General features: G+C 42.4%; 1 protein-coding gene across 1 annotated transcript; it reads right to left on the bottom strand.

Annotated features, from left to right (window-relative positions):
- Positions 1-44,403: 44,403 nt before the first annotated feature.
- Positions 44,404-118,000, bottom strand: LOC115628194 (mucin-5AC-like). Its single transcript, XM_030524187.1, has 5 exons — positions 117,982-118,000; positions 117,597-117,922; positions 104,592-104,860; positions 103,119-103,642; positions 44,404-44,669 (listed from the first exon to the last, which is right to left on the bottom strand). Exons 1-5 carry the CDS (start codon positions 117,998-118,000, stop codon positions 44,404-44,406), a joined length of 1,404 nt encoding a protein of 467 aa, XP_030380047.1.
- Between the last annotated feature and the right edge of the window lie 26,179 nt (positions 118,001-144,179).

Raw genomic sequence — 144,179 nt, forward strand, 5'->3', positions numbered from 1 at the left:
TGAAAGTGGACAGAGCGGTCGTGAGTTTAACATGGCAGAGATTTCGTAAACAAGAGTTCGAAGTTCATGAAACGTTAGAACACCTTTTCCAACGACGCGATAAAAATGATATTTCGCAGCCTTTACGGCGGCCTCCCACAAGCCACCAAAGTGCGGAGAACGTGGTGGGATGAAGTGCCAATTAATTCCAAGTGATGGGGAAGCGTTATTTAATTCGTTATTTTGGGGATCGCTAAAGAATAGCGCCCGCCACTCGTTCAGTTCATGTTTTGCCCCATCGAAATTGGTAGTGTTGTCCGACCAGATGGCATTCAGTTTGCCTCTGATGCTTATGAAACGCTTAAGAGCCGCAATAAACGATGGAGTCGAAAGGTCTTCGACCAGTTCCAAGTGAGCTGCTTTTGTGGCGAAGCAGATGAAAACCGAAATGTAGTATGTTCTAGGCGGCTTATTTCTGGCTTCCGCTTTATAGAAGAATGGTCCACAGAAGTCGATCCCCGTCACGTAGAAAGGGCGAGTAAGCTGCACACGGTCTGCTGCCAATGGAGCCATAATGTGTTCGATCAATTTGGGCTTAAGCCGAAAACATCGGACGCACTTATGTAGAATGGCAGCGACAGTTTTGCTTCCTCCAATTGGCCAAAATCTTTGTCGTAAGATCGCGAGCAGGCTTTGTGGGCCAGCATGTAGAAACCTGTGGTGGAAGAACATGACGATTGCATCAGTGACTGGGTGGTGCTTTGGAAGTAAGACGGGATGCTTCGCATCATAATCCAAATCAGCGCTGTGAAGGCGGCCGCCAACACGCATGAGTCCAGTGTGATCAATAATCGGATGGAGCGACAGGAATCTGCTTTTTGATGTAAGTTGCTTCTGAGGGAGCAATAGATTGCGCTCATCAGCAAAGTGTACGAGCTGTATAGCTTTGATGAGCAGATACGTGCCTCCCTTTATGTCCTCCAATGTCAACGATCCACTATTGCGAGGGCACTCCTTGTTTTTGAGTGATATAAAGCGATGTACATAGCCAAATACGCGCTGCAGCTTCCCAAACGAATTTTGGTATTTGCAGCTAAAAGAAATATCCAGTTGTTTGGATGCGATTAAGGCGACGGCGTTCCAGTAAATCCAATATAGGTGGTGCGGATGCTGGCCAGTCAGAAGTATCAGAGCGCAGAAAAGCTGGGCGCATGCTCCATAGACTTGATTCTGCTAGCTGAAGAGGTGTACATCCACGAGATAGGATATCAGCTGGGCACATGATGCCAAATCATTTATTTTGTAAGCTCCTGGATTTGCGCCACTCTGTTGGAGACAAAAACATTAAATGTTGAATGTGTTTCTCGTATCCAGGACAGTGCAATAGTTGAGTCAGACCAACAGTGCACTTTGTGTTCAAATGCAATGGACTGAGTAATGCTAGCGAGCAACGCAGCCAATAAGTGCGCTGCTGCCAACAACAGAGTAAGTGCGATGCGAATTTTCTGTTCTGTTCTAATCGGGCGTAAATGCAGGCTTCGAATGCGGATATGCTGACGTCACAAAATCCATGTATTTCCCACGTAGCTTTGGGCAACAATACAAAGCGAGGAAATTTGATTGACGTCACGAATGAGATCTGCGCTGTAAGCTCCAACCATATAGAGTGCAGGGTTTGCGGCAAACTCTCGTCCCAGGCGAGCTTTTCCTTCCACAAGACTTGAAGGAATATCTTCGTAGATTCTGGCTACAACAGACAGAATTGTGCGTTTTGTGGTTGGCTCGTCAGCCAAGATTTGTGAAAAGTTGAACAGTAAATTGTTGGAGCTGGGATCCTATGCTAATCCAAGCGCTTTGGCCACATTAGTCCCATCATGAAATTTTAGCATGCTTTCCCGATCTGAGGCTGCCTCACCATTCAGTGCAGCCGGTTCATTGGAGCACCATTTTCGAATTGGAAAATTACGCCGCTGAGCTGCTTCACCTGTGAGCGAATTTGGGATACCTCCTCTATGGTATCGCCTCCAGAGATCAAGTCATCGACGTAGAAATCTCTGCGAACAATTTTGGCTGCCATTGGAAATGCAGCCTCCTCGTCATAGGACAATTGGTGCATGGCTCTGATAGCTAAAAATGCTGCCACATATGTCGCCGCATAATGCAACCTTGAAGAATCTAAAACGAAGAAGTGTGATCAGAATTTTTGGGTGTATTGAAGGGCCCGCTAATAACAAATCGTTCATTGAAGCGCCTGATGTTGTTTTAGAAGATCCATCAAAAACAACGCGTAGTTTTGTTGTTGTGCTATCCAATTTTTGGACACAGTGATGTGGTAGAAAATATTGAGGAATATTTGATTGCTTTGAAGCCAACGACATATGGCTCAAGTCAATGTATTCCTGTATAAATGCCGGATATTGCGATTTAAGCGATGGGTTTTTATTAAGTTTTGCTTCGAGTGTCTTAAATCGGCAGAGGTTGCCGAGAGTATCGAAGTTTGCTTTGGCCGGAAGTTTAACCGAATATTGTCAAGATCCAAGTCTTGCACTTCCTTTCTGAAATAGCTGCTCACAAAACGCGTCGTCGCAAGTGATTGAAGAAAGACCGCAGCAGCTATCTATTTCCCAGAATCGTTTAACAATGTCGGACAGCGAGTCAGCGCCTGACTGCAAACTGGACTCTTTGCTAAGTGTGGCAAATGCAGCATGCCTTTCTTTGTTGCCAGCCTAGTCTGGTCTTCTGTAGTAGCGGCAGGTGATCTGCTATTCTAATTTTCCCAATGCAAAGAAGATCGAAAAACAGACCTGCGCCTATGAGTAGGTCTATACGTTGCGATTTGAAGAAAAGCAGAGTGTACGAGTGGTTTCAACGTTTTCAAAATGGTCGTGAGGACATAAATGACGATCAACATGTGGGCCAATCAAAATTCGTGATCACCCAAAATTCCATCGAAACTGTGCGTGAATTCATCAAAATTCAACCGAAATCATCATTAAAATTGATGGAAATGGAATTGAACATATCCAAAACATCGATTTATCGCATTTTGACCGAACATTTGGGCTTACGAAAGGTGTGTGCACGGTTTGTTCCGCACAAATTGACTGACGACCAAAAATTGCTCAGACGATCGACGCTTATGACCGATTATTTGACCAAAAATCACATTTTAACCATTAACCACTCGCCGTATTCACCTGATATGGCACCATGCGACTTCTACCTTTTCAGAAAAATGCATTTGAAAGGAAAGCGTTATGCAGACGTAAAGGCCATTCAAAAGGCTTGCACCGGCATACTGGCAGCCATACCGGCCAACGAGCTAAAATGCTATTTTGACTATTTTGAGTAAAATAAATTGATTTTGCCGAAACCATTTGTTCTGTTTTTTTTTTTTTAAGTCCTGTTCACTTTGGAACACACCTTGTACAATGCCCTGACCTACACTGCTGCAAGGAATGGCCCTTGCGAAGACAGTTGAGGCACAGATGCAGTCGTTTTGCCTCCTTGTATCGCAAGTTGGCGTTTAAGTTTAAAAACCTTGAACATTTGGACAAATAATGGTCCTTAGAGTCAAAAATATGGAAAGTGCTTGTGTGCGGTTAGTTGATACAATAAGTGTGCTACGGCTCGATCTACTTGAGCTCTTGCCCACCTGTTGGCCAGGTGTCTTGTGTACCATAGAGCTTTCCAATTTTCCATCATCCGGCACCTCTTCTTCAGAAATTGCCACGTGTTGCCCATTTTGGAAGTTTACCGGTGGGCAAGGCCTCCTCTCACTTATGCGTGTGCTGGTCCAATTTGCCAGATATTAGATGAATAATCTTAGTGCTCGCTTTGCTGTCCAAGCGCTACCCGCAGCTGTGTCTGTGTAAGCATGTTTTCATTCAACGAAAGCATCAGCATCAACAACAGCTGCGGGCAGCGCTTGGGCAGCAAATATATTTTTAGCTATAACTTCCCGATAAATCGGTCTATCATGATGAATATTGGCATACGGACACATAATCGCTAAGTGGGGGTATTTGCAAAATTTGAGTTCGAAATTCCAAGAATTACGAGAGTTACGATTTGTGGTGTAGAAGGGGGATGGAGGAAAATTCCAAAATACACATTTTCTGCGTATTCACAAAAGGCATCTTGGTCTAAAATTTGATGTTCCTAGGTCTTATAGTCTCCGAGATATAGGCGATTATACGAATGGAAAGTCGGGAAAACCCCCATAGAAATAAAAAAAAATAGAACAAACTTGAACAGCATACACACATAAGGCATCTTTGTGCAAAATGTTGTGTCTCTATCTCTTATAGTCTCTGAGATCCAGGTGTTCATACGGACAGACGGAAAAACAGACAGACAGACAAACAGACATAAATCGACTCGTCTTGTCATGCTGATCAAGAATATATATACTTTGTGGGGTCTGCCACGCCTACATCTGCCTGTTACATTTTTCAGCTCGCGCAAACATAATATACTCCTGTACATTTCATGTACAGAGTATAAAAAAAAACCGAGCATGCAGTTTTATTTGTATTCTTTTATTGATTTTAGAAACCAAGTTTTAAGTCGATCGTTGGAGCCTGTTTTCCTCCTTTTAAGCTCGAATTTTCCAAGGCCCTTTTGAGTGGGTACCTACACTATGATAGGATACGTGAGTGCAAATTTCAGCTTCCTAGCTTTTACCGATTGGGTTGTGCGTTAATCACCAGTCAGTCAGGACAAACTGTTTTATATATATTGACATATGAGTCCTTAAAATTTGACAACCATATGCATATTCTGTTAATGATTCAATTTAAAAATAATTATTTGTGTATTCATTCGTTCGTGATTCAAATTTCAAATTACATCTGAATCGGTCATTTCTAAAAAAAATAGCGAAACAATTTCACTCCAGTACTACGCCCATAAACTGCAGTATCAAGTTTGTTATTCTTCTTTCTTTTTTCTTCTGCTATACGCGCATATAACGCAGTGCCGGAAGGTTGTCTGGGTGCAGGGTATTTCCAACCTCTCTCTTGTTTTTACTTAACACATGCCAATACACCGTTCAGGTATAAAAACAATGCATAAGTACTCATTTGCAAAACGATTTGAATTAAATTTCCAATTCACATTATTCAACAACAACCAGAAAAGCTAGAAAGGGTTTCCAACCCGCACATTCATTCGTGGGGAGGGGCATGGAAGACAATGTCTTTCATGTTACCGCTAGTTCCCTTTTGTAACTCGTTCTAGTGCTTTCGGGGTATGCTCTGTAAACAACAAATAAATTAATAACGAAGTAGCGTATTTGGAATTATTTTGAAGTGGCGTACTTTATCTTCACTAATCAAAATATCATCATCACATAAATTAATGATGTAAACAATGGCCCAAACGGTAAGAGCTAGAAAGGTGAAATTTTGACTCCAGTTGTTTTCTATGGTGTAGGTCAGAGCCCTTTTTGGAAAACTTGGACTGCAAAGAGGGGAAACAGGCTTCAAACATCGTTTGAAAATTCGGCATTTTTTATTTTATTCACTTAAGTCTTGATTTATCAACACGCGAAAAGACTACAAAACAAGTGGAAAAGCTAAAGTTGGTTGTCCCGACATGGACAGAGATTACAACTTCCTGTTCAATTGAATTAAGAAGATCAAACTTGCCACACGGGCACATAATCACTAAGGAGGTATTTGCCAAATTTGAATGAACAATTATAAGAATTACAGGACTTATAGAAAATTACGAATAGTGAAGGAGCGAAAGAGATATTCAGAAATACACATTTTCTGCGTATTTTGCGTATTTTGGAATATCAACTCTTAAAGTTACAGGAATTATAGGTGGTTAGACAGACAGACAGGGCTAGATCGACTCGTTTTGTCGTGCTGATCACGAATATATATACTTTGTGAAGTCGGCCACTCCTACTTCTGCCTATTACATTTTTCACCTTCCGCAAACTTAATATACTCTTGTACTTCATGCACAGAGTATAATAATTTTGGTATTGCAGACAACTGTGCAATTTTTATAAAAAGGAAAAATTACAGTTTCTCTGCCATTAGTTTGAAAGGTAGAAGAAAAAAAATTATGAGGGTAGGGAAGTAGTTTAGGGTCCTTAGAAAATTGTATCTTGAATTGGGCAGGGTAATTCTTGTGGAAGACAAAATAATGTAACGCAAAATAAAAACATTGGTATTATAATGCCTTATGATGTACTTAAATTTATATTTTTATCCAACGCCTAATATTTTGAGCTCCCCATACCCCTTGGTATGGGGTACCAACATCTTCTAATAAATACCTGTCGTTCTTCAATATTTTCGCTATTTTGTAGGGCCCTTTGTTTTTAGGTATTAATTTTCTCGCAACTCCTGTTGAGCTGTCGAAATTCTTAACCATGACGTAATCTTCTAGCTGATATTTTATCGCCTGCCTTTTGCTTTTATTGTAAAATTTTTCACTATTAGCTTGTGCTACTCTTTGGTATTTCTCTGCACATTTTCTTACTTCCTCTATACTATCAGGTCTCCCCGAATCTGAACCTGCGGCGAACCCGTCACTATCTTGATATGCTTAACATTACTCTTGCTTGTAAACTCATTGAACTCTGCCGATGTGAAACAACTACCCCTATCTGAAATGATGCATCTAGGCCTACTATATGATCTGAAATAATCTCTAAGCGCGTTTATTACTTCTCTTGTGCCCGTGGTTTTAGTTGTGTACAACCTAACGAGCTTCGTAAATCCATCAATCACCGCGAAAATGTGTTTTCTAGTCCTGCCAGCATTTATTGGCCTAAAATGGTCTATGTGTATTATGTCGAACGGTCTATCGCCTTTCGGTATGCTATGCAACAATCCAAACTCTTTTCCTGATTTCGGCGAAAATGTTATGCACTTCAAACAGTTCTCTATGTGTGCCATCACCTTTTCTTTCATTAGCGGAAACCAATACGTCTTGGTGATCGCGTCGTTCATCTTATCTCTTCCTATATGCCCTAACTCATTATGGTATTTATATAATACCTGATCTATCATACTATCTGGTACATAAAACATAATCAGGTTGTCATTCGATTTTCTAAAAATGACTCCATTTCTCATTTTCTAACAATTTCCTGATATCCCTAAGTTTCTCATCTCTATTCTGGCAAATGAATAAATTATCCTCAAAACTACTCGCTTCCGTCACCATTACGTTCGTACACCTGCTCAACGCACCTACATGTTGCATTTACTTCCCTGCTTTATGCACTAGCTCATAATCATAATTCTGGAGCTCTAACGCTCATCTGGCAATTCTTGGGTTTAGCTCTATCTTGTTTAACGTTAATGTCAAAGAGTTACACTCTGTCAATATCTTAAATTTCCGCCCATGTAAATATATCCTGAACCCACGAAGCGCATAAATGATAGCCAGTGTCTCCAACTCAAAGCTGTGGTATTTCGCCTCCGTGTCTGATGCTCGTTTGGAGAAATAGAAGATTGGATGCAACTTCTTGTCTTCTTTCCTTTGCACCAGCACCGCCCCAAACCCTAAAGCACTGGCATCACAATGCAACTCCGTTTCGTCCCTATAATTATATAACGCTAGCACTGATGCTTGGGATAATTTTTCTTTGAGTGTGTCAACACACTTTAGCTCATCTTCTCCAAAACAAAATGGTCTGTCCTTCCTTAATAAATCATATAACAGTTTGGCAATTGTAGAAAAATCCTAAACCTACGAAAGTATGAGCACATGCCCAAAAAGCTCTGTACTGCGTGCGTATTACCTGGTACTGGAAAATTAGCTATCTTTTCTACCCCCTTTTCATCCGCTCTGATTCCCTCACTTGTAATTCGATATCCTAAATATTTTATTTCCGAAAGCATAAATTCACATTTTTCCATTCTGAGCTCTAACTTGTTCTCAACTAACCTCCTAAACACTTCCTTTAAAATTTCCAAGTGCTCCTCTACCGTCTCACTCGCTATCATAATATCATCCATGTATACCGCCACCGTATGATTCTTTATCATATCAGCAAAGACATTATTCACGAATCTCTGAAACACATTGGACGCATTCTTTAATCCCATGGGCATTCTTAAAAATTCATATTGACCTAATGGGGTTACAAATGATGTATACTTTATTGCCTCATCGCTAACGAACACGTGAAAATATCCATTCTTTAAATCAAGCTTTGTGAACAACTTCTTACCTGACAGGCTATCAAGCAAATCATCTATTAGCGGCAAAGGATAATTATCCTTGATCAATATCTTATTCAGCCTTCTAAAGTCTATGCATAATCTCATATCGCCTGACTTTTTCTTGACCAGCACTATTGGCACTATTGCATATTGCGAACTGCTCGGACGAATGATGTTATCACCTAAGTATTCATCTAACAGCCTCTGCAGTTGCTCTTTTTCTGCATAAGACAGTCGCCTAAAGGAAAAACTAAAAGGCTTTGCGTTCTCTAATGATATGCTCATCTCGCATCTTATTTTCGGTACACTTGGTCTTGCTGCAATAAGATAATTATTTTCTAAAAGCTGCGTGAACTTGCATCTGGTTTCGTACCCGACATTCTCTCCAATATTGTACAGCTTTTCGTTCTCCTCTAACAAGGGTATATTTTCATCATGTCTGACTCGAAACAATCTTTTTCTAACCTAACATCTGTATGCTCTCCTAACCTAACTATTTCCGAACAATTTTCCACCGTATCCACCTGGACTTCGAGCTTAAAAGTTTTCTCTCCTAATTTGCTGCTAACAATTTCTGCTTCCGCTGCTCCTTTACTTTCACCCATTGCGACACATCCGGTTCCCAAGCATCTCGCAGCACACGCACTCTGCCTAAGCTCATTCTTTTCATCTACTCTTATCAGCTTCAATTCATTTGAGTCAAAATTCAAGTTACATGCATTAATAAAATCTCTACCAAGCACTGCTTCACGCACTCCCTGGCCCATTGACCCTTGGAGTTGCAGTTAAAGCAACGGGTGTCTTCCTTCGTAGTGCCCACCGGACGGCCTGGTTCCCCTCTCGGCTTGGGTAAGTTCACCTCTGCAAACGCCCGCAGCAACTGCCATGGCTCACTGAAGTATTGTATTCGAGCCTGTGTACGCAAACTCTCCGCTGGTATGCCCTCTATGATACCGTCTAGAATCTCCTCTGGCTCAATGCTAAACTCCCGAGCCAGCATTGCTTTCTCTTCAAAATATGCTATAAAGTTTTCGTCTGTCTGCCACGTGCGCTTCTCAAACTTGCGCCGGAGCTCAGCTTTCGACATCTTTCCTCCAAAATGTAGCTGAAGCTGCTCCAACAGTTCAGTTGTGTCATCCAACCTGTAAATGCGCGCCACATTATTCAACTGGGTGATCCAATTGCGTACATTGGACCCTCCGTGGAATTCCAAAAGTATTTCTTTCGCGAGCTTAAACGCTGCAAAAGGTTATTCACCATCTCTGCCAATCACTTGCTGACTGACAGCTGATATAGTGTCAGTTGCTGCATCTGGCATATCTCTACCGTTCGTGTCACGGCCATCATTCATAGCTGTGACAACAGCTGCCTGCTGCTGCACGACAGCAACGTTCGCCTTTGATTTGAAAATGCTGCCGCCGCCAGCATCCTCGCCGCTAACAGCGCAGTCGCGCCCAGCGCCGCCTTCATTAGAGTTGTTTTCGACACCACCGCCGCTGCTTACGCCGTCGATCACGCTGGCGCCAGCGTCGCCGCCACTTTTGCCGCTATTGGTGTCGATACTTGTGTCGCCGCCGCTCTTGCCGTCATTGATGCAGATGTTGATCTCGTTAGGAATTTCGCTTTGCCCTTGAACTCGCATAGTTTCTAGCAACTTCTGGGAAGTTGATATTTCATCATGCAGCTGTCTCAGCAGCGCTGCGCCTTCCAACAGTTGTTGCTGTAGCCTGGCGTCCAGTTGAATAATATCGCCCTGCAGAGCCTGTGCACCCTGCATGTCTTGTTCTTGGACAGGGCCCCCGCTATTGCTGACACTTTCCGGAACCGGAGGGCAGCCTCGCAGCTCCCTTAGCACTTCGTTAAAACGGGCCACTAGCTCAGCCTTGGAGCCCTTTGTCGGCAACTCCAACGCCGCTAGCCACTTTTTGAGTGTAGTTACGGACAAACTGGTACCCGCAATATCGTCTTCCATAACTGCTGTTTTCAGAATATGTATATGCACGATTGGAAGCGTGTAATTCGAACCACTTCTGCTATTGTGAAAGGCAAAAGAATGTAACACAAAATAAAACACTGACGGTGTGGCAGAATCGTAACAAATGTCTTATTCACTCGATCGTCGACTTAAGACTAAATTTATCGCTGCTCGCAGGCAGCTCTCTTGCAAGCTCGCATATCGAGTTTGTTTATTTTTTCTGATACACCCCCCCACTCCCCCGCAATTCGTGTTTTTGTTATAACTTCCGTAATTCTCGGAATTTTGAAATTTTGGTAGGTACATCCAGTTAGTACTAATGTGTCCGTGTGCCAAATTTCATCATGATAGGTCAATTCTGAAGAAAGTTATAGCCATAAGTAAAATCGCTGCTCATGCGCTGCCTGCAGCTCTGTCGGCAGCGCTGCCCGCAGCTGTTGTTGTTGTTGCTGCTTTGGTTCAACTTTGTGCTGCATACATACACGCATATAAACACGCATAGGTACGTGATGTAAATGTATGCTGTTAAAACTGAACATAAACATGTATTCTAATTTAATTTAATTAATTAATTCATTCTTTTTTTTTAATAATTTAATTAAAAAAAATTTTTTTTTTTTTTAATTTTTCCTTTTTGTGGAGAGTACAGGCTATTTTACTGTCGGGCTTTCTCGACTGTAGCATTATATCTTGTTTAAGTTTTAAAGTGTTGGTAAAAACCAAGGAGGTTTAGATGACGCAGACGATATGACACTATTTGGGATACAGACATCCAAAAGAGAATTAATACTTGACGGCTATGTTGATATCAACCGCACTATATGAGAAGGACCAATTAGTTGCTGCAATAAGTTCGATTAGTAGTAGGGTGGTAAGAATCTTCTGGCAATGTCAGGGGAGACAACTTAGAAATAACTGCACTAGCAGGGTCAGTGACAAAGTCTAGATCAAGCATTCTGCTTAAGTGATTAGGTATACAATTAATTTAGAACAAGGAAAGGTCTAACTATAATCTATATATATAAAACAGTCCTTACCGACTGATTGACTGACTCATTGGTGATCAACGCACAGCCCAAACGGTAAAAGCTAGGAAGCTGAAATTTTGACTCAAGTATCCTTTCATAGCGTAGGCTGGCGATAAAAAAATTTGGAAAATTCGAGCCCCAAAGGAGGGAAAACAGGCTCCAACATTTGTATAAAAAATCGACATCTGATCAACTTCAAACTTAGTTTGTATACTTAGAAAAAGTCCAAGAAAAACTGCATACTTGGTTTTTGAGATTTTTCTTTTTTCCTGTAAACAAAATGTTGGGACAACAAAGGAAACCGCATCAACAGCCCACAGCCCAAACGGAAGCTGAAATTTGGGCTCAAGTATCCTATTATAGTGCACTAAGAAGGGATTTTTAAAAATTCGAGCTCCAAAGAGGGGAAAACAAGCTCCATAATTTAATTGAAAAATCCACATTTTTTAATTGATCGACCTAAAACGAGGTTTCTAAAATCAATAAAAGCATAGAAATAAAACTGCATACTGGGTTTTTAAAAATTGATCTTGGAGCTTGAATTATTATATTTCTTCCCTTTTTATAGCCTGTACCCAAAGGCTATATTAGTTTTGTGCGAATGTATGTAACACACAGAAGGAGGCGTGGCAGACCCCACAAAGTACATATATTCTTGATCAGGGGGACAAGCCGAGTCGATATAGCCATGTCCGTCCGTCCGTCCGTCTGTATGAGCGCAAGGATCTCAGAAGGTACACGAGCTAGAATAACCAAACTCGGTATCCAGATTCCCATAAGCCCTAGGCAGGTGAAGTTTATTTTTTTATTCTGATACGCCCCCCCCCCCCCCCACTCCCGCAATTCGTGTGGCTAGATCCCGTTAGTGATTATGTGTCTGTATACCAAGTTTCATCATGATAGGTCAATTCTGAAGAAAGTTATAGCCATACATAAAATCGGTGCCCATGCTCTGCTTGTACCGCTGCCGGCAGCGCTTGTTGTTGTTGCTGCGTGCGTTCAACTTTGTGGTGTATACATGCACACATATAAACACGCAGAGACACGATTCTGATGTAAATGTATGCTGTTGAAACTGTAGATTTAATATACTTTTTTTTAATTATTTAAAAAAATTTTTTAATTTTTTCTTTTTGGTGGGAGGTACAGGGTATTTAAGAGTTGAGCTTGCTCGACTTTAGCATTCTTTTCTTGTTTCACATGAAAAGTTTGTGTTATTCATATTCCAATTTCGTGCGTGTTCGTGTTGACTCAATAAAGCACGAAAAGACACAAATGTGAAAATGCGATGGAAACAAAAACAACACAACCAAAATATAATTTAATGTTAAATACTCTAATACTCTAATTCACCATGCATATGGATTCGCGTATTTTTACAGCCAATTAGGTGATCTTACTGTGACGGGCGGAAAAAAGCTAGCATCTCATATCTGCAAGCAATGTACTGTTTGTGTTAAACGGTTGCATCAGCTAACAACGCTACAAATGTATTCTGAAGAATAATGGGAGACATTAAGCGTTATGTACATACAATTACATATATGTACATATATGATGCGCCTGCATCAAAAAATAAAATGTACATATGTATGTACATATCAGAGGTGTCAGATATCCCGATTTTGGCAGGACATGCCGGTTTTTTAATCAAAATTAAATATCTCGCGCTGGACAGGCTCAGTCCCACTTTTCGGGAATAACTCGACCACGCGAGCAGCGTGCTGAGGAATATCGGACGAGTTGCACTTATATAAGGAGCATTCCAAAGTAAACAGGACTTTTTGAATATAGCGCCCCCTGGTGCCGCTATCTATATGTGGTGCGTTAGAATCTGCTATCTTTATCGATTGTCCAGTGAGAATTTCATGACATTTCATCCATTGGAAGTGAAGTTATTGCGTTTTAAGTGTCAGTATGTTTGTGTTATCGGTGCGAAAATGAGCTTCGAACAAAGAGCCAACATTAAATTTTGTTTTAAAATTGGTAAAACTTTTACCGAAACGTTTCAATTGATGGAACAAGTTTATGGCGATGATTGCCTATCCCATAGAAGAGAGCACGAGTGGTTTCAACGTTTGCAAAGTGGTCGTGAGGACATAAATGACGATCAACAAGTGGGCCAATCAAAATTCGTGATCACCGAAAATTCCCCCGAAACTGTGCGTGAATTCATCAAAAATCAGCCGAAATCATCATTAAAATTGATGGAAATGGAATTGAACATCTCCAAAACATCGATTTATCGCATTTCGACCGAACATTTGGGCTTACGAAAGGTGTGCACGGTTTGTTCCGCACAAATTGACTGACGAAAATTGATCAGAATCCAACCGATTGTGACCGATTATTTGACCAAAAACCACACTTTAACCATTAACCACTCGCAGTATTCACTTGATATGGCACCGTGCGACTTCTACCTTTTCGGAAAAATGCATTTGCTCATGAAAGGAAAGCGTTATGCAGACGTAGAGGCCATTCAAAAGACTTGCACCGGCATACTGGTGGCCATACCGGCCAACGAGCTAAAACACTCGTTCGACATGCTTTTGGATCCTGCAAAAAGCTGTATTGAAGCAGAAGTGAGCTGCACACATTGGCTTCTAAATCTTTGGCCAACGATTTTTATGTGAATGATCAGCTATCTAGTGCAGAAACTGTGGAGGAGTTGAAGTTGCTATATGTCGAACTCAACTCAGTTTTAAAGCCATTTGGATTTATACTCACCAAATGGTCGTCAAATTACGAACAGTTTCAAGTTCAGCCTTCTGACGACCTTATAGGCCATCAGGAGGATATGAAAATCAAAATCAAAAAAATAAAACGAACTTGCACAGCGTGCACATATAACGCATCTTTGTGCAAAGTTTGGTATCTCTACCTCTTATAGTCTCTAAGATCCAGGTGTTCATACGGACAGACGGACAGACAGACGGACAGACAGACAGAGCTAGATCGACTCGTCTCGTCATGCTGATCAAGAATATTATTTGTGAGGTCTGCCACGCCTCCTTCTGCCTGTTACATTTTCAGCTCTCGCAAACCTAATATACTGTTGTACATTTTATGTACAGAGTATAAAAAGAGCAGTCAACGCTCGCCGGCCAGAGTTCATGCTGTAAATAAATATTAGGCACCCCAAATTGCCATGGTGTCCGCCAATAAAAGGAGGGCGGTATGCCAAGAGAATATGTTTCCACGTGTTTTATTCACTTAATTCAGGAGGGTGCGCTTCAGTGCGCGTTCGACTACCTCTAAAACAGAACTGCCCAAAAACTACTTACATTTCATAAGCTTAAACTACTTGAATTTCATGGGCTTACAACTACTTAAACTACTCATTACTACTTATTACTACTCATTGTGGCGACGCGTTGCGCAGCAGGCAGCCGCGCGTCGTTATATGCTATATATTCCGGTTCATCAACGGAAAAGCAGATACAAACTCGTCATTTGTGCCAACAGCAGCTGAATTAAAGTTTGCGTTTTTGGCAGTTGTCCACATAGTACAACATACAGCTTTTGCAGACGAGATCTCAAAGCTAAATAAGTGATCGATCCTGCAGCCTTCGTACCAAAAACTAAATCCATTTATTTTTGTCCATTTCGAACGGGAAATCGTCAATTAAATTTGGTGCGAGTTGGCGGTCGCTTGCTTATGGCACCATGGCTTATGGCCTCATAAATGCCCTAAAATTTCCATTGCTAATGCAAAGGGATGCCGATTCGTGATGTTATACTTGCAGTATTTACATCGCACTAAGCCTTCTTCGCAAACAAGTTTGGCTTGTCAATGCGCTACAAGCTTGTAGCACAGTGGTGCGACAGTGTGTGCATCGCTTTGGGTATAATCCAATCCTAGTATGTCAGCCGATTACATGGCTGTAGGCCATTTGATGTGAGCGGAGTGGACTTTTGTGGTCCAATAAATGTCTCGATGGAAATTCGTGGCAGAGCCCCGGTCAAGATGCATTTTGCGGCTTATGCTAGGGGCCTGGTTGCTGTTGCTGCTTTCGTGTCTGATTTGCGGCTGCTGCGAAGCTGGCTGCTGCTGTTGTGCTCGTTGATGTGGCCGATGTGGTGGCCCGGACTGACGTTGCGGCTGCGGAGATTGGTGCTGCGGCTGCTGTTGTGGTCGCTGAGCAATGGACTGCTGTGGCTGCTGTGAAGCTGTCGGTGGCGTGGCCCTGGTGACCAAACTAACGCTGCCTCTGTCGTCGCTGCCTTCACGGCTTCGCTGTCTTTTGCGTTCACCGAAGCGAGGCGCCAGCTTGGCTGCAAACTGCTCGGCTGCGTTGGACAGGTGATGTTGTCGTACGAGCACTTCGTCGCCCAGTTTGGGTCGCCACTCGCGTCTCCGCAGGTTGTACTGGCGTGCCTGATCCTCGCTGGCCACCGCTTGGTTTCTTTTTGCTACTCGGACAACGAACTGTAGCAGCGTCGCGTGTGTTTCTGGGCTACCTGGTGTTGCCTCTGGGGCGTCCGGGTCTTCACCGTACAGTGTGCGCGGCCGCCTTGGTTCTCTCCCAAATAGGATGAAAGCAGGTGAGTAGCCTGTTGCGTCTGAAAGTGCTGTATTGTTGTTCGTCCCACGTGTTGTGTTGCCCGTCTGCCAGCTGAGCGATCAGTGTTTTGACGGTTCTATTGGTCTGCTCCGTGGGATTCTCCTGCGGTGTGTATGGTGCCGTCAGCTGTTGTTGTATGCCTGCCTCGGCGAAGAACTGCTTCAGCGCGCGACTCGTAAACAGGGCTCCGTTGTCTGTAATGAGCTTTCTTGGTGTGCCAAACCGCGCCAGAATCCGCTCTATAAAGGCCAGCTTCACTGCCGCTGCCGTCGCCTTGCGGATGGGGACCAATTCTGCCCATTTGCTGAACTTATCCACCAGGACCAGTAGATACACGTTGCCTCGTTTGGACCGCGGCAGCGGCCCCACAAAATCGGCGCATACGACGTCCCACGCCGCCTCCGCTGGTTTGAAGTGCATCTTGCCGGCTGTCAGTTGTTGCTACACTCTGTAACGTTGGCACAGCAAGCATTGGCGCACACGGGCCGATGACGCTGTCCAACGCCCTCTGGGATGTCGCGGAAGCCGAGTGAAGGCCAAACGGCATCACTCGCCAATGGAACAGTCCGCGTCCTGGCTTTCGCGCTCCATTGGAATCTGCCAGTATCCATTCCGCAAATCGATGCTGCTTATGTATTTGGCCTGGCGCAGCTGCTCCAAAATGTGCTGGATCCGCGGAATTGGGTACGCATCTTGTTCTGAGCGTTCGTTCAGCTGTCGGTAGTCGATGCACATCCTCCAGGCGCATGTCTTCTTGCGCACCAACACAATGGGTGCGCTGTAGGCGCTGTCGGAGCGCTCGATGCAGCCCTTTGCCAGCAATTCGTCAAATTCTTGGTTGATCGCTGCTTGCATGACCGGATTCCAGGGGTAATACCGCTGCTTGATGGGACGCTCGTCTTTCATCCGGATTGTGTGCACCGCCGCCGACGACACTCCTGTGACGCTCTCGAAGCTTGCCAATTCCCCCTCGAGGAACCTGGTTGCCGTCTGGGCCTGCTCCTCCGTTAGGTGGGCGGCTATAGTGGGCCCCGCCTGCACGTTTGTCACCAAAGCTACATGCCGGGCCCTGCGGTTCTGCCTCCGCCGCCTGCGTGGCCGTTGATCGTCCGCTCGCAGATCTACAGTTTGGCCGCCCACAGTCACCGCCCCGTTGGCCATATGGACGTAATCTAATCCCAGTGTGAGCTTGTCTACGCATCCGGGGAGTGTGAGCAGCGGCAGTACTGCGCGACTGTCACCCACCGTGATCGTTGCCTTCGTTTCTTCACGCACCGTCTTCTGTGTCCCGTCAGCCATGGACACAGTCACGCTCACGTGTCGCTCCGGTGTCCACGAACGCCTCTACTAGTAAACCGTCACAGTCTACTGGTAGCGCGGCCGCTAACTTGCGTGTTGTTGTTAGTTGGAATTTGCCTGCGTGGGCTCGCCGGCTGTTGGTATGGGGCGAGCCCCCCTGGCGTTTCCCGGAGTGTGCCGGCAGCATTCGCTCGCGCGCACGCCCAACTTTCCACAGTCCCAGCAATAAAGCCGCTGAGTATTAGGGCAAGTATCCACGTTATCCCCTGCCATTCCGCAGCGCTTGCACACCACCACTTCTCGTCTCTGCGCGTCCGCGGGGGCTGCTGCCACCGACTGTGGGGTCGACGCAGTGTGTGTGGTGTTCGTCTCATCCTTGCCGGCCGCCTGAGCCCGTGCCAGCGCTCTTTTATATGGGGGCCTGCTGGAAACTCTTTTAGTAAATTGCACCTTGACCCCTCCAACTCCTTTGCCTCGCCGACCAGAACTTTCGGTAATACTGTCACCAAATCGTCTAGTCGCACGTTGCTCATATCTGCCTTATCTTCCAGGTTCCGAAGGAACGTTCTTGGGTCCCCGCTGCCGTCGAATCGGACGCCCCACTGCGCTAATTCTTTCTGCAACGCGGCTCGTCTGTCTCGTTCGGCTGGTGTTGGCGCATGCTGCTCTGCCACCGCCAGCGCATTCGTGAGTGGCGGCGCTGGAGCCGGTACTGTTGGGTTGTCATCGTCAGGTGCACCACCAGTAGGAGCAGCAGGTGTGGTGGGAGCGTGGGTCTGGCTCGACAGTTTCTGGAAACCATCCGCCATGGTCTGGGCCAATCGGTGGGTGTACTGCGCCAGCGCTGCCAAGGAATCGGCAATGGTCCGGGTCAGGTGTGCCGTGGAGGGCCCTGGAGTCACTGCGGGTGAGGCCGCGACCGCTACCGATATGGTCGGCACTGGCGCTGGAGTTGGTGAAGTAGCCCGCCCTGGAGCCGGCGGCGCGGCTCGCACCGGGGCCACGGTTGGGGTCGTATTTGCCTCTATCGCGACGAGTAGACCTTCCCGTACGTCATCTTGTCTCAGGACTTCCAGCTGTCCGCCAGGCACCGGGCTCAACTGGCCTGTTGCTGCGATACGCGATGACATGTTTTCATGATACGCCGCCAGCTCTTCCAGGCGGGGTCGGTACTCTTCCTTGGCCGACTTCACAAACGTGGATAGCCGCGACCGCAACGCCTCCCCGTTGCCGGTCTCTTCAATTTCGAACTCACGCAACACCGCGCTGAGCTCTTCCTTCCGCAGCTCACGTATCCAGCTCGTTCGTAGCATCGTAAATCCACGCACTTCTCTCTATACTTAGTCGGATATAACCTCAATCTTCTTTGGGGTCCCTGCTCGGGCGCCACTTGTAAGGTTATTACTCTGCCGCGGGTATGCTCGCCGGCCAGAGTTTATGCTGTAAATAAATATTAGGCACCCCAAATTGCCATGGTGTCCGCCAATAAAAGGAGGGCGGTATGCCAAGAGAATATGTTTCCACGTGTTTTATTCACTTAATTCAGGAGGGTGCGCTTCAGTGCGCGTTCGACTACCTCTAAAACAGAACTGCCCAAAAACTACTTACATTTCATAAGCTTAAACTACTTGAATTTCATGGGCTTACAACTACTTAAACTACTCATTACTACTTATTACTACTCATTGTGGCGACGCGTTGCGCAGCAGGCAGCCGCGCGTCGTTATATGCTATATATTCCGGTTCATCAACGGAAAAGCAGATACAAACTCGTCATTTGTGCCAACAGCAGCTGAATTAAAGTTTGCGTTTTTGGCAGTTGTCCACATAGTACAACATACAGCTTTTGCAGACGAGATCTCAAAGCTAAATAAGTGATCGATCCTGCAGCCTTCGTACCAAAAACTAAATCCATTTATTTTTGTCCATTTCGAACGGGAAATCGTCAATTAAATTTGGTGCGAGTTGGCGGTCGCTTGCTTATGGCACCATGGCTTATGGCCTCATAAATGCCCTAAAATTTCCATTGCTAATGCAAAGGGATGCCGATTCGTGATGTTATACTTGCAGTATTTACATCGCACTAAGCCTTCTTCGCAAACAAGTTTGGCTTGTCAATGCGCTACAAGCTTGTAGCACAGTGGTGCGACAGTGTGTGCATCGCTTTGGGTATAATCCAATCCTAGTATGTCAGCCGATTACATGGCTGTAGGCCATTTGATGTGAGCGGAGTGGACTTTTGTGGTCCAATAAATGTCTCGATGGAAATTCGTGGCAGAGCCCCGGTCAAGATGCATTTTGCGGCTTATGCTAGGGGCCTGGTTGCTGTTGCTGCTTTCGTGTCTGATTTGCGGCTGCTGCGAAGCTGGCTGCTGCTGTTGTGCTCGTTGATGTGGCCGATGTGGTGGCCCGGACTGACGTTGCGGCTGCGGAGATTGGTGCTGCGGCTGCTGTTGTGGTCGCTGAGCAATGGACTGCTGTGGCTGCTGTGAAGCTGTCGGTGGCGTGGCCCTGGTGACCAAACTAACGCTGCCTCTGTCGTCGCTGCCTTCACGGCTTCGCTGTCTTTTGCGTTCACCGAAGCGAGGCGCCAGCTTGGCTGCAAACTGCTCGGCTGCGTTGGACAGGTGATGTTGTCGTACGAGCACTTCGTCGCCCAGTTTGGGTCGCCACTCGCGTCTCCGCAGGTTGTACTGGCGTGCCTGATCCTCGCTGGCCACCGCTTGGTTTCTTTTTGCTACTCGGACAACGAACTGTAGCAGCGTCGCGTGTGTTTCTGGGCTACCTGGTGTTGCCTCTGGGGCGTCCGGGTCTTCACCGTACAGTGTGCGCGGCCGCCTTGGTTCTCTCCCAAATAGGATGAAAGCAGGTGAGTAGCCTGTTGCGTCTGAAAGTGCTGTATTGTTGTTCGTCCCACGTGTTGTGTTGCCCGTCTGCCAGCTGAGCGATCAGTGTTTTGACGGTTCTATTGGTCTGCTCCGTGGGATTCTCCTGCGGTGTGTATGGTGCCGTCAGCTGTTGTTGTATGCCTGCCTCGGCGAAGAACTGCTTCAGCGCGCGACTCGTAAACAGGGCTCCGTTGTCTGTAATGAGCTTTCTTGGTGTGCCAAACCGCGCCAGAATCCGCTCTATAAAGGCCAGCTTCACTGCCGCTGCCGTCGCCTTGCGGATGGGGACCAATTCTGCCCATTTGCTGAACTTATCCACCAGGACCAGTAGATACACGTTGCCTCGTTTGGACCGCGGCAGCGGCCCCACAAAATCGGCGCATACGACGTCCCACGCCGCCTCCGCTGGTTTGAAGTGCATCTTGCCGGCTGTCAGTTGTTGCTACACTCTGTAACGTTGGCACAGCAAGCATTGGCGCACACGGGCCGATGACGCTGTCCAACGCCCTCTGGGATGTCGCGGAAGCCGAGTGAAGGCCAAACGGCATCACTCGCCAATGGAACAGTCCGCGTCCTGGCTTTCGCGCTCCATTGGAATCTGCCAGTATCCATTCCGCAAATCGATGCTGCTTATGTATTTGGCCTGGCGCAGCTGCTCCAAAATGTGCTGGATCCGCGGAATTGGGTACGCATCTTGTTCTGAGCGTTCGTTCAGCTGTCGGTAGTCGATGCACATCCTCCAGGCGCATGTCTTCTTGCGCACCAACACAATGGGTGCGCTGTAGGCGCTGTCGGAGCGCTCGATGCAGCCCTTTGCCAGCAATTCGTCAAATTCTTGGTTGATCACTGCTTGCATGACCGGATTCCAGGGGTAATACCGCTGCTTGATGGGACGCTCGTCTTTCATCCGGATTGTGTGCACCGCCGCCGACGACACTCCTGTGACGCTCTCGAAGCTTGCCAATTCCCCCTCGAGGAACCTGGTTGCCGTCTGGGCCTGCTCCTCCGTTAGGTGGGCGGCTATAGTGGGCCCCGCCTGCACGTTTGTCACCAAAGCTACATGCCGGGCCCTGCGGTTCTGCCTCCGCCGCCTGCGTGGCCGTTGATCGTCCGCTCGCAGATCTACAGTTTGGCCGCCCACAGTCACCGCCCCGTTGGCCATATGGACGTAATCTAATCCCAGTGTGAGCTTGTCTACGCATCCGGGGAGTGTGAGCAGCGGCAGTACTGCGCGACTGTCACCCACCGTGATCGTTGCCTTCGTCTCTTCACGCACCGTCTTCTGTGTCCCGTCAGCCATGGACACAGTCACGCTCACGTGTCGCTCCGGTGTCCACGAACGCCTCTACTAGTAAACCGTCACAGTCTACTGGTAGCGCGGCCGCTAACTTGCGTGTTGTTGTTAGTTGGAATTTGCCTGCGTGGGCTCGCCGGCTGTTGGTATGGGGCGAGCCCCCCTGGCGTTTCCCGGAGTGTGCCGGCAGCATTCGCTCGCGCGCACGCCCAACTTTCCACAGTCCCAGCAATAAAGCCGCTGAGTATTAGGGCAAGTATCCACGTTATCCCCTGCCATTCCGCAGCGCTTGCACACCACCACTTCTCGTCTCTGCGCGTCCGCGGGGGCTGCTGCCACCGACTGTGGGGTCGACGCAGTGTGTGTGGCGTTCGTCTCATCCTTGCCGGCCGCCTGAGCCCGTGCCAGCGCTCTTTTATATGGGGGCCTGCTGGAAACTCTTTTAGTAGATCTTGGCGGAACTCGACCCACCGTTGTGCCAAATTGCACCTTGACCCCTCCAACTCCTTTGCCTCGCCGACCAGAACTTTCGGTAATACTGTCACCAAATCGTCTAGTCGCACGTTGCTCATATCTGCCTTATCTTCCAGGTTCCGAAGGAACGTTCTTGGGTCCCCGCTGCCGTCGAATCGGACGCCCCACTGCGCTAATTCTTTCTGCAACGCGGCTCGTCTGTCTCGTTCGGCTGGTGTTGGCGCATGCTGCTCTGCCACCGCCAGCGCATTCGTGAGTGGCGGCGCTGGAGCCGGTACTGTTGGGTTGTCATCGTCAGGTGCACCACCAGTAGGAGCAGCAGGTGTGGTGGGAGCGTGGGTCTGGCTCGACAGTTTCTGGAAACCATCCGCCATGGTCTGGGCCAATCGGTGGGTGTACTGCGCCAGCGCTGCCAAGGAATCGGCAATGGTCCGGGTCAGGTGTGCCGTGGAGGGCCCTGGAGTCACTGCGGGTGAGGCCGCGACCGCTACCGATATGGTCGGCACTGGCGCTGGAGTTGGTGAAGTAGCCCGCCCTGGAGCCGGCGGCGCGGCTCGCACCGGGGCCACGGTTGGGGTCGTATTTGCCTCTATCGCGACGAGTAGACCTTCCCGTACGTCATCTTGTCTCAGGACTTCCAGCTGTCCGCCAGGCACCGGGCTCAACTGGCCTGTTGCTGCGATACGCGATGACATGTTTTCATGATACGCCGCCAGCTCTTCCAGGCGGGGTCGGTACTCTTCCTTGGCCGACTTCACAAACGTGGATAGCCGCGACCGCAACGCCTCCCCGTTGCCGGTCTCTTCAATTTCAAACTCACGCAACACCGCGCTGAGCTCTTCCTTCCGCAGCTCACGTATCCAGCTCGTTCGTAGCATCGTAAATCCACGCACTTCTCTCTATACTTAGTCGGATATAACCTCAATCTTCTTTGGGGTCCCTGCTCGGGCGCCACTTGTAAGGTTATTACTCTGCCGCGGGTATGCTCGCCGGCCAGAGTTTATGCTGTAAATAAATATTAGGCACCCCAAATTGCCATGGTGTCCGCCAATAAAAGGAGGGCGGTATGCCAAGAGAATATGTTTCCACGTGTTTTATTCACTTAATTCAGGAGGGTGCGCTTCAGTGCGCGTTCGACTACCTCTAAAACAGAACTGCCCAAAAACTACTTACATTTCATAAGCTTAAACTACTTGAATTTCATGGGCTTACAACTACTTAAACTACTCATTACTACTTATTACTACTCATTGTGGCGACGCGTTGCGCAGCAGGCAGCCGCGCGTCGTTATATGCTATATATTCCGGTTCATCAACGGAAAAGCAGATACAAACTCGTCATTTGTGCCAACAGCAGCTGAATTAAAGTTTGCGTTTTTGGCAGTTGTCCACATAGTACAACATACAGCTTTTGCAGACGAGATCTCAAAGCTAAATAAGTGATCGATCCTGCAGCCTTCGTACCAAAAACTAAATCCATTTATTTTTGTCCATTTCGAACGGGAAATCGTCAATTAAATTTGGTGCGAGTTGGCGGTCGCTTGCTTATGGCACCATGGCTTATGGCCTCATAAATGCCCTAAAATTTCCATTGCTAATGCAAAGGGATGCCGATTCGTGATGTTATACTTGCAGTATTTACATCGCACTAAGCCTTCTTCGCAAACAAGTTTGGCTTGTCAATGCGCTACAAGCTTGTAGCACAGTGGTGCGACAGTGTGTGCATCGCTTTGGGTATAATCCAATCCTAGTATGTCAGCCGATTACATGGCTGTAGGCCATTTGATGTGAGCGGAGTGGACTTTTGTGGTCCAATAAATGTCTCGATGGAAATTCGTGGCAGAGCCCCGGTCAAGATGCATTTTGCGGCTTATGCTAGGGGCCTGGTTGCTGTTGCTGCTTTCGTGTCTGATTTGCGGCTGCTGCGAAGCTGGCTGCTGCTGTTGTGCTCGTTGATGTGGCCGATGTGGTGGCCCGGACTGACGTTGCGGCTGCGGAGATTGGTGCTGCGGCTGCTGTTGTGGTCGCTGAGCAATGGACTGCTGTGGCTGCTGTGAAGCTGTCGGTGGCGTGGCCCTGGTGACCAAACTAACGCTGCCTCTGTCGTCGCTGCCTTCACGGCTTCGCTGTCTTTTGCGTTCACCGAAGCGAGGCGCCAGCTTGGCTGCAAACTGCTCGGCTGCGTTGGACAGGTGATGTTGTCGTACGAGCACTTCGTCGCCCAGTTTGGGTCGCCACTCGCGTCTCCGCAGGTTGTACTGGCGTGCCTGATCCTCGCTGGCCACCGCTTGGTTTCTTTTTGCTACTCGGACAACGAACTGTAGCAGCGTCGCGTGTGTTTCTGGGCTACCTGGTGTTGCCTCTGGGGCGTCCGGGTCTTCACCGTACAGTGTGCGCGGCCGCCTTGGTTCTCTCCCAAATAGGATGAAAGCAGGTGAGTAGCCTGTTGCGTCTGAAAGTGCTGTATTGTTGTTCGTCCCACGTGTTGTGTTGCCCGTCTGCCAGCTGAGCGATCAGTGTTTTGACGGTTCTATTGGTCTGCTCCGTGGGATTCTCCTGCGGTGTGTATGGTGCCGTCAGCTGTTGTTGTATGCCTGCCTCGGCGAAGAACTGCTTCAGCGCGCGACTCGTAAACAGGGCTCCGTTGTCTGTAATGAGCTTTCTTGGTGTGCCAAACCGCGCCAGAATCCGCTCTATAAAGGCCAGCTTCACTGCCGCTGCCGTCGCCTTGCGGATGGGGACCAATTCTGCCCATTTGCTGAACTTATCCACCAGGACCAGTAGATACACGTTGCCTCGTTTGGACCGCGGCAGCGGCCCCACAAAATCGGCGCATACGACGTCCCACGCCGCCTCCGCTGGTTTGAAGTGCATCTTGCCGGCTGTCAGTTGTTGCTACACTCTGTAACGTTGGCACAGCAAGCATTGGCGCACACGGGCCGATGACGCTGTCCAACGCCCTCTGGGATGTCGCGGAAGCCGAGTGAAGGCCAAACGGCATCACTCGCCAATGGAACAGTCCGCGTCCTGGCTTTCGCGCTCCATTGGAATCTGCCAGTATCCATTCCGCAAATCGATGCTGCTTATGTATTTGGCCTGGCGCAGCTGCTCCAAAATGTGCTGGATCCGCGGAATTGGGTACGCATCTTGTTCTGAGCGTTCGTTCAGCTGTCGGTAGTCGATGCACATCCTCCAGGCGCATGTCTTCTTGCGCACCAACACAATGGGTGCGCTGTAGGCGCTGTCGGAGCGCTCGATGCAGCCCTTTGCCAGCAATTCGTCAAATTCTTGGTTGATCGCTGCTTGCATGACCGGATTCCAGGGGTAATACCGCTGCTTGATGGGACGCTCGTCTTTCATCCGGATTGTGTGCACCGCCGCCGACGACACTCCTGTGACGCTCTCGAAGCTTGCCAATTCCCCCTCGAGGAACCTGGTTGCCGTCTGGGCCTGCTCCTCCGTTAGGTGGGCGGCTATAGTGGGCCCCGCCTGCACGTTTGTCACCAAAGCTACATGCCGGGCCCTGCGGTTCTGCCTCCGCCGCCTGCGTGGCCGTTGATCGTCCGCTCGCAGATCTACAGTTTGGCCGCCCACAGTCACCGCCCCGTTGGCCATATGGACGTAATCTAATCCCAGTGTGAGCTTGTCTACGCATCCGGGGAGTGTGAGCAGCGGCAGTACTGCGCGACTGTCACCCACCGTGATCGTTGCCTTCGTCTCTTCACGCACCGTCTTCTGTGTCCCGTCAGCCATGGACACAGTCACGCTCACGTGTCGCTCCGGTGTCCACGAACGCCTCTACTAGTAAACCGTCACAGTCTACTGGTAGCGCGGCCGCTAACTTGCGTGTTGTTGTTAGTTGGAATTTGCCTGCGTGGGCTCGCCGGCTGTTGGTATGGGGCGAGCCCCCCTGGCGTTTCCCGGAGTGTGCCGGCAGCATTCGCTCGCGCGCACGCCCAACTTTCCACAGTCCCAGCAATAAAGCCGCTGAGTATTAGGGCAAGTATCCACGTTATCCCCTGCCATTCCGCAGCGCTTGCACACCACCACTTCTCGTCTCTGCGCGTCCGCGGGGGCTGCTGCCACCGACTGTGGGGTCGACGCAGTGAGTGTGGCGTTCGTCTCATCCTTGCCGGCCGCCTGAGCCCGTGCCAGCGCTCTTTTATATGGGGGCCTGCTGGAAACTCTTTTAGTAGATCTTGGCGGAACTCGACCCACCGTTGTGCCAAATTGCACCTTGACCCCTCCAACTCCTTTGCCTCGCCGACCAGAACTTTCGGTAATACTGTCACCAAATCGTCTAGTCGCACGTTGCTCATATCTGCCTTATCTTCCAGGTTCCGAAGGAACGTTCTTGGGTCCCCGCTGCCGTCGAATCGGACGCCCCACTGCGCTAATTCTTTCTGCAACGCGGCTCGTCTGTCTCGTTCGGCTGGTGTTGGCGCATGCTGCTCTGCCACCGCCAGCGCATTCGTGAGTGGCGGCGCTGGAGCCGGTACTGTTGGGTTGTCATCGTCAGGTGCACCACCAGTAGGAGCAGCAGGTGTGGTGGGAGCGTGGGTCTGGCTCGACAGTTTCTGGAAACCATCCGCCATGGTCTGGGCCAATCGGTGGGTGTACTGCGCCAGCGCTGCCAAGGAATCAGCAATGGTCCGGGTCAGGTGTGCCGTGGAGGGCCCTGGAGTCACTGCGGGTGAGGCCGCGACCGCTACCGATATGGTCGGCACTGGCGCTGGAGTTGGTGAAGTAGCCCGCCCTGGAGCCGGCGGCGCGGCTCGCACCGGGGCCACGGTTGGGGTCGTATTTGCCTCTATCGCGACGAGTAGACCTTCCCGTACGTCATCTTGTCTCAGGACTTCCAGCTGTCCGCCAGGCACCGGGCTCAACTGGCCTGTTGCTGCGATACGCGATGACATGTTTTCATGATACGCCGCCAGCTCTTCCAGGCGGGGTCGGTACTCTTCCTTGGCCGACTTCACAAACGTGGATAGCCGCGACCGCAACGCCTCCCCGTTGCCGGTCTCTTCAATTTCGAACTCACGCAACACCGCGCTGAGCTCTTCCTTCCGCAGCTCACGTATCCAGCTCGTTCGTAGCATCGTAAATCCACGCACTTCTCTCTATACTTAGTCGGATATAACCTCAATCTTCTTTGGGGTCCCTGCTCGGGCGCCACTTGTAAGGTTATTACTCTGCCGCGGGTATGCTCGCCGGCCAGAGTTTATGCTGTAAATAAATATTAGGCACCCCAAATTGCCATGGTGTCCGCCAATAAAAGGAGGGCGGTATGCCAAGAGAATATGTTTCCACGTGTTTTATTCACTTAATTCAGGAGGGTGCGCTTCAGTGCGCGTTCGACTACCTCTAAAACAGAACTGCCCAAAAACTACTTACATTTCATAAGCTTAAACTACTTGAATTTCATGGGCTTACAACTACTTAAACTACTCATTACTACTTATTACTACTCATTGTGGCGACGCGTTGCGCAGCAGGCAGCCGCGCGTCGTTATATGCTATGTATTCCTGTTCATCAACGGAAAAGCAGATACAAACTCGTCATTTGTGCCAACAGCAGCTGAATTAAAGTTTGCGTTTTTGGCAGTTGTCCACATAGTACAACATACAGCTTTTGCAGACGAGATCTCAAAGCTAAATAAGTAATCGATCCTGCAGCCTTCGTACCAAAAACTAAATCCATTTATTTTTGTCCATTTCGAACGGGAAATCGTCAATTAAATTTGGTGCGAGTTGGCGGTCGCTTGCTTATGGCACCATTGCCTCATAAATGCCCTAAAATTTCCATTGCTAATGTAAAGGGATGCCGATTCGTGATGTTATACTTGCAGTATTTACATCGCACAGTGGTGCGACAGTGTGTGCATCGCTTTGGGTATAATCCAATCCTAGTATGTCAGCCGATTACATGGCTGTAGGCCATTTGATGTGAGCGGAGTGGACTTTTGTGGTCCAATAAATGTCTCGATGGAAATTCGTGGCAGAGCCCCGGTCAAGATGCATGTTGCGGCTTATGTATGTTTTGCCTCCAAAGCTGTGCACATTGATGTTGTGACAGACCTGTCAACTAACTCGTTTAAAATGTGTCTGTCCGCAACAGCTTCAGCATCAACAAAGATTCTATTGCCACATTTGCTGCTACAAAGGGAATAACCTTCAAGTTCATCTCACCCCGCGCGCTGCATTTCGGCGACCTATTACCTGTTGAGCCTGCAGCAGTGCCAGAAGTGGTCAGTGGAGCGTCCCAATTTGGAGAAAGGAGCCGTCGTAGTCGTCCACGAGGACAACGCTCCTCCTCAGCAGTGGATGCTGAGAGTCGTCGAGGAGACGACAAAAGGCGCAGATGGCAAGACGGGGCTGCTTAATCGGGCAATCTCCCAGCAGTCACAAAAGTGGCCACGGCTACAGTCGCTACAGCAGACCACAAGCGGCAGTGGTCACGAGTGCCAAAGGGTGGTGCCAGCAACAACGCAAGCAGTTCCAGCAGGCCACCGACAATGGCAGTGGCAAGAATAACCGCGGCGACGGCGACAACCACAACAACAATACAGCAGAGCCAGCGCCAACAGCGGAGGCAACACTACACCGCAGCAGCCACGAAACGACGCCGTTACCAATAGAGCGGGCGATCTAGTCGAAGATAGTGTCAACGTAAGCCTACAGATATAATTAAAAATTTGTTACGTTTTAGGCCTGTAATCTCAACACCGTCGAGATGCGCATCGGGTGCCAAAAGGCCAAAGCGATTGGAGATTGGCACGAGATTGACACGATGTTTAACAATTGCCAAAAATGACGAGTTACCAGAGCGGATAACGAGTGACGGAGTGTTATCGATAAAGTACGATGGAGGTAGCAGCGTTGCTGAACATCTGGCACTCTAGTATGACATTTGGCGGGAAACGTTCAGAACGAAGAAAAAATGCGGAGCGGTACCGGGCGCAAATCGCGTACGATTGCAACCCCCAGAACTGCCGTATCTGGGCAGCAGCCCAAACAGAGCCATCAACAATAGCACCGACAGCGGCCTTACCAACGGCAGCACGAAATACAACAGCGTGAGCAGCGGCACCGGGAGCAGCAGCAGGCAAGAACAAGGGAGAGGCAGCACGTGGAGGCGCGTCTGCAATTCGTCCGGTGCCTACAGGAGATGCGTGCCCGAACTAACGGCCGACCGCTGCAATAAACGCCGCAGAGGCTCTCCTGGCCGGCGTGAGTGGCGCGGGACAAGGGGGCGGGTGGCATGGTCATCGAGCGGCCGATGGTGGTCCTGGAAAGGATCTGCAAGACAACGGACCCCATCTGTTGGGCCATGCTCTCCGCGATAGAGGCGAACGGCTTGCGACGAATGGCACGAGAATGGAGGCTCCCGATGGTGGCGCTGGCGGCACTCCCCGCCGACCGGGTCCGGCTCCGTTAAGGATGGGGGACGTGTAACGACGCATCATGTAGCGCCCATCGTCTCAAATAGTAGTAATTAAGAATAGATGTAAATTGTCAAAAATACTAGAGTTTAAGGAAAACCCTGAAGTAAGGCCATCGCTATTTTTGTAAGTAAGCAGCGTGGCCGAGGGTTTTAGTTTTTAGGTGAGTCAGTCTATCTGTGGAGTCAGGAGAATTCGCACTGGAGCAATATAATAGTTGAATTATAAATAAAACACGTGTTATTTGCTTAACCATATATTCTCGGATATATTTGCGTCTACTTATTTCGGGATACTTTGGGGCCCATAAAACAAATTTGAGCACTCTGGCCGGCGAGAACACCCGCGGCAGAGCAACGTTACAAAGTCGAGTGATATAATTGAGGCATGGTTTTTATACTCTGTACATGAAATGTACAAGAATATATATTAGGTTTGCGGGAGCTGAAAGTGTAACAGGCAGAAGGAGGCGTGGCAGACCCCACAAAGTATATATTCTTGATCAGCATGACAAGACGAGTCGATCTACAAGGTGCGTTCCAAAGTAAACAGGACTTTTTGAATCTAGAGCCCCCTGCTGGCACTATCTATATGTCGACTGGTGCGTTAGAATCTGCTATCTTTATCGATTGTCCAGTGAGAATTTCATGACGTTTTAAGTGTCAGTATGTTTGTGTTCTCTGTGCGAAAATGAGCTTCGAACAAAGAGCCAACATTAAATTTTGTTTTAAAATTGGTAAAACTTTTACCGAAACGCTTCAATTGATGGAACAAGTTTATGCCGATTATTGCCTATCCCGTAGCAGAGTGCACGAGTGGTTTTCACGTTTTCAAAGTGGTCGTGGGGACATAAATGACGATCAACATGTGGGCCAATCAAAATTCGTGATCACCCAAAATTCCATCGAAACTGTGCGTGAATTCATAAAAAATCAGCCGAAATCATCATTAAAATTGATGGAAATGGAATTGAACATCTCCAAAACTTCGATTTATCGCATTTTGACCGAACATTTGGGCTTACGAAAGGTGTGTGCACGGTTTGTTCCGCACAAATTAACTGACGACCAAAAATTGCTCAGAATCGATCGACGCTTATGACCGATTATTTGACCAAAAATCACATTTTAACCATTAACCACTCGCCGTATTCACCTGATATGGCACCATGCATTTGCCCATGAAAGGAAAGCGTTATGCAGGCGTAGAGGCCATTCAAAAGGCTTGCACCGGCATACTGGCGGCCATACCGGCCAACGAGCTAAAACACTCGTTCGACATGCTTTTGGATCCTGCAAAAAGCTGTATTGAAGCAGAAGTGAGCTGCACACATTGGCTTCTAAATCTTTGGCCAACGATTTTTATGTGGATGATCAGCTATCTAGTGCAGAAACTGTGGAGGAGTTGAAGTTGCTATGTGTCGAACTCAACTCAGTTTTAAAGCCATTTGGATTTATGCTCACCAAATGGTCGTCAAATTACGAACAGTTACAAGTTCAGCCTTCTGACGACCTTTTTATAGGCCATCAGGAGGATACGAAAACGCTAGGACTAGTTTGCAGTCCTCGTAATGATGCATTCAGGTACTGTATCGATAACCTTTCTGTTCAGATATCGCCTACTAAACGTGCGATACAGTCATTAAATAAAAAACAAGTAAAAAAGCTAAAGTCGGGTGTCCCGACTTTGAAATACTCTGTACATATGCTAACAATAATTATAGAAAATAAAAAAAATTAAGAAAAAAAAAAAATTTGATCGATTTTACCTCTCTCGGTATTCGAACTCACGTAAAGGGTGTATAATTGCACATTTACATAGCAATTGCGTCTGTGTGAGTGTATGTATGCCTATTCGCATCTATTCGTGTCTGTGTAAACATGTGTGCAGTCAACCAAAGCACCAGCATCAACAGCCGCGGGCAGCGCTGCAGCAGCAAATATATTTATGGCTATAACTTCTTGTTAAATTGGTCTATCATAATGAAACTTGGCATACGGACACATAATAACTAACTGGGGGCATTTGCAAAGTTTTAGTTCGAAATTCCAAGAATTACGGGAGTTAGAGAAAATCGCATTTGCGCGGGAGAGGAGGGAGGGAGGGAAATTCCAAAATATAAATTTTCTGCGTATTCACATAAGGCATCTGGGACTAATTTGGTGTTCCTAGGTCTTATAGTCTCCGAGATATTGGCGATTATACGAATGGAAAATCGGGAAAACCCCCATAGGGGGGAAGTGGGGGGGGAAAATCAAAAAAATAAAACAAACTCGTATAGAATACACACATAAGGCATCTTTGTGGAAAATTTGGTGTCTCTATCTCTTATAGTCTCTGAGATCCAGGTGTTCATACGGACGGACAGACAGACAGACAGGGCTAGATCGACTCGTCTCGTCATGCTGATCAAGAATATATATACTTTGTGGGGTCTGCCACGCCTCCCGCTCCCGCAAACCTAATATACTTCTGTACATTTCATGTACAGAGTATAAAAATTAAAAAAAAAAATTGGATCGATTTTACCTCTCTCGGTATTTGAACTCACGTAAAGGGTGATAATTGCACATTTACATAGCAATTGCGTCTGTGTGAGTGTATGTATGTTTATGCGCGTCTATTTGTGTCTGTGTAAGCATTTTCGCAGTCAACCAAACAGCAACATCAACAACAGGCGCGGGCAGTGCTTGGGCAGCGCTTGAGCAGCGCCGCAACAGCAAATATATTTATGGATATAACTTCTTGGTAAATCGGTCTATCATAGTGGAGCTTGGCATACGGACACATAATAACTAACTGGGGGTATTTGCAAAATTTTAGTTCGAAATTCCAAGTATTACGGGAGTTAGAGAAAATCGCAATTGCTGGGGAGTGGGGGAGGGAGGGAAATTCCAAAATATACATTTTCTGTTCACAAAAGGCATCTTTGTCTAAAATTTTGTGCCCCTTAGTCTTATAATCTCCGAGATATAGGTGATTGTACGAATGGCGTTTCCAAAAATCCCCAATAGGTGGGGTATGGTGGTAGAGGGGAAATCAAAAAAAAATAAAACAAACTCGTATAGCGTACACACATAAGGCATAAGGCACATAAGGCATCTTTGTGCAAAATTTGGTGTCTCTAGCTCTTATAGTCTCTGAGATCTAGGTGATCATACGGACGGACAGACGGACAGACAGGGCTAAATTGACTCGTCTTGTCATGCTGATCAAGAATATATATACTTTGTGGGGTCTGCCACGCCTCCTTCTGCCTGTTACATTTTTCAGCTCGCGCAAACCTAATATACTCTTGTACAGAGTATAAAAAGACTAAAGCGTGTTTAAATCCTACGCTCAACCATGGCCCCTGGGCCACCCAATCTTTGGGATAATCGCTTTGCTAGTCTTTGCGCTAGACCCAAAACCAAAAAAAAGAGACAGTACAGCAAACTTCCCAAGCAGTTTCCAGATCTACCCACGCCTACACAGCAAAATCCTAAGTTCCTGAAAATCTCTTCAAAAAACACCGAAAAACTCATTACTGACTTTTCAAAGGGACCATATACGCTCCAAATCTTATCAACATTCCCGAAACCGAAACCGAAATAGTCGCCGAATCAAAACGACAAAGCGTGCACTCCGTTTTTAAATTCTCCAAGCTAACTGACGGCATTCCGAAGCACACCGGCGTGGTTTTAATTACCTTTGACCTATATACCCTCCCCACGAAATTGGACGTAGCCTGGCACACCGTTAAAGTCCGAGAATACTTCCCGAACCCTATGAGGGCAACAATTGCCACATAGGCCGGGAGCTGTCTATTTGGCAGCACAAGACTTACTAAACAAACCAAAAGTAACAAAAATAACAAACCCAACACTCGATACTGACTCAAACGATTTTAATCTCTCTAACTCTTCTTTTACTTTGGGAGATTTTAACTCATGGAGCCACTTATGGGGTTCTCCTCAGATTAACTGCCGTGGCATGAATGTCGAAAGGGCTATCTCTGACAAAAACCTGATCGTTTTAAACGCTGGTTCTCCCACCCACCTTTCTACATACAACACTTTTACCCATGTTGACATCTCCCTCATATCCCCTTTAATCGCCCACAGATGCGAGTGGTCAGTATCCGAAAACTTACACGGAAGTGATCACTTCCCAATCTTTATTAAACTATTCTGCCAATTTTCCCGGGACCTCACTACACCACTACCAAAGTATAAGACTGACCTTGCTAACTGGGAGCTCATTGAGCAAAAATGCTGTAATAATTCGTAGATCTGGGCTTCTGGCTGCCTCAACCACCTAGTAGCCCAACTTACCAAATGCTTTAGACCTACAGCCAACTGAAGCATCCCACAAACTAAGCACATACCTCATAAAGCCAAGGTTCCCTGGTGGAACAACAGTCTCCAGTAGCTCAGGGACAAGAAGCAAGCTTCTTTCCATTTATACAAAATTCATATGTCTTTCACCAACCTGATCAAATACAAAAAAACAAATGCTATGTTTAAAAAAGCGGTTCTTTCAGCTAAACGTACCTGCCTTGAAAACTTCACATCTAGAATCTCCTCACTTTCCCCCCACATAAATTCTGGAATGACGTTAAGCGCCTATCCGGCGTCCCTCCGACCTCTATTAAATTACTAAAATCCTCTTCTGGCCTTATTTCCTGCCCCCTCCAGATGACTGAAGACTTTGGCCAAACATGGTCAAAATACTCAGCAGATGTTAACTTTCCAGACAACAAAAACACCTATATAGCTCAATTTCATACCACCCTAATTCTTTGTCTGCTTCTGCCAAGCACCTAGACTCTAAATTCACACTCAGTGAAATTAATGCAGCGCTAAAAGATGCCAAAGGCAAAGGCCCAGGCGCAGATAGGATATCGTATCCAATCGTCAAACACATCCCGCCCAACCTTAAAGACAGGCTTCTAGTAATATAGCTCAGCAATCGTTGTCCCAATAGCTAAGCCAAACAAACCAAGACACGAGATTACCAGTTACCTTCCTATTTCCTTACTCTCATGCATCGGTAAAACGATCGAAAAAATAATTGCACACAGGCTTATGTGGTACATTTCCCGATACAATTTAATCTCACACAACCAAGTAGCATTTAAACGGAAACACAGCACCATGGACGCTTTACTGGGATCGACCAAAAACCATGTCTCCATTTTGGTGACTGATTTCGAGAAGGTATTCGATCGCGTGGGGCTACACGCAGTCCTCAATCGGCTTGAGCTCTGGGGTATTGGTCCTAAGCTTTATAATCTTATAAAGGCCTTTATGACCAATCGCACCTCTAGAGTCTATTCAGGTGCAACACTAGCGATAGAAAAATGCCAGCTACTCCATATCTGCCGCAAACACAAATGTAATTTTCCCGACATAAGCTACAAAAACAAATGCATTAAAAATTCTAGCCAGTTAAAAATTTTGGGTATAATATTCGACTCGAAGTTTCTCTTTAAGGAGCATTGCCTTTATCTAAGAAAACAACTTGAAATACGTTTAAATATTATTAAATTTTTAAGTTCAAGACACACCAATGTACACATAAACACACTTATTAACATCACTAGGACCCTAATGCTCTCCAAAATTGATTACGGTCTACCGATCTTCGGATGGTGCTCAAAGTCCCACATCAGGCAAATACAGGCCCCATACCACGCTGCAGTACGCCGCTCCATCAACGCATTTCCTACGTCACCTATCCTCTGCATACTGGCTGAATCTGGATTGCCCACAATTTCAGACAGGGTATTAAAAACAACAATGGAACTCATCCCGAGGCTATTCACAACAACAAATCGCCTATTGGCAAAAGACTTTTTGGCTATTTTCAAACAAAAAAGAACGTTCAAGGTCCTCTCCACCCTCCGCCACTGTTCTGGTTATTGTACACAATTAGGCTTACCTCTGCCCAATTACAAATTTATTAATCTGGCTCCTTTCTGGACGAGCTCGCAGTCCAACATCAACACCAAACTCAGCACTGCAGCCAAAAGCACTACCTCCAGCTCCGAATACCTCGCCCGCTTTCTAGCTGAAAAACATTACCTCGGTGCCAAACGCTGAATATACACAGATGGTTCGAAAACGGCTGCTTTTACAACTTTCGCTGTCGTCGATGATGAAAATCAACTTATAGCAGGAGGACTACTCCCCTCGTACTGCTCCATTTTTACCGCCGAGGCGCCTGCCAGTTCGCTGCCAGTAATACAGGAGCTTTTGTCATCTGTTCTGACAGCCTATCAGTATTATCAGTTTTACGGAACCACGAATACTATGACTCCATAATCCGCGAAATCCGAAAGATTGCCTCCCAACACAAAAATAAAATTACACTCTTCTGGGCTCCAAGTCACCAAGGGATTCCTGGCAATGAGAACGCTGACAAAGCCGCTAACCAAATAAGCACTACTCCTACATTCCTGTTTCTCCCAATCAATTCCAAAGACCTTAAAAACTTAATCACTCATCATCTAAAAGGAAAACTCCATGAAAATGGGCTTTGTTTTCATACAGATATTCCACAATAAGCCTCACATGTACTAAAATACTACTACCTGAACACCTCACAAAACGCTCCGGCAGTGTGTTCATTCGTCTTCGGATTGGACATACACAACAAACGCACGAACACATACTCACTAGAATCAGCCGCCCCCCTGTCCCTCCTGCGGGGAAGAATTGAGTGCTCAGCACCTACTAGACACATGCCATCAATTGGAGAGCATAAGGGTCCGCCTTTTTGGCCCCCAGCTCCCGTCTTCCCTCTTAGAATCCCCTCACTTATCAACATAATAAAAATAAACAACTTTTTAAAAGAGGCAAAAATTAGAATATAACCCTGTAAATAAAAAATAAATAAATTAAATAATAATAATAATTAACATCGAGTCGGAGGCCCGAGTAGCTAGCACTCGTTAATCTAATATTAAGTTTAGTATTAGATACTAGATTTAATTTGTTAAAATAAAAAATAAATAAAAAAATATCGGAAAAAGTAAAATCCTTCGCCAATTATATTAAAAAGCACATGGAAAGTTGTCATCGAACTATAGAGCGATTAAAAAAAAACACTCTAATTGTTTTGATTGTTAACATGATTGTTGAAGTTGATGGCCATTTTGAGCCTTGATAGAAAACGCTACATTCGAGCAATCCCAACAGTGAAATACCCTGTACAGAGACAAATGTGTTCAGAAAATTACGTTTGCAAAGTTTTGCTTATGTAGCTTTTGAAAAGAGGACAGTATTTACGAAATTATGTAGCGTGGGAGAGAGGGGAGGGGGGAAATCAAAAAAATAAAATAAACTCATATTCAATTATTTATATCTAATGAACTAAAATATATTGCGTGGAAGAAAAATATAGGCCAGGTTTGATACAGTTAAAAATACTGAAAGTCGGTCATATCGGTTATATGGCAGCTATATGAAATAATGACCCAAACTTAACCAAACTTGGTATGTCGTCATGAGGTACCAAAATATGCGTACAAACTAATTTTGGGGTAAAGTCATAATATTTCGAAAAAAAAACGGGCAAAAAAAACCATAGTGCAATGTGGAAATGTGAACCCAACTTATTTCTAAACCAAAGTGGAACACAATGCTCACTAGAAGACACGGCAAATAGAGCTACATGGATTCCGTTAAGCGCTCCAAATGCCTGGATCTTCGCCACGAAAGAGCCGGCCAGCCTAACGGCAGTTTCCGAAACCCACAAACAAAAGCATGGGAAAGCGAAAGTTTGGTGCCCAAACTTTAAAAAAAAAACAAGTAAAAAAGCTAAAGTCGGGTGTCCCGACTTTGAAATACTCTGTACATATGTTTACAATAATTATAGAAAATAAAAAAAATTAAGAAAATAAAAAAAAAATTTGATCGATTTTACCTCTCTTGGTATTCGAACTCACGTAAAGGGTTTATAATTGCACATTTACATAGCAATTGCGTCTGTGTGAGTGTATGTATGCCTATGCGCATCTATTCGTGTCTGTGTAAGCATTTTCGCAGTCAACCAAACAGCAACATCAACAACAGCCGCGGGCAGCGCTTGAGCAGCGCTTGAGCAGCGCTTGAGCAGCGCTGCAGCAGCAAATTTATTTACGGCTATAACTTCTTGTTAAATCAGTCTATCATAGTGAAACTTGGCATACGGACACATAATCACTAACAGGGGGTATTTGCCAAATTAGTTCGAAATTCCAAGAATTACGGGAGTTAGAGAAAATTGCGATTTGCGGGGTAGAGGGGGAGGGAGGGAAATTCCAAAATATACATTTTCTGCGTATTTACATAAGGCATCTGGGACTAAAATTTGGTGTTCCTAGGTCTTATAGTCTCCGAGATATAGGCGATTATACGAATGGAAAATCGGGAAAACCCCCATAGGGGGGAAGTGGGGGGGGGGGGGAAATCAAAAAAATAAAACAAACTCGTATAGAATACACACATAACGCATCTTCGTGCAAAATTTGGTGTCTCTATCTCTTATAGTCTCTGAGATCCAGGTGTTCATACGGACGGTCAGACGGACAGACAGGGCTAGATCGACTCGTCTGGTCATGCTGATCAAGAATATATATACTTTGTGGGGTCTGCCACGCCTGCTTCTGCCTGCTACATTTTTCAGCTCCCGCAAACCTAATATACTTCTGTTCATTTCATGTACAGAGTATAATAAAACAAACTCGTACAGCGTACACACATAAGGCATCTTTGTACAAAATTTGGTGTCTCAAGCTCTTATAGTCTCTGAGATCCAGGTGTACATACAGACGTTTGGCAGCGTTTGCAAATACGCCCAGTTAGTGATTATGTGTCTGTACGCCAAGTATCATTATGATAGACCGATTTAACAGGATGTTATAGCCATAAATTTGCAGCCAAACGCTGCCCGCAGCTGTTGTTGATGCTGGTGCTTTGGTTGATTGCAAACATGTTCACACAGACACGAATAGACTCGCATAGACATACATACACTCATATAGACGCAATTTCTTTGTATATGTGCAATTATATACCCTTTACGTGAGTTCGAATACCGAGAGAGGTAAAATCAATCAAATGTTTATTTTTAATTCTCTTAATATTTTTAACTTCTATAATTATTCTAAGCAAATGTACAGAGTATTTTGAGGTCGGACACTCGACTTTAGCTTTTTTACTTGTTTTATACTCTGTACATGAACTGTAGAAGAGTATATTAGGTTTGCGGGAGCTCAAAAATGTAACAGGCAGAAGGAGGCGTTTTTATGTAAGTAAAAACGTAAGTTCGAATACCGAGAGAGGTAAAATCTATCAAATTTTTTTGTTTAATTCTCTTAATTTTTTTAATATCTGTAATTATTCTAAACATATGTACAGAGTATTTCAAAGTTGGACACCCGACATGAGCTTTTTTACTTGTTTTCGTTTGTAGTTGCACAAATTTGTCGTAGAGATAGCTTATGTTAAGTTCGATTTGTTGAAGTTGGGAGTCAACCGAGGTTAACCGGTAGATAACGTCCCAATCAAGTAAATAAAAATCGTCATTAAGCTGTGCAATGCCAATATTCTTAAAATCTCTATATTCTATTTAATGGTCAGTTTTATCAATAAAGGTTGGTCAAAGTAGCATGTTCTTTAAATTGTCAATAAAAACAAGTAGAAAAGCTAATTTCGGGTTCCCAGACTTTGAAATACTTTGTACATATGAGTAAAAGAATTATAAAAAATTTAAAAAATTAAGAAAATTTAAAAAAAAATGTATTTCTCTTGGTATTCGAACTCACGTAAAGGGTGAATAATTAGACATTTACATAGGAATTATATCTATGTGTCTGTGTGAACCTGCATGCAGCATAATGTTGAACCAAAGCAATAGCAACAACAACAGCTGCGGGCAGCGTTTGCACAAATACTATATATGTAAAGTTATGTTAAGTACAACATATTTTAAAAATGATACAAATTATAACAATAGTTCAATTAATTCAGTTCAATTCAATTCAATATGATTAATATGTTCACGACGGTTGGCGTTGACAACTTCTTCGACTGACGACCATTCACGACGACTCTCTGCAACGACTGTTCTCTCTCGACTGCTTCTAACGACTTGCTCTTCTCTTGTGTCTGTTGTCCCTCCGCTTTGTAGCTTTGTCGCTTTTGGTGTGTCGCCTGATCGTCTGTAACTTGCCTGCTTACATTCGGCCCTCCTGATTCTCGTCATCTGTCCCAGGTGACAACAGATCCTCGTTTTCAGCCACATACCTCCATAACTTCATATTTTCATCGCTTGTAGCCGTAACATTTGCACCTTCGACGTTTGCTGCTTTCTTGACTTCATAACGGCCGTTTCTCTTAGCCTTCGTTACCTCGTACGGACCCAGGAACTCTGTGGCAGAGTTGCGACCGGCAACAAACTGCGTTCTTTTTACTGCAACAAGATCGCCGACGCTATAGCCATGCTCTCGTTTACGCTTTTTGTCGAAATTGCGCTTATAGGTTCGTTGTGCATCTTTAATGTTATTTTTAACCAGCTGACGCAATTTTAGGCGCTCATCATCGAACTGCTTGATGTTGTATTCATTTAGTATCTCCAAAACGCGATCCTGGACTTTGTTGTTCATCTTTGTACCAAACATGACTTCAAACGGAGGAGCCTTGGTGCTTGCATTCACGTTTGAATTAATAGCTTTCTGTACTTGCGCCACATGTTTGAACCACTTCGACGTTTCATCAATCGACAATTTTGTGATGACTGACAAAATAGAACGATTAACGCGCTCTATCTGCCCGTTCCCTCTGGCTACTCCTGTAGTACAACGCACGTGGTCAATCTGGTATTGGTTCAGAAACTCGCTGAATGCAACTGATGTAAATGCCGATCCTCTGTCGCTTACAATGCGCCTTGGAAACCCAAAAACATCAGACCAACTTTTTAGCTTACGTACGACTTCTTCTTGTCCAGTAGATTTTGTGGGAAACAGCCATACAAATTTTGAAAAAGCATCCACCATTGCGAAGATATATTTGTACTGTTTAGACGTCGCATCCAATGGCCCCAAGTGGTCAACGTGCAGCGTATGGAGGGGCGTATCTCCTTTGTCTATACAGTACAACAAGCCTTCCTGCTTTCCCAACTTTCTGTTACTTATTATGCACTTTATGCAATTGGCGACGAACTTTGCAACTTTATGCTCTAAATGTGGGATCCAATACTGCTGTTGAATATAGTGCATGGTTTTTTGCGCTGCGAAATGACCAACTTCGTGAGCTTCTTGTATTACTTCGCGCTCCATCCCTTTTGGAACCACGAACAGTTCATTTCCGCTGACGCACTTGTAGAGAATGCCACCTTTCAGCTTGTAGTCTTGGTAGGGGCGTTCTTTAAGGACTTCTGCGACTGCCTTAATGTGCTCATCATTCTGCTGCGCTTTCTTTAACTGAGGTAGGATCTCTGCACTGGCGACACAGCATGATTGTGGGTTGCGGCTGAGGTAATCAACATGTTTCATTCTATCAGCTGAGCGGTGTTCAACATCAAACGTAAAGTATTGCCTGCTTAAAGGCAATACAGTCTGTTACCAACTTAAACTGTATTCCTAAAATGTAGTGTCGAAATTTCTTCAGGGCGAGGTAAGCTGCTTTCACTTCTAGGATGTAACTGTGCCTCTTGCAGTCTGCATTAGACGTCTTCTTGCTCCAGAAATTATAAACTCAGTATCCTTCTTTAGAAGATTCGTTAGCGGGCGAGCCATGTGAGCGTACTTAGGAATGAATCGCCTGAAAAATCCGGTAAGCCCAAGGAACCCCTGTACGGCTTTAATGTTATGCGGCTCAGCAAAACGAATAACGGCTGTAGTTTTCTCTCTTCCAGGCCATATTTTCCCATCTGCGACAAAATGTCCAAGAAAACTTATACGCGACTGAAGAAAGCTGCATTTTTTCCATTTTATTTTCAGCTTATACTGGAATGCTGTCTCTATGACCATCTTAGTTTTCTGCATACATTCGTCTGGTGTTTTAGGGTAGACAATAATGTCATCCATATACAACTGCATTATGTCTTCGTTGATCAGCTCTTGGAATATGTAGTTCACAAAGCGAATGAAAGCGGCTGGTGAGTTCTTAAACCCAAATGGCGCTTTGTTGAACTCGAAAAGGCCCTCTCTGGTTACAAACGCCTTGAAAGCTCTGCTTTCTTCATCCACTGGTACGTGAAAGATCCCATTCTCGAGGCCCATGATGGTGAAGTATCTGGCAGCTTGAAGCTTCTCTAAGACCTCCTCCATTAGTGGCACAGGGAAACAATCGTCGAGTACCATCTTGTTCAGCTTTCTGTAGTCGACGCATTCTCGTAGTGTGCCATCTTTCTTCTTCACAACGACTACTCTGCTTGCCACGTTCGAAGTTGACTTGCGCACTACACCTTGCTCAAGCCACTCGTCCACTTGCTTTTTCACTGCATCTGATTCATCAGCCGATAGACGACTTGGCGAATGACGGAACGACTGGACAACTGTGTCCGGGACAATTTTCATAGTGATCGGACACTGCTTTGGTTCATCTGGTGGCATCTGGGTGCTGCTTTCTATTAACTGCTCTACACTCTTCAAGAACTGAGGCGGAGCTGTAATAGATGGGACTTCAATAACATTGTAAATGTTTAGGTCATACTTATCGTCAGAGATCTGCTGCGCTTCAAGGGCCTCAAACGCATAGCCCTTCGAATCGACAGTCAAGCGGAATTTTTCGATAAAAATCATGCCCCAACAGTACATCGTAGTCGACTTTGCAGCTTGGGACCACCATAAACTTCTGATTTGTGTGCAGACCATCTACTGTTATTTCGGCTATGAAGAACCCAACAGGTTTCGTTGCTATGTTGCCCAAGCCTCGCAACGTGGATGAACTCTTTAGAATGTCAACGGCAGAGCCGGTATCCACAAGGCACTCTACTTTTGTACTATTTATCCAGGCCAACTTCACACGGCGGCGATCAACAACAACACGCACTTTATTTTCGTTCTTAGGGCAACTACTAGATATGTGACCGCTTTGATTACACTTCATTTTACAGCAGCTGTGCAATCCTTACGTTTATGCTCAGATGAGCCACAATTAAAGCAATGGTCCTTCTTTGCGCTTTGATCTACCACGTTTTTTATATTTGAATTCTGCTTCGGTTTGTTTTGCTTTTGCTCACTTGAGTTCAGCCGGTCAAAAATGTCATATTCCTCTTTTAATGCTTTAAATGTTTTACAACGATACATCGCGCACCTATATATTCAGCTTTTATAAACAAACCATCAACAATATAGCGAATAACTGCCGCATCTTCCACATTACCGACTGACGCTAATTTTTTCATCTGTAGCATGTATTCGTGAAAGGTTTCGTCTTTTTTCTTTTTCCGCTCTTGCAACCGCTGATGTATATCTGCACTATTTAGGCTACATTCAAACTCTTCTACTAATGCTCTTTTCAATTCATAGTAGTCACCGACTGTTTCAGACTCTAAAAATAGCTTGGCGGCACCACACATTTTATTTCTAGCTTGTACATATTTCTGCATATCGGACAAATCATAGGCATTTGTATTCTTTTCAAACATTTCAAACCATTTATCTATCGGAACTGTATACCCATCACATTCACACACAACTTTGTCAAAACTGTCTATAAGGATTTTCACTCTTTCATTTTCTCTCTTTTCATCGATTTCCACTTTCAGTGTTAGCAACTGCAACATTTGCTGAATTTTGCACTCTATACCTTCTTGCTGCTTCTCCATCTTCTTTTCACACAACTGCTGCTCTATCTTCTTTTCACACAACTGGTCACCCTGATCTTGTTCAACAATAACAACTTCTTGCGGTACTAAGCCAACAGCTTCCTGCATTTCATCACTTTGTTCTTTTACTTTTGCGTCCTTCTTTGCCGGCGTCCGTTTGACCTTGGTCATAGTTTCGCTTTAATTGTTTTTTATTTCACAACTGCGGGTATATAACTGTAACTTTTCGCTCGATCGTATGATGCTGGCGCCATGCTGACAATACGACGTAGAAAGACCTTGAATGTTCGACTGCCGAATTTCACAACTTTTGCAAATTTAACGACTTTTCTGCTTTCTGTTTCTGCATCGACCGATCAATTTAAACAAATTTAGCAACTTTACAACATTTAAACTTTTAGCTTCTGCATTGACCGATCAATTTAAACAACTTTAGCAACTTTCATATTTTTTTTGTCAATCGGCCAAACTTCTGCTTTTGCAACTTTTGTCAATGTCCACTTTTACAAACTGATCAATCGTTTTTTACACGCACTAAAGGAAATATTAACCGAGAATTGACCGAGACGAGCCCCCATATGTAAAGTTATGTTAAGTACAATATATTTTAAAAATGGTACAAATTATAACAATAGTTCAATTAATTCAGTTCAATTCAATTCAATATGATTAATATGTTCACGACGGTTGGCGTTGACAACTTCTTCGACTGACGACCATTCACGACGACTCTCTGCAACGACTGTTCTCTCTCGACTGCTTCTAACGACTTGCTCTTCTCTTGTGTCTGTTGTCCCTCCGCTTTGTAGCTTTGTCGCTTTTGGTGTGTCGCCTGATCGCCTGTAACTTGCCTGCTTACATATATATGGCTATAACTTCCTGATAAATCGGCCTATTATAATGAAACGTAGTACACACATAATCACTTACTGGAGGTATTTGCCAAATCTAAGTAAAAAATGCCAAGGATTACGGGAGTTATGGAAAATCTTGAATTGCGGGGGTGAGTGGAGGTGGAGAGAAATTCCAAAAACCATATTTTCTGCGTATTCACAAAAGGCATCTTGGACTTCAAATTTGATGTCCTTAGGTCTTATAGTCTCCGAGATATTGGCGATTATACGAACGGCGTTTCGGAAAAACCCCATTATCGGGGAAGTGGGGGAAAAATCAAAAAAATAAAACAATATAAAACAATTTTGTGTCTCTAGCTCTTATAGTCTCTGAGATCCAGATGTTCATACGGACGGACGTACGAAGAGACGGACAGACAGACAGGGCTAGATCGACCTGTATTGTCATGCTGATCAAGAATATACATACTTTGTGGGGTCTGCCACGCCTCCTTCTGCCTGTTACATTTTCAGCTCCCGCAAACCTAATATAATTGAAACGAAATCGCCCCACTGAGAGTTGCGCAGACGAATTTGAGATTTAATTCGCGTCTGCAGACGTTAGTTCTAGTTAACAAAAGTCCTCTCGCAACTGACTGTCAATTTCCTCGAAACATAATTCCTCGAGTTCTTCATGCACTGAATTAAATGATGACCACAATTTATCGAGAATATTGTCATAAGTGGTCAACTCGTCGTAGTTCAAAATGGTAATCTTATCACCATCCATGGCACTATGCTTCTTTTTCACGGATTGATAAAGCGACTCTACCTTGCGCTTGTAGAATTGCACTTTAATAGCATCAGCCAGAGGCGTGGTAACAGATTCTCCGTTTGCTATAATGCACAACACAAACAAGTAAAAAAGCTAAAGTCGGGTGTCCCGACTTTGAAATACTCTGTACATATGTTTACAATAATTATAGAAAATAAAAAAAAAAATAAATAAAAAAAAAATTTTATCGATTTTACCTCTCTCGGTATTCAAACTCACGTAAAGGGTGTATAATTGCACATTTACATAGCAATTGCGTCTGTGTGAGTGTATGTAGCCTATGCGCATCAATTCGTGTCTGTGTAAGCATTTTCGCAGTCAACCAAACAGCAACATCAACAACAGCCGCGGGCAGCGCTTGAGCAGCGCTGCAGCAGCAAATATATTTATGGCTATAACTTCTTGGTAAATCGGTCTATCATAGTGAAACTTGGCATACGGACACATAATTACTAACTGGGGGTATTTGCAAAATTTTAGTTCGAAATTCCAAGAATTACGGGAGTTAGAGAAAATCGCATTTGCGGGGGAGAGGGGGGAGGGAGGGAAATTCCAAAATACACATTTTCTGCGTGTTCACAAAAGGCATCTTTGTCTAAAATTTGGTGCCCCTTAGTCTTATAATCTCCGAGATATAGGTGATTGTACGAATGGCGTTTCCGAAAATCCCCAATAGGTGGGGTATGGTGGTGGAGGGGAAATCAAAAAAAATAAAACAAACTCGTATAGCGTACACACATAAGGCTTCATTGTGCAAAATTTTGTGTCTCTAGCTCTTATAGTCTATGAGATCCAGGTGTTCATATGGACGAACGGTCAGACAGACAGACGGACAGACAGACACATAGGTCTGGATCGACTCGTCTTGCCATGTTGATCAAGACGCCTCCTTCTGCCTGTTACATTTTTCAGCTCCCGCAAAGTTACACAAACAGACTTTACAACACCAATACGTAAACACTCACACTCAGCTAAAGTCACACAAAGCATAATTGCATTATCGCTCAACCATTCACTCAAGAAAACACATCATAAAAACCAACTCAAATTACACTTAACAATATGGCACCGCAACCAAACAAACGCGCGCGTGAAAACACCACCACTGACCTCAAAGAGCAATTTCAGCAAAGATACTGGCCATGATCAATCTTCGTTTTGAGGAGCAGGCCAGCCTAATCACCACTAAGATGGGAGATGCTGAGCAGCGCATCCTCAACGCGCTGCTGGACCGATGTGACCATTTGGCCGGTGAAGTGAAGCAACTTCATGACAGGGTGGACAGTCTAAATGAGCGGATGAACATTATGGAGCGCGAGGTCGGAGATCTGCCTACGTTAAGGCAGCGGGTTAGGGTGTTGGAGGCGAAGCTCGCTGCGCAGCTTAACGGCAATGCCGCCTGTGATATACGTGTGCATGGAGTTCCACACGTGGAGGGTGAAAATATGCGTACATTATACAATACCCTTTGCTTTGCTATCCACATCACACCACCGCCGAGAAAACGTGAAATCTTTCGTGCTCGGAAAACAGGTATCTGAAATCGATCCCGACATTATTATTAAATTTGAAAATTCGAGAGAAAAATCCACGTTGCTGAAGGCAGCCGCAGCATACCGTCGCGAACATAAAAAGCCACTGAACTTGCAAATGTTAGGCTTCGACTCTCCGGCCCCCATATACATTAATGACCAGCTAACAAGGGACAACTACAATATCTTAAAAGAAGCGATAAAGCTTAAGAAGCAGAAGCATGTAGTTGCTGTTTTCTCACGAAGAGGAACTGTACACGTGAAGCGCAGGGAGAATGAGAGTGCGAAGCCCATACTAAGCAGAGACGAGCTTTTAAAGTTCGCTCACTGTAATGAGCGTGAGTTTCGCACTCCCTCTGACTCTAATTCTGCTCTGGAAACCAATACTAGCTTTTACTAATAATATAAGTTTTAAGTTTCATTTTAAATTGCTAAATTGCTCTTTCTATATACCCTTAATTGTAAATGTAGTTGTAAAATGCGTGGGCGTCTGATTGCTTTTCTGAATCCATGCCAGATGACCTAAGTCATATGTCCACAGCGAACAGTCGAACTATTATTCGAGTTCTATGCAAGCAAAAGAAGGCTCTACATATGTGCCACCTCAACGCACAAAGTCTTGTTAAAAAAATGTATGAGTTTAGATATTTATTTGTCAATTCCAACGTCGATGTAGTTTGTGTGTCTGAAACGTGATTTGTTTCTAGTCTTAATGATCAATCTATATGTTGTGATGGGTATAATGTTTATCGTTCTGATCGTGAGGGGCATGCGGGGGTGTGGCCATATTTGTAAAAAACAGTCTGAAATGTCAGATGATTAGCAAACAGCCGTTGGGAAGCAATATTGAATATCTGTTCTTGAAAATACCAACTCACAGCAATACTGAAAGCATCCTTGTCGGATGTGCTTATAGACCAAACAAGTTAACGGACTATAGCGATTTCATGAACACATTTCACTCGGTTTCTCTAAAACACAACAATATTGTCCTAGCTGGAGATTTTAACAGCAATATGTTAACTGAACATCACCTGAGGGAAGATATGATCTCTCTTGGCATGGGACTAGTAAACACTACTTTACCGACGCACTTCTCCAACACTTGTGATACCCTCCTTGACGTATTTTTTGTTAATGGCACCAAAAAAGCTATCCTATTTGACCAGCTTTCAGCACCAGCCTTCTCTAAACACGACATGATTTTCTTGACGTATGACATCTACAAAGATCAAAGTAACCACGCAATCTCTTTTAGGGACTTTAGGAATATCGACCATAGGCTATTGTATGAATACTGTGATAACTTAAACCTTGACGAAATATTTACTAAGCCCACTGTTGACGAGCAGCTTGAACTATTCAATACACACATCCAGCATATTTTTAATACCTTTGTGCCACTGCGATACAAAGTAATCAAGCCAGTCGAAAACGAATGGTTCAGTAGAGATATCGGTTGTGCAATAAAAAGCCGAGATCATGCATACAAAAAGTGGAAACGCTATAGGACTGCGGTCTACCTATTCCATTATAAACAAGTAAAAAGTCGGGTGTCCCGACTTTGAAATACTCTGTACATATGTTTACAATAATTATAGAAAATAAAAAAATTAAGAAAATAAAAAAAAAATTTGATCGATTTTACCTCTCTCGGTATTCGAACTCACGTAAAGGATTTATAATTGCACATTTACATAGCAATTGCGTCTGTGTGAGTGTATGTATGCCTATGCGCATCTATTCGTGTCTGTGTAAGCATTTTCGCAGTCAACCAAACAGCAACATCAACAACAGCCGCGGGCAGCGCTGCAGCAGCAAATATATTTATGGCTATAACTTCTCGTTAAATCGGTCTATCATAGTGAAATTTGGCATACGGACACATAATAACCAACTGGGGGTTTTCGAAATTCCAAGAATTACGGGAGTTACGATTTGTTGGGTAGAGGGGGGAGGGAGGGGTATTCCAAAATATACATTTTCTGCGTATTCACACAAGGCATCTGGGACTAATTTGGTGTTCCTAGGTCTTATAGTCTCCGAGATATAGGCGATTATACGAATGGAAAATCGGGAAAACCCCCATAGGGGGGAAGTGGGGGGGAAAATCAAAAAAATAAAACAAACTCGTATAGAATACACACATAACGCATCTTTGTGCAAAATTTGGTGTCTCTACATCTTATAGTCTCTGAGATCCAGGTGTTCATACGGACGGACAGACGGACAGTCGGACAGACGGACAGACAGACAGGGCTAGATCGACTCGTCTCGTCATGCTGATCAAGAATATATATACTTTGTGGGGTCTGCCACGCCTCCTTCTGCCTGTTACATTTTTCAGCTCCCGCAAACCTAATATACTTCTGTACATTTCACGTACAGAGTATAAAAACTTAGACGAATAGTAGGGCTGAAGATTACAAATGCCAAACGTGCCCTTTACTCTGCCAAATTCAAATCAGCCCTATCATCAAATCAGGTTTGGACTGAGCTAAAAAAGTTAGGGATTGGGAAATGTAAACCTTCTTTAACATCTGACGTAAACGTAGATGCGCTTAATAGCAAATTTGTACATTTAGATGTACCTGAAGTCCACGAAAACGCGTACCTGAACCATACTTCGCCGATAAATTGTGATATTAGTTTTAGTTTTATGTGTGTACGTCAATGTGATGTTTTAGATTCCATCGTCAAAGTGAAGACAAACGCCACTGGTCTTGATGAAATTCACCCAAAATGTTTCAAATTTTTACTCCCTAAAATCTTAAAGCATATTACATATATTTTTAGCTCCATTCTTACAACCTCATGTTTTACGTACAAATGGAAATTCGGAAAAATAATCCCTATACCTAAGGGAGACAATGAATTTCGGCCAATTTCCATTCTTCCATTTCTCTCAAAAGCATTTGAACAGCTAATGGCTACCCAAATTACTAACTTCTTGATAGGAAACTCATTATTAACTGACAAACAATCGGGCTTTAGACAGAATAGAAGCTGCATAACATCACTGTTAAAAATTACAGAGGACATTCGCAAGCAAGTCGACAACAGTAATGTAACTTTTCTTACACTTCTTGACTATTCTAAAGCTTTTGACACGGTAAGCCATACCATACTTAGCACAAAACTAAAAAGACTCTTCAACTTCTCTGACTCGGCAATAAGTCTAGTGCAATCGTACCTATCCGGTCGCCATCAAGCAGTTGTCACCTCGTGTAGTTTTTCGTCTTTTATGTCAATAAATCGTGTCCCACAGGGATCGGTGTTAGGGCCTCTGTTATTTTCTATTTATGTTAACGACCTTCCATGTTTCGTGTCAAATTGCGAGATTCACATGTACGCAGATGAAGTCCAGTTATATGTAAGTCGTCCTTTAAAAAGAATAAAAGAATGTGTTAGTGTCTGTAATGACGATCTGTTCAAAATCAGTGAATGGGCGGGAATTAATGGTCTTCAGTTAAATCCGAAAAAATCTAAATGCCTGATATTATATAAAAAGAAAAATAACTCACTCAATCTAGAGAAATTGGAACACAGCAATGAGCATTTTGATTACGTAAAGAAGGCAAATAATTTACGGATAACCATCAATGAGACTCTATCCTGGCACAATCACGTTAATAATGCAGTAGGTAGAACTTATAGTGCACTAAGGCATCTCTCTTTGACGCAGAATTTCCTCCCAGACAAACTCAAGCTTCTTATTGCAAAGTCATACCTGATACCCTCATTATTTTATGGGGTTGAGTTATTTGGAAACTGCGATGCCGCAAGCCAGAATAAATTAAAAGTCGCCTTCAACAGCATTGCGCGATATGTCTATAACATTAAACGAAGATAATCTTTAACGACATACGCTAACAAAATTTTAAACCTGACTCTTCACTCGTGGATAAAACTTAGGACTCTAATTTTCTTGCATAGAACCATTAATCGTAAAGAACTGAACTATCTGTATAACAAAATCTCATTTAATTCATCAAGAAGAACCAATAATATAGTTTGCGAAAGATATAGATTATCCAGTTCAAAAAAGCACTTTTTTATCTGTGGAACGAGCTACCACATAACTTAAAATAATCAGCAATGAAACGCATTTTAGAACCAGAATTGAAGCACACTTCCAAGAGTATAACTAATTGAAAAAAAAGCGCTAAACCTATACTATACATTTACATTCATTAGGCAACTCTTTTGTACTAATTTAATGATAACGGTAAGAGCAAAAGAAAAATCACCTTAAATATATGTATTAATAATAATGAAAAAACAGGAAAAAACAGAAAGAAAACAAGCCTTTAATTTATGTATTAATAATATTAATCTTATAAAATAGGATTAAGTAGGTTATAAACATCACAATTCATTTTATCTAAGAAAATTGCATACTTTGTGACTAGTACATTCATTTATAAGAAATCTTCTTGTCGTACTAGGAATTAATAAACAAACAAATACAAATACAAACCTAATATACTCTAATATACTCTTGAACCAAAACAGCAACAACAACTACAGCTGCGGGCAGAGCCAGAGAGCGCATGGGCAGCGATTTCATTTATGGCTCTAACTTTCTTCAGAATTGACCTATCATGATGAAACTTAGACACACACGGACACATAAGCACTAACTGGAGTAACTACCAACATTGATTTTAAAAATTCCAAGAATTACGGAAGGTATATAAAAAACACGAATTGCGGGGGAGTGGGGGGTGTACCAGAATAAAAAAAAAACAAGTAAAAAAGCTAAAGTGGGGTGTCCCGACTTTGAAATACTCTGTACATATGTTTACAATAATTATAGAAAATAAAAGAAATTAAGCAAATAAAAAAAAATTTGATCGATTTTACCTCTCTCGGTATTCGAACTCACGTAAAGGGTTTATAATTGCACATTTACATAGCAATTGCGTCTATGTCAGTGTATGTATGCCTATGCGCATCTATTCGTGTCTGTGTAAACATGTGTGCAGTCAACCAAAGCACCAGCATCAAAAACAGCCGCGGGCAGCGATTGAGCAGCGCTGGAGCAGCAAATATATTTATGGCTATAACTTCCCGTTAAATCGGTCTATCATAGTGAAACTTGGCATACGGACACATAATAACCAACTGGGGGTATTTCCAAAATTTTAGTTCGAAATTCCAAGAATTACGGGAGTTACGATTTGTGGGGTAGAGCGGGGAGGGAGGGGTATTCCAAAATATACATTTTCTGCGTATTCACACAAGGCATCTGGGACTAATTTGGTGTTCCTAGGTCTTATAGTCTCCGAGATATAGGCGATTATACGAATGGAAAATCGGGAAAACCCCCATAGGGGGGAAGTGGGGGGGAAAATCAAAAAAATAAAACAAACTCGTATAGAATACACACATAAGGCATCTTTGTGTCTCTATCTCTTATAGTCTCTGAGATCCAGGTATTCATACGGACGGACAGACGCACATTAATGCCTCACATTTTGCTTTGGCTATTTCAATCGCTTGCACTCAACTACACGAAAACTCCCTTCTTAGTGCTCACCTACACTATAATGGGATACTTAAGCTCACATTTCAGCTTCCTAGCTCTTACTGTTTGGGCTGTGGGGTGTTGATTGTGTTTCAATTTTTCCACTAGAAAAACCCCATTTTTCTTGCCCCAGGAAAAATTGTGAAAAATCAAGTATGCAGAGTTTTTTTTTAAAATTCTTTTATAGATTACACAATACAAGTTTGAAGGCAATTAAACGAAAATTGAAGATTTTTCATACAATCTTTGGAGCCCGCTTTCCCCCCTTTGGCATTCGAATTTTCCTTAGTGGTACACCATACACCATAAAAGACAACTTTTGTCTAAATTTCAGCTTCCTAGCTCTTATCGTTTGGGCTGTGCGTTGATTGCACATAGCTTTTCGTATCCTGATGTTTCCACCGGAAAATCCCTCTAATTCTGGCCACAGGAAAAATAGAACGAAACCAAGTATACAGTTTTTCTTGTATTTTATGAGAGTATATAAACTAAGTTTAAAGTTGATCAGATGAAAATTGTAGATTTTTCATACAAACGAATTTTTCAAAATTTCTCCTTAGTGCTCATTTTCACTATGAGAGGGATCTTGTGTCCACATTTCAGCTTCCTAGCTCTTACCGTTTTGGCTGTGCGTTGATTGCCAATCAGTCAGTCAGTCAGGACAAACTGTTTGACATATATGTATAGAGATAACGCAACGTTTTAAGATAGACTATGTGCGGGAAAGGGAAATAATTATAAGAGTATATCCTAATTTTTAATTCAAATTTGTGTCTTTTCGTGTCTTATTGAGTCACGAACTCGGAATATGAAACACGACACTCGTGTCAATGCCGTGCAGCGATGAGCCACGACATACAACATATATGTTGTATGGTTAGTGGCCACGATCAAAAAGCACTTTATCAGTTCATTTCAATTTGCTAGAGTAAAACTTTCGATAGCTGAATCAACCGATACTATCGATACATCGAAGTTTGAATTCAATAAACAGAATATCTAAATAACAACATTTTATAACTTATATATGAAACACGGCACTCGTGTCAATGCCGTGCAGCGATGAACCACGACCAAAAAGCACTTTATCAGTTCATCTCAATTTGCTAGAGTAAAACTTTCGATAGCTGAATCCACCGATACTATAGTTATAAACAGAATATTTAAATAATAACATTTTATAATTTATTGAGATCAATTAGAACAAATCAATACATACATACATCTGCCCGCAATGCGAAGCAGAATATGAGTAGCTCCGTTATTCGGCTTCTGCTTTACTATCGCTTACTCAGTCTTTGCCTAGCGACGGTAACTGTACATTTTTGGCATTTTGCCTTTGCAATAAAAAGGCGTAGATGATCAAAAAATGTGAACGAAAGAATAAGAGCGTGCCAATGTACATACATGTATGTACATACATGCTGCTTCGGCAGCGGGCTTAGTTTGCGAACGGCTCGTCGAATGATTCCAGTGGCAGTCTTCAATTCTGCAACTCTCAGAACGCCAAATGTGCCCTTGATGAGTCTGACCACCCTTGCTTATGGCCATTTGAGGGGCGGTAAATTCTCGTCCTTGACCAGAACGACATCGTCATTGGAAAGTCCAGGCTGTGACATTCGACATTTCGAGCGCTGTTGAAGAAGCGTCAAATATTCTTCACGCCAGCGAGCCCAGAATATCTGCTGGTAATACGTCACACGTTGCCACCGATCCAGCCGATTAAAGTTGATCTTCCTCAGATCTGGCTCAAAGTACGTTGAGAGTGGCGCAGCACCAAGAAAATGAGCCGGAGTCAAGATCTGCTGGATGCTCTGAAAGGAATAACAATGGGCGAGAATTAATGATTGCCCCGATATGGCATATGAGCGTGCGCAGCTCATCGAATTCGAGCAGCGATGGTCCAACGGATCTGTAAAAGTGATGTTTTGCAATCTTTACAGCCGGCTCCCATAGACCACCAAAGTGAGGTGAGCGTGGCGGAATGAAACATCAATTAAGTCAGCAAGACAAAAATCTTGCACAGCACGCAGGTGCTCGCTGGATTCAAAAAGACGCTTCAGATCAGCCATCTCGTGCCGTGCGCCAACGAAATTTGTAGCGTTGCAGACCAGATCCTCGTAGGTCGACAGCGTGTCAAAATAAATCGTTTTAATGCATTTGGGAAAGCTCCGGTTGTTAAATCTTTCACCAACTCCAAATGTACAGCTCTAGTGGCGAAGCATATGAAAATGCAAATATAGCATGGTATTGGTGCCTTATTCCGGACCTCGCCTTTATAGTAAAACGGCCCACAAAAATCCACACCAGTGACCATGAAAGTATGTGAAGGATCAACTCGATCCTTTGGCAGATCAGCCATACCATGCTCCACAAGACGAGCCTTGGCTCGGAAACAAATAGTGCATTTGCTGACTACGCCGCACAACCAAATTGAAGCTAGCAATGCACGAGGTCCAGAATGCAAGTTACGGACATGGTAGAGCATAATAACCGAATGCGTGACTGAATGCCGTCTTGGAAGTATAATTGGATGCAGGGAATCGAAGTTGAGCGCAGAGTTACTTAGACGGCCACCAACGCGCATCAATCAGAGCTGTCAAGAAACGGTGATAGGGAAAGACAGGAGCTTGACGATTTTAAAGCGTGCCGGGCCTTCAAGGCCTTGTATTAGTCCCAAAGAGAGGACATTTGAATTGAGCGCATTAACAGCAGTGTTCCATGACCGATGCAGTCCACCGATGGTGCTGGAATTCGAACACGATGAAGGAACTTCTATATATATATCAAACAAGTAAAAAAGCTAAAGTCGGGTGTCCCGACTTTGAAATACTCTGTACATATGTATGTTTACAATAACTATAGAAGAAACAAGTAAAAAAGCTAAAGTCGGGTGTCCCGACTTTGAAATACTCTGTACATATGTTTACAATAATTATAGAAAATAAAAAAATTAAGAAAATAAAAAAAAAAATTTGATCGATTTTACCTCTCTTGGTATTCGAACTCACGTAAAGGGTGTATAATTGCACATTTACATAGCAATTGCGTCTGTGTGAGTGTATGTATGCCTATGCGCATCTATTCGTGTCTGTGTAAGCATTTTCGCAGTCAACCAAACAGCAACATCAACAACAGCCGCGGGCAGCGCTGCAGCAGCGCTGCATCAGCAAATATATTTATGGCTATAACTTCTTGTTAAATCGGTCTATCAGGTCTATCTAAATTTGGCATACGGACACATAATAACCAACTGGGGGTATTTCCAAAATTTTAGTTCGAAATTCCAAGAATTACGGGAGTTACGATTTGTTGGGTAGAGGGGGGAGGGAGGGAAATTTCAAAATATACATTTTCTGCGTATTCACATAAGGCATCTGGGACTAAAATTTGGTGTTCCTAGGTCTTATAGTCTCCGAGATATAGGCGATTATACGAATGGAAAATCGGGAAAACCCCCATAGGGGGGAAGTGGGGGGAAAATCAAAAAAATAAAACAAACTCGTATAGAATACACACATAACGCATCTTCGTGCAAAATTTGGTGTCTCTATCTCTTATAGTCTCTGAGATCCAGGTGTTCATACGGACGGACAGACGGACAGACAGACAGACAGGGCTAGATCGACTCGTCTCGTCATGCTGATCAAGAATATATATACTTTGTGGGGTCTGCCACGCCTCCTTCTGCCTGGTACATTTTTCAGCTCCCGCAAACCTAATATACTCTTGTACATTTCATGTACAGAGTACAAAAATAAGTACATTTAAAAAAATTTGATCGATTTTACCTTTCTCGGTATTCGAACTCACGTAAAGGGTATATAATTGCACATATACAAAGCAATTGCGTCTATGTGAGTGTATGTATGTTTATGCGCGTCTATTTGAGTCTGTGTAAGCATTTTCGCAGTCAACTAAACAGCAACATCAACAACAGCCGTGGGCAGCGCTGCAGCAGCGCTGCAGCAGCAAATATATTTATGGCTATAACTTCTTGTTAAATCGGTCTTTCATAGTGAAACTTGACACACGGACACATAATAACTGGTGGTATTTCCAAAATTTTAGTTCGAAATTCCAAGAATTACGGGAGTTAGAGAAAATCGCATTTGCGGGGGAGAGGGGGGAGGGAGGGAAATTCCAAAATAAAAATTTTCTGCGTATTCACACAAGGCATCTGGGACTAAAATTTGGTGTTCCTAGGTCTTATAGTCTCCGAGATATAGGCGATTATACGAATGGAAACTCGGGAAAACCCCCATAGGGGGGAAGTGGGGGGAAAATCAAAAAAATAAAACAAACTCGTATAGCGTACACACATAAGGCATCTTTGGTGTCTCTATCTCTTATAGTCTCTGAGATCCAGGTATTCATACGGACGGACAGACGCACATTAATGCCTCACATTAAATTATTTAGAGCTAGGGTGCGGTCCATTATGCTTTATGCAGCACAAAACTGCAGCGTTTCTTTATACAGAAAATATTTAGGTTACCGAAGTACACCCCAAATTATGCAATCCACATTAAAACAGGACTATCGATATTATACTCTGAAGCACTGTATGCACACTTCTCATACATACAAAAAACCATGCTTATGCCAGATACAAGGCTGCCGAACATAATAACAAAGTTCCTGCAGAGAGACTCAAGTCAGTTTTTTCAATCCTGGCTGAGCCTGGACAGGGAATATGGCGTTGCTTTGAATATTTTCGACACTAGCACCTGGGCCCCAGCACAATGCGAAATTTTAAAGAGTATCAATATCGCTACTAGGAATAAGTTTGTTGTCCAAGCGTGCCAAAGTGACACCCGTTCAATTTACAGAGAATTAAATAAAAATCTCGGGGAGACAAACTATTTCAACGATAAATACAGTATCGCGGAAATATCCCTAATTTTTAAAGCTCGCACCGAAACGTTGCCATTAAACTATTCGCCTCACATTTCAAACGGGATATGTGCAATCTCTACGCCACATAAAATATCATACACTTCATCGGCACCTGTCGGTACTACTACCACTACTACTACTACTACTGTTCTTTTTGTGAAGCCGATCACCATATTTCTAAATGTCGAGGTTTCAGTGCGACTCCTGTTTTAGAGAGGTTTGCCTTTGTAAAAAGTAACCAATTATGCATTAACTGCTTGATGCCAGGGCATAGAGTGTCTGCCTGTACATCGTCAAAGTGTAGGGTTTGCTCTCGTCTGCATAACACTTTACTTCATAGGTATTCAGACTCTGCTCAAATGCATAATGCTGCTTCTAATCGAGAGCAGCAGTCGGAGGCTCTCAATAACTTGTCCGTTGTTGAAGCTTTTTCGCATTCTGCACATGTTAATCACGCTTCATCGGAAATCGAACACGTCATTCTTGCAACAGCACTAGTGCATATCCGTGACTGCTTTGGTCAAATTCACGTCGCAAGAGCTTTATTAGACTCAGGCTCACAGGTGAATTTCATGACAGAAGACTTTGCCCAATCTCTGCGTATTTCCAGACAAAAGAAGTGTCTTACTGTCACATCAGTTGGTAAATCCAGTCTGGTGGCGAAAAGCGAAGTCACCGCAACAGTTTTTTCAAGAGTCAACTCTTACCAGTTCAATGCAGATTTTTGGGTGCTTAGTTCAATTTCTAAAAAGCAGCCCGATTGCGATTTGTCAAGCAATAAGTGGAAAATCCCAGCCAATCTCGAACTAGCCGACCCCGAGTTTTACAAGCCCCAAAGAGTTGACTTGTTGCTTGGCGCTGACTCATTCTTTGACCTGTTATGTACTGGTCAAATGAAACTTGCAGACGGTGCGCCATTATTGCAGAAAACCCTGTTCAGATGGGTAGTATCTGGGCGATGCAAGAACTTCAATACGCGAAGTCCGTCTTGTTGTGCAGTCTCATATTCTGTTGAAGACACTAAGCTTGAGGCTCTAGTGGAGCGTTTCTGGGAATTAGAAGAAATTCACAACGTTCGAAAATCCACAAAATTCTCTTCTGAGCAAATTGCATGTGAAGAAGATTTCGTCAAGCGTGTACACACGTTGCCATCAGGTCGTTTGGAAGTCAGTTTGCCATTTAAGACCGATCCTCAGGTCTTAGGCTCATCATTTGACATTGCCAAACGACGATTTCTATCGCTAGAACGTAGAGTTCTAAAATCCCCCTCGCTCCAAAGGATGTATGTCGATTTTATGAACGAATACATCGAGCTTGGCCATATGACTGCCATAGGAACAAAAATTCCACCGGGACGACACTATTTCATACCGCATCAGTGTGTCCTGAGGCCTGATAGTAGTTCCACCAAACTGAGAGTTGTTTTTGACGCTTCGTGCAAAACAACTTCTGGCAGTTCATTAAATGATATTCTTATGGTGGGACCGACTATACAGAGGGAATTATTTTTGTCGCTCATTCGATTTCGTTTAAATCGCTTTGCCATTACGGCAGATATAACCAAAATGTATAGGCAAGTGAGCATATCCGAAAAAGACCGCTGGTTCCAACTTATTGTTTGGCGTGAAAGCCCATCTGATGAGCTTCAAGTTTTTCGGTTGAACACGGTCACCTACGGCACAGCTTCTGCACCATTTCTTGCAATTCGGTGCTTGCAGGAGCTAGGAGTTCGTCATAAAGACGCTCTCCCAATAGGTGCCGAAGTTGTTTGCAACGACTTCTATGTCGACGATATGCTCTCTGGAGCCGACGATTCAGACACGGTAAAGACGATTGGCACTCAGGTGTCTCAAATTTTAGAATCAGGGGGTTTTCAGTTAGCAAAATGGTATACAAACCATCCAAACATTACAGATGCTAACGAATCTGAAAAGTCGTTGAACTTCAATGATACCGATTCAACTAAGACCTTGGGTATGAGGTGGACGCCAAATACAGATCAGTTTCGATATCATTTGGATGACAGTTTCGCTGATCTAAGTCCTACCAAACGCAACATTTTGTCAGTGACAGCACGTATGTTTGATCCCCTTGGCCTTTTATGCCCAATAAGCATAAAGGCGAAAATTATTTTGCAAGAGCTTTGGCGCAATAAGCTTGATTGGGATGAGGCAGTCCCAATGGAATTGGCTACCAAATGGGAAGCGTTTCAGCAAAATCTTTTGCTACTGCATGAGGTCTCTATCCCTCGATATTATTTTGCCTGTGGCAGCTCAAACATACAAGTGCATGGGTTCGCTGATGCGTCTAGTCACACATATGGATGTTGCCTCTATATTCGTTTTGCACCGTTAAAAACAAAATCCATACCCAGGCTCGAATTGTGCGCAGCATACTTACTGACCCAATGCTTGCCAAATGCAGAATCGAGAGTGTGTATTTTTGGACCGACTCTGAAATCACACTACATTGGATAAATTCGTCTCCTTCCATGCTTACAACGTTTGTGGCAAATCGAGTAGCTGGAATTCAAGAAATGTCTGAAAATTTTCGATGGCGTCATGTTCCTTCTCTTTCGAATTCCGCAGACATTGCGTCGCCTGGCTCTGATATAAGAGAGCTGGTTAATTCAATTTGGCTTGAAGGTGAGTCAGTTTGGCCTCAAAATGTTAATTTTTCATTATCTCAGAAAATTAAAAATAGCGAGACGAAAAAATCTGCTCAAGTCTACTTAGCTTCCAACCAGGATGACTTTTCGCATGTACTTAATCGTTTTTCCTCGCATCGCAAATTTGTCAGAGTGTTCGCTTATGTATATAGATTCATATTTCGATCAGCTGAGAAACGCAGTACTTTGGAACTAAGCGTTAAGGAGTTAAGCTTCGCAACGCTTAAATTATTAGAGCTGGTGCAGCGCTCTGAATTTTCAGAAGTGTTTGCAAAATTAAAAAAGGGTCATCTTCTTCAACCAGGCTTTCAAGCGCTGACTCCATTTATCCAGCAGTATTCAGACTCTGGTAGACATTTTTCGCTTATTCGGGTCGGAGGTAGACTGCTAAACGCCCCTCTTGACTATGAAACAAAGCACCCCATATTGATGCCAAAGTCCTCAGCGTTTGTCGCAATGTACTTGCGAGAGCTACATATAAAAAACTGCACCCTGGCGTTAAAGCTATGATAGTTCTGTTGCGACAACAGATCTGGCTTATTAATGCCCGAAAAGAATGCACGCAAATTGTTCGAAAGTGCATTCACTGCTATCGTTATAAGCCTAAGCTTCTGAGCCAGATTATGGGAAACCTTCCAGCTGACCGCCTTTTGGCTATGCGACCATTCTTTGTTTGCGGCGTTGACTTGTGCGGTCCCATTAATGTATCCCTCCGTATAAGAGGACGACCTCCAGTTAAAATGTATATAGCAGTGTTTATGTGCTTTGCTTCAAAAGTCGTTCATATCGAACTCGTAGCTGACCTATCAACTTCGTTTATTTTAACCCTATAAGGCTTCATCGCGAGACGTGGCGTTCCTCAACGCCTATACTCGGACAACGCGACCAACTTCGCGGGAACCAACAACCTGCTGAAGGAGCTGCAGGCGGAGTTCAGCAAGCACCAATCCAGTCTGCAGTTGTTTGCAGCCGAGCAAGGAATGGAGTGGTGCTTCATTCCACCTCGAGCGCATCACTTCCGAGGCCTTTGGGAAGCGTCAGTCAAGTCGGCAAAGTCGGCACCTCCTCATACGCCAAATGCGTCGTTGGTGGAGAGCGAGGTCAGAGGCCACTTGGCGGACGTAGAGGCAATCTTGAACTCGCGACCGTTGACTCCGTTAAGCGCAGATCCCAACGACGGCGACGCCCTTACGCCGGGTCATCTGCTAATCGGTCAGCCGCTTCGTTCGCTGGACAAGCCAGACAGACCGCTAACGTATACGAGCAGGTGGCAGCTGCTATCCATGCTCAGACAGCGGTTCTGGCAAGCGTGGTCCAAGGACTACGTACACAGCCTTAAGCTTCGCACCAAGTGGCAGAGTCCGCAACCCAACGTAGGCGTCGGCGCCCTGGTAATCGTCCACGAGGACAACACACCACCGCAGCGTTATATCGTAGGACGGATAACCAGCGCTACAACAGGAGCAGACGGCCAAGTGCGGGTAGCAACCGTAAAAACGGCCATGGGCGAACTTAAACGGCCCATCCACAAGTTAGCCATGCTTCCTATATTTTGAAGGTCCAATGCATGGCCCTTCAACGTGGCCGGCATGTTGGTTTATATTATTATATTTTGTATTTTTTATATTTAAGTTGTCATATATGAATTGTTGAAATTGAATTGTTAGTTATTTAAGTTAATAGATGTAAAATTAAATTGTTAATTTAAGCTTAAGTAATTGAAGTCAATGTTGTCGTAGCTTGCGCCACTGTAAAAATGAGTGGTTTAATGTAAAACGGTATTAATCTAGCTGTTAACCTAAGCAATCGCGCTTTTATGTTGCCGAAAATAAACATGAGCCTCTTCTCTTGTGACCACCGAACACAGCGGACGTTTTTATTTTGTTAACCAAGCGCAACAGCCAACTACTTTTGTCTACTTTTCCGCAGTTCCATTTGTATGCAAGTTATTTAACGTAAATTGATAGCTGCATTTATTTTGTTTGTTTATAAAATTTACATACTGCATTTTGAGAAGTGGATTGCGTTCTAACATTCGCTCTAAGTTTATGAATCGTCGATAGGCTTGCGTATATGAATCGCCAAGCAGATCTGTGCTGAGCTTTACAGGGAGTCGGACGGAATACTCGCCAGTAGGCAGGCGCCTGTAATTAGCTTTAAAATGCTCCTCGCAGTCGAACTCTCCCTTTGTAAATTTTACAGCCTGATTGACACCACTTTCGAGTTCCCAAAAAGAACGAATTATCTGTTCAATTCGTGTATTGCAATCCTGTATAGACGGAGATTTGTATGCAACCAAAGCAGATTTCGGACGCTGTGAGCCACCTCCAGTAACTATCCAGCCGAAACGAGCCTTTTGCAAAAGTGGCAGGCCATCAGCCAATTTAATCTGGCCCACACACAACAACTCGTAGAATAAGTTGGCACCGATGAGCATATCAATTTGCTGTGGCTTGAAGAACGCCGGATTCCAATGAGATATGACAATCGTGTAATTTGGTTGGTTATCAGTAATGGAAGGAGCGACCAAAGTAGTGATATTTGCGGAATAGTCAGTGACCAATGATTGCAAGCATAAGCGAACAGTGCAACCATCAGATTTGAAACTGACGTCACCAAGACCAGACACGTAGGCCGACGACTTGGTCTTTCGAATTTGGAGCTGGTGAGCGATTCGCGAGCAGTGCACGGCAGGGTACCCAAGTCCCAGCGCGATTTTGATTGCTAATGACAGCGGTGGCCAGGAGCACAACATCTGAGCTGAGATTTTGGGCGGGCAATGAACACGGCGGCGCGCTACTTTGCATCCGTTAGATTGAACTAGGCAGGCGGCCCTCCAAGCAGACCACCAGTTCAGCGAAGTTGAACCGCAAACTGCTGTCAATCTCGTCATAGTCCAGCTCCTCCAACTTGTCATACACCGAATTAAAGGAGGCCTGAATACCTTGCATCATTTCCACACATTTTCGAAGCTCACATTCTGAAATATTATCAATTTCACAATCATTTATTTTCTTTTGAATTGAAAGTGCCCACGCATATAATGATTGCGCATTGCGCTTATAAAAATCAACATTATTATTTGCAGCCTGCACTGCATTGTCCACAGCTGTTGACGTTGAAGCTGTTGGCGCAGGCGTCGCTGAATCAGCAACGTCAGCAGAAGCTGATGCGACAGCTTGGTTGGCGCGCATTTGACGGTCGCTCTCAGACATTATTCAAGGCGAGAGAAAACGAAAACTCTCTCATAAAGAGAGAGTTGTTGTCAGTGAAAGACGTGTTTTTCTTGAGCTCTGTGTTTTTTATTATTTTTGCCTTTTAAAGCAGCTTTTAATTTGTAATTATTGTTTTACATTGTAAAGTTAATATCTATTTGACCCGTATTGTTTAGTGGTTGTGCATTTAACAGGTATTTATTTTAGAATTTTATAGTGTCGGCGTCAGTGCAATGCATTTTGTTTTTGCAATTATTTTGCATTTTGCTTTTAAGCAGCTCCCTTTGCGTGCAAAAAGTTTGTGTGAGTGTTCACGGTAGCCCTCCCATTGTGCAATTTGCTCTCACTCAGCATTCTGTTGTTGTTTGTGTTTGCTGTTTGTCGCAGTACCTAAAAGCTCAAAGAGACAAAGAGTACTCACCTAAAAAAGGCTGTGGTGGTTTGAGGTGGTCATGCCCTGCATGTCATGTCTGCATTGACATCCAATTTAATTTCTCACGTATGTATAATAACGTGCGAAATAAATTTTTAAAATTGCAAAAGTTAACTAAGCAACTTTTAACTGAGTTCGACTCTGGAGAACAGTTGCTTAGTCAATATAAGTTTGTGTCTCCGCCCAAACGTAGGTTAGAGTCTCAATTTCTAGAGGTACCGCCTTGCTCGGCGCCGTCAACCTCATTACGCCCAAGTTCTCCAGTAGATCGTGATCTATCGCCAGCAATCTCGTTGTCTGCTTCCCCTGGAAATTTGTTTGAAATTTCCCCTGTGCCTTCTCCTGCTCAGGTCACCTTAGCCCCGTTGATAGAACCTCCTCCAGTAAGAAAGACAGTAGTGGCCTCGAAAGCTTCTAAGAAAGCTTCCTCTGTAAAATTTTCTGCAATTTCCCTCGCAGTCTCATCACGAGCTGCAGAAAGTGCGTCGCTCTGCCGCAGAGTTCGTCAGGGCGTCCTTTCTCCGCTCGAAAGCCGACGGCAGGTCCCTCAGCAAGCCGCTTGTTCCCGCGAAGTTCGTCACGTTGTCGCTAAAGACCATTTACGGCAGGCCGCGCTTCCCGATGAACCTTGTAAAGACGTTAAGGACAGTATCAGTGGATAAATTACCTACCAGTTTGAGGTGAACGGCCTTCGAGGCAAAACAAACGAATACCGCTACGTAATTTGTAACGGGCGGTCTTCCGCGTATGCGATAGCTACCATGGAATGGGCCGCAAAGTTGAAGTCCACAAACCCTGAAAGGTCGACCTTCTCGAAGGCGATCACCTGGCAAATTTCTTATTATTTGCTCAACTAACTTGGGCTTGCATCGAAGGCAGTTATGTATAACTGCTGAGCAAGACCTATGAGTATTTATCACCCAAATCTGTTGCTTTAGCAGCCCAACTAACATCTTAAATCGCCACAGATCTTGCCACAGAGCCAAGAGCTTTCAGGCTTCAGGACACACTGATGAGGAATATAGTAGTGCTGTCCTGGAGGAGGAGATTCAAGAGTCATTGTACATGTCATGGAGAGTTTTGTCTCTTGCGAGTTTGCGATCAAGTTGCAGAAATCGTCTTTCAGCAGTTTGAAAGGAAAGCCCTAGTACAGTGGGATCGGATTTGAACGGAAGTTCGACTTGAAAACGTCCTGTAGACAGGTGCTGTACTGATTTGGTGAAGTGAGCTTCTCAGGCCTTTTGTTCAGCTTTCTGGCGCACAGCCTTCGACTCATTTGGGCTCCGATCGAGTTCCCAAAAGCGTTGAACTAATGTGTCGAGAGAACAATCACTAACTTGACCGACAACGTTAACGCTGAATTGTTGAGGAGGTATTTGCCCTGTATATCTACCAGCAACAACCCATCCCAGCAATGTCTTCTGCAACAATGGAAGACAAGAATTGAGCTCGATTTGCCCAACGCATAATAACATGTAAAAAAGTTCAGCGCCTAGGAGAATATCAACCTTGGCTGGCTTATAGAATTCTGGGTCAGCCAACTCAAGGGTTACGGGTATTTTCCAATTCGATGTGGGCACAAAGTTACCAGGCTGACAAGTAGATATGGATTTAAGAACCCAAAAATCAGTGCCAAAGCTGTGAGATATCAAACGAGATTGAATATCAGCGCACCCCTTGTGCCTACTACCAGTAGTGGTTCCACCTGCCATTACAATACGCACAGCTGTGTCTTTACGCTTTAATCGAAGGCGCTGCGCAAGGTTCTCAGTCATGAGGTTCAACTGTGAGCCGCCATCAAGTAACACACGAGCAGGATGGTAATGGCCGAATCTATCTTTAATTTTTACCACTGCTGTGGCAAGAATTACTTGATCGGCACTTAAAACGTGACCTAAGTACGCTTCTGGAGGTGCGACTGCGTGTGGAGCGGGTGAATTTGGCACAGCTGCAGAGTATCTGTGCAACAACGAATGGTGTGGTTTTAAACACACCCGACACTTGGAAGCTACGCAGCTGGAAACTATATGACCCACATTTAAACAATTGAGGCACATTTTTTGAGTCTTAGAAAACTCAAATCGCTGCATAACATATATAGAACCGAAGGAAGGGCAAGAATAAATATCGTGATCCGCAGAACTACAATATGTGCACTTCGAAATCGGTTTTGAAGGCTTTGAAGGACCCTTTGTGCAAGAAAACGAAGCTTTACTATTTCTTGCAGGTTCTACTCGCGGTTTATTTTAACTGCTGTTTAACGCCTATTTAACTGCTTAGCGCAGTCATCCCAAGAAGGCAACTTGTCATAATCGAGCTGTTCCTCGAAACGAAATTTGGTTACATGATCAACTTTGGCCATAACCATATGTATGATCATTGCATTCGAAATGTCCTTTTCACTTCCCAACGAAGTTAAAGACGCATAAATGGCAGAAACAGTGTCAATGATGGACCCCAAACTAGACGCATTAGGTTTGGTCATACTTGGGATGTCAAACAATTGCGAGATAGTGTCGAAAAATATCAAACATTTGTTGTCGTACACAGACTTGAGGCTAGCAATGGCTTTCGAGTAATTGCATTCCGTTAACTGAAACGGTTTCACAACTCCTAGAGCCTCACCTGACAAGCACGACACCAAATGGTTAAACTTCTCGACGTTGGTCAACGAAGGATCGTCATGAACTAGGCTTTCAAATAAGCACATAAAATTCTTAAATTCGGCATGCTTTCCACTGAATGTAGGCAGCCGCATTTTGGGTAACTGTGGCCGTTGACTGGCCATCATAGAACAGTCATGAGAAGTCTGACTTTCAACTTTTTGTTTCGTTGCCTTCACATACAACGCCTTAGTTGAAATGCACAAATCCTCAAGTGGCCCTCTACTATCGTTACTTGGATTGAGACTATCCAAATCTGCCTGAAGCGCCATAGCTTTCTTTATGTAATCTTCTAACAGCTCGAGACGACACTCGAGTTCTGTTTGTTCAAACGAAATTGTCTTTAACTGAAATGCTGTTCTCATACGAGCAATATCAGTGCTAACCTTATCAAATTTCTGCAAGCATAGAACTAGATTTAGCTACTACTTGTTGCTTCTCAGATTCCGACATGGTAGAGTATAACCAAAATAAACTCTAAAGAAGTTGCAAATCAAAGAAAATGAAAACCGAACTTTCCTATCAGCCCTCGCAAATAACAACGCGCTAAAACAGCAAGAGACCAACTGAAATGCACACAGATTACGTACACACACACTCAATACAGTATGCACGCAAGCAAAGTAGCAGTCCAAGCTACCCCACAAACACAACGAAATCTGCAAGCAGTCTCAGCTGTACTCAGAAAATAGGCGTCGATTACCGCAAGCATGCTTGTAGGCAACGCTAATCCAAACGGGTAGCGGGGGGAAGTTCGTTGGCCCAGCGACAAGTATAGCCGAAAAAAGGCGCGCACAAAATATAGAGCGACAAAATTCTTTTGCTACGCTAGCGGCGCAAGCAACAACAAAGCTATGTTTGTATGTATGTATGCAGCTTATGCAACAAACATCTACCGAAATAACAATCACAATATAAATAAAAATAACTTCAAAATATTTGTTTTTTATGTTAAAAAATATGCTTAGTAGCCCTTTTTTAATTGTTGTGGTTTGTTTTGCCTCGAGGTTTTGTTAATAATTATGTTTATGAGGGTGTATAATGTGTTAAGTTGTGCAAGGTATGATGTATGTATGTATATAATATGTGGTTATTGGCGAGTATGTATGTACATGCATATGTCTGATTATGTATTTGTGCATGTAAAGTTGTTCAACAGAATAGTTGAAGTTCCAAAAATTGAGCCCGCATAAGCATACACGTACTATATATAAATTAAGCAAGTCCGCTGTTAAGCGAATAGATAGGATGGGCTGTGTAGCACTATTTATGTATAATTTACACAGATTCGCTGTTTAGCGAATTAATAAGATGCGCGGTGTCGCACAAATGAGTAGACTTTTAATTTAAGTTCGGCGTAGTGATGACCGACGCGGTTTATTTCCAAAATCTGACTAACTCTACGTACAGAAAAGTTCTTAAAATGAAAGCTAGCCCTGTGACCCATATTTGCTGGTATTGCACTTTCTTCAAGTGCAAGTAGAGGGTGAGTGCCCTGTAGTCGCTGAAGCGCGACTATGCTACTGTGCGCGTGCACGAGCCGTACGCTCAGATTGATGACCATGCCCAAAATCGTTCTTATTCTGCATGATCGAGCGGTAACTGACTTATGACCGGCCGGATGTGTTAACTCCTCCCTCGCTAAGTTGAAGGCCGTCCTCGGTTTTCCTCAGACTCTCGATAACAATCTGCAGGGAAGATTGGCGGCTAGCCCTTCTCCGTTTCTGGTACAGCTTCAAAAGAATGACTCCAATAGCTATGATGAAGAGAATGGATGCGCTGAACATCGCCGGTCTTGTTGTCAACTTATCGTCTATGTCACCAATGTACCGCAGATTTTCAATGTTTAACCTTTGCAGATATGGCAGGCTCAAAATTTCTTGGTGACCAGTGATATTCAGGAATGCCGATGCTGCTGAGGCCGGGTGTCTTCGGACGATATTCTTCCTGTTTCTGAACAAAGACCCGTTAATCCAGACTTCTTCATCGAATGTCAGCAGGAACGTACCATGGATACGTTTCTCTGTACTATTGCCAATTTTTATTTCGGCAGTTCCCTCATTTATTATGATGATACCGTCGTCCACAACCTCTAGCGTCGGAGGATAGCTCCATGCAAAATGTTGACATGAGAGTAGCGGTGCAATTTCCGATTGGCAGGATTTTATTGCCACAGTCTGCGACATTATTATCTTCAGCAAAATGTAGTATTGTACCATTGTGTTGTACAGGAAACAGGGTGATCTTTCTACAGACTAAGCTAGGATCAGGATATTTAATTATAAAGTGCAGAAAGTTATTATCTAATACAACATTGACATATGCTACTTCCATTAAATCTGTTATTGTAATAATAGTAGATTGCTCATTTACCATTTTCTCTAAATCTTTAGAATCAAGAATAGCGGGGTTTATAATTTGGATGTTAGCAAGTGTAACAGACAGCATTAATGTCTCAAGTTCCGAAATTAAAATTCTATCCCTTGCGAGTAATGTGTCGTAGAGGTGGCCAGTTTCGATTGGTTTTTTCTCCGTATCCCTGACAATCAAATTTACAGTTTCAGTTAATTTATTTATTTTTTCTTGTACTCGAGTGTTAATAACTACCTGTCTGTTTATCGATTCAACTAAACTTTGTTGATTGTACTTTATTTTCTCGAAATCGTCGAAATCGGGGGTCCCAGCAACTATCTTCAGAGCTGTTCCCAGGATATTTATACTTCTTGTATGCCTATGATGAATGTTAACAGTTTCTAAAAGTGTTTTTTATGACCTATGTCTGATTCTAGTATTTTTTTCATATGGGACTGGGGAAAATGTTTCATGAGAAGTTGTGTTTCCTCGGCTATTTCCGAGTACATAGTCAGGTTGGATGAATGTCTGAGATACTTAAAATTCTTCCAGATGATTGCGTTTCCGTCTAGTAGTGGGATATAATCCGAATTCGAGTAGTCGGTTAGCTTGGCAGTTGTTATTGTAACAAAAAGCAGCATAGTCAGAAACCTAAATATAATAAATGAAAAAAGAATAATAAATGAAATGAAAGCTCATCGTATATCGTCTTTATGGACCTCCCTTCCACTTATCAGAACCGTTGTTCCCAAGTCAGCTTCTATTGTAACTTCCTCGTACAGGGATGTTAGTTTGTTTCCTAGCCTTTTATTTATTTTCATAAGTATTTTGTCACCTACTTTAAAAGTTCTGTTTCGTCTTGTCTCGTTGTGTCTTTGAAGCTGCGTTTCTTGAGCTTTATTAATTTTGCCTCTTATTTCTGCTTCAAATTCCGGTGTGGAAGAGTGTATTACGTCGATTGGTCTCTTGTTTATGGTGGAGTGTACTGTCTTATTGTATTCTATTGTTGACTGAAGTATCAACTCAACTGTGTCGTTCATGTGATTTTCTAATTTCAGGCACCTAGAAATTTCTGCAAGAGTACTATGAAATTTCTCTACCTGTCCATTTGAAGTACTATGAAGTGGTGGGGAATTTACGATCTAAACAATTTGCTTTCTAAAAGTGATTTGATAGTTCCTGAATTTGAAGAGGGCTCATTGTCGCAATATATGATTGTGGTATGAGGATAAAAATTCATAAGCTGTAAAATTGGTGGCTCTATGTTTATTATAGTTCTAGAAGCTATAGGTTGAACAATTGCGAATTTTGAAAATTTATCCACACAAGTTAAGAAGTATTTTTTATCCGTGGAAAAAATGTCAATATGAAGAATCTCACCTACTTGAGAAGGGATGGGTGTTTCAACAATAACATGTTTTTGTGGGTGTCGGTCGTATTTGGCTCTATTACAGACTTTACAGTGTGCTACTATTTCGTTTATAAGACGGGTCATTTTCGGAAAAAAATAGTCTCGAAGTATTTGTTTGCTATTTTCCTGCGCTATGGGCCCTGTTCTGCGACTATTATTTCCTTTTGTTCATTTTTATCAAGAACGTCGATGACCATTCTTTTGGAATGCCAAAATTTTGTTGTAGGAAATGCTTCCACCAATTTATCTTGAATAAAAGCCAGGATGGGTAAGTCGCACGCAATCGCGTTGACTACGTCTTTTTTGACCGCGTCATACACCTTTTCAAGTAAATGTTCCCTGTCAGAAAAGTGTATAATATGTCTTGTTTTTTGGACGAACATAATTAAAGTGCGCGTTGATGAAACCACGCTTTCTTCTATAATTATCTGGTTTCGGAAACAATTTACTGGTTTATCAGTGGATTCAATAATATATGTTAGCGATAATTCGCTATGTATGGTGGCCAAATCGGATGGTGCATTTTCTTCTAAGGCGTGAAAATTCTGCCGCGATAATGCGTCAGCAACAAAGTTTTCTTTCCCTGGTTTATAAAACATTTGAGCATTGTGCTCATCAATAAAAGCTTTCCATCTTTTAATTTTCGCGTTTGGGTTCCTATCTGAGACTGCGAATGTGAGTGGCTGATGGTCGGTGTAAATATTCAGATTTTTAACGCCATATAGATCATTTCTAAGGGTTTTTAATGCTAACACTATAGCAAGTAACTCGCGCTCATTTGTTGCGAAGTGTTGTTCGTTATCTCTTAATGTTCTGGAAATCATAGTAATTGGTTTCCTATCTTGAGACAGAACTGCCCCCAGGCCAACGGATGAAGCATCCGTCGTTAAGTCAAATGGGTTCTGATAGTCGGGGTAAAGTAGCATAACGTCATCAGACACGAGAATATTTTTCAATTTCTCAAAAGTTAGACGTTGTTTCTCGTTAAGGCTTACAGGAATTTTTTTGATTGTCCTGCACTGATTTTGCCGTTGTCACCCTTCAGTATTTCTGTCAATGGCTTAGCAAAACCTCCGAAACCCTCATATTTGCATAATAGAGTTTATCCAATACCCATGCAATATGTTTTACGTGGTCTTCCATTCTTTTCGAAAAAATGATAACATCATCCATATAAACATAGCATGACTTCCCAATTTGTTCCCGAAGGACATCATCAATGGCTCTCTGAAAAATACTGGGGGCGTTTTTCAAGCCAAAAGGAAGTCTGCAGAATTCATACTTCCCGTTCCCTACAGAGAAGGCAGTTTTTTCCCTATCCTTTTCCGCAAGTAGTATTTGGTGAAATCCCGATTTTAGGTCAAGTGTCGTAAAATACCTAGCTTTCCCTAGATTTGAGAGGATTGCTACAATATTGGGTATAGGGTATATATCATCTGTAGTTTTTGAATTAAGTTTTCTAAAATCTATAACAAGACGCTTTTTCCTGTTTCCCTGTTCGTCTGTCCCCTTTTTATCAACTACCCACACCGGATTATTATAGGGTGATCTAGATGGCCTAATTATTTTGTCTTTCAACAAGCTGTTGATTTCGCTATTTACAAAATCGGACACCCCCATTGGGTAAGGATATAGCTTAGAATATCATTTACTGTTCGGATAGTGCCGACGATGTTAATATTATACGGGAGGGCTTCGTTAGAGTCGGCAAAGACTTTCTTTTTAATACCATTTCTTTGAATTCTTCTTGAATGTACTGAGGAACTTCTATGCCCTCTATTTCTGTAAAATTGACGTCTGTGCCTTTCAGAAATTGAATTATTTCAAATCCGGATTCGGTTTTCAAAATTTTATTTTTAAAATCCAACGTGGCATTTACTCTATTTAATAGGTCAAGTCCTATTATTCCATCAAATGTTGTCAGATTGGGGAGTAAAAAAAATGTAGCTGTGGTGTTGAAAAGTTAAAGCCATGAAGTGACTTAACGGAGAATGGTTTATCTACTGCAATTACGTTTTTTAGTTCTGTTAGTGGTTTTATATAGTTCTTTGAGGCACCCGTGTCAATAAGTAATTTAATGGTTTTACCTGCTATCGTTCGTTCTACGAACGGTAGGAGGGAGCTATGTCTAAAAAATTAACCTGTTCATATTCAATACTTTTATCGTTAATGTTGGCCTGTTCCGATTCTGCTATATATGATTGGTACCCCTGTTCTTCCTGAACAGGTTCACCTTCTTCATGCGAAAGGTGATTTACCCTTTGTAGCTTCGGACCTGTATACCTAGCAGTCCCACTATTTGGTATTTTTGTGTCCTGATTTTGGAATGATAAGTAAGGGGGAAGGTTTTGGTTCCTTTGTTGAATTGATTGTCTAAACCGGGAGGAACTGTCAATTTCCATCGGTTGAGGTGGCTCCTGTTTTGAGAAATAGCTATTACTTTGTGCTTTTTGCTTATTAAAATATGGACTTTTACCCTGTGGCGGGCTGTTATTATCCATAACTAGACTTTTTAGCTGTCGTTCGCTTCTGTGAGCTTTCTCCTCGAGGCTTTTTGCATAGTTATTTGCAAATTGGAAGGCCAGGGCTGATGGTAGGTCTTTGGGACGTGCCGAGAAAAGGATGTCGCTTAAGGACTTTTTGGTGCCAGAAATAAATACTCTCAAGGCATCTTTTCTATATTTTTCGTAAAGGGAGGCAGCCAAGGTCCCATCGTACGACATTATTGTCTTATTTATGAGGAGCGTAAGCTTCCGCTCGATCTCCTCATAGTATTGTGTTATTGTCAAGTTTCCTTGACGCAGAGTCGACAACTCCTGCTCAATTAAGTAAATAGGGCGTTTATCTGCATACGTAAAGTCAAGTCTGTTTATGATTGCTTTAAAGTTTAATGGTGTATCGTAGGAAGACAGCACCATATCGGCAGGGCCCTTTATCTAATTTCTGATTATACCTAGCGCCTGGTAATGTTTCGAACTACCTGCGTAGTTTTCGAAAATTTTATAAGCCGTATGGGCGGCTTTGCGCCATGAAACGTATGTCTCATGTTTACCCTCAAAGTCGGGTACAGATTTAACAATATCCAATGTCTCACTACATTGGATGCCTGGTATTATATCGGCGTCCCTAAATATCTCTACCTCGGGTACGGTTACGGTTACGCTAGTAAATTTAGATTCAATTTCTTTCAATTTATTCTCAAAAATTTGAGCCTGATTTGCGAGTGCAGTGTTTACTGCCATCTCGACTAGCATTTTTAGATCGGACTCGGTGAAAGACATTTTCGTAGTTATGTTTTGCTCGGACCACCAATTCTCGCCTTTTTTCCCCTGAATTTTTTTAGTTCTGCTGGGATCTTATCCAACCCGGATACTAGCTCCTCTAGTTCACTATCACTCATAAGGGTATTTGCTAAGGTTTAAATTTGTTGGTTTGCAAAGGCCTATCTTATAAACACCCGCATATAATTTTATTTATGTTTTTTATGTTCAAAATATGTTAAATAGGCACTCTACTTACATGTCTTTTACTAATTGTCGTGTAGTGTTTCTTCTTATAAAAAAGTGACCGTCCGTCACTGTGGTCTTCCTTCGTTGGGTCTTCTTATTTAGTTTTTGTTGTTTGCCGGCTTGGCAATTTTTGTTGGTATTAATGTGGTTTAATTAATTGCGGATCGTGGTTTGGGCTGTGTAGCACTATTTATTTAGAATTTACACAGATTCGCTGTTTAGCGAATTAATAAGATGCGCGGTGTCGCACAAATGAGTAGACTTTTAATTTAAGTTCGGCGTGGTGATGACCGACGCGGTTTATTTCCAAAATCTGACTAACTCTACGTACAGAAAAGTTCTTAAAATGAAAGCTAGCCCTGTGACCCATATTTGCTGGTATTGCACTTTCTTCAAGTGCAAGTGGAGGGTGAGTGCCCTGTAGTCGCTGACGCGCGACTATGCTACTGTGCGCGTGCACGAGCCGTACGCTCAGATTGATGACCATGCCCAAAATCGTTCTTATTCTGCATGATCGAGCGGTAACTGACTTATGACCGGCCGGATGTGTTAACTTATACATATGTATGTATGTACGTATGTGACTAGGTTTTAGACAACATTCGCTTGCACAAATTTGCAGCAATTAAACTTCTTAGAGCTTTATGCTCAATTGTTGGCACAGAATACCTGTAAGCTCTCAAAAGAGTCCACCGAAACTTCCCTGGATTCCGAGCGACGATCACCCATTAGCCAAGCCAAACGACAGTACCACAAGTAGGGCAGACAGCAGCTCCACAGTCCAAACGAGCAGTTGTAGTTGATGGTATCCAGAACACCAAGGCACCAAGCTCCAAATCCAAATAAATGTAGCAGGATGGTATCCAATCGACACCAGCCTCAAACAAACGAGGTACTAATCACACGACCGCGCACAAAAACCAAGCCACAAAGACCGCAAACAAACGAGAAAATAATCTTAAGAAAACCGATGTCCCTGCTCGGGCGCCAATGAAAAATCGCTAGCTTTTTATCGATTGCAACAAACAATATTTAACTAGTTATTAATTGAAGACACGCGGAAATCTTTCGATTATTAATATGGCTTTAATGGCTTGGAGAATGTACAGACGATGTTAAACGTGCGAGTATTACTTAGCAAAGTTCACAGTGCCGATATTAATTAGCGAGTGATTTTGCCTGCTGCCGCTACAAGTCAGCGGACCAGCACAAGAAAAACGTACAAAGAGAGCGCCACAGAGAGCGCAATAGAGAGCGCAAAGGAAAGGCTTAGAAGCTAAGTAGGCTGCTCCAACAATATAACTTGTATTAAAGCAAATTCCACTCATCTCCGTGACAGAGATGCGTTTTGTAGTGCTAGGTGATTATACTCTGTACATAAAATGTGCAAGAGTATATTAGGCTTGCACGAGCTGAAAAATGTAGCAGGCAGAAGCAGGCGTGGCAGACCCCACAAAGTATATATATTCTTGATCAGCATGACGAGACGAGTCGATCTAGCCCTGTCTGTCTGTCTGTCTGTCCGTATGAACACCTGGATCTCAGAGACTATAAGAGCTAGAGACACCAAATTTTGCACAAAGATGCGTTATATGTGTACGCTGTGCATTTTATTTTTTTGATTTTCCCCCCACTTCCCCCTATGGGGGTTTCCCCGATTTTCCATTCGTATAATCGCCTATATCTACGAGACTATAAGACCTAGGGACACCAAGTTTTAGTACCAGATGCCTTATGAGAATACGCAGAAAATGTGTATTTTGGAATTTCCCTCCCTCCCCCCTCTCCACCGCAAATCGCGATTTTCTCTAACTCTCGCAATTCTTGGAATTTCGAACTAAACCTTTCGAACTAAAACTGTAAATACCCCCAGTTAGTAATTATGTGTCCGTACGCCAAGTTTCACTATGATAGACCGATTTAACAAGAAGTTATAGCCATAAATATATTTGCTGCTGCAGCGCTGCCCGCGGCTGTTGTTGATGTTGCTGTTTAGTTGACTGCTAACATGTTTACACAGACACGAATAGATGCGCATAGGCATTCATACACTCACACAGACGCAATTGCTATGTAAATGTGCAATTATACACCATTTTGTGAGTTCGAATACCAAAAGAGGTAAAATATATCAAATTTTAATTCTCTTACTTTTTTAATTTCTATAATTATTGTAAACATATGTACAGAGTATTTCAAAGTCGGGACACCCGACTTTAGCTTTTTTACTTGTTTTAATTTGCCTAACATAGAATGGTCATTTTTCAATGAGCCTAATTATTTGGTGCCCTCAGCAGAGCATGAATTTTTGGATTGTCTGTTGGACCTTTCTTTATTTCAAATTAATTCTTTACCTAATCACCTCAGCAAAATGCTTGATTTCGTCTATGTCACTGATCCTAGTAGCACAGTAATCTCTAGGTCTTCACCCCTGTCAGTGCCTGAAGATACTTACCACCCTACTTTAGTAATCTCCCTATCATTTTCAAATCACACCTTTATTCCTACACTTAATTCTAACAAAACACGTCGTTGCTTTCGCAAGGGAAATCTTTCTTTGCTTAACGAACTTATTTTAGCAACTAATTTGTCCTTTTTGTATAGTGCGGTTGACATCAACATAGCCGTCAAGTTTTTCTATGACACTATTAATGCTCTTTTTGATGTATGTATCCCAAATAGTGTCATATCATGTCATGATGACGCAGACCATTATTAATTAGATGCAAGATGCAATTTGCACAAGACCCTAAACCATTCTATAAGTTCGTTAACTCTAAACGTAAAACTGCTTCTCTACCTTCGTCATTTTTCCTTGGTGACAAAAAAGCCAGCAACGATTCTGAAGCTGCTGAGTTGTTTGCCAACTTCTTCCAGTCAACTTATTCCTCTGTCTCTATTAGTAGTACCTCTTATCCTTATAGCATTTCATCTTCCCACATTATTTACGCTCCCATAATTACTGATTTAAATCTTTAAAATCTTCATACTGTCCTGGAGCAGACAACATTCCTAGTTGTGTTCTCAAGGAGTGTTCTAGATCCCTTTTCAGCCATTACTTAAAATTGTCTGCCATACCGAAATTATTTGAAAAAATAGTTTGCAGCACTTTGCAGCACCTCTGTAAATCTGTCATATCTCCGGCTCAACATGGTTTCATAAAGAGACGGTCTACTACGACCAATTTGCTGGATTTACTTCCTTGGTAAATGAAGCATTTACTCTAAAAATGCAGACTGATGTCGTTTACACTGACTTTAGTAATGCATTTGACTCTGTGAACCATGATCTTCTGCTCTTTAAGCTAAGTCGTAAAGGATTTCCCTCTGCTTTTTTATGTTGGATTTCGTCTTATCTAAAAGACAGATCCCAACGGATCTTGCTTAGGTCGCACATTTCTAAGCCTGTGTTAGCATCATCAGGTGTGCCTCAAGGTAGCCATCTTGGCCCCTTACTTTTCACATTATTTATTAATGACCTCCCCGCTACCTTGTCACACTCTCATATTCTTATGTATGCTCATGATGTGAAACTTATTCTGACTTACAAAGACCCTTCTCATTTTCATCGCCTGCAGAATGATCTAAACTGCATGCAATCTTGGTGCTTGGCCAACCACTTGCACCTCAATTGCTCTAAATGTAAGTTCATGACATTTCACCGAACCTTGCCTCATTTAGGGACGTATACGATTGACAATGTGTCATTGCAACGTATATCGACTGTTGAAGACCTTGGGGTTCTTTTTGATTCCTCCTTTTGAACCTTCACATATCTAGTATTGTCAATAAGGCCAAGGGATTACTTGGATTCATTAAACGTTGGTCCAAGGAATTTAATGACCCTTATACAACTAAGCTTCTTTACACTGCTCTTGTACGCCCTGTGCTTGAATACTGCTCATGCGTTTGGTCTCCGCAGTATAGAAAGCATCAGGAAAGTATTGAGTCTGTTCAGAAGCAATTCCTTCTTTTTGCTCTACGTGGATTAAGCTGGGATCCTAATCTCTGCTTGCCATCGTACTCTAGTAGACTGATGCTTATGAACCTTCCTTCCCTAGTACATCATAGGACGGTTCTTGGAGTAGTTTTTCTACACAAGTTGGTTATCGGTGAGGTTGACTCCTCTGCCCTCTTAGGTCGCCTTAATTTTTCAGTTCCTTGTAGACCAACAAGGAATTATTTGCCGTTCATTTTGGCAAGATGCACAATCGTTTTCGGGTCATGTGCAGACATTATAATGATCTTTCACATTTACTTTCGACAGGACTCTCTCTCTGTTCTATCAAATCTATTCTTAATAATTATCTTCGGGGAAATCTCTGACCACTTAATGCTGTGAGTTGGGGCATAGCTTGCCGCACTGGCATTTAAAATTTCCCCCACCGGGTTGGAGATTTCCCTCATTTTCTTTTCGTCTCTCTTTCCACCTTTCTCTTTTTCTGTTTCTCTATCTCTCTTTCCTTCATTCTTATTCTCTTTCTCGTTCTACTTCGTACTTTCTCTAATTAGTTGTTAAATAGAATTAATTTTTCACCTTTATCTACTTTTTGTATAGTTTTTTAGGTCTTTAATATCTCTGACCACATATGGCTGTGAATCGGGTATAGCTGGCCAATTGGCAAATAAAATTCCCCCAACGTGTCGGAGGCATTAATAGACGTCATTATACAGCTTTGTGTTAGGCTTTCTTATCTTTTATTTTGTTTAGTTTAATTTGGTTTATTAAGTTTTATAATATAATCGACAGTAGTATTGTTGATATTATGAATAAAAAATAAAATTAAAAAAATTGTCCACAGCTGTTGACGTCAAAGCTGTTGGCGCAGGCGTCGCTGCATCAGCAACGTCAGCAGAAGCTGATGCGACAGCTTGGTTGGCGCGCATTTGACGGTCGCTCTCAGACATTATTCAAGACGAGAGAAAACGAAAACAGACGTGAGCAAATGACGCGCGCGAATAACTGTTTTATCTGCAGATGTTCGTTGCCCTCAAAAACGTCGCTTAACACGGCTGCTTATTGGCGGTACAGTAGGCACTTTTGAGCTTGCACTTTCGACTTATATACTCGAATGGTTTTGGTGTACATAAGTTCGATTATATACATTAATGTTTTTTAACGCGATTAAACAAGGTTTTGTGGAATTATTAATCACGTCGGGGTCACCAAAATGTATAATCATAAGCTTTTTTATGATTCGAAATATGCGAAATTATGTTAGCGAAAATATTGCAAAAATAAGCAAAATGAAATTGTTCAATTTAAAAAGAGTTCCCAATGTTTATTTGGCTATAAGTAACTAGCACCGCGTACGATTTGTATGCCTTTAAGCGATTTACAACGTTGAAGCAAATTTATGGCAGGCAACAAAAGGAACGTAAAATGCTCAGCTTGCTGTGCAAAGCAAGTTACAAGAAAATTAGCAATTTGTTTTGATTTGTTTCCGGTTTTTGGCTGTTTTTGGCCGCATGACCAAATAAACAGTATTTCTATAATTTGAAAATCCTTGAATGCAAAGTTGTAGATTTAGTAGATTACATTACCCAAATTTCAAATCGATCGGACAAAATTTATAACACATAATTATCATTTGAAAAAGTGAATTAATATTAAAACTCCACTAATTCAAGCTCCAAGACCAATTTCATTTTGCATTCTTTTATAGATTTTTAAATCCAAACAAACTTTGGATCTCATTTTCCCCCACTTGGAGCTCGAAAACCCCCCTTTTTCATGGCCCAGGACAAAATGGTGAAAAACTAAGTATGCAGTGTTTTTTTAATTCTTTCATAGATTACACAAACCCAGTTTGAAGCCAATTAAATAAAAATTTCAGATTTTTTATACAATCTTTTGGAGCCCGTTTCCCCCCCTCTGGCGTTCGAATTTTTTAAAATCTTATTGCTCACCTACACCTCTTCCCTCTTAGGTCGCCTTAATTTTTCAGTTCCTTGTAGACCAACAAGGAATTATTTGCCATTCGTCTTGTCTAGGTGCACAACCGATTACGCTGCGCACAATCGTTTTCGAGTCATGTGTTCCAATTATAATGAGCTTTCTCATTTACTTTCAACAGAACTCTCTCTTTATTCTATAAAAGTTCTTCTTTATAGTTATCTCCGTGGAAATCTCTGACCACATACTGCTGTGAGTCGGGGCATAGCTAGCCGGACTGGCTTAAAACGTTCCCCCACCGGGTTGGAGATTTCCCTCTTTCTCCTTTTTTCTTTCTTGTTCCATCTTTCTCTTTCCCTGTTTCTCTCTTCCCCTTTCTCTTCCTCTTCCTTTCTCTCCCTCTTTACCTCTGTCTCTTTCTACTCCTTACTTTTTCTAATTAGCTCCTAAGTAGAATTAATTTTCCTCTTCTACATACTATTTGTTTAGATTGTCAGGTCTATAATGTCTCTGACCACATATGGCTGTGAATCGGGGCATAGCTGGCCAACTGGCAAATAAAATTCCCCCAACGTGTCGGGGGCATTTATAGACGTTATTGTACAGCTTTTTTGTAGGCTTTCTTATCTGGTAAGTTCAGACTTTGTTATATTAATCATATTTGTATTTTTAATTTTAATCTTAATATATATATAATATGTTAATACATATATATTGTTTTGGAATAAATCGACAGAACTACTTGTTGATTTAAATAAATAAATAAATAAATAAATTAAAATAAAAGAGAACTTATGTCCAAATTTCAGCTCCCTACCTCTTACCGTTTGGGCTGTGCGTTGATTGCACATAGCTTTTCGTGTCACGATTTTTCCACAGGAAAATCCCTATAATTCTGGCCCCAGGAAAAATAAAAACCAAGTAAACAGTTTTTCTTGTATTCTTTATGAGAGTATACAAACGTAAGTTTAAAGTAAATCGGATGAAAATTTTAGATTTTTCATACAAACGTTGGAGCCCGTTTTCCACCACTTGGAGCTCGAATTTTCCAAAAAAAAAAAATATATATACTTGTAGATTATAAAGGGAAAAGATTTGATTGTTTGTTTGTTTGTGTGTTTTTTTATTTGAATTGAAAAGGCTCCGAAACTACTGGACCGATTTAAAGGATTCTTTCACTGTTGGGAAGCTACACTATCCCCGGCTAACATAAGCTAGTATATTATATTTGCAAAAATGATAGGGATCCTTACTAAAACGCTAAAAATATAGCCCAAGGTGTAAACAAACTATCTATAAAATTCCTGAACAGGATGCTGTTCGTTTTGAATCATCCTCGAAACATTGTGACATTTTAAAAATTATTCAAGGTGATTTACGATATAATTTATCTCGAGTTAAGTACTAGCTGATTATAACTATCCAAACAGTTTAGTGAATTAGTAGTTCTTATAATTATACTCTGTACACAAAATGTACAAGAGTATATTAGGTTTGCGGGAGGAGGCGTGGCAGACCCCACAAAGTATATATATTCTTGGTCAGCATGACGAGACGAGTAGATCTAGCCCTGTCTGTCTGTCCGTATACCAAAAGAGGTAAAATCGATCACATTTTTTTTCTTAATTCTCTTTTTTTAATTTCTATAATTATTCTAAACATATGTACAGAGTATTTCAAAGTCGGAACGACCGGCTTTAGCTTTTCTACTTGATTTCCGATATGCTCACGAAGTATATCGTCAAGAGCCCTCTGAAAAATTGACAGCGCATTCTTGAGTCCGAATGGAAAAGCTGTCTTCTCTTTTATATGAATTTGGTGAATACATTATTGTTACTTAGCTTAATACTTCGTTAATGTCGGGTATAGGATATTTGTCTGCAATTGTTTCTTTGTTTAATTTTCTGTAATCTATGACCATGCGATATTTCTTTTGCCCAGAAGAGTCTAATTTTTTCGAAACAATCCACACAGGGGAATTGTATGGAAATCGGGATGGTCGGATTATTCCGTCCTCCAAAAGTTCCTTAATTTGTTTATGTACTTCGTCTTTTAATGACATTTGCAATTGGAAAAATTTTGAATATTGTAAAGATATGTGGACCCCCATCAAATACTAGAATTGACGGGGTCCCATTATAAGCACGCATTGTGTGTTTTGTTGATGCTTTATTAAAACTCTTTAACTTTTGGACTTAAAGTAAGCTAAGGCCGCGTAGCTGCGCTGCCAGAAACGTCGGCAGCGGTGTGGCTGCATTATATATTTACTTGTATACTCAGCGCTGTTAGCAGCGTGAAAGAATAACATGCACACATGAAGTGATTATGATAAAGACGCCGACGCTGCACATATGTCGCTTAAGGCGCATAATTGGGATCATGTTACGTTGTGCCTGAAATATGCTTAGGTCTCTAGTTTTTGTAACCACTGCAACAGAGTGTTACAGTGTGTGTTCTTATAAATGCACTGCGTATAGTGTGTACTCTTTATGTGCGTATACTACTATATATTGGAGAATCTGTCTTAGTTCGGATTTCTGCCCTTACGTTAGTCGTATATGTCAGTTTTTTTCATCGAGATTGGCAAAAAGACTGAGGTATGCTTTAACTAATTGGTTTAATTTGTTTCTTTGTTAATTTGTCATGCGGTCTGTTCGTGGTATTACTGTATTAACTGCTTCGATTTTTTTTCTGTTTAATGGGTATGCAAATGTTGCCTTTTAATATTAATATATTCTTGCTGCTTTGAATTACAGCATCCAATTCTTTAAGACTATCGTTGCTTAATATGACATCAAATGTTTTTAGCGTGGGTAAGAGAAAGAATTTACTTTAATATATTTTCTATTAAAAAGGTTAGCGAACTTGTGGTATTTGATTTTAGTGTTTCCGCCGACTGTGACGGCTTCAAAACACTTTTCATTTGGAATAGGTTCGGACACAAATTTGGGTTGGACGTAATTCCTATTTGATCCCGTATCTATCAATATTTTAAGTTATTTTAGGCTCTCCATCTTGCATTCTATGTAAGGAAGAGAGGAGCTATTTATTCTTAAAAATTGATGTCTGAATGTTCGTATTGGTCGTACAGTTCGCCATCTGCTTCTTCTATTTGTTGGGTGTACTCATTCAGCGTCTGTTCGCATTTGGTTTGTTGTTCAGAATCTATAATTGTCTGAGTGTAGTCTTCCACGGTCACGTAGTTTTCACTATCTTTGGTCTCATTCTGTTCTATTGTTTGTATGTTCAAATTCCTTTGTCTTTTGTCAGTGGCGTTCGCTAATGGTGAAGGTCTTTTCGCTTCTTCGAAATTGGGCCTATTCATGTAATTGACCATCCTTGCGCGGATGTTCGTGGTAACGTCTATTGGTTCAGGACGCGGTTGAGGTTTTGTCTGTTGGGTTTTGTTCCAAGCTATGTTAGTCCGATAGATTTGCTTCTCTAACTTCAGTCAGTAATGAAGAGCCGAGGGAAGATCTACTGGTTCTATATCCCGAGGATCCGTGGTAAGTCTCCTCTCAATCCTTTTACAAAGGTATCTAGTTCCTTGTCGCGATATATTTTGGTCATAAGAGTGTTTCAGATTCCCTGTTTAGTTCCATACATCCTAATGTGTACTAGTATCAAGGACAAGTGATTATAAACAACCTGAAAAAATTCTTCTACTGATTGGTTGTTGCCTTGTACCAATATTGTTAATTGATATTTCAATGATTCTAGATCCCATTTATCTGCGTTGTGCAGTGTAAGGCATTGGTCGGGTTACCGGAAAATTCTTAGAGGCTTTTAACATCATTAAATTTCCTGGAGGGGTTAACTAACTGCCTCACTAATACTGGCAATTGTTGTGTACGCTATACGAGTTTGTTTTATTTTTTTGATTTTCCCCCACTTCCCCCCTATGGGGGTTTCCCCGATTTACCATTCGTATAATCGCCTATATCTCGGACTATAAGACCTAGAGACAGCAAAATTTAGTCCAAGAGTGCAATTCAAAAGTTCCAGGACTTTTATTAAAAAACGAAAACTATTTTTTTTTTTTTTTTGAAAAATTTATTGGTCGCCTTCAAAATAGTCTCCTTCCGCCTGAATACAACGTTTTGCACGTTCAAGAAGGTGATCGAACGACTTTTTTAGGTCCTTTGTCGGTATAACGTTGAGGATGGCAGTCGCCGCCTGTTGGATGGCATCAACGTCAGCATAGCGGTTTCCTTTCATGGCCAAATGTAGTTTCCGAACAAATAAAAATCACACGGTGCCATATCAGGCGAATAGAGTGAATGGTTGATGGTATGAATGCGATTTTTGGTCAAAAAATCCATAGTGAGTGTCGAACGGTGAGATGGTGCATTATCATGCAATAATCGCCAGCTTCCTTCTTCACAATATTCCGGCCGAATTCGACGAATTCGTGCTACCAAACGCTTCAAAACACCAACATAAAACACCGCGTTAACCGTTTGGCCAGTTGGAACGAATTCTTTATGAATAATGCCCTTGGAATCATAAAAACAAATCAACATTGACTTGATTTTTGACTTCTGTTGACGAGTTTTTTTCGGCCTCGGCTCCTCTAAAGACTGCCACTTCGCACTTTGATGCTTGGTTTCGGGCTCATATTCAAAGCACCATGTTTCGTCACCAGTCACAATCGAATATAAAAAGTTTGGGTCCTTTTTGGCCTCTTTAATGATGTCTCTTGAATGTTGAATGTCTTTTTCGTGTTGTTTCAAAGTGTGCGGAACAAATCGAGCAAAAACCTTTCTGAGACCCAAATTTTCTGTCAAAATACGATAAATCGACGCTGCGGATATTGATAATTCCGATTTCATATATTTAAGCGATGATTTCGGCTCTTTTTTAATACGGCTACGGGATAGACAATCATCGCCATAAACTTGTTTCATCATTTGATGAGTTTCGGTAAAAGTTTTACCAAGTTTAAAACAAAACTTAATGTTGGCTCTTTGTTCGATGTTCATTTTCCGACCAACACTACAAATGTAATGTCACATTTATACCAGCTGTTATACAAATCAGCTGTTATATAAATTCCATACGACAACACTGAAGAATACACAATTGACGGATAAAAATTTCCAACACATGGCGCCACTAGGAGCCGCGCTATTTAAAAAGTCCTGGAACTTTTGAATTCCACCTTGTACTTTTAAGTAGTATTGAAAAGTAATTTTGGGACTGTTTTAACTTAAATCAAATCTATCCCTAACAAGCTGTGGCTTAGCGGCAGCGGCGTTGGCAGCGCCGTTGTTCGTAATGCAGTTGGCGCGTGCAAGAAATAAAGCAGACGCAAAGTCAGCAGCTTGTTGCACTTGTTATGAAGTGTTGCAATGTTCTTCTGTTGTACTTTTGATAAATTATTTATTGTAAATTTTCAAGTTTATTTAATGTCAACATGCAAATTTATTTGGTGTTACCTGGTAAATGTATGTACATGCATATGAGGATAGATAGCGCATGCATCAAAAAATAAAATGTACATATCAGCGTTGGCAGGCGTACCGATTTTTAAAATAGAATTAAATTGTCGGGTATAACTCGACCACGCTGAGGAATTTTGGACGGGTTCCACTTATAAATGAAGACCGTATGTATGTCGTTGTTATATTTTACAGTGTTTAATACTATAAACTACTAGCCCTCAATGTCACAATCTATATATTTATGCAAATGTACATAAGTATGTATTTTATGTAGATACATGTTTATGTATATACATACATATATGTATACAAGAGGATGCCCACAGGGGTCAATTAGTCGTCCATACATATGGAACATGGCAATATGCGTGCTTTGGCGCTTGGAGCAGCATTGCGCACTGAACGCAAATGCTTATGACCTGCTGATCATCGTGGAGACACGGGTATTTTTACAAAAAATTTAAAAATTATACATTTTATAACACACACACACTTAACACACATACACCCTTCTTTTTGCAATGAGCTACTAAGAAGGAGTAAAATTTATTTTGGATATTACTATTTTAATGATTTTATGTTCGTTTATGGAATTTTTTGTTATTCTTATTAGGCCAGAGGTTCTCTGTAAAATATATTTGATGTTTTATTTTGTGGTAGCAAAATAAATTGATTTTCAGGAGCTCCGACCCGTGATAGGTCAACATACAGTAAAACATTACTATCGTATGTCGATCCCTACTAATTCGAAGGCTTGGCCTTTGGGCTACCGGAAATTGAAGCCATATAAATGATCAAATGGGATCATGGGTATCCTCGGTATCCTCTTTATATGAACTAGTTGATACACATAAATGCGATTCCTTAATAAGCTGCTTCGTCCCATTGAAAATGATTGGAAGGCTTTAATTTCTCAAAAGCATGATTGCAATTCCGAATTTGGAAATTTTGAATTTAAAGCGGTACTCATCAGTTGATGTATGTAGCTATGCAGAAGTCCTGAAAAACTTGCGCAGTCATACGGGGACAACAGCGAACGGACCAGGAGGCTGCTCAGGTCCCATCCTCTGGACCTCCCCAGGGACTAGCCGGATACTACAACCACATACTAAATGAAATAATAAACTGTGAAGTTTATATTTATCCAATTTAATGATTGTCCATGATGGACAGTTTTAAATAAAATACGAAAAAAAAAAATACGGGGTTAATGGAAGGAACAAACGTTAAGTGCATCCGGAAAACGCGAAATGGCGCACTTCCCGTAGAACTCGACGGGGGGGAGAAGATTCAGCCAGACCTTGTAAAGCAGATCAAGAGATCAAGGTGCAAGAGACTGCATCAATAACCGAGCTCAAACTAGTGGTGACGCTGGCGACCTTGACTCCCTCACAGATAAGGTAAGGTAAGGAAGTTGAAGAAGCCGTAAAAATATCTGTCGGCAGCGCAATTGAAGAAGTGCGGGTAAGACTTACGCCTGCAAACAGTAGAGAGCAGATCCCGGCCTACGTGACGCTCTCCAATGAAAGTTTAGAAACACTGCTAAAGCTTGGCAAAATAAAAATCGTGTGGACTCGAGCTAGAATACGCCTTTGGGAAAATGCAAGAAAATGCTTCCGGTATTTTGGATCAGGTCATTTCCAGACGAACTGCAAAGGGCCAGACAGGAGGAATCTATGCATGAATTGCGGCGACCCAGGCCATAAAATAAAAGAATGCGAAAATTACGTAAAATGCTGCGCATGCATAGACGCTGGACGTGAGCCTGTTAACCACTTAACGGGTTCCAGAAGATGCCCTGAACACGAACCGATGCGCTCATGAAAGCAAATATGCACATGCTTGGATATCGGAAACGGCTGAGTTACACGAGTTAAGTTTTGTTTTTTTTTTTATTATTATTTTTCGACCCAAACCCAACCCAAACTTTGCTACTTTATCTCTATATACACTGCGCATTATCAGGTTAGCGCACCTACATACATCAGCCAATGATTTTGTTGTTGTAACCTTTAAGCAACTTTTTTGTTTTCTATTTTTCTTTGTATGCACTATCACTGACAAAACAATATACCGTTATATGGTTTTTATTATTTTCTTTTATTTTCAATCGAAAAGGGTGCTTCATTTTTGAGTCATCAAGTTAGAACATGCAATTGGTTTTTTTTTATCTTCGGAATTTGAACAGGTATTGTAACGAAATTTTTTTTTACTGCTCAAGTGACCTATTTTCCCTAATATGGGTTAAAAAAACGTTATCGGTTGAAGAGAATGCATAATACGAAGCTTAAGAAGAGTTAAAGCTTTCAATAACTGAAATAGCAAAATAGGTCGACAGAAGTGGAAAAGTTATATACAATTACTCAAAATGTCGGGATGAGTTATAAATAAAAAATGTGGTTATAATAAAGCGATTTCCGATGCTGATAAAAGAGCAATTTTGAGAGAAGCATCCAACTCTCATGATTCGACCGCAAAGATCAGGGCAAATGTTGGTGTTGAAGTCAGCTTATCTACTGTTCAAAGGGTTGTAAGGAATGCTCCACATTTTAATAGATTAAAACTAAAGAAAACAAGAAAGGAATGCTAAAGTTGAGCAGGCTCAACTCTTAAAAACCCTGTACCACCCCACAAACAAAATTTTATTAAAAAATTTGATTAATTTAATTAATTAATTAAATTAAATATAAAATATTCCATACATACATTTACATCAGAATCGTGTCTATGCGTGTTTGTGTACTTGTACATATGTATGTGTGCATTACATAATTATGTCAAAGCAGCAACAAATACAGTTGCGGACACAGCTTGGGCCTGCTTATATGGCTATAATTTTATTTCTAATCAACCTATCACAATGTATACAGATATATAATCGGTAACTGGATGTGACTACCAAATTGTAGTTCAATATTCTCAGAATTACGGGAGTTATAGAAAATCATGAATAGGGGTGGAGTGAGGGGTTGCATCGGAAAAAATGAACAAACTCGTCCTTTCTCGGGCTTTCTCGCAATCTGGATACCAAGTTTGGTTATTCTAGCTCTTATACTTTCTGAGATCCTTGCGTTCATACAGACAGGCAGACAAACATGCCTATATCGACTCGACTTGTCATTCTGTTCAAGAATATATATACTTTGTGGGGTCTGCCACGCCTCCTTCTGTGTGTTCCATGTACACTCGCACAAAACTAATATACCCTTTTACCCTTTGGGTACAGGGTATAAAAACCACCAGAAGGAAATACGATTAAATCAATCTCTGCATACATTTTGATTGGAGCTTTGTTTTCTTTTCGGATGAAAATAAATGTGATTTGGAATGATCCGATGGATATACCTTTTATTTCCATGACCTTCGGAAGCAGGAGCATCAGTTGGTTCAACTTCATAGTCGTGGGGACGGTGTAAAGGTGTGGGGAGCTATCTCCTGTAATTTTACGTGCGAGTTGCAATTTTTGAACACGAATATGAATGCAAATACTTATAAAAACGTATTGAGAACTGCTTTTTCACATTTCAAAAATTTTAAATGTTCACCGGACATCAACATAATAGAAAATGTGTTGGGATGGATGGTTCGCAAAGTTTACGAATCTGGCAGACAGTATTCTACCAAAAAGGAATTAAATGAAGGCATTAAAAGTGCTTGGTCTGCCATCTCTTTAAGTTATATTGGAAAGTTGTACGAATTGCTTCCAAATTGGATATATATGGTCATTCATATCATATCATATATGCGCCTCTAGCAAAAGCAACAAGTAAAAAAGCTAAAGTCGGGTGTCCCGACTTTGAAATACTCTGTACATATGTTTACAATAATTATAGAAAATAAAAAAAATTAAGAAAATAAAAAAAAATTCAATGATCGATTTTACCTTTCTCGGTATTCGAACTCACGTAAAGGGTGTATAATTGCACATTTACATAGCAATTACGTCTGTGTGAGTGTATGTATGCCTATGCGCATCTATTCGTGTCTGTGTAAGCATTTTCGCAGTCAACCAAACAGCAACATCAACAACAGCCGCGGGCAGCGCTGCAGCAGCGCTGCAGCAGCAAATATATTTATGGCTATAACTTCTTGGTAAATCGGTCTATCATAGTGAAACTTGGCATACGGACACATAATTACTAACTGAGGGTATTTGCAAAATTTTAGTTCGAAATTCCAAGAATTACGGGAGTTAGAGAAAATCGCATTTGCGGGGGAGAGGGGGGAGGGAGGGAAATTCCAAAATATACATTTTCTGCGTATTCATACAAGGCACCTTGGACTAAAATTTGGTGTTCCTAGGTCTTATGGTCTCCGAGATATAGGTGATTATACGAATGGAAAATCGGGAAAACCCCCATAGGGGGGAAGTGGGGGGGAAAATCAAAAAAATAAAACAAACTCGTATAGAATACACACATAACGCATCTTTGTGCAAAATTTGGTGTCTCTATCTCTTATAGTCTCTGAGATCCAGGTGTTCATACGGACGGACAGACGGACAGACAGACAGACAGGGCTAGATCGACTCGTCTTGTCACGCTGATCAAGAATATATATACTTTGTGGGGTCTGCCACGCCTCCTTCTGCCTGTTACATTTTTCAGCTCCCGCAAACCTAATATACTCTTGTACATTTCATGTACAGAGTATAAAAAGAGGAAGAAGAAGAGCGAACTTGATGCTACAGCTTGTGGGCGTAGTACCGGAGTAAAATTGTTTCGCTAATAACTTTTCTTAAAATTAACCGATTTAGATGAAATTTAAAATAAAATTAGATAAATATATATTAACTAGCAGGTCTTGCCCGTCGTTGCTGGCTCAGTATTTGTGCTTACAATTATACGTTTGTTTACTATATGATATTTCTCTTCCGACACTCTCTAAAGTTTCTAAAGAGTTCATTTGCCAATAGCAAATTACTTTCGAGAGGTAGGACATAAAGTACAATAAATACTATGTATGGCTATATGTGCATACATATACAAGTATACATACATATGTATGTATATAGTATGACAGGGGATAAATCAAGGCAAGTAATTTCTAGAATTAAAAGCTGTACAATTTGGCAAAGTTATTTGGTCAACTTATGCAATTGCACAACATTTAAATGAGCATACACACATATGTATATGTATGTACTTGTATATATATCATAATTATTCCTTCTACTCTTTAATGAAAAGTTACAAAAAAGACAAAAAATGGATCCAAATAGAAATAACACACAAAGTAGCATATCAAAAGAAATAAAAATCATTACAATTAATGTAAACTGTCTTATAAAAACATGTAGGGAAGCAAAAGTCGGGTGTTCTGACTTTGAAATACTGCGTACATATATTTAGAATAATAAGAAAATTAAAACCAGTTTTGTGCAACAAAATAGGCGGAGGGACGTGTGGTAGACCCCACAAGTATATACTTGTACATTCTTGATCAGCATGACAAGATGAGTCGATGTAGCCATCTTCGATCGTATGTATATTACAACGCCCCCTGTGTGATGGCGGGGTTTAGAATATCATCACAGTACGTCAACGCTTGTAGTATGAGGCGACTAAAGTAGACACCTAGTTAGGCCATCCGAGCTATCGGGTAAAAGGGTGAGGGTAGGGTATAAGTTTCGGCTATTGCCTGGCGTGGAGTTGTGCTGTACATTGGACTTCATCCTTATAGATGTGCCTTAAAACAAAACAATATAGTTCATCAAACCCTGCTGGATATGCGAACATACTTACAAGAATGTAAGTATCCACAGGAAGTTTATTGTTTGAAGGGAATGATATTATCCATATATTCCATTATTAATTTAGCTGAAAAAGTTTGGAGCGAATCTGCAGAAGTTTTGTTTGTTGCTACGTCAAAATTAAATAATAATGATTTGATTTTCATTCATGACGAATTAGAATTAGAATTGGCCATAGAAGCAACAGATTTGAATATTCAAGACGCTTTCAATGAGAATGCTTTACGTTATTTTGCAGGGTCAGTCTTCGACTACGTCTCGTTGCGAGCAGACGTATTTTCATTCTAGCGGTCACATTCTATTTTTTTGTATCGGCTTTAATTTATCACATCTTTTGCTTATAAACCACGACAAAGTTATTTCAACAAAAAACACTTTAATAAAGCCCCAATATGGCCTCACGGCCACCCAATTTGGGGAACAATCGGCTTTCCCCGCTTGCCGAGAGTCCCCCTATAAAAAAACGAAGGCCAACCCAAAAACTGGACATGGCATTCCCTGAGCTACCATGAATTGCAGTAGAAAATGCAAAATTTATTATAATGGCCTCCAACAATTGTGAAAAGAAAATATCAGAGTTCTCCTGCTTTGTCGTGCATGCTGCCCTTAACAAGATATCCACTAAAATAGTATCAATCTCTAACCTGCGAGATGGAACTTTACCGAGAAGTTTATAAACACAACCGTGCTAACTGGGATCTGCGATATAACATGCAAGTTTCATGAAGTGCTCAACTTTGTAAAAGGTACTGTTTACGTGCCCTATCTTGCTGATATTTCAGACGAGAAGATAGTTAAAGAACTCAGCCCGGAAAAGGTAACTGCCATTCATAAGTTTACCAAAGCATATGATGGTGTTTTTAAGCCAAGCATTGTCATCCTATTAAGTTTTGAGCTTTATAACCTCCCATCAAAAATAAATATATCATGGCATTCGGTCAAGGTGAATACACCTAACCCAAAGAGATGCAATTCTTGTCAATTGCTTGGCTATACAGTGAAGCACTGTGATATGCCACCGGCATGTGTAAACTGTGCTGCACCTCCGCACTCCCCCACCACTTGCACACAGACCAAATGTGTAAATTGTTCGGAAGAACACCCCTCCTCTCGCCAGTGTCCTAAGTACCAGCAACAAAAGGAAATACTCAAAATCAAAACTATAAATACACAATGCGTGAAGCAAAAGCAATTTACAAACAAACGGGACTAAACCATATAATACCGCATACTCTTCAGTGGCCAGCGCTGCTAATAATCAAAGCGAAAAATCAAAGCATAATAAAAACCAAGCACAACCCATAACATCTGTTGGACCAATTTCGGCCACCTCTCCCACCACCCCCTACCTATATTATCTTATCAGCAAACCGTAGCTAGTGCTGAAAGTAAGCTCTGCGTTAGCATAGAACAAATAAAAATAAAAAAACAACCACAAAACGAAGCAATAGGCTCTACCAAATCACCTCCTCCATCACCTTTAAATACTCCCTCCCCCATCCCCTTTTTACCCGTTAAACCAAAGCCCATCATACGATGCATATAATTTAACGCCCTAAACAACAGCAATTCTTGAATGCCCACAGCCCTCTATGGGGTTCCAACTCCACGGACGCCAAAGGCAACGAAATAGAAATGGCTATAAACCAATCGAATCTAACCATACTAAACGATGGCTTTGCCACCCACTTTTCCAACCACCACTCCTTCACCCATGTCGATCTAACACTTGCCTCAGCATCATTGCTCCCTCCTGCAAATGGTCGGTTGCCCATATTTTACATGGGAGTGACCATTTCCCTATATCGACGATTGTTCAGACACATTTTAAAACTATAAAGACCCATCCAATGATCAAGTACCACACGGATCAAGCCAATTGGAAAATCTTCCAGGCAGTATGCAAACAACACTTTGATTTTCCAACTACAAATGACTCAAACCTGTTTGGAGCTAGAATAACAAGGGCAATTAAAGCAGCGGCTAATGTTGCCAAACGAAGTCTAATTTCCGTACAAAGAATATTGTTTGGTGGAGCCCAGAGCTTCAAGCACTGAGAGAACAGAAACAGCAGCTGTGGCACAAATACTTGTATAAACAAACTCAATCCACCGGCAATTTAATAGCATACAAAAAAGTCAACGCATTGTTTAAAAAAGCTGCAAAAAAGGCCAAATGGGAAAGTTTCGAAGCATACACTTCCAAAATAACACCCTCCACAACAACAAAGAAAGTATGGGCTGGTATAAATGCTCTGATAGGAAACCCGCCTTCCCCACTTAAGGTAATAATAGATAGAGGTGAAGAACTTCATTCATCAATTGATATTGCAAATGCCTTTGGAAGTACGTGGTCCAACTACTCCAAAGATGAAAATTTCTCCCAGGAGTACAAGTCATGCAAGGATCACTTCATGTCCCAACAATAGTCTAGAACCAACTTATCTCTGGATGCACTCGACCTCGAATCCAATTTCACTCTTATCGAGCTAGAATTGGCCTTACACCATGCTAAAGGGAAAAGCCCGGGCAATGACCGTATATCTTACCCAATGTTCAAGAATTTACCAATGGAGTCGAAGAAAAGGTTATTAGAAATTTACAACATAATGCTTGAAGTAGGTACCTACCCTCATGTATGGTGGTCTGCTATTATTATCCCAATTCCGAAGCCCAATAAACCAACTCACAAATTAGCATCTTTCACGCCTATCTCATTCCTCCCCTGCCTTAATAAAATATTAGAAAAAATCCGTGCAAAACGACTTATGTGGTATATCACTAAGCACAATTTCATTAGCCCCCACCAAACGGCATTTAAACCAAAAAAACACAGTACGCTGAATTCCCTCCTGCACCTCAACCATTACGCGTTAGACACCCTTTCGACCAAAAATCATGTTACCATCCTGGCAACTGATTTTGAAAAGGTCTTTGACCGCGTATGGGTGCATACTGTTTTGAATCAACTCACCCGTTGGGGTGTAGGTCCTAGGATATTCAACCTGGTGAAGGTGTTCATGACCAATCGCTCGTTTCGTGTCAGAGTTAACAACACTCTATCAAAATTCTACAGACTCTACAACGGGATCCCCCAAGGATCCCCACTATCAGTCGTATTGTTCATGATCGCCTTCCAATCGTTTAATAACATCATACTGAATTATAGAAAAATATAACTATCAGTTTATGCGGATGATGCGTTAATATTTAGTAAAAGTAAAGACACAACAATTCTAAATAATACATTTAAAACAAGTAAAAAAGCTAAAGTCGGGTGTCCCGACTTTGAAATACTCTGTACATATGTTTACAATAATTATAGAAAATAAAAAAAAATTAAGAAAATAAAAAAAAAAAATTTGATCGATTTTACCTCTCTCGGTATTCGAACTCACGTAAAGGGTTTATAATTGCACATTTACATAGCAATTGCGTCTGTGTGAGTGTATGTATGCCTATGCGCATCTATTCGTGTCTGTGTAAACATATGTGCAGTCAACCAAAGCACCAGCATCAACAACAGCCGCGGGCAGCGCTTGAGCAGCGACTCGTCTCGTCATGCTGATCAAGAATATATATACTTTGTGGGGTCTGCCACGCCTCCTTCTGCCTGTTACATTTTTCAGCTCCCGCAAACCTAATATACTTCTGTACATTTCATGTACAGAGTATAAAAATACGAAAAGATATTAAAAACTGGGGGAAAACCTCTGGAGCCACGCTCTCTATAGAAAAATGTAAAATATTTCATATATGTAAGAAACACCATTGTACTAATACTACCTTAACTTTTAATAACGTAGCAGGTAAACTTCTTGAAAATTCTCGGCATTGCATTCGACAAACGACTCACACTCAAACAACATTGTTATGATCTCAGAATTAATTTAAACCAAAAAAACATAATAAAATTATTAACCACAAAACGATCCCTTATTCATCCAACAATACTAATTCATGCTACAAGAGCATTAATGTTATCCAAAATTGACTATGGGCTGCCCATTTATGGTTGGTGTGCCATGTCTAACATCAAAATGGGGTTTCCCCCGTATCGCGCGGCAGTACGACGAAGCATAGGCGCTTATCGAACGACGCCCTCAAAATGTATATTAGCGGAAGCGGGTCTGCCAGATATAGCGACCAGAGTTGCCGAAACTACTTTCAAGCTTATACCCAAAATATTGTGCACCACGAATCCTATCTGAAGGAAGGACTATCAGTGTGCATATAAGCATCGGAAAAGGTGCAAAGTTATGTCTACAATTCGGGGATGTATCCAATTTAGCAAGGGACACGACATTGCGTTATCGCATTGCTGGAACAAAGTCAGCCCATCACCACCATGGACTACGTAATACTACCATTAACACAACGTTGCATAGCTTCGAAAAATCCACTTCATCAAGAGATATGTTTCGGCAACTCTTTGCAGAGGAAACTGCAAAATACCCAAACTGGAGAAGACTCTACACCGATGGATCCAAATGCGATACAGCAACAACTTTTACTGTCGTTGGCCAAGTCGGATCGATTATATTCGAAGCTGTAGGGATACTAAAAGCCATCAAACACGCAGTATACCATAAAGACAAGCACATCATTTGCAGCGACAGTTTATCCACACTCCAAAGTGTAGCCAATCTATACAACACAAGAAATCTTCTATCTGATATCCGTTATTACGTTATACAACACCAAAACAAAATAAAGCTCATCTGGGTTCCAGGACACATGTATATAGAAGAGAACGAGCTCGCTGACAAAGTGGCGAAACTGGCAGGAAGAGCATCATGTTCTAAAATAATACCTTGCTCACAACTGGACATCGCCAAATATATTGGTACAATTTTGAAAACTAAAGAAATTGCCAAATGGGCTTTATTCCAACATTGGTATAATAATAATAATCATAATAAGTCCAAAATGCACTATAACCCAACTTGTAGTCATAGTGATCTAACACATGAGCACATCCTCAAAGGAGAATCTAAGCCTACCTGCCGCGAATGCGGAAAAAATCTGTCAATTGAACACCTATTAGATAATTGCACTAACTTCCACAATCCTAGAGTTAAGAATTTTGGGGAATCCAAACCATCCGACCAATCAGTCAACCCTGCCAAAACACCGAACAAATTATAAAATTTATTAAAGACTGTAATAATTTCCATAAACTGTAAGTACTTATTTATTATCTAAAAGTCGAGTCGATGGCCAAGGTAGCTAGCACTCCTAATTTGTAATTAGTTCTTATATTATAATATATGTATAGCAACTAATTTTAATAAATAAATAAATATATTGCAGGGTAGCTCTTTTATAAGCTCTTGAAGAAACACAACTGCAAAGTCTGTTCAAATCTGTTGAAACCGACCGATGAAGTCCAGTGTACTTCCGAGTATTTAATAGTAAATAAAAACTTCGGTCACGTTAATAGTAACCTTAAACTTAAAGCTCCATCCGATGATTTTTTTACTTTAATTAAAATACACTTTGATGTTTTGAAACGGTATTTCGAGACAAAGTCTCACAGATTCCATTTGAAAAAAAAAAATAGTTCAAAAATGCGTATTCATTACATCAAAGTTAGATAAATACGCATGCTGGTTTACAGAGTCTGGTCCGTGCTATAATCACAGAACTCAATTGCTTAATGATTTCATTTTGATTTTAATTAGAAAAAATTTTAAATGGATAACAGATAGGATTGCTGGTAGTAAGAACTCCAAGGTAGCTTAAAATAAATTAAAAATAATTAAGCAGTAGATTTTTTTCTTACTTTATGTTTAAATATTTGCAAATATTTACTTGTAAGTTAAGAAACTAAATAATAAATAATATAAAGTGGGGAACATGGATTTGACTTAATTTCAAATACTTATAAATAGTAATTAAAATGTTATGCATTTTTGAAATTAAGTCATTTCAAAGGTCCTATTAATTTAGGACCCCATTAACATGTTGATGGCCTTTACGTGGTGTTCGCTGGATACCGATCTAATATGTTTGCTCATATACATTACTACTTGTAGCAGGTCTTGCCCGTCTTTGCTGGGCTAAGTAAAATGTGCTTATAATTATAAGTTTATTTACTATATGATATTCTGCTTTCGACGCTCTCTAAAGTTTTTTAAAGAGTTCATTTTCCAAATAGCAAATATAGTACAATAAGTACTATGTATGGTTATACGTACATACATACATATGTTCATATCTTCGTTACGCACCGCGTTGTTGTTATTGAGATCAATTAGAACAACTCATATACAAACATACATATGTACATCTGCCCGCAACGTAGGTCCGTTTTCGGTTTCTGCTTTACTATCGCTCACGCAGTCGTTGCCTAGCGACGGTAACTGTAAACTTTTGGCATTTTGCGCCAATGACCTGCAGTTGTTGTTGTTTTTCGTTTTAAAAATTTGATTTAAAACCATAGAACATTATTTCCTACAATCAAACAACAGTGCTCGATTTTCCAATGTATACATACATACATACGAAATAACATACATGCTATACATATATGTACGTACACAGGCATACATACATACATATGTACTACATAGCATTAGCATTTCTTGCTCTGTCAGTGCAAGACGGATGAACATACATACATACATAGATAAGTACATGTACATAGGATGTGTACATATGTGTGTACATTCACACATTAGTGTCTCACATTTTGCTTTGGCTATTTCAATCGTTTGCACGCAACTACACGAACAGCTGCTTGTATGTATGTGTGTGTGTGTGTGTGTGTGTGTGTGTGTGTGTGTGTATGTATGCTTAGTTGTCCCCAACTGTTTGATATTTTGTATTGTTTGTTTTGCCTGCATTTGTAAAATGCATATTTTGAAAATCCTTGAAAGCAAAGTTGTAGATTTAGTTATGTAGATTACAGTCCCCAAATTTGAAATCGATCGGAAAAAATTTATAACACAAACACCAGTTTTACAAATTTGTCAAGATTTTAAAACACTTAAATGTACATATTTTAATTAAATTAAATATTTTTAAACTAATATTTTAAAATGAACTTGATTTGAATGCCAACTGACATTTTTACCAAATATTTTTAAATTAATATGCAAGCCAATCAAACAAAAATAGGAAATAGTCGATCAACAAAATTGCTTGTGCATAAATACAAGTTGTGGTAGGTCATGTCAAGGCTACTGTCTGCATATAAACACTACATTTGCACACATACATACATATGTACGTATCTGAAAACGAAAATCGAAGCTACAGCTCGCAAAACAGTAAAAGAACAAATACATATAAACGTATACATGTATATATGTGTACGCACACATTCAAAGAGCATAAGCGGCACAGATCGACCGTCTCTGTTGACTGCCTCTCTGCAAATGAAATGAAATTTCGTCACAGAGAGCACGAATGCGACAGCTCCCAGTCGGGTTAGCCGAAATGCGACAGCTCACATTCGGCAAATACCCGAACAGCTATGGGAGCTGTCGCTCGCAATTTTGATGGGACGTTTTCGTTGTATGAAATGATGCATCTATATGTTGTATGGTTAGTGATGGGAGATAATGCTCAGCGGAGCTCATCTCGATATTATTTACATTTTCGATATATTTTACAAACTACATTCCAGGGGTACATTTATATTGCATCGGTATACTTAAATACTAACTATATGCTACACATATGCGGAGTCCTGGATGCCGAGGATGAGTTCATCAACAGAGAATGTCTCTCCGATATCCTGAAAGAAAGGAACCCTAAGTGCTGGGCGACGATCTTCGACAAAAGGCCATCATAGAACCGGAACAGCAATGGATCATCTTAATTGATGATAACATCACTAACTTCACTCCTTCAACACGGAAGGTACCAGAATTATCCACTACAGAAATTGCTCTGTTCAAATGATATCACCTATGAAGACACCGAAATATTCTATGATGGAAACATCAAATTATAATATTGGCACCATAGTGCCACGCGCACACGAATTATAGGTGCATTGACACTGGCCTGCCAACATAAGCAATAATAATAAGCAAGAATAAGACACATATTATTCTGCTACTTCAGCATAAGACCAACAATGAAATATATGTCATAGTCCCGTGCACTGCACTGTAACGTTGCTCTGGCCCGGGTATACTCGTCGGCCAGAGTCGCTTCAAAATTCTTTGTTTGGTTCCCCAGAAATAAAGCGAGCCGCAGTTACCACTCAAATATGATGCTTTATGTTCCTTTATTTCTCAACTCTCAATAGCAGGGTGCGCTTCAATGCGCGTTCATTTCCCTCTCCAACCGAACTAACTCCAAAAAACTCTCTTCAACTTACAACTACTTACACCTACTTAAAAACTACTCATCGGCATCGTGACGACGCGTTACGTAGCTGGTGCGTCGTTACACCTCCCCCTTTCCCCAAAGGGTCGAACGGCCCGATCGATGGTGTTTCAAATTTTGTTAGCATCGCGCCATATGTGTAGCAGCTGGGCGGCAGCGCTGCCACCCCTCGCGTTTGACCACCTGTCGACGCCACCTGTAACTTCACAGTCAGCTGCTCGCGCTGTCATTCTGTCGCATCGTTGTCTTCGCTCTCCATTTCCGCCACGTGTTTGAATTTCAAATTCTGGGGTGCGGAATCTGTTGGTGATTGCTGGGCAACGAGCTGTATCCCGCAAAAGTACTGACTATACTTTCCAGCCTGCATGGCCTGCCGCTGATGGACTACCTGTAGCACGCAACGGCTAATTATGTGCCGGCGGCATGCACGGTGTACATCTTATACTGCCAGTGCACCGGGCCTCCCATCGGTGCCGTTGAGGTATCATTTGTGCTATATGTGGCTGAAACGTAATAAAATTCGATTATGTCTGCAGGATTACGTGGACGTTATTCTTTAGCTAGGAGCGCCTGCTTTGGTTGCCCCGACGCTTGACCGCTGGCCTGGCTGTGTTGGCGTCGCCGCCATGGCTGCCGCTGCCTCCACTGCCGCTGCCGCCATGGCTGCCGCTGTTGTCGTCACCTGTTGCCGCGGCTGCCGGCGTCGCCACTACTGCCTTCATCAACGTAGCCGCCGCCGCTGCTGCATTGGTGCCGCTGCTATTGAAGTCACTACTGCTGCCGTTGCTGCGGCCGCTACTATCGTGTCGCTGCCGCTTACGCTGTTGCGGCTGTTGTGATGGCTGCTGTTGTGACTGTTGAGAGATTGTTAGTGGCATGGTCCCCAACTGCCGCTGTCGCTGCTCTCGTCGGCGACGCTGACGTCTGCATTCAGCGCCTTCAGATCTCGAACATGTGCTCTGCCGCCCGCTACTGGTCGTAAGCGCACTATGACTGGGGATATAAATGCACGCACTGTGAATGGCCCATCAAAGCAAGGCGCCAGCTTGGCCGCAAACTGCTCTGCGGCGTTGGACAGGTGATGCTGTCGCACGAGAACCTCGTCGCCTAGTTGGGGTCGCCACTCGCGCCTCTGCAGATTATACTGACGCGCCTGATCCTCACTGGCCACCACTTGGTTTCTTTTTGCTATTCGGGCAATGAACTGTACCAGTGTCGCGTGTGTTTGTGGGGTACCTGGTACTGCCTCAGGGGCGTCTGGATCCCTGCCGTACAGTGTGCGTGGATGCCTTGGTTCTCTCCCAAATAGGATGAAAGCCGGTGAATAGCCCGTTGCGTCTGAAAGTGCTGTATTAATAGCCAATTGTGCTTCCGGCAGTTGTTCGTCCCACGTGTTGTGCTGCCCATCCGCCAGCTGAGCAATCAATGTTTTGACCGTTCTATTGGTCCGCTCCGTGGGATTCTCCTGAGGTGTATATGGTGCCGTCAGTTGTTGCTGTATGCCTGCCTCAGCGAGGAACTGTTTTAGCGCGCGACTTGTAAACTGGGCTCCATTGTCTGTGATGAGTTTTCGCGGCGTCCCAAACCGCGCCAGGATCCGCTCTCGTAGGGCCAGCTTCACTGCCGCCGCTGTTGCCTTGCGGATGGGGACCAGTTCTGCCCACTTGCGGCAGCGGCCCTACGAAATCGGCGCATACGACGTCCCACGCTGCCTCCGCTGGTTTCAAATGCATCTTGCCTGCTGTCAGCTGTTGCTGGGCTTTATAGCGTTGGCACAGCAGGCACTGGTGCACATACTTCGCAACGTCGCGATACAGACCAGGCCAGTGGTATCGGTCTGCGACGCGCGCACATGTTCGGCGTACTCCCATATGGCCCGCCGTTGCGTCATCGTGGCATTCTCTCAACACCTCCTGTCGTAAAGGCGCGGCCACGCATAGCCTCCATGGTGACACCTCATCTTCTCCCAGCACATTGGCGATGCGGCGCTACAGCCTGTCGTTCTGTATCGCGTAATCGGGGTATTTGCCGGGGCTCTCCAACACCGCTGCCGTCAGCAGCTGTAGCCATTAACAAGTTGACGCTGCCTCTGGCTCCACGTGTGCGCGGCCGGCCACCTCGCGCGGCTGCCGTGACAGCGCGTCGGCCACCACGTTCAAGGCTCCCTTTCGGTACTGGACATCGAATGTATACTGTTTCAGCTCCAAGGCCCAGCGTGCAATGCGACCAGTGGGACTCTCGATTGAGTTAAGCCATCGCAACGCCAAGTGGTCGGTCACGACGGTAAAGTGATAGCCCTCCAGATAGTGTCGCAGCTTTCGGATTCCCCAAACAATGGCCAGGCACTCCTTCTCCGTGGCGCTGTAGTTGACCTCTGCTTTCTGCAGTTTCCTACTGGCGTAGGAAATCACGTGCTCCTGGCCGTCTACGTTCTGTGTCAAAACCGCGCCCAGCCCATACTCGCTGGCGTCAGTCTGTAGGCAGAAGCGTTGTGTGAAATCGGGGCACGCTAACACCGGCGCTTCCATGAGCTGTCTTTGGATACAATCAAATGCCTCCTGCTGCGGTGTTCCCCAACTCCACTTGTGGCCTTTCTTTAACAGCTCGGTGAGTGGGCCTACCGTTGTGGCGAAATTGGGTACAAAGCGGCGGTACCACGAGGCCATCCCGATGTACTGCCGCAGCTGTTTTAGGTTGGCCGGGGGCTTCAGTTCACGTATGGCTGCCACCTTTTCTGGATCCGTCTGTATCCCGTCTTCTGTCACCAGGTGCCCCAGGTAGCATATGGACCTGCGAAAAAACTCACACTTATCTTGATTTACCCGTACGTTTGCCGCTCTCAGTCTTCGAAACACCTCCCTCAGGTTACATAGGTGTTCTTCGAATGTCTTCCCAACCACAACTATGTCGTCCAGATAGGCAAACGCGTGTGGAGCCATATCCGGGCCGATGACGCTATCTAGTGCCCGCTGGAAGGTGGCTGGGGCGGAGTGCAGGCCAAATGGCATCACTCGCCATTGGAAAAGGCCCCGTCCGGGCACTGTGAAGGCGGTGTATTTGCGGCTGTCGGGCTCCATGGAGATCTGCCAATAACCGTTTCGCAAGTCGATGCTGCTGATGTACTTTGCCTGTCGTAACTGTTCGAGAATATGTTGGATCCTCGGAATGGGGTATGCGTCTGGCTCCGAGCGCTCGTTCAGCTGGCGGTAGTCGATGCACATTCGCCACGCCCCATTCTTCTTGCGTACCAGGACTATGGGCGCGCTGTACGCGCTATCTGACCGCTCAATGCAGCCCTTCGCCAGCAACTCGTCAACCTCGTTGTCAATCACCGCTTGCATCGCCGGATTCCTCGGATAGTAGCGCTGTTTAATGGGCCTGTCGTCTTTCACGCGGATCGTGTGTGTCGCCACCGACGATACGCCCACAATGTTCTCAAAGCGTGGTAATTCCTCCTGAAGGAACGTGGCAGCCTGAGCAGCCTGTTCATCTGTCAGCGTAGCCGCCGATGGAGCAATTGGCTCTGTGGTCACCAATGCCGCACATCGTACTCTGCGGCGCGCCTGACGCCTTCTCCGCCGTCGTCGCTCACGCACATCTCGCATCTCCAGCTTGTGGCTGCCGGCGGTGAGGGTACCATAGGCCTTGCTGATGAAATCCAGCCCTAGTGAGAGCTCGTCCTCGCAGCCCGGCAGTGTCAACAGTGGTATCGAGATGCATTTGTCGTCCACTGTTATCGCCGTCATCGTCTCCTCGCAAACAGTTTGTCGCGAGCCGTTGGCCATCGACATCGACACCTCTACACTCCGTACATTCTCCCCACCTGGCTTTCTCAAGCGTCGTGCCAGCGCCGGGCTCACGAAGCTGCGAGTGGCTCCCGTGTCCACCACCGCGTCGAGGACAAGACCACCGCAATCCACCCTCAACACCATCACTCGCGAGCGTTCTGCCACTAGTTTTCCTGCGTGGGCTCGCCTATTGGCTGTATGTGGCGAGCCCCCCTGGCGTTTCCCGCTCTGCGGCGACAGCATTCGTTCGCTCGTATGCCCAGCCTACCGCAATCCCAGCAGTATAGTTGTTGCTGGTTTGGGCAGCATTCGTTGTCGTGCCCCGCCATACCACAGCGTTTGCAAGACCGCCCCTGGTGTACCCACGAGCTCTGCATCTCGGGCCCGGTTGCTGTTGTTCGCGCGGGTGTAGTCTGTAAAGGGACAAAGTCTCGCCTGTTTAACTCACCACCAGATATGGGCTTCGTATCCGTTGGCTCCGGACGTCGGATCGGAAACCCCCGTGGGCCCATGAACGCTGGCTGGGATGGCCCTGCCCCAATGGTACAGGCAGGAACCAGGCCCAACTCCTCCAGGTCTGCTGCTTGCCGTTTGAATTCTGCCACAGTATGGACATCCTGATGCCGTATCCTGATATTGATCGCTAGTCGGCTGTTGCGGTAGATGAGCCTCAGCTGCTCCTCTCTGGGCATGTCTGCATCGAGCATCAATTCCAGCATCGCTTGGACGTAGGTCGCAGTGGACTCCGACTCGCCCTGAAAGCGTCGTTGCGCATTCTGTCGCCACCGCTCAATGTGAGGAGCGGCCGGGTACGCTTCTAGCAGTTCCGCGCGGAACTCTGCCCACGACTGGGTCGGGTTTCGCCTTGTGCGGTCCCACGTCAGTACCGCGCCCTCCAGAATGTTTGGTAACATCGGCACCAAATTATCTACCGGCTCCACACTCACTTCCGCTTTTTCTTCTAGCCTGCGCAAGAATGCTCGTGGGTCCCCGCTGCCGTCGAAATGCACTCCCCACTGTGCCACCTCCGTACTCAGGGCTCTCCGCTCCGCTCGTGACATTGTCGAGTGGGCCGAACCAGCCGCGGATGCGGTTGACACGGCCGGCCCGGCCGTCGAGACCATCGACGGTGTGGCGAGGGTCGTCACCACCGTCGTGGCAACGATCTGGTTCGTGGTCACGCATGGCGCCGCTGGCGCTTCTGTCGTATAGGTGGTGGTGGCGGTCACGGTCACTGGTGCAGCCCCAGCTGGTGCTGTTGCCGCTAATGGCCCCGTTGATGGTGTCTTGGGATGCTCGGTCGGTGTTCTTGGCGATGCCGCAGCTTCCGTAGGCGGCAGGTGCATGCCGGGCGAACCTTCCTCTCGCTTGGGGACCTCCAGTTGTGCCTTCGGCGGTACAGGACTCACCGGACGTGACTCATAGCGGGCCGCTAGCAGTTCTAGGCGTAACTGGTGTTTCGGCCCCGCCGCTTTCACAAACGTGGCGAAGCGTGTTCTCAGCGTTTCCACGGTGCCCGCGTCGTCGATCCCAAACTCCTGCAGCAGCTCGATCAGCTCCTCCTTCTTCAACGCTCGCACCCAGCTCGTTCGCGTTTTCCAACTAGCCGCGTGGTCGCGGTCGTGTTTAACCTCACTTTATTTTGGGGTCCCTGCTCGGGCGCCACTTGTAACGTTGCTCTGGTCCGGGTATACTCGTCGGCCAGAGTCGCTTCAAAATTCTTTGTTTGGTTCCCCAGAAATAAAGCGAGCCGCAGTTACCACTCAAATATGATGCTTTATGTTCCTTTATTTCTCAACTCTCAATAGCAGGGTGCGCCTTAATGCGCGTTCATTTCCCTCTCCAACCGAAATTACTCCAAAAAACTCTCTTCAACTTACAACTACTTACACCTACTTAAAAACTACTCATCGGCATCGTGACGACGCGTTACGTAGCTGGCAGCTGTGCGTCGTTACAGCACATATAAGGCTGATCTGACACCAGCATACTTAAGCCCACAAAATATGCTTGCCCACCATTATTGTGAAACCGCGAATACATAGAAATGGTAAATATAAATTGTCATAAGCTAGTTTTAGGCATGGCTATATAAGCCATGAATTGTAAGAATAAAGTCAGTATGCAAGTTATCAAAGAACGGACTGTTACTTTGAATCAATACGGGAATTGCTGACGTCAACTACCAGGTTGAACTACATGCTCACAAGGATTGCCAGCCGGTATCTTTGGTCACTGCAAGCACTCACTATCCGGTTCAGGATTCTGGTGCAGCTCGCTATTAAGTACCGACCTAAATCAAACGTCCTGCGTCGTTTTACTCAAGCGCAATCAGGACAACCGGTGTTACTAAAACCTGCTGGACCACGAGGGTCGGCCACCACGTTCAGGGATGTCCTTCTCCGTGACCAGATGCCCGATATATTCGTAGATTGGTCGCTCGCAGTCGTCGGATACCTCACGCAAGTTGTTCAAGTGCTTCTCGAATGTCTTACCCGCCACCACTATAACGTCGACGTACTCAAATGCATGCGGCGGCAACATCACCGACAGGGCCACCGGTGTCGTTGCTGGTATGGTCGATATTGTTGGGCCGGACGTCGGGGCCACCGCCGGTGTAGCAAGGGCCATTGCTATCGTTGTTGCTATCGTCGTTGCTATTGTTGTGGTTGGAACCACCGCTACCACCGCTTCCGAAGTTGCCTTGGGCGTTCCACCAGGAACTGCTAATGACTGTGCCGCTGCCGAAGCCAAGGTCTCCGCTGCCCCCTTGGCGGCGTTGGGCTCAGCTGGCCCGACGACACAGGGCGCAATGGTGCACTTTCGTAATATGCTGCCAGATTTTCCAGGCGAGATCGGTGTTACTCTTCTGCCAGCGTGTCAGAACGGAACGATCCGTTCTCGTCGATGTCGAACTCGCTCAAGAGCTCGCTCAGTTCGTCTGGCCAGGAGCTTTTTTCTGCTTTGAGGCTTGGTCCTTAATGACAATTGTAACTTCTCCTGCTTGGAATACGGTAGGTGTTGTAGATTATTGATTAGTGGGAACACAAAGCTATTTGTTGCTGGATGTGGTTTAATACGTTTTCCAAATGGGTTTGCCTTCTTTTCGTTGCTGCGAGCCCACTTTTCCGTTTGTGTACGTAACGCTGTATCTCGATTGAAAAAAAGGACATACACCTAATTTAGCTTTCCACAGTGGGAATCGTTTGCTGTTAGGGGAGAGTTGCTCCAAATAGTGCATTTGAGATCGGTGTTTCTCATCTTCTAGGACTTTGCGTAGTAGTTGGTTAGCTAGTTTTAACTGATTTTTCGAGTCAGGTGATCTGAGGGCTTGCCACTCTCGCCGAAGCTTTCTCTTATTGCGTAGCAGCTCCTCAATATGCCTGGAAACACGACTGCTTTTTTAACGCTTATAAGCTGTGATTTCTGGAGTGGAATTTTTTGCAAGCAGTGACATTACAGACAGTAATGCTTCAACTGAGGTATCTATGTTATCTTTACAGGTCATTTTTGGGCAGCCATCAATATGGGAGCTTCGTACTTCCGGTATTTAAGCCAATTTTCTTTTCTAGAAGTTAGGAAGTGTAGGCGCTCCGTGTACTGTGTGTCATAAAGGTGAAGAAGGAATGGCAAGTAATCCGATGATAGATCTGTTAAGTGCTCCACATGGATCTGAGCCTGTGGCACTCTTCTTGTAACAGCGAAATCAATCAAGTTTGGTTGCTTCTTTGCAACTTGAGCGCAAGCTCGCACAAGACAAAACTCTCCATGGCATGCAAGGGCGAAGGCAGCTTTTACCAAAGGGGGGACCAAAATATTAAAATTTGATTAAACAATGCACGATGCATTTAAAAAATAACTTATGCTTATGATCAATGAAAAAACTTCAATAAATCCAACTCAGATCCATTTAAAGGCGAAATAGTGCGTCATAATAATGAACGTGTGATCGACTTTATATGGGCCACGGCACCCCCTTCCCCCCATGTATGATGACATCATGAGAGAGTATCGCAATCTTAGGCACATGTCAGCTCTTGAATCTCCTCCTCCGGCAGGACAGCACTACTATATTCCTCATCAGTGTGTCCTGTGGCCTGAAAGCACCATAACCAAATTGCGTGTGGTGTTTGACGCTTCTAGTAAGAAGTCAACGGCTGTATCATTAAATGATACTTTAATGGTTGGGTGCTTTATTCAACACTTGTCAATTTTCGGTTGAATAAATATGCAATTACTGCCGACATCTCCAAGATGTACAGACAAAAAAACGTGTCTGAAAAAGACAGAAATTTCCAGCTCATTCTCTGGCGAGAAAGCGCCTGCAGTCCTTCAAGTTGAACACTGTCACATACAGGACTGCATCAGCGCCATTTTAGCTGTGCGCTCGTTGTTTGAATTGGCCAATATTTATGCTTGATCTCACCCTGTCACTTCAAATGTCATTAAAATTTGCTTTTATGTTGACGACATGCTGACAGGAGCAGATTCTTTAGATGAGCTTAAGGAAATCTGTAATCAAGTACAAGAGGTACTTGATTCAGAAGGGTTCCCTTTGGCAAAGTGGGTATCATATTGTCAGGCCTTGTTCGGTGATGATGGCAACATCACCGAAAAGGCAATTAAGTTTGACAACTCCACCTCAATTCTCTTACAAGAGTTGTGGCGGGGTTAAAGTAGATTGGGATGAAACTATTCCAACGAGTATGCATACTTCGTGGAATAAGTTCACTGAGACGTAATTTGCACAAAATTCACATTCCGCAGGGTTTCGTGTTGTATTGGTTGGAGAGAGACTCATCCACACTGTCCACATTCGTGGCAAATAGAGCAGCTGAAACCCAAGAGGCTTCTGAGATACTGTTTGGCGTCATGTGCCTACGGACTGCAATCCTGCTGACCTAGTTTCTCGTGGAACTGACATAGATGAAATTGTATCATCACTGTGGCTTAATGGTCCTATTTTTCTAAAATTCGGCAAAAGTGATTCGCCTAATCTTCACCATGTTGAATTATCGTCAGACATTAAGGCATCTGAAGATAAAAAGAATGCGACTGTACTTACAGCCATTCGAACATATGTAGAGTAAAATTCCATATTAGACCTTATGTTGAGACGTTCATCCTTTCCTAAACTAGTTCGAATATTGGCATATGTTTTGCGATTTTGAAAAGGTCGCAGTGATCCCCTAGTTGTGTCAACTTCAGAACGAAGATTGTCGTTTTTTAAGCTGATTGAAGTGCTGCAAGCTGATATATACAGCCATGAGATCACGTCCTTACAAATGTTGGGGCCACTCCTCCGAAGTTTGCAGTCTCTTAATCGCTCTATTCACGAGTTCGAAGACACTGGGATTAAGTTTCGTTTGATTCGAGTAGATGGACGTTTGTTGCATGGTCCAATTCCTTATGACGCAAAATTTCCACTATTATTGCCGCATACGAGAAAGACCGCCCGTTAAAAATTACGTCGCCATGTTTGTTTGTTTTGCCTCGAAAGTCGTTCACCTCGAGCTGGTAATAGATCTATCAACTGGTGCCTCTCTTAACGTCTTTAAAAGGTTCATCGGGAGACGCGGCCTGCCAGAGACAGTCTACAGCGAAAACGCGACCAACTTTGAGGGAGCGAGCGGCGTGCTGAAGGAGTTGACGTCTGCGTTCGAGAGGAGCAAAGACGCCTTGATGGACTTAGCGGCAGATCAAGGGATCGATTGGCGGTTCATTTCTCCCAAAGCTTTTCACCCTCAGAGGACTGTGGGGGGCAGCGGTGAAGGCGGCGAAGGCTCGTCTAGTCAGGGGCGCAGGCAACGCGAACCTGACCAGAGATGACCTGGAAACGCACCTGGTGGACGTGGAGGCGATCCTCAACTCCAGGCTTATGGTGGCAGGCGGCAGCAATCCCAACGACGGAGAGATGCTCACTCCGGATCACCTGCTAAGCCTTTTCTTTCTCCGCCGCTTTCTCAGACCCGGTGGGTGAAGATTTTTTAGCCCGTACGGCAAGCTATGCCCCGTCTCACAGCCGTTCTTGGTCAGAGATTCCGGAGATGGCTGAAAAGAGGGGCTGTTATTAAAGAACATAATAATTTAAACACCTACCAAGGAAAAGGGGAAGATAATTTTTTGTCGTTCTGGAAGCAACTTCGAAATTAAGACGACCTAATTGTAATTGGCAAGGCGAGAATCAACAGTACCTGCAGTTAGTTTGTGGAATTGTTTCTGAACAGACTCAATTCGATCCTGAAGCGTTTTGTACTGCGGATACCAAACGCATGAGCAATATTATAGAATAGGCCGTACCAGTGAACTGTAAAGTAGTTTAGTGATAGTAGTTTAGTGGGGTCATCAAATTCTTTGGACCAACGTTTAATGAATTAAAGAAATATGAAGATTGAAGTTCAATTTGGAATCAAACAGAACTCCAAGATCTTCGACAATAGAAATACGTTGCAATAATTCATTGTTAATCGTATAGGTGACAAGATGAGGTCTGGACCGATAAAATGACATAAACTTATATTTGGAGCAGTTAAGGTGTAATTGGTTAACCAAGCACCACCTCTGCATGCAGTTCAAATCATCCTGCAAAGGAGTGTGGAACAGAGGATCGTTATATGATAGCATGAGCTTGACATCATAAGCATACATCAGTATGTGAGAATATGACAGGATAGAAGGAAGGTTGTTTATAAACAAAGTGAATAACAATGGGCCAAGATGACTTAAGGTACTCTCGAAGTAACACGAACAGGTTGACCCGATCTGATTAGTACTCTCTGGGTCCTATTTTTAAGATAAGCCGAAATCCAAAGCAAAAAATTTGAAGGAAGCCCAATACGATCAAGCTTCAACAGGAGTAGGTCGTGATTCACTGAATCGAATGCCTTACTGAAGTCGGTATAAACAACATTAGTTTGCTCTTTAGCTAGGAGTGCATAATTTATCAATGATGTAAATTCCAGAAAATAACCGACTTACACAGATGGTGCAAAGTGGAAGTAATTATTTTTTCAAATAATTTAGGAATGGCGGACAATTTAGCGATATCTCGATAGTTTGAAATGTCTGCCTTCCTTCTTTTTTTGTGGAGCAGAATAATGAAGGAAGCATAGCTAGAGGGTATGAATCACCATTGAAACTAATAGATGAATACGTCGACTGAAAAAACTTAGGAAATTAGTCAATAATAGCCGAATCATTGCTTGTATTTTCATTATGAAGAAAAAAAGAAGAATGCAAAGCTGACGATTTACGTTTGTAGTTCACAAAATTGTAAAAATGCTTAGGGTCTTGAACAAATTTAGCTTTACAGCGATCAAGATACTCAGTGTAACACTGAGAATTGAGAAGAAGAAAGTTCGATGTGGCTATAGAGCATTTTGAAAAGTCCAAACAATATATCCAGTTAGCTTGAACTTTTTAAAATACCTTGATTTCCTATTCTTTAAATTGGAAAGTTGCCAATTAAACCAAGGAGGCTTAATTGAGGAAGACGGTACAACGCTATAGGGAATGCCGACATCGAAGAGGGAGAAAATGATCTCATAGAAAAAAGTAGACGGGATTTCAATGTCAACGGATTCGTATAATCTGTTGAGCTTATTAAAATCGCCTTTCCGAAAACAACGGCGTGTACTTCGAGGGAGAGGCTTTAGTTTCGTAAAGAGAAATCGATTTTAAATAGTAGGGTGATACGGATTTTCGGGAATAGATAGAGACGAAGATCTAGAGATTATAGCATCTGTGCCCTCGTTTACATAAATTAGGTCAAGCAGTCCATAAAGGTTATTAAAATTTGAATTAATTTGAACCAAAGACAAATCAAAGAGGGAATGAAGAAAGTAATGATGTGATGGTGGAATAAGGTGATTAGAGCCATTAAGGAAAGCCCAGGGAATACTTGGCAGATTGAAATCACCGATCACAATGACGGCGTCATTATCCCGTAAAGAAGAAGAGACTTCGCGGATACAATTTATATCAGATTCGAACGCTATGCTTCTTTAAATAAATTTTTAAGCTTAGATAGACCAAAAAGACATTAAAAGACCTCTAACAATTTTCAACCTCCGCCGATTTAGGCGTTAAGCCTGAAACGCGTACGGTAGCAGTAGTAGCAGTAGCTTTTTCATTGTTCGGCGGAATGATAACCGGCGTCGATGAGACTTCAATTGGACAAAGTAGGGGGGAGCCATCAAATACATTAGGGGAAGTTGACAGAGATAAAACTTTAGAATAAATCTCATAATGAGGAGGTACCGGGAGGGGCAAATGTGGCAAGGTTAAGCCAGAAGGGATAGATGGGTTAACATTTAAAAATTGCGAACCAACCGGCGTTTTGCTGGAGACTCAAATTTATACTTGCTTAGCAAGTAAATTCCCAAATCGAAATCACTGGCCAGGTTTTTGGAAATGTTGTGCAATTTTACAAATTGGTTTTTCACGCTGTTATACATTTGCGAAAAATCAAATTGCATTTCAATACATACCGGGCATGCAACCCGCCGCAACTACCTTGTCATGGTCACGACCGGTAAGCTCTGCACACTTAATATGCCTCAAATTGTCATAAGCATCCTTAATAGTGCAAGATTTTTTGCAGCAAGCCATGTTCAAAAACAAATAGTAAATTACCACTGTGGATAAAAACAGTGTAAAGTACAAGATAAACAGACTGCAAAGACGGGAGAGGCTACTGGCTGCAGCAAAAGCTCTAGCAAAAAAAATGTTAGAGAGCGAAACACAACAAAGTGCGTGGGCGCGATGTACAAAATAAAGTGAATATGAAACCCAAAATAGCAGTGCACAACTGATTATAATTTATAATTTCAACAATTTAAGCTGATATACTTGTAAGGGAAAATTTATCTCGAAAAATAATAAAGTTAAGGAGCGCACAAGAAACACGACTGACTCTCTCAACAGAACTTGTTCTTCAATTGATTGATGAAAAATGTGTTAAATCATTCATTGGAACGTAGAAGTAAAATATTGGAAAGACGACGGTAAGTCTGTGAGTGAGAGCAGTCTTACTCTTATATCGATTATGTAGGTGTCCCAAATTCAAATACTCTGCACATATGTGCAGACAAATTATAGAAATAAAAAAATAAAAAAAAATGTATTTAAAATTTAAATTTAAAATAAACACTAACCAGAGTTATGGAAAATCTGTTATAGTTGTGCATTGGAAAAAAATAACACTAATTCGTCCTTTCTTAAACTTAAAAGAATCTGGAAACCAAGTTTGGTTATATTCTGCTCTTGTACTTGAACATACAGACGGATGATCAAGAATTGATCAAGAATATACATATATACTTTATGGAGTCTGCTACGCCTTCTTCTGTGTGCTACATACATTAGCTCTAAACTAGTTTACCCTTTAAACTTGGTATGAGGATACTTAATCAAAAAATGAATGTAATCCGGCTAAATATTTCAACAAAGTTAAGGGAAAGTCCCTAATATTGGGGTAGTGATGTGGTGCAGCAGGAAACAAATTCCAACGGCGGCTTTTCATCGCAGAGCAGTGCATTATGAGAAAATGTGGCATGAACTTGGAGTGTTCACTGCTGTGAATTTCCAATTTATTTTATGGAGCCACATATTACTATATAGTACACTAGCAGGTATTGCCCGTATTAACCCGGCTCAATATAATGTTTCCAATTGTATTTATTTTGTATGTGCATAACCTACCCATATGTTTTCACCTTATAAGTTACCAGTAGGAAGACATTTAAGGTATTTAAATGAACATTTTCTGTTCTTGACAAAAAATTGTTCAGTAGTCCGTTACATTTTTGTTCTTGCCAAACTATTTCGTTAAACGAACATGACCACTATAACTAATATTTTTTAAAGCTCGTTTTCCCCCCTTTGAAGCTAGAATTTTCCAAAAGCCTTTCTTAGTGTGCTCCTACACTATGATGGATACTATGAAAGGATACTTGAGTCCAAATTTCATATTTTACCGTTTGGGCTGTGCGTTGATCACCAATTAGTCAGGACAAACTGTTTTATATATAGAGATAACGCAACGTTTTAAGATAGACTATGTGCAAAAAAGGGGAATAATTATAAGGGTTTATCCTAATTTTAAATTCACATTTGAGTCTTTTCGTGCCATATTGAGTCAATACGGTCACGCACAAACTCGGAATATGAAACACGGCACTCGTGTCAATGCCGTGCAGCGATGAGCCACGACCAAAAATCACTGACAATTCTCATCTCAATTTGCTAGAGTAAAACTTTCGATAGTTGAAGCCACCGATACCATCAAAATATCGAAGTTTGAATGCTCCGTTATTCGGTTTTTGCTTTACTATCGCTTACGCAGTCGTTGCCTAGCGACGGTAACTGTAAACTTTTGGCGTTTTGCCTTTGCAATTAACATTAAATGGTCAAAACGAAAGATGTGCGAGCCAACAACTTGAAGTTGTTGTTGTTGTTTTGTATGTACATGCTACATACATATACAGGCATACATACATATGCTTGTACATATGTATGTATGCATGGGCACACATAGACACGAACTGTTGCTTGTTGTATGTATGTGTGAGTGTGTGTATGGGATGTCCCCAACTATTTGATATTTGATATACATATGGCAAGTAAAAAACATATTGCTATATTTTAATCGTTGAATGCCAATTTGTTGATATAGTTATGTTGATAACATTACCCAAATTTGAAATCGATCGGACAAAATGTATAACACAAACTATTCATTTGAAAAAGTGAATAAATATAAAAACCCCAATAATGAAATTAAATGCGATATATCGAAAATATCGATACTTGTGTTGATATATCGTAATACATGTCGAATACAAATACAACGAAAAAAAACGTTTGAGAGTTATTGATTATAATACTGTATTCGATTACTCACTGTACACATATGTACATAAATACATACAAATGTATTTGCATGTGTACGGTAACTGTAAACTTTTGGCATTTTGCGTATGCAATTAACAGCCGTAAATTATCAAAACGAAAGAAGATTTGCGAGCCAATAACTTGCTGTTGTTGTTGTTTTAAAAATTTTGATTTGAAAACATATAACACTATTTATTACAATTAAACAACGGTGTTCGATGGCCCACTGCATACATACAAACCTATATATGTATATAAGAATGTATGTACGTACATACATACTTATTGATGTACATATGTACATACTATACATACAGACGTATGTATATATGTATGTACGTATGTAATACATATGGTGCTGGTGTAATTCATAATGCGAAATTCTTTCTAAGGGGAGCAATGTCCCCCCTGCCCAACCTGCGTACGCCCTTGTAGTCCGTTGTCCTAAAAACCCCTTATGCCAAATGTACTAAACAAAGAAAAAATAACATCAAAATGTTTATGTTATAATGTTAATAATTTTTAATTAATTAACATTTCTTGCCCTGTCAGTGCAAGACGAATGTACTTTTATACATATGTATGTATGTATGTATGTACATACATGTGTACAAATGAACATTCACACATTAGTGTCTCACATTTTGCTTTGGCTACTTCAACCGTTTGCACGCAACTACACGAACAGCTGCTTGTATGTATGTATGTGTGTGTGTGTATGTATACTTAGTTGTCCCCAACTGTTTGATATTTTGTATTGTTTGTTCTGCCTGCATTTGTAAAATGCATATTTTAAAAATCGTTAAATGCAAAGTTGTAATTTTAGTTACGTTTGGGTAATATAATACCCAAATTTGAAATCGATCGGACAAAATTTATAACACAAACTTTTCATTTGAAAAAATGAATAAATATTAAAACCCCAATAATGCAAGCTCCAACACAAATTTCGAAAAACCGAGTATGCAGTTTTGTTTGTATTCTTTTATAGATTATAAAAACCGAATTTAAAGTTGATCGATTCAGAAATGCAGAATTTTCAAACAAACTTTGGAGCTACTTTCCCCCCCTTTGAAGCTCGAATTTCCAAAAACCCTTCTTAGTGCGCATCTACACCATGATAGGATACTTGAGCCCAAATTTCAGTTTCCTAGCTTTTACCGTTTGGGCTGTGGGGTGTTGATTGTGTTTCAATTTTTCCACGGAAAACCCCCCCCCCCCCCCTTTTTCATGCCCCAGGAAAAATGGTGAAAAATCAAGTATACAGTTTTTCTTGTATTCTTTTTGAGAGTATACAAACTAAGTTTGAAGTTAATTGGATGAAAATTGTAGATTTTTCATACAAACGTTGGAGCCCGCTTTCCCCCCTTGGCGTTCGAATTTTCCAAAACCGCTTCTTAGTGCTCACCTACACCACTGAAGACAACATGTGTCCAATTTTCAGCCTCCTAGCTCTTACCGTTTGGGCTGTGCGTTGATTGCACATAGCTTTTCGTTTACCGAATTTTCCACCGGAAAATCATTATTATTCAGGCCGCAGGAAAAATATTGAAAATCCAAGTATACAGTTTTTTTTGTATTCTATGTGAGAGTATACAAACTAAGTTTGTCGGATAAAAATTGTAGATTTTTCATACAAACGTTGGAGCTCGTTTTCCCCTCTTTGGAGCTCGTATTTTCCGAAACCCCTTCTTATTGCTCACTTTCACTATAAGAGGGATCTTGTGTCCAAATTTCAGCTTCCTAGCTCTTACCGTTTGGGCTGTGCGTTGATTGCCAATCAGTCAGTCAGTCAGTCAGGACAAACTGTTTTATATATAGAGATGTCATTTTTAGTTATTAATTAATTAAATTTATAAATTAATAAAATTATAGGATCAATGACCGATGATGAACTCGCCATGATGAGTGGCCATCAACGACAGATAAATAATACTTGTAATAATACATAAACGACATGTTAGGATTTTGGCATCCTGTCAACGATACACTATGTTTCCCGAATTGGGCTGTTCTCTCGTGCTTATACTCTGTACATAAAATGCACAAGAGTATATTAGGTTTGCGCGAGCTGAAAAATGTAACAGGCAGAAGCAGGCGTCTTGATCAGCATGACAAGACGAGTCGATCTATGTGTGTTTGTCCGTCTGTCTGTCCGTATGAACACCTGGATATCAGAGACTATAAGAGCTAGAGACACAAATTTTTGACAAAAATGCCTTATGTGTGTACACTGTGCAATTTTTTTTATTTTTTGAATTCCGCCCTTAAATTTTTATTGTTTTGGCTATGAAACTCAAAAAAAAATCATTTTGCGCTTGAATTAAAAAGGTGAATGTTGCATTTTGTACACAACGCCTGAGTTTCAGACCTGAATCCCCTCAATTTGCATATATTTTTACCACTGCGATCCAACATTTTACACCACTGACCAATCTGGTCGTAGCGTACCTCGTTTGTTGCGAAATAGCATTTCTTTGGTAGTGGTTGTGATAATGGACGACTTCGGCAACGGGATTGAACAGAGCCATACATTGATTCAGCCACTTCACTGCGAAAGTTAGGCAGCTGACAAGGAGTGACTCCTTTGTTCAGTCGGTGGTAAAAAATATACGCATTTACCATTGCCATATCCAACACATGAAAAAATATGCGATTTCTCCACTTTCTGGTCTTCATATGTATATGGTAACGATCAATAGGTCCGTTCATCAAATCCACTCCACCAATTTGCCGATTACATTATCTTATAATTATTGGGCAGAGAACGGCAACAAGTATGTTCGAGTATGTTCGACCACCCTTGCTGAAAATTCAATCAAATCAGATCTTTGATTGGCTGCAAACGAGCTCGAACGAGTTGAGTACTCTCAGCATTTTTCTTATGATCGAACTTGCATGAGCAATCTTTCTATTTTTACGAACAAGCACCGGTCTTGATTGGTTTGCTTTCAAACAGTTCAGGCTCGGTCACTTCGAGTATTCTGTTCGTTGCGAACGGGTACCAGCCTTGATTGGTTTGGTTTCTTTTCGCTAATAGTTTTGTCGGATTCTTTAATTTATATGCATATACATACTTGTATACGAAGTTACTATTAAACTAATAGCCAAAAAACAATAGAAAATGCAAGGGCACGTGCACCCGCCGATATCATTGATCATTTCTTGCACGCAGGCAAAAAGTTTCGGTCACCGCCGCTCATTCTGAGTCTGCAGTTGTAAGTCGAACTGACTGGTTGGCGAGCGTTCGTTCACAACCGGTCATTGCTTGCATTCATGCAAGAATTTTCGGTCACAACCGCTCACTTCTGAATTTTTGCAGTTGTGAGTCGAACTGACTGGTTGTTGAGGGTTCGTTTAAAACCAATCATTGCTTGCATTCATGCAAGAAGTTTCGGGCACAACCGCTCACTTCTGTGTTTTTGCAGTTTTGATTCGAACTGAGTGTTCGTTGAGGGCTCGTTCGCAACCAGTCATTGCTTGTCACTATACCCAAATGATATAATCATACCGAGTATGGGTAAATACTCGAGTATGACCGAAAATGTAGTACTCGTTGCAGTTCTCTGTTATTGGTCATTCTATCTCGATATTGCCTTATTTTTTTGATCCCATTTAGTTACTTTTTGCAATTGATTATCTACTTTGAGACAAGAATGTTTGAGTGGCAACGTTAGAAGATTCCAAACGCATAGAACGGTAGAGATGTCCATACCGAAAGCTGAACCAACAAACTCTCCGGAATAGCCACGAATAGCATTTTTTGCACCAAGGTCAGAATCAGGTGACAATTTTCAGTTTGGAACACGATTAACTCGTACAGTCCCCAAACTGTAAATGCCACTGCTCTGAAGATAGCAAGCCAAGTGTAGAAATTAACAAAATAGATTATATTATTGACGTTGCCTGGAACATTTTTAGAAAGTCTTACAACGACATTGGATGCAGCGCCAAGATCAAGAGCGTTCTCAAGTATGACGTTATCTCCAGCGCCAGAATAAATTTCGAAAGCATATGAGAGTCCGGCCGAATTAAATATAGATGATAGTTTTGTTCCCCATTTATAAGGTTTAGCTGGCATATACTGGCGGGTCGAATTGCCTTGCATTTCTTTCGGTCACATTTCCTCATCAACACACAAGCTTTGGAGCATGGGAATAGTTTGAAATCGTTTGTTAAATGTTAAATCGGAATGGCAGACGAATTATCGTTAAAATTCAGTCTTTTGCGAATTTCATCAAACCTTTTTCGATTCACTGAACTCCTTACTATTTCAAACGAATATTTTCCCCAATACGAACGCACATTTGGATATCGATAGACCGACATGAAGAGCATGATGACAATAAAGTTTCGAAGTTCCACTTTCGTTGTGAACCGAGCCTGTATATCTTTTTGAAGGGCGTATAGGTTAATTTGCTCAGCCTAAAGGACTAAAAAAAAATAAAAAATTTAAGATGACGACTTTTATCAAGTGAGCAATTGCGGAACTACCCGTTCATTTAGAAACTCATCTGTCAAAAAATGTGAAGCATTCACAATAGTTTAAGTGAAATGGCATTTCCTTTTGGCCTTGGAATACGAGCTCATTCACATGGAGACATGAATGTTTCTTTTTCCAAGTAAATGATTTGAAAATGGGGGAAATTGTAAACTCATTTACATTGGCGAAAAGACCAGCAGGTCCATAATCCTCGAATTCCAGCTCAGTAAAAGGTTCACGTCGACGTTTGTTGGATCGAGATTGCATAGCAATGGAATCACCTGTTGTAATGGGTGGAATTGGAGTGGAAGCGGCTGGAGCTTCTTCCTCTGATGAAACAGATGCAGCTGGAGTCGCCGGTCCAAAATCATCCAGGATACTCAAATTGATTGCATTAATTAGAACATCGGTTGAGTAAATGCAGTTGCTTACAAGCGTGTTAGAAATTAAACCATATTCAGCCTGATTCTCATCTTCAGAATCGAAATCTTGTTCATCTGCTGTATCTTAGTCATCGGTTATAATTTCATCCATTATTACTGCAATCTCATCCCCTTCAAATTACTCAGTTTTTTACGCGACATTACTGTTTGGTCAAAGCAGCGGGCGCAGGCAGCGCAGTCGTCCGCAGCAGACGCATAATTATTCATATATACAAATTGTACGTTGCTCTGCGAAGCAAGAAGCGCTAAACGTTTAAAAACTCTTATAATGTTTGCTTTGATCGCGCTCAATATTTGCTCTCTTGGTACATTTCCTTTTGTTATCCTTTTCTTAGTCTCTGCAGCTGCCAGTGCAGCTAACGCTTCTCATTGTGCTGTTGTACGAGACAACGACCTTCTACTTTTGCGCATATTGCTTAAAGGCTCAACTATTTGAGTTTGTGGCCTCTTAAATTCGTGTATATTAGTTCGGTTTATAGACAAACATAATTGGCCCTGCGCGGCAAAATATACATATGTACATTTAAAAAGAAATCGTTCTTGTTTTAATTGTCGTGTCTGACGCCCGCTTCAGACAAAACCCATAGACTAAAAAAGGCTCCCGAAAAAGCTCGGTGCCTCAACAATTACTAAGAAAAAATAAATAAGTACCAAAAATACACAAACAAATTAGAGAAATGAGTCAAAGGTATGCGGCACATGAAAACAGATGATGGCATATATTATCTGAATTGTGGGAATCCCCTTATTTACAAAATACTTATATTTGTCGTTTTTATGGAACTTTATGTACATAAAGCTGCCAGTGCAGCTGCAATCGAAGTTAGTTGACCTAGATTCGTCGTGCCAATCTAACGCTTCTCGCTGTGCTGTTGTATGAGACAAAGCACTTCTACTTTTGCGCATATTGTTAAAAGGCTCAACTATTTGAGTTGGTGGCCTCTTAAATTCGTGTATTTTAGTTCGCTTTATAGACAAACATAATTGGCCCTGCGCGGCAAAATATACATATGTTCATTTAAAAAGAAATCGTTCTTGTTTTAATTGTCGTGTCTGACGTCCGCTTCAGACAAAACCCATAGACTAAAAAAGGCTCCTGAAAAAGCTCGGTGCCTCAACAATTGCTAGAGCATCAAAACTATCGATAGTTAAATCAATACAATCAATAATTCCATCGAAGTTTGAATGCAATTAACAGAAAATTTAAATAACAAAAAAAAAGCAAAAGCAAACGACTGCGTAAGCGATAGTAAAGCAGAAACCGAAAGTGGACCTACGCATATTCTGCTTCGCGTTGCGGGCAGATGTACATATGTATGTTTGTATATGATTTGTTCTAATTGATCTCAATAAATTTTAAGATGTTATTATTTAAATTTTCTGTTAATTGCATTCAAACTTCGATGGAATTATTGATTGTATCGACGGATTTAACTATCGATAGTTTTGATGCTCTAGCACATAGAGCATCCGGCACATGCCCATCTCTAGCATCTCAGCTGATCGCATATTTACAGCGACTTACCGTTTTAGTGTTAGCTAACAACGACACAAATGTATTCTGAACAAATCTAAGTGTCATTTACCGTTAAGCCTATTTTGTGAGTGTATTCATGCGATTTACAAAAGCAGAAACACACATTTTACATTCACAACAATCATATTTGGAATTGCAGACACAAATTAGTGTTGAATTAAAAAATTTTAAATCATATGTATGTGTATAGGCGGATAACGCCTGCATGAAAAATTTAAATGTATGTATATATCAGCGTTGCCGAACGCTCCAATTTTGGCGGGACGTCCCGATTTACAAGTATAAATCAAAATTAAATGTCGGACTTTTGGGGGATAACTCGACCGTGCGTACAACGTGCTGAGGAAGCACACAGTTAAGTCAGGACTGGCAGTCCGCCCGGTGCGTAACGATGATATGTACATATGTATGTATGTACGTATAACATTACATAGTACCTATTGTACTATATTTGCTATTTGGAAAATTAACTCTTTAAAAAACGAAAGCGTCGAAAGAAGAATATCATATAATAAATAAACTTATAATAATAAGCACATTTTACTTAGCCCAGCAAAGACGGGCAAGACCTGCTAGTAGATTATAAAAATCAAATTTAAAGATGATCGGTGCAGAAATTCAGAATTTTCAAACAAACTTTGGAGCTCGTTTTCCCCCCTTTGGAGCTTGAATTTTCCAAAAACCCTTCTTAGTGGGCACTTTCGCTATGATAGGATCCTTGAGCCCAAATTTCAGCTTCATAGCTCTTGCCGTTTGGGCTGTGGGCTGTTGACGCGGTTTCCTTTCGTGCCCCATTTTTTTTACAGGAAAACTCCCGTATTTCAGTCCCCCAAAAAAATTTCAAAAAACCAAGTACATAGTTTGAAGTTAATCAGATGTAGATTTTTCATACAAACGTTGGAGCCCCCCCTTTGGAGCTGGAATTTTCCAAAATCCCTTCTTAGTGGGCACTTTGACTATGAAAGGATACTTGAGTCCAAATTCAGCTTCCTAGCTTTTAAAGTTTGGGCTGTACGTTGATCACCAATCAGTCAGTCAGGACAAACTATTTTATATATATAGAGATAATAAAAACACAACCTCTAGACCAAACAAAAAGGAGGCTGGTCCGTATACTTCGATGGCAAGCCACTGAGTCTACGGAAGCAGGACAGGCATCGGAGGAAACCTTAGCAAAGTTTCTTGAGGACGTAGAATGGGCAAGGCGGGTGCTGTCCAACTTCACCCTTGGCTATGAGGTTAATCAACCCTCCAAACGACAGCGTTCGATGGAAATGGACCCTAACGCATGGTCGAAAAAGCAGAAGACTCATGGGAAGACATGGTAAAAATCATTTGCGGAGATGGCCAAAGGACGTAAAGTTATTGGGGTCATAGACCGCAATAATAAGGATGGCAGGATCCCAAAATACCAGTGGCGCTGCCTGTACACACCGGGAGCACAGTTTGCAGTTTTCGATGCCAATTACATCCCAAAACCGACTGCTTCGTCTGGCAACGGGCGAAGTGGATATTGTCCTAATACAGGAAGCGTGGGTAAGTAATAATAGAATCCGGGGTCTTGGCTCATCATAGTTTACCTTGTTCTGTACTTACCGCAAGGTAAACCGCAGTCATGTATCCTAATAAAGAAACCACTTAATGCTATCTTACTCTCTCAATGCAATGTTGGCATAACAGCAGCAAGCATTAAAACCAACGCCAACGACACAGTGGGAACCACTGAATTAAGAATATCATCATTCTATCTCGCCCACGATCACCAAGGCCCATCACCGCTACTAGTGCTGAAATCCTTGGTGGAAGACGGAAACAGAGAAGGGTGGGAGGAGATGGGTTAGTCTCTGTATGGCTACATAACAAGTACTCACCTACTGATATGTACCTTAGGGAACGACCCCACTTTCATTACTAAGAACCATAACGAGGTTTTAGACCTTACACTGAACCAGTTACTGAAGAGGAGCTGGATAGTATAGTCCCAAAATACACAAAATCGTGCGCTGATGCACTTAATAAAGCCTGTCCAAAGACCACCCTGGTGGTCTTCTAAACCTGATGAACTACGAATTATTAGCAGACAGGAATTCAATAAAGCTCGATACGACAATACAGAGGACAGCTGGTCCGTGTACAAAGCCGCTAATAGGAGAGCCAACCGTTCATCATGGACTAAGTTGGACAGTTGGACGGAATCCCGCAAGGAATCACTGGACCTGCTAACGGGCACTCATTCTCCACCGACCGTCCCAGTACTACACACCCGTCCTGTCAAGTTCCAATGTGTCTAATAAATAGTATCGTCACCGAGGATTGCATAACCTGGGCCATCAAAACTTTCAACACCAATAAATCTCCCGGACCGGATGGAGTTTTCCCTGCTCAGCTTCAATTCTCTCTAAGACAAATAATGTCGTGGATTCAGGTGATGCTTAGGGGTAGTGATGTAAATCTGTTTTACATCGGAAACGAAAATCGCCATGATAAACATCGATGCAGCGATGTACCGAGAAACTTAAAATCGATACCTCGATTTTTCATAATAATTACTAATGATGTATGTATGTTGGCTGATCATTATAAACTACCAACAATTGTTTTTCATGAGCGTAAAAAATTTTATGCCGCAGTCAACTGCGACTCTGAAAACGTATCTCAATGGTTTGCTAAAGTGAAGCAACTTGCCATTAATTGCAAATTTGAATCAAATTTGGACGACTTTGTGTTGGATCGCTTTGTCACACGGCTTCCAGAAAATATTTTCGACAAATTATGTGAGGGAGATGAATCCCTAACCCTAACAAACGCATTACATAAAGCCACAATGGAAACGAAGATAATCGCAAAGGCAAATGAAACTTCAAATGTGAGCGCACTCAACGAAGCATGGCATAAAGGGCAGCGAAGAAGTAACGGTTTTAGTACACCAAGACGCAACAGCAGCAGCAGCCGAAGCAACGAGAAGGCAACGGGCAACAATAACAACTACAAGAAAAGTGGACGGCAGCAGCAGAACGAGAAAAGCAAATGTTCACATTGCGGTTGGCGCAATCACAGCTCAAACTCGTGTCGCTTTAAAAACAGCGAATGCCAAAATTGCGGTAAAATTGGGCACCTTGCAAACATATTCAGAAATAGAGATAAGAATATAAATTATGTTAACAATTTTAGCGTAAATTCTGTCAATGATTTTTCTGTTTACAGCTTAGCTACCACCAATAACCACAACACTTATACAGTGTCAGTAAATATTGATAACTATACAATGGACATACATAGCAGTTGACACTGGATTTCCATGCACATTGTTCCCTCAAAAGCTTCTTAATCTAAATAAACGCAGAAGACTTGAGCATTGTAATACCAAGTTCTTAAGTTACACTGGCGATACAATTAAAACAATTGGTGAGTTTTGTGCAAATGTAACATAACCACGAAACCTTTAAAAATAATTGTTGCTCAAGGTAATAGTCAAGCTATTCTAGGTAGATATTTCCTTAGAGATATAAATACTCAGAATATTGCAGAACAGATTAAAAGTGAGTTCAAAGATTTGTTTGATAATACACTTGGAACGTTCAGTTAAAATGAAATTTCATTACCGCTTGATATCAATGCTAAACCAATTCAATTTCAAACCACGTAGCATTCCTGTTGCTTGGAAATGCAAAGTTGAAACTGCATTAAATGATCTGATTAAAAAAGGCATTTTAGAACAAGTTGATCACTCAGAATGGGGTACACCATTAGTACCAATATTAAAGCCGGATGGCAAACAGAATATGAATGATTATAAGGTTACAATTAACCAGTGGATAGTAGATTACAAATATCCTTTACCAAGCATAGACAAAATATTTGCAGCATTAAGTAGCAGTCAATTGTTTTCAAAACTAGATCTATCGCATGCATACAATCAACTTTTATTAGATGAGAAATCGAAACAGCTTTGTACTTAGAGTACACACATAGGTACACTGAAAATGAAAAGACTGGTGTCCCTAGGTCTTATAGTCTCCGAGATATAGGCGATTATACGAATGGAATATCGGGAAAACCCCCATAGGGGAGAAGTGGGGGGGCAAATCAAAAAAATAAAACAAACTTGCATAGCGTACATACATAAGGCATCTTTGCCTTATACTACCTGTTTTGCCTAAAGAATTTGGTGCAGTCAACTCAAACATCATTTTGTTATTTTATTTTTACTATTTGCTTCGATATTTGTAAAAACTCTGACGATTTTTCTATATTAAAAAGCAGTCAGTTTAAAACAGAAGACTTTATCGTTGTGTGCAATATGATCCTTTACGCGACTACTTTTTTTAAAATAATAAACTGGCTTTGTGCTATTTTGTAATATGACAACAGTTAAATAAATAACCTTTGGTTTGCCTCAACGGAAGCATCTTCAATAGTTAACGACCGTCGCATTGCAACACAACTTCATTTTACACAGACTCTTTAAGAAACCACTTTTTTATTGCTTGCGATTTGGCCTCAACGATACCACCGCATAGACTAGCACGAATGCGTTGGAAAACCTCGTTTTATTAACGCGCACGTGCCTATATTCACTCGAACTGTGCCTTTGTTGCATTAATACGTCGAATGAGCGAAAAAGATATATATTCGAGCTATATATATCTCTTTCACACTCATGAAATTTACCCAACAAGCATTTTGTGAGATTCCATTCTAATTTTTGAACCAATCAAAATGAGAGGCGTATACTACTACGTTATTTGCTTATCAGAGGGTGTCAACCAATAAATAAAGAGCCGAAAAGTTATTAATGGTACAAAAGTATAAATTATGATAGGTGCGATTAGTGCACAAAACCTAAAAATAAATATACCATTTGTTCATGTGTAAAGTATACAAATATGGAAAACAAATTCTCATTAAGTGCACAACCAAACATCGACAGGTATTCGTGCAGACAATATTTTACCTATTATTACCCGTAATATATCTACAAGTATATCTATACTAATATTATAAAGAGGAAAGATTTGATTGTTTGTTTGTTTGAATTGAAAAGGCTCCGAATCTATTGGACCGATTTAATGGATTTTTTCGCTGTTGGGAAACTACACTATCGACTGTTAAGATGGACTATATTATATTTGCAAAAAAGAATGGAATCCTTACTAAAACGCCAATAATGTAACCAAAATTTTAAAAAAATTACCTTAAAAAACTCCTGAATAGTTCATAATCATCCTCGAAACATTGTTACTGCAAATATTAAATCAATATTATTCAAACGCCTCCAGTCAAATAAAAGATTACAAATCGATCGACACCGTGATTGATATTAAAGACATTTAAATTCACTAAATTCTTCTGGACTGCCGACATGAATTGACGGTAAAATTCGGAATTGTAATCATGCTTTTGAGAAATGAAAGGCTTCCAAGCATGTGCAATGGGACGAGGCTGCTTGTTAAGGAATTGCAGGACAATTTAAGTGTAGCAACCATGGGCGTAGCCAGGATTTAGTCCAGGAAGGGGCAAGATTTTTTTGGATAATTTTTTACTATCAAATTATTTTCACTATACAAAAAAAAAAAACATGAAAAATATGGAAAAATGCAAATTTGAATTTGTTTACACAGACTCGAATAGATGCTCATAGGCATACATACACTCACACAGACGCAATTGCTTTGTATATGTGCAATTATACACCCTTTAAGTAAGTTCAAATACCAAAAGAGGTAAAATCTATAAAATTTTTTTTTTTAATTCTCTTACTTTTTTAAATTTCTATAATTATTGTAAGCATATGTACAGAGTATTTCAAAATCGGGACACCCGACTTTAGCTTTTTTACTTGTTAAGGGATAATAATGCACAACATTCTAAAATTAGTCGCTGCTTGAAAATTACCGTCTGTCTGCCTGTATGAACGCAAGGATCTCAGAAACTATAAGTGCTAGAATAACCTTTCTAACAATGACACTGCTATATCGTCAATTAGTTCTGGGGGGTCTACCATTAGCTTTTCGGTCGAGAAATGAGCTGACGTTAAAATGTAAGCAAACCCGTTGCTGCTATCTATCTTATATAGTGGTCTAGAGCTTAAGACGGATTTTATTTATGCTAGCCAGGTACTTATTTCTTTAAATATCACTGTGGGGTCGTCTACTACTATTTTCAGGTGATACTTCACTGATTTCACACCAGCCGCCCTCCGAAGTGAGGACTTGCAGGGGGAATGAAGTGCCATTGTGCTTTTTGAACTTGAACGCATTCGCCTATACTGTCAGCTCCTGTCATTAGGTCATCCATAAATTCTACATATTGTTTGCAATGTTTTCTAAATTTCCGCTAAATTCTTAATGTACGCATTTTTCTATTTGCGTTATTTGCTGATATTTTAAAGGCACTTTTTGGGTGGGATTGAACGTTTTTATGGCTTGTAATTGCTGTTCCAAAAATGAATACATGTCATGTAAAGCTTGTATTTCTTTTGTTTTCCTTTTGAATTGTTCGTATTGTTGTAGTCCTATTCTATCAAATTTTCTGAACAGGATCCTTGCAATAAATATTTCGTCATTCAAAGCGATTCCCATTCCCTCTATTGCATGCGCGCATTGTTTATTTGTATCCAAGAACAACTATACACTTTTCTCGGATTCACTATTCATCATGGGTTGGTCCATGATTTTGTCTAACTGGTACGAGAATAGTTCCCGTCTGTTTTCGTATCTATCTTTGAATATTTCTATTGATTTCTTGTAATTCTCTTACTAGCTCCTTTAATCTTAAAAATTGTTCTATTTTCGAATATTTATTTTTACCTCTCCTCTGTCGAGTGTCAGACCTGGCTCCTGGTCCTGAACTCAAGTTTACTAAATTTCGCTGCTGATTGAGTGTTCGACTTGACTGCTGCTGAACTCGATCTTCTCTCTTCTTTTTCGCTGAGTAAGTGTCAGATCTGGCTGGTCCTGAACTCTAGATTACTCGTCTTTTTCGCTGAGTGAGTGTCAAACCTGGCTGGTCCTGAACTCTAGCTTCTCGTCTTCGTTGCTGAGTGTCAAACCTGGCTGGTCCTGAACTCGGGCTTCCTTTAATTTTGAGTCGCAGCAAATTCCATGACTCGGATTTTTTTTTTAATTTTTTAATTTCTTTTTTTCTTTCAAAAAGGTTTCAAAGGACCAAATGATGCATAATTTATACGCATCAAGTTGGAGATGAACTAGAGCAAGATCACTTGATCCTCCAGAAGACTTAGAAATAAACACACCCTAGAATTTCTAAGGATGATCTCGATTTATTTTCGGCAAATGCCGGGTTTTTATACAATTTTCACTTACGATCTACATTAACAAGTAAAAAAGCTAAAGTCGGGTGTCCCGACTATGAAATACTCTGTACATATGTTTAGAATAATTATAGAAATTAAAAAAATTAAGAGAATTACAAAAAAATTTTAATCAATTTGACCTCTTTTGGTATTTGAACTCACGTAAAGGGTGTATAATTGCACATATACAAAGTAATTGCGTCTATGTGATTGTATGAATGCCTATGAGCATCTATTCTTGTCTGTGTAAACATGTTTGCAGCCAAACAAAGCATCAGCATCAACAACAGCAGCGGGCAGCGCTTGAGCAGCGTTGGAGCAGAAAATATATTTATGGCTATATCTTCTTGTTAAATCGGTCTATCATAGTGAAACTTGGCACACAAAAATATTTATTCAAAAATATTATATTTTCATTCTTGACCGTATACAACGCAAAGGTGGTGGTGTTCTTATCGCTGTAGATTCTCTATTGTCGTCTGAATTTGTCTCTTTTGAAAATCCGTTTTCAATCGAGTTTATATGTGTAAAGCTTATATTTGCGCGTTTTTCTATATTTGTCACTTGTTCTTATATCCCACCTGCATCCGATATTGAAACTTACCTTCTTCATTGTTCTGCAATACAACGCATATCCAGTATGCTTAAAGATAGAGACTATTTGGTCGTTTTTGGTAATTTTAACATACCTGATGTTTCGTGGTCAGTATTAGAAAATTCAAATTTCCTATTTCAAATTTCTTCTGCCTGTCAATTTTTAGATTGTATGCTTGATATACCTCTTTTTCAAGTTAATTCTGTGTTAAACTCGTCAATGAAACTTCTAGACCTTGTTTTCTTAAATGATGTGTCAAATATGGTTATAAATAGAACACTGCCTTTGTCCCTGCCCGAAGATCTTCACCATCCAACATTAGAGCTAGGGATTGATATTGAAATGTGCACCACCTTGCCTCAAAACCAAAATACGCGGGTACGTTGCTTTAAAAAAGCTAATTTTATTAAACTGAAATGTATTTTAGCGCAGCTTGATTGGTCTCATTTATATGTGTGTAACGATATGGTCTTAGCCATTAATATATTTTATGGAGCTCTTAACTCCGCGCTTGATGCTTTTGTTCCTATTTGTACTCTACGGCCATCGCGTCGTGTGCCTTGGTTCACCAAAGAGCTTTCCAAATTAAAGAATGTTAAGTCCAGGTTATATAAGCGTTTTTCAAAATCTGGGACCAACTCTGATTTTTACAAATTTAGTGTAGCCCGTTCTCAGTTTCTAATATTAAACTTAACACGATGCAGACTTAACTTTTCTCAAGACCCAAAGCAAATTTATAGTTTTGTTAACTCAACAAGAAATGCAAATGGGTTTCCTTTAAAGTTTTTTTTTAAAGGACTTACTGCTAACACAGATGCTGGTATCGCTGACCTTTTTCAACTTTTTTCCAAGATACATACACAACAAATTGTTTCTTCTCTTCCAACATTAACTTTTAACTTAACTTAACTTAACTTTTCTCAAGACCCAAAGCAAATTTATAGTTTTGTTAACTCAACAAGAAATGCAAATGGGTTTCCTTTAAAGTTTTTTTTTAAAGGACTTACTGCTAACACAGATGCTGGTATCGCTGACCTTTTTCAACTTTTTTCCAAGATACATACACAACAAATTGTTTCTTCTCTTCCAACATTAACTTTTACGGCAATATTCATGAAGCTAACTGCATATTCATGCCTGTTGTCGATGAACCTTCCATTTTGTGCGCGCTTCAAAATCTTAAGCTAAGTTTTGCACCCGGTCCGGATGGTATACCTAGCTGCGTTCTGAAATTCTGTGCTGATGCCCTTAGCAAACCACTTTATAAACTATTCTCCTTATCACTTCACAGATGCCGATTCCCCGATATCTGGAAAAGTTCTTACATCTTCCCTCTCTATAAAAAAGCACCTAAATCTGACATTGAAAATTACAGAGGGATTTCTAAACTCTCTGCTATCCCCAAACTTCTTGAAAAACAGATGACCTCTCAGTTACAGCACCATTGCAGGTCCATAATTTCCCCTTTTCAACATGGATTTATGAAACGCCGCTCTACTGCAACAAATCTCCTTGAATTCTCATCGTTCGTTATGAATGGGTTTTTAGCTAAGAGCCAGACGGATGTTGTATACACTGACCTTAGCAAAGCTTTTGATTCTGTCAACCATGAGCTATTGATCCATAAGCTGGGTCTTTTGGGATTTCCCAAAAATCTTATCGTATGGATATATAGTTATTTGTTTGGCAGAACACAACGTGTAATTTTTAACGGCGTACTGTCAAAAGCTATTAAAGTAACTTCGGGGGTCCCACAGGGTAGTCATTTAGGTCCTCTACTGTTTACTCTTTTTATAAATGATCTGCCATCATCCCTAACTTACTCTAGTGTACTAATGTATGCCGACGACGTAAAACTTTGCCACTCACATAACGATGTTCAGTTTCATGATAATTTGCAGCTTGATCTCAATGCCTTCCTTGTTCGCGGAATCTGTTGAACTTAAATTTTGTTAAATGCAAGCTAATGACGTTCCACCGATGCAACTCTCATTTCATTTCATATTATTTAAATAACTCTCCTGTAGAACGAGTTTTCACTGTTAACGACGTAGGTGTACTGTTTGATGCTAAACTTTGTTTTAATGATCACATCTCCACCATTGTTAATAAAGCAAAGGGAACTCTAGGCTTTCTTAAACGTTGGGCAAAGGAATTTGATGACCCCTACACAACACTAATTTTGTATACGGCTTTGGTGCGGCCTACCTTAGAATATTGTCGTCTGGTGCCCGCAATATGAAATACATAAAAATCGCATTGAATCGGTTCAAAAGCAATTTCTTTTGTTTGCCTTACGTGGTCTTGGATGGAATAGAACTGACCCTCTACCATCATATTTTCACAGGCTACAATTGTTAGGTCTTCCATCACTTGCTAACCGCCGGATTTTATTAGGTGTTGTTTTTATACATAAATTAATTACCGGCGACATCGAGTCATCGGTGCTTGTCAGCCAAATTAACTTTACGGTACCACAAAGACCTTCAAGATTTTTTGTTCCCATAAGCGTAAATCGCTGTACCAGCAGCTATGCTTTGCACAGTCCGTTTCGGGTTCTGTGTAGCAACTACAATAATTTCAGTCATCTCTTTGGCCATGAGAGTTCGGTTAGTTCGATTAAAACTTGCTTACTTAATTTCCTGATCCGGTCTGAATCTCTTTAAATCGTTTGTAATTCTATTTAATTAAAATTTTTATTTTTTATGTTTTTGTTTTCAATATCAATGTATATCTAGTTTGTTATTTCTTTTCTTTATGTTTAACATTGACAGTTATTTGTCAATTAAATAAATAAATAAATAAAATAAAAAAAAATAAAATAAACTCGTATAGCGTACACACATAAGGCATCTTTGTGCAAAATTTGGTGTCTCTGTCTCTTATAGTCTCTGAGATCCAGGGGTTCATACGGACAGACAGACAGGGCTAGATCGATTCATCTTGTCACGCTGATCAATAATATATATACTTTGTGGAGTCTGCCACGCCTCCTTCTGCCTGTTACATTTTGCAGCTCCCGCAAACCTAATATACTCTTGTACATTTCATGTACAGAGTATAAAAATAGGTTCTACAATTGTCTTACATGCTAGCGCTGATAAATAGTACATGGTGTTTTTGTCTCTCTTATCAGCTATTGCTTATTCATTTCTTATATAATACTATATTTGACAAAGTACTTATCCATGCTATGTGTCCATATGCGCACCCTTCTTATCGCCTAGTTGTCCTGCTGCTATTGGTTGACCTATATTTCCTCTTTTCGGTAGCGAAACCTAGTCGTTGAGCGTCCTTTATCTAACTGCGACTGTGACATTAGTTGCGGCTACCTGCAGTGCACAATTGTGCGTGCAGCCCAAAACGTTGTATGTTTATACTCTGTACATTAAGATGAAGAACAACATTTCCTTTTGATTAGATATATTGTTGCTATCGAAATCCCTATTCCTATTAGGATTAGTGAGCTATGTCCACTGATTTGATGATAACTCAATCTCCCCAATTCGATGTTTTAGTTTTTGTATTTCTCCACTATTTCTTTCAATACAGTAATGTCTCGAGTATTATTTATTGTAATAGAAGCTAAAGGTCTGTGTTGGCGCAGATGCTGCTTTAGATTAAGATAGCTTAAGAGAATTATTTGAATTTTAGTTTAGGGCGAAAAGAGAGCGCGAGAGCGGCCGATTGCGGACGTCGCCTCGCGCCCTTTTTTCGCCGCCTTAGGCTTAGTTTAGCATGTAAGCCTAATTTGAAGTCAGTTGTAAAACCGAACTAAATAGAAGCACAATCGCACAATCGTTTCGTCATTTTCGATATTAAAGTCAAAATTAAAAGCAAGCGTCCCACCTTTGTTTAAATAATTTATATAAACTCATATAAATTTTCATTGGCGCCCGAGCAGGGACTTGCTTGTTTTTTTTTTAATTAAAAACTTTAATTTGTGCGAAACCGCGTCGGTCGTGTTGTTGTTGCTGCACTGGGGATTGTGTGTGTTGCTGTCACGTCAACTGGATTATTGGAGGATGAGTCAAGTCGACCAAAGGGAAGTTCCTGAGCCAAAGTCGACGTCACAGGTACTATGCTAAAGTTTGAAAGTGGAATTTAACCAGCGAATTGCTTATTTCGGCCTTCAACCTTTGGCACATACGTGACCATAATATAATACGGTAGATAGTTGAGCATAATTAACACAAATATAAATCGCATGTCGTACTAATATTAAATAAAAGTGAACCGCTATAGGCAATTATTTAAAGTGCCAATTTATTGTCGTTTGATTTTGTTATACATACATACATGCATAAATATACATAGCCACTTTTACATACGGCATCCCCCCCCCCACGTCAATCTCAGCCAACCGTCGGCAGTTTTCGTTTGTTGCTTGCTCTCGTTGTTCTCATCAAATTCGCCGTTGTCGTTATTACATATGTACATATATACCGACATACTGGCATACATAACATAGCTAATACATTGCTGTCGTGTTCGCGCTTAAGCTACTGCATTTTTTGTTTGCCTGCGCTTCTCATAATACATGCATAAGAATTAGCTGTTCTGCTAACGCACACAAGGCATTTGTATTAGAATTAGTCTTTTCCTTTGTCGCCACTTTCGCTGCTGCTTCCAAAAGTATTGCCTTCGACGGTCAGTCAACTGCAGTTCTTCTCGTTTTCGTTCGCACTGCTAGACGACCATCTGTTGCGCTCCCCTACACTTGCTGAGAACAGCATATTATTTTCGATTTCTCGTTTGTCACTCGACAATTTTCGTTCGATCAAAGTTTAAAACCTTAAATCAATATGAGTAAGGACTTGATCGAAGAACTTAAAAGGAAGCGCGAGGGCTGTATGAGGAGTATATGTCGTATGCAACGGCAATTAAAAGAAGGCTCGATTTCGTTAGAGCCAATCGAGTTAGAATGCAGGTTAGAGCTTCTAACAACTCATATAGAAACTGCAAATATATTGCAAAGCAAAATTGAAGCAAAAGATACAGAAGATGACTACCGTGAAGAGTTGGAAGAAACTTGCATTATGACCAAATCCTTATTAAAAGGCCAGCTGGAAAAACTAAGAAGAAAAAGCATCGACAATTCAAGTTCGGCAAACGGTATTGCACCGCCTACTTCAAAAAAGCCAAGGTGTCGATTGCCAGCGATCGCTCTTCCAACTTTTAGCGGCAAACATTCTGAATTTAAAAATTTCATGAGTCTTTTTGAAACTTTTGTTCACAATGATGACACACTGCATGATATTGAAAAATTCAATCACTTAATATCATGTTTGGCTGGTGACGCTTTAGGCACAGTTCGCGCCTTCCAAGTGACGGAAGACAATTATAGCAAAGCCCTTGAAAGTCTAAAGCGGGTGTACGATAATGACTGCCTAATATTTTTCGATAACATATCGACACTTTTCAATCTGCAAAAGATTTCCCAGCCATCTGCGTCAGCTTTGAGAAGCCTGATCGACACAGTGTCGGCCACCTATGACTCACTTCTGTCAATTGGTGATGACAAGAAAATCGCTAATGCCATTTTAATTTATTTAGTTATGGGCAAAGTCGATCCTACCACAAAAAAGAAGTGGGAAGAGCAGCTCGACTACACAACGCTCCCACTATGGCGAGATTGTGAGACTGCTCTTAACAGACGCTACCAGCATATTGTTGCTGAAGAAGCTAGTAAAGCTCAAGCGAAGGGCAGCCAGTCGAACACTCAGACTCAGAAAGTCAAAAATGCTAGCAGGATAAATCATTCGTTCGTTGCTTCCAAAAACGAACAGAATGACCTTTGTCAGTTTTGCAATTCAGCTGACCATTCGATTGGCAATTGCCAGGCATATATTGCCTTGTCAGTGCAGCAAAGGTTTGACTTCGCTAAAGGTGCGCCTTTGTGTATAAACTGTCTTCGACGAGGCCACACAGTAGCGAAGTGTAAGGCAAAGAAATGTAGCATGTGCCAACGTTCTCATCACACACTGCTACATATTTATACTGCTAGCACAAATCTTGCGTTACCACCACCCTCTCATCCACCACATCTTCAAGATAGCTCTTCCACTTCGCATGCCATGCATGCGTCTGCTTCGGATAGAGTGGTTCTTGCAACAGCAGTCGTGAGCGTTAAAACGAAAAGTGGCGATTTCGTTTTAGCAAGAGCATTGTTAGATTCTGGGTCACAAGTCAACTTTGTGACTGAGGATCTAGCTCAAAAGCTACAGCTCAGACGAGAGGATACGTGTATGGTCTTGCGCGGCATTGGAGACACCAATGCGCGTGCCAAGAAAAGAATTCATACAGTGGTGAAGTCGCGTGTCAATTGTAGCGAGTTTTCCGCAGATTTTTGGATCTTGTGATCGATTTCTGGTTATCATCCCGATCAAGCGGTGAACACCAGCTGGTGGAGGGTCCCCAAAAATATTCAATTGGCCGATCCTCAATTCCATAAACCGCAAAAAATTGATATGTTACTTGGAGCAGAGTCATTCTTCGACTTATTGTCGGTAGGCCAAATAAAGCAAGGCCCTGAGTCTCCCACATTACAAAAAACGCTTCTCGGCTGGATAGTGTCAGGCAGATGCTCTACTCAACCTACAACGAGTATAGAAGGAGCAGTGAATTTAAATTGCCAAGAAGAATAATTACTTTCGATAGACTCAACGTTACAAAAGTTTTGGTCCATTGAGGACTTGCCTAATAATTCGAAAGTTCTCTCACCTGAGCAACAGCTTTGTGAACAACACTTTGTTGATAATACAAAAATCTTGTCTTCTGGTCAATTTCAGGTACGGTTACCTTTTAAATCTGACCCAAAAAATCTAGGCTCGTCGCTTGAAAGGAGGTTGTCAAAAGACCCTCAAATGAAAAGCATGTATCTGGAATTTATGGACGAGTATGTTTCGCTCGGTCACATGTCCTCAACGGACAACAAAATTCCAGATACTCCACACTATTTTATTCCGCATCAGTGTGTCCTGCGGCCTCAAAGAACGTCGACCAAGTTGCGTGTCGCTTTTGATGCCTCTTGCCGCACGTCCACTCAGATTGCGTTGAATGATACCTTAATGGTCGGTCCAACAATTCAGGAGGAGCTTTTTTCTACGCTGCTTCGTTTTCGTTTGAGAAAGTTCGCCTTAGCGGCAGACATTAAAAAAATGTACCGTCAGGTGATGGTGCACGAAGCAGATAGAAACTATCAGCTCATAGTTTGGCGAAGAGATCCGTCTGAGTCTTTGAAAATCTTCAGGTTAAACACTGTAACATATGGCACGTCGCCAGCTCCGTTTTTGGCGGTGCGATGTTTAACAAGGCTGAGTGAAATGGTCCGTTCCTCACATCCAACAGCTGCTGAAGTTATTCGGAGCGACTTTTATGTCGACGATATGTTAACTGGTGCTGAAAGCGTTGAACAGCTAAAAAAGCTTCGAGCAGAAGTGTCGCACGTTCTTCAAAGTGCAGGCTTCGAATTGGCAAAGTGGTTTTCGAACTGCTCGGAACTGTCCGCATTTGATAGCACAGTTATTCCAGTAGCCACAGTCGACTCAGACCCAACCAAAACGCTCGGCGTTATGTGGTTGCCGAAGGAAGATGTATTTCAGTTCCAGTTGGAAAATTCCTTCCTAGATCTCCGCTCGACAAAACGGAACATATTATCGGTGACTGCCAGGCTTTTCGATCCTCTGGGCCTTCTTTGCCCGCTGATCACCAAAGCAAAAATGTTGCTGCAAGATTTGTGGCTACAAAAACTAGATTGGGACGAATCCATCCCTGAGAATCTTCATACAGTTTGGGACTCATTTAAGCAGAATTTGTTGAACCTCAGCGGTATTCAAGTCCCTAGATTCGTCCATACAGATACGCAGTCACCCATTCAAATACATGCGTTCGCCGATGCCTCAATGCGAGCTTATGGCGCCTGTATTTATGTTCGTGTTTCGACTGCGAATGGTTGGAAAGTGTCACTTTTGACCTCAAAATCCAAAGTAGCTCTACTCAAGACGAAAACTTTGCCTCGTCTTGAGCTGTGTGCAGCTCACCTTCTCGCAGATCTTTTTCGTCAAGTCCGCCCGTTGCTTAATTTTCCAATAGACAAGATAGTTATGTGGACTGACTCGGAAATAACGCTCCACTGGATCAAGTCGCATCCGTCGGCATGGTCAGTTTTCGTTTCAAACAGGGTTTCTCAAATCCAAGAGTGGTCCGAGAATGCAACGTGGCGACATGTCCCAACGAAATGCAACCCAGCAGACATCGTGTCCAGAGGATGTAATGTAGACGAGTTGCGTAGCTCCATTTGGTTTACAGGGCCACCCTTCCTCATGGAATCGGAAGAAAATTGGCCTGTGAATGCTCACTTCGAGCCGCCTAAAAATTCAGCTGCCCTAGAAATTCGTAAGTCTGCTGTAGTTTTACTCGCAGATCGGCAAGCCAATTATATTCTCGAAGTTATCGAAAGCTACTCGTCACATTCAAAATTGCTGAGGGTGTTCGTTTGGGTTTTTCGATTTATACAAAGGTGCAGAAAGGTCTCGAAGCCCTTTGATCCTATAGCCAAGCCAAGCGAACTCAATTTGGTATTCAACAAAATTGTTCAAGTCATCCAGAACAATGAGTTCGGTGACGAAATCGACAAGGTTCGAAAAAAGAGAACACTTAACGCTAACTTACAGCGTCTGAGTCCATTTCTACATGAGTTTAGAGAAGACGGTTTCTTGTTTTCCTTGCTGAGAGTGGGGGGAAGATTATTAAATGCTCCTATCCCGTACGAAGCCAAGTTTCCGTTGCTGCTTTCTAAAAAGTCGCAATTCATAAGATCGTACGTATCTTATTTGCATGTGTCAAATTGCCATGCTGGCCCTAGATCGCTGGTGAGCCTGCTTCGTGAGCGAGTTTGGCTGGTTAACGCTCAGGAAGTGTGTCGCCGAACAGTACGTTCGTGCATCCTCTGCTTCAAATGGAAGCCCCGGTTGGCCTCCCAAGTAATGGGAAATCTTCCGACAGACAGGCTCCAGCCGTTCCACCCGTTCGAAGTATGTGGTGTTGATTTTTGTGGCCCAATAAGCACAACGCTTCGCATCCGTGGCAAGCCACCGTACAAGTCGTACGTGGCTCTTTTCGTTTGTTTTGCCTCGAAAGCGGTTCACTTAGAGCTTGTGTCAGATCTAACCACTGATGCTTTTCTCTTGGCTTTTGAAAGGTTCGTCGGCAGGAGAGGCGTTCCTCGCAAAGTTAACTGCGACAACGCAACGAACTTCGTGGGAGCCGACAGGAAGCTGCAGGAGTTCCGAGCGAGATGGGAGAAGGAGGCGGAAGGCGTACGATAATTCGCATCAAGAAAAGGATGCGAGTTTGCGTACATACCACCCAGAGCACCTCACTTCGGCGGTCTATGGGAGGCAGGTGTCAAGTCTGCAAAGCACCTGTTCCTACGGACGGTGGGCAATGCGCTCCTGACCGCAGAAGAGCTCGGAACACTCCTGGCGAGCGTCGAGGCGGTGCTGAACTCTCGGCCACTGGGACCACTCAGCGCGGACCCCAGCGACGGCGAGGCGCTAACCCCGGGCCACTTCCTAATCGGGCGGCCTCTTCTGGCGACTCCAGCTCCACCGCTCCCGGACATCGACAGCCAAACCTGCTTAAGGCGATGGCGCAATGCCTCGTGTCTCAAGCACAGGTTTTGGCAGCGATGGTCCCGGGAGTACATTTCGAGCCTCCAGGTGCGAGCGAAGTGGTTCCAGGAGGAACCCAACGTCGTCGTGGTGGCCGAAGACAACGTGCCGCCACAAAACTGGGTACTTGGCAGGGTCACCACAACTCACGCCGGGACAGACGGGAAGGTGCGGGTGGCCGACGTCGCCACGAGTAGTGGCAATCTACGGTGGGCTATTCATCGGCTGGCGCCATTGCCCGTTGAAGGACGATGTCCCTCCAAGGGGGCCGGTGTTGGCGCAGATGCTGCTTTAGATTAAGATAGTTTAAGAGAATTATTTGAATTTTAGTTTAGGGCGAAAAGAGAGCGTGAGAGCGGCCGTTTGTGGACGTCGCCTCGCGCCCTTTTTTCGCCGCCTTAGGCTTAGTTTAGCATGTAAGCCGAATTTGAAGTCAGTTGTAAACTAGAACTAAATACAAGCACAATTGCCGCCGAATTATTCCGAAATTTTAATTAAAAAGCAAGCGCCCCATTTCTTTGTTTTTAATAATTTATATAAAGTCATATAAATTTTCAATTTTGTTTTAGACGCATACGTACTGTTAAACAAGTTAAACAAGCGACTATTATGTATGGGAAATTGGGCGCGGAGGTCGGCCAATGAAAACTCATGTGAGATATCAGCTTTTAAGCAAACCAAAGATCCTTTTTGTGAGTTCGCGCATACATTGAGAGAAAACGTTTGGATTGAATTAGCAAATTGCAACACATGGCTATTTAAGACCTTCGACAAAAGTGCATTAGAAATAAATTGTGGGTCACATCAGAGCTTACCTCTAAATATACCACAACAGGGTATTCTTAAACTCAAGCAAGGTTGTACAGCTTGTTACGGAACTCATTTAATGATAGCAGGCCATGAAATAACGACTCAATCACAAAGGTCGTCGACTGGGTTGAGATGGACGAAGTCAGACTGAAAATTTATATGAGTTTATATAAATTATTGAAAGAAAGATGGGACGCTTGCTTTTAATTTTGACTTTAATATCGAAAATGACGAAACGATTGTGCAATTGTGCTTCTATTTAGTTCGGTTTTACAACTGACTTCAAATTAGGCTTACATGCTAAACTAAGCCTAAGGCGGCGAAAAAAGGGCGCGAGGCGACGTCCACAAACGGCCGCTCTCACGCTCTCTTTTTCCGACGTCGGCCTCCCGCACCTTCCCGTCTGTCCCGGCGTGAGTTGTGGTGACCCTGCCAAGTACCCAGTTTTGTGGCGGCACGTTGTCTTCGGCCACCACGACGACGTTGGGTTCCTCCTGGAACCACTTCGCTCGCACCTGGAGGCTCGAAATGTACTCCCGGGACCATCGCTGCCAAAACCTGTGCTTGAGACACGAGGCATTGCGCCATCGCCTTAATCAGGTTTGGCTGTCGATGTCCGGGAGCGGTGGAGCTGGAGTCGCCAGAAGAGGCCGCCCGATTAGGAAGTGGCCCGGGGTTAGCGCCTCGCCGTCGCTGGGGTCCGCGCTGAGTGGTCCCAGTGGCCGAGAGTTCAGCACCGCCTCGACGCTCGCCAGGAGTGTTCCGAGCTCTTCTGCGGTCAGGAGCGCATTGCCCACCGTCCGTAGGAACAGGTGCTTTGCAGACTTGACACCTGCCTCCCATAGACCGCCGAAGTGAGGTGCTCTGGGTGGTATGTACGCAAACTCGCATCCTTTTCTTGATGCGAATTATCGTACGCCTTCCGCCTCCTTCTCCCATCTCGCTCGGAACTCCTGCAGCTTCCTGTCGGCTCCCACGAAGTTCGTTGCGTTGTCGCAGTTAACTTTGCGAGGAACGCCTCTCCTGCCGACGAACCTTTCAAAAGCCAAGAGAAAAGCATCAGTGGTTAGATCTGACACAAGCTCTAAGTGAACCGCTTTCGAGGCAAAACAAACGAAAAGAGCCACGTACGACTTGTACGGTGGCTTGCCACGGATGCGAAGCGTTGTGCTTATTGGGCCACAAAAATCAACACCACATACTTCGAACGGGTGGAACGGCTGGAGCCTGTCTGTCGGAAGATTTCCCATTACTTGGGAGGCCAACCGGGGCTTCCATTTGAAGCAGAGGATGCACGAACGTACTGTTCGGCGACACACTTCCTGAGCGTTAACCAGCCAAACTCGCTCACGAAGCAGGCTCACCAGCGATCTAGGGCCAGCATGGCAATTTGACACATGCAAATAAGATACGTACGATCTTATGAATTGCGACTTTTTAGAAAGCAGCAACGGAAACTTGGCTTCGTACGGGATAGGAGCATTTAATAATCTTCCCCCCACTCTCAGCAAGGAAAACAAGAAACCGTCTTCTCTAAACTCATGTAGAAATGGACTCAGACGCTGTAAGTTAGCGTTAAGTGTTCTCTTTTTTCGAACCTTGTCGATTTCGTCACCGAACTCATTGTTCTGGATGACTTGAACAATTTTGTTGAATACCAAATTGAGTTCGCTTGGCTTGGCTATAGGATCAAAGGGCTTCGAGACCTTTCTGCACCTTTGTATAAATCGAAAAACCCAAACGAACACCCTCAGCAATTTTGAATGTGACGAGTAGCTTTCGATAACTTCGAGAATATAATTGGCTTGCCGATCTGCGAGTAAAACTACAGCAGACTTTTTGAATTTTTAGGCGGCTCGAAGTGAGCATTCACAGGCCAATTTTCTTCCGATTCCATGAGGAAGGCTGGCCCTGTAAACCAAATGGAGCTACGCAACTCGTCTACATTACATCCTCTGGACACGATGTCTGCTGGGTTGCATTTCGTTGGGACATGTCGCCACGTTGCATTCTCGGACCACTCTTGGATTTGAGAAACCCTGTTTGAAACGAAAACTGACCATGCCGACGGATGTGACTTGATCCAGTGGAGCGTTATTTTCGAGTCAGTCCACATAACTATCTTGTCTATTGGAAAATTAAACAACGGGCGGACTTGACGAAAAAGATCTGCGAGAAGGTGAGCTGCACACAGCTCAAGACGAGGCAAAGTTTTCGTCTTGTGTGGAGCTACTTTGGATTTTGAGGTCAAAAGTGACACTTTCCAACCATTCGCAGTCGCAACACGAACATAAATACAGGCGCCATAAGCTCGCATTGAGGCATCGGCGAACGCATGTATTTGAATGGGTGACTGCGTATCTGTATGGACGAATCTAGGGACTTGAATACCGCTGAGGTTCAACAAATTCTGCTTAAATGAGTCCCAAACTGTATGAAGATTCTCAGGGATGGATTCGTCCCAATCTAGTTTTTGTAGCCACAAATCTTGCAGCAACATTTTTGCTTTGGTGATCAGCGGGCAAAGAAGGCCCAGAGGATCAAAAAGCCTGGCAGTCACCGATAATATGTTCCGTTTTGTCGAGCGGAGATCTAGGAAGGAATTTTCCAACTGGAACTGAAATACATCTTCCTTCGGCAACCACATAACGCCGAGCGTTTTGGTTGGGTCTGAGTCGACTGTGGCTACTGGAATAACTGTGCTATCAAATGCGGACAGTTCCGAGCAGTTCGAAAACCACTTTGCCAATTCGAAGCCTGCACTTTGAAGAACGTGCGACACTTCTGCTCGAAGCTTTTTTAGCTGTTCAACGCTTTCAGCACCAGTTAACATATCGTCGACATAAAAGTCGCTCCGAATAACTTCAGCAGCTGTTGGATGTGAGGAACGGACCATTTCACTCAGCCTTGTTAAACATCGCACCGCCAAAAACGGAGCTGGCGACGTGCCATATGTTACAGTGTTTAACCTGAAGATTTTCAAAGACTCAGACGGATCTCTTCGCCACACTATGAGCTGATAGTTTCTATCTGCTTCGTGCACCAACACCTGACGGTACATTTTTTTAATGTCTGCCGCTAAGGCGAACTTTCTCAAACGAAAACGAAGCAGCGTAGAAAAAAGCTCCTCCTGAATTGTTGGACCGACCATTAAGGTATCATTCAACGCAATCTGAGTGGACGTGCGGCAAGAGGCATCGAAAGCGACACGCAACTTGGTCGACGTTCTTTGAGGCCGCAGGACACACTGATGCGGAATAAAATAGTGTGGAGTATCTGGAATTTTGTTGTCCGTTGAGGACATGTGACCGAGCGAAACATACTCGTCCATAAATTCCAGATACATGCTTTTCATTTGAGGGTCTTTTGACAACCTCCTTTCAAGCGACGAGCCTAGATTTTTTGGGTCAGATTTAAAAGGTAACCGTACCTGAAATTGACCAGAAGACAAGATTTTTGTATTATCAACAAAGTGTTGTTCACAAAGCTGTTGCTCAGGTGAGAGAACTTTCGAATTATTAGGCAAGTCCTCAATGGACCAAAACTTTTGTAACGTTGAGTCTATCGAAAGTAATTATTCTTCTTGGCAATTTAAATTCACTGCTCCTTCTATACTCGTTGTAGGTTGAGTAGAGCATCTGCCTGACACTATCCAGCCGAGAAGCGTTTTTTGTAATGTGGGAGACTCAGGGCCTTGCTTTATTTGGCCTACCGACAATAAGTCGAAGAATGACTCTGCTCCAAGTAACATATCAATTTTTTGCGGTTTATGGAATTGAGGATCGGCCAATTGAATATTTTTGGGGACCCTCCACCAGCTGGTGTTCACCGCTTGATCGGGATGATAACCAGAAATCGATCACAAGATCCAAAAATCTGCGGAAAACTCGCTACAATTGACACGCGACTTCACCACTGTATGAATTCTTTTCTTGGCACGCGCATTGGTGTCTCCAATGCCGCGCAAGACCATACACGTATCCTCTCGTCTGAGCTGTAGCTTTTGAGCTAGATCCTCAGTCACAAAGTTGACTTGTGACCCAGAATCTAACAATGCTCTTGCTAAAACGAAATCGCCACTTTTCGTTTTAACGCTCACGACTGCTGTTGCAAGAACCACTCTATCCGAAGCAGACGCATGCATGGCATGCGAAGTGGAAGAGCTATCTTGAAGATGTGGTGGATGAGAGGGTGGTGGTAACGCAAGATTTGTGCTAGCAGTATAAATATGTAGCAGTGTGTGATGAGAACGTTGGCACATGCTACATTTCTTTGCCTTACACTTCGCTACTGTGTGGCCTCGTCGAAGACAGTTTATACACAAAGGCGCACCTTTAGCGAAGTCAAACCTTTGCTGCACTGACAAGGCAATATATGCCTGGCAATTGCCAATCGAATGGTCAGCTGAATTGCAAAACTGACAAAGGTCATTCTGTTCGTTTTTGGAAGCAACGAACGAATGATTTATCCTGCTAGCATTTTTGACTTTCTGAGTCTGAGTGTTATTGCTCGACTGGCTGCCCTTTGCTTGAGCTTTACTAGCTTCTTCAGCAACAATATGCTGGTAGCGTCTGTTAAGAGCAGTCTCACAATCTCGCCATAGTGGGAGCTTTGTGTAGTCGAGCTGCTCTTCCCACTTCTTTTTTGTGGTAGGATCGACTTTGCCCATAACTAAATAAATTAAAATGGCATTAGCGATTTTCTTGTCGTCACCAATTGACAAAAATGAGTCATTGTGTCGATCAGGCTTCTCAAAGCTGACGCAGATGGCTGGGAAATCTTTTGCAGATTGAAAAGTGTCAATATGTTATCGAAAAATATTAGGCAGTCATTATCGTACACCCGCTTTAGACTTTCAATGGCTTTGCTATAATTGTCTTCCGTCACTTGGAAGGCGCGAACTGTGCCTAAAGCGTCACCAGCCAAACGTGAAATTAAGTGATTGAATTTTACAATATCATGCAGTGTGTCATCATTGTTAACAAATGTTTCAAAAAGACTCATGAAATTTTTAAATTCAGAATGTTTGCCGCTAAAAGTTGGAAGAGCGATCGCTGGCAATCGACACCTTGGCTTTTTTGAAGTAGACGGTGCAATACCGTTTGCCAAACTTGAGTTGTCAATGCTTTTTCTTCTTAGTTTTTCCAGCTGGCCTTTTAATAAGGATTTGGTCATAATGCAAGTTTCTTCCAACTCTTCACGGTAGTCATCTTCTGTATCTTTTGCTTCAATTTTGCTTTGCAATATATTTGCAGTTTCTATATGAGTTGTTAGAAGCTCTAACCTGCATTCTAACTCGATTGGCTCTAACGAAATCGAGCCTTCTTTTAATTGCCGTTGCATTCGACAAATACTCCTCATACAGCCCTCGCGCTTCCTTTTAAGTTCTTCGATCAAGTCCTTACTCATATTGATTTAAGGTTTTAAACTTTGATCGAACGAAAATTGTTGAGTGACAAACGAGAACTTGCTGTTCTCAGCAAGTGTAGGGGAGCGCAACAGATGGTCGTCTAGCAGTGCGAACGAAAACGAGAAGAACTGCAGTTGACTGACCGTCGAAGGCAATACTTTTGGAAGCAGCAGCGAAAGTGGCGACAAACGAAGAGAATAATTCTAATACAAATGCCTTGTGTGCGTTAGCAGAACAGCTAATTCTTATGCATGTATTATGCAAAGCGCAGGCAAACAAAAAATGCAGCAGCTTAAGCGCGAACACGACAGCAATGTATTAGCTATTAGCTAAATGTACATATGTAACAACGACAACGGCGAATTTGATGAGAACAACGAGAGCAAGTAGCAAACGAAAACTGCCGACGGTTGGCTGAGATTGACGTGGGGGGGATGCCGTATGTAAAAGTGGCTATGTATATTTATGTATGTATGTATGTATGTATAACAAAATCAAACGACAATAAATTTGGTTTTTAAATAATTTCCTATAGCGGTTCACTTTTATTTAATATTAGTACGACATGCGATTTATATTTATGTTAATTATGCTCAACTATCTACCGAATTATATTATGGTCACGTATGTGCCAAAGGTTGAAGGCCGAAATAAGCAATTCGCTGGTTAAATTTCACTTTCAAACTTTAGCACAGTACCTGTGAAGTCGACTTTGGCTCAGGAACTTCCCTTTGGTCGACTTGACTCATCCTCCAATAATCCAGTTGACGTGGCAGCAACATAACACAATCCCCAGTGCAGCAACAACAACACGACCGACGCGGTTCCAAGCAAGTCCCTGCTCGGGCGCCAATGAAAATTTATATGATTTTATATAAATTATTAAAAACAAAGAAATGGGGCGCTTGCTTATTAAATAAAATTTCGGAATAATTCGGCGGCAATTGTGCTTGTATTTAGTTCTAGTTTACAACTGACA

This window comes from Scaptodrosophila lebanonensis, unplaced genomic scaffold (assembly GCF_003285725.1).
Source record: "Scaptodrosophila lebanonensis strain 11010-0011.00,11010-0021.00 unplaced genomic scaffold, SlebRS2 tig00000112-arrow-arrow-pilon, whole genome shotgun sequence".
Taxonomy (NCBI): domain Eukaryota; kingdom Metazoa; phylum Arthropoda; class Insecta; order Diptera; family Drosophilidae; genus Scaptodrosophila; species Scaptodrosophila lebanonensis.

What these genes read in the sequence shown, in the direction of transcription:
- LOC115628194 (XM_030524187.1), bottom strand. An exon ending in GCAACGACACCGGTGGCCCT is followed by an intron (nt 103,643 to 104,591) that starts GTCGGTGATGTT and finishes CCACGCGGCTAG; the next exon opens with TTGGAAAACGCGAACGAGCT. An exon ending in GTCAACCGCATCCGCGGCTG is followed by an intron (nt 44,670 to 103,118) that starts GTTCGGCCCACT and finishes TGTGCATTATAG; the next exon opens with CAAACGGAGAATCTGTTACC.